General features: G+C 47.4%; 5 protein-coding genes across 8 annotated transcripts; 3 read left to right on the plus strand and 2 right to left on the minus strand.

The window, feature by feature from the left end:
* Window positions 1-201: 201 nt before the first annotated feature.
* PSMD2 (proteasome 26S subunit ubiquitin receptor, non-ATPase 2) lies at window positions 202-20,882 on the minus strand. Its single transcript, XM_081862289.1, has 21 exons — window positions 20,693-20,882; window positions 19,041-19,097; window positions 18,024-18,188; window positions 17,449-17,570; window positions 16,521-16,745; window positions 15,050-15,208; window positions 14,242-14,386; window positions 12,396-12,456; window positions 10,746-10,892; window positions 9,542-9,648; window positions 9,067-9,194; window positions 8,897-8,984; window positions 7,466-7,628; window positions 7,243-7,344; window positions 7,003-7,148; window positions 5,637-5,720; window positions 4,293-4,461; window positions 3,232-3,326; window positions 1,746-1,872; window positions 726-844; window positions 202-512 (listed from the first exon to the last, which is right to left on the minus strand). Exons 1-21 carry the CDS (start codon window positions 20,849-20,851, stop codon window positions 330-332), a joined length of 2,751 nt encoding a protein of 916 aa, XP_081718415.1. The 5' UTR covers window positions 20,852-20,882; the 3' UTR covers window positions 202-329.
* Window positions 20,883-21,847: 965 nt separating this feature from the next.
* On the minus strand, window positions 21,848-29,756 carry LOC309342344 (uncharacterized protein; the record flags this gene model as incomplete). 2 transcript variants are annotated; one of them, XM_081862890.1, is made up of 3 exons in its annotated part: window positions 21,848-22,632; window positions 23,836-23,893; window positions 29,433-29,756. In XM_081862890.1, the coding sequence occupies 3 exons, from the start codon at window positions 29,754-29,756 to the stop codon at window positions 22,601-22,603; spliced, it is 414 nt and encodes a 137-aa protein (XP_081719016.1). In that variant the 3' UTR covers window positions 21,848-22,600. The 2 variants fall into 2 exon arrangements, 1 of the variants encoding a protein (XP_081719016.1); XR_014156721.1 differs by lacking the exons at window positions 21,848-22,632; window positions 23,836-23,893 and adding an exon at window positions 26,136-28,473 and having other exon boundaries at window positions 29,433-29,539.
* Window positions 29,659-74,839, plus strand: ECE2 (endothelin converting enzyme 2). 3 transcript variants are annotated; one of them, XM_081862380.1, is made up of 20 exons: window positions 29,962-30,130; window positions 30,237-30,328; window positions 38,746-38,832; window positions 42,763-42,910; window positions 44,699-44,914; window positions 45,996-46,120; window positions 47,144-47,290; window positions 47,656-47,721; window positions 53,064-53,252; window positions 57,864-58,006; window positions 59,971-60,085; window positions 60,870-60,980; window positions 61,701-61,799; window positions 62,209-62,286; window positions 65,240-65,343; window positions 67,495-67,605; window positions 68,455-68,522; window positions 71,738-71,928; window positions 72,121-72,216; window positions 73,530-74,839. In XM_081862380.1, exons 3-20 carry the CDS (start codon window positions 38,746-38,748, stop codon window positions 73,704-73,706), a joined length of 2,271 nt encoding a protein of 756 aa, XP_081718506.1. In that variant the 5' UTR covers window positions 29,962-30,130; window positions 30,237-30,328; the 3' UTR covers window positions 73,707-74,839. The 3 variants fall into 3 exon arrangements, with proteins under 3 accessions (XP_081718504.1, XP_081718506.1, XP_081718505.1); XM_081862378.1 differs by lacking the exons at window positions 29,962-30,130; window positions 30,237-30,328 and adding an exon at window positions 29,659-29,935; XM_081862379.1 differs by lacking the exon at window positions 30,237-30,328 and having other exon boundaries at window positions 29,973-30,130.
* Window positions 74,840-78,348: 3,509 nt separating this feature from the next.
* Window positions 78,349-87,069, plus strand: LOC309342022 (mitochondrial ubiquitin ligase activator of nfkb 1-A-like). Its single transcript, XM_081862036.1, has 5 exons — window positions 78,349-78,473; window positions 80,335-80,470; window positions 83,058-83,145; window positions 83,666-83,786; window positions 84,977-87,069. Exons 2-5 carry the CDS (start codon window positions 80,354-80,356, stop codon window positions 85,701-85,703), a joined length of 1,053 nt encoding a protein of 350 aa, XP_081718162.1. The 5' UTR covers window positions 78,349-78,473; window positions 80,335-80,353; the 3' UTR covers window positions 85,704-87,069.
* A 50,487-nt stretch (window positions 87,070-137,556) lies between these two features.
* Window positions 137,557-140,556, plus strand: CAMK2N2 (calcium/calmodulin dependent protein kinase II inhibitor 2). The gene is made up of 2 exons (XM_081863933.1): window positions 137,557-137,967; window positions 138,808-140,556. Exons 1-2 carry the CDS (start codon window positions 137,805-137,807, stop codon window positions 138,876-138,878), a joined length of 234 nt encoding a protein of 77 aa, XP_081720059.1. The 5' UTR covers window positions 137,557-137,804; the 3' UTR covers window positions 138,879-140,556.
* The last annotated feature ends 902 nt before the right edge of the window (window positions 140,557-141,458 follow it).

The raw sequence follows: 141,458 nt of genomic DNA on the forward strand, positions 1-141,458 counted from the left end.
GTCATCAATAGATGTCAGCTACACAAACCTCTTAATAACAGTGTCCAGGTTGCAGCTGCTCCTGGGAGACTACAGGCAGCCTATGCACAGCCCAACAAGTTTACAACCTACCTTCCCTATTCCTAAGTAAAGGCCAAGGGATTTCTGATTATCTCCATTCTACAGATAGGAAGATCAGAACAGAACAAACGGGAAGCCAAATTAACTCCAGTCAATTTATTTTCCTAAGAAGAGCTCCTTCTGTAACAAAAAAGATGGAGGAGGCTAGTCCCTCCTCACAGTGCCGCATCCTACTCCCCACTCCCACCCACCCCAAAACCTCAGACAATTCAGACATCATAGTTGGGATTCTTGCGAAGAATAACAAAGCCCTCCAGAATGGGTGTCACTGGCAAGTGCTCCTCTGTGGCCAGCTCTGCCCGCTCACCATGGGCCAGCAGCACTGGTGTTGTGTGGGTCTGGAAGCCAGTGATAGTCTTCGGTTTGCCTGCCTGGCCTACCACATCCACCGCCTGAGAGGAAGGCCAGAGGTTAGTGCTAGTGAACAGGAAAGTTGTTCCCCAACCCTCTGGTCCTCAAGCCTTCAGGGAAGCCAGGAAACAAAAGAGCCCCAGATCCCCATTCTCCACTAAGGCTACCCATAGTAACCCATGAACAGCCAAAGCCCCCATGGGATCCCCAAGCAAAGCAGGGACCCTCCCAGCTACTATTCAGAGCCAACTTACCTGCCCCACTCTCACAGACACTGGCAGGGGGCGCAACTCCTCGTCAAAGGTCACAAGCATGCGTGGCTGCATGGCAGCCACAAGGCCATACAGTACATAGTGGGACTTCCCCAAAATTACTAGGAGAGAAAGGAAAACATAAGTCAAGGCCTGCAGAAACTGGTCCACTAAGGAAGTTTCCCTTATCCAATCCAAAGGTGCCCTCATACTTGATTAAATCTGTTCACCAGTAGAAGGCAGAGATAGAATTCAAGGGATCAATGAACCACATTAAAAAAATATATATATATTGTCTGTCTATTGATTCAGCCACCATTTTGATACACAGTAATATAGAACAGAAATATCATTATCTTCCTTTGATCATCAACAGCACTTTCTCACTTTTTATTTAACTAGAACACAAAAAGGACATGGTCCTCATCAGCCAAGCAAGCTCTTCTCAGCAAAAGACAAAGGAGAGCACTTACCATATTTCTCTGTCTTTTTCCAAGTGGCAATTTAAATGTGCATGTGCTATTCTCTACTGCCACTGGGTACATGAATTTTGCACTTTGTCATCTATACTCCAGTACAAAACCGAAGCAGGATTATGGCCCAGAAGCCTAGGCTCAGACACATATGAAGGAATCCTTTATGTATGTCAGAACAATGACCCACCGAACTGGATAACTGTCAAGCCTGACTTACGAAAGCTCTCCAAGATCTCAGGCTAAAGAGAAAGGAGAATTCTAGGAGCACTGAATTAAGGATCTTGTGTGCCAAAGCTTCTCCCTTGAAGCTATGTGGATCTCTAGAGGAAAGGAGTTCCTGAATTAGACACCTAGAACTCCTCCAGTTACTCTCAACTGTTCACATCTGAATGATGGCTGCAAACAGGGACCAAAAACATTTAATGATGGCACCTGCCTCCAGTAAAAATAAAATAGTCTCTTAACCCCTGAAAAGTAATTAATTCCAGAGTTCACCATTAGAGGGGCCAGCCAATTATACTCCCCAACTCCAGGGGCCAATACTTACTGTTACGGACATCAAGGAAGGACACCAGCACAGTCAACAAGCCTGCCACGGCCACCTGGCTCATGAGCTGCCGATCACTGTGGTAAGGACAGAGAGTGAGGGTCCCTTTCCCAAGGTGTGTCAGGCCCTGCATAGCAAGCAGAAAATATATTGTTGATGGGGAACTCCATGACTGAGACCAAAGGACCACTCACAAGCAGTCTTGAGGTTCATTCAACTGAAATGTGGTATACAAACCTAACATTTAATATACACCAAACATTTGGCTATTCGGGACTTGTTGTCACTATGTGAGGCGTGTAAGAAGTCAGCAGCGTGTATGCATTATCATTCCAAACTGCTACCATGGATCTGCTCTGAGTACCCGGTGGTGGTGCTTCATCAACCCTTGCAGACCTGCTCCCTTTCCCTCCACCCTCTCTTCTTGCTTTCCTTCCTTCTACAGGAAAACAACCCTCCTCACAATGACAGACATACAGGTCACAGCACGGACTGTTTGGAAATGCAAGTCCCAAGACTCCAAATAATTTTCACAGACTGAAAAGCTTCCATGCGGTACTATAGTGCATCATTATTATTATTTTTACAAAGCCCCAAATCCAATTTCTTTCTCAGAAAGATGATAAGCTGCTTGAGTTCTAATTGCTCTTTTCTATACATCCTCCTAAACTCCCATTCAGGGTTGCAAATGCATCATGATCCTGTAAGCGCTTGATGTATGGGCAATGCTTGTGGAAATCTTGAAAGACTGAAGGGTGCAGCTGAATATGGTTCCCAGGATTCAGAGCAGGGGCTTTGGTGCTCTGCATAGCCCCTTGCTGCACCCAATGACGAGCATAAGCAGATTACACAGTGCAAAAATACTGTAAATCTGCCCAATCTTTTACAAGTCACAGACTGCCTTGATGCATTATTATTATTTTACTGCCTTTTCTTTCAGATACTCTTTAAAATGCCATGGGCACTGACAGCATTGGAAAAATATTATTCGGAAAATAACAGGATGGAAGCAAAACTGAGATGGGGGGATTTTCAAATACATTTCTCTCCTCTGAGGAAAAAAATGCATCTGTCTTCTGGTAATATTTAGTGGGGATGGAAGCACACCAAGGGGGATGAACACCAGCACAGCAAAACACACAAGAATCCCATACAGACATCCCTGAACACACACCTCTGCAGCCCCCCTTCTGCCACTGCTGCAAAACCCTGCAGCCGTACTTCAAAGCAAGCCCATTAGCAACCCTAACATAGTCCTGCTGCTGTGAAATCTCTGCCTAGGAATAGTGGCACAGTACAAAAGCAGAACAAAAACCCACCTATGCTAAATTTCAGGTCTCATCAAAAGTCACTATTTCTTCTGAGAATGTTAATCACAGATACAGCCTAATAATAATATTTGGTATATTCATCTAGCTGTTTAACAACTCTAAAGTTAGCAATGCTACCCACTAGCTTGGGGCAGAGTTTAAGCTGAGCCACTTACCTGGGCCAACCGCACCATGAAGAGGTTATTGGGATCCTTGGCATGATATTGTGCCAACTGTCGAAGCATCGCAGCCAAGCGGGCATTATTGGTACCTGTGGGGTCCGGAAAGGAGGGATCAGGAAGCAACTAAAAAAGGCCAAGCTCCCACAATCACTTTCTGGATAGGACAGGGGGCTGCTGTTGCGAACAAGGGGGATTCCCCCTACCACTAGAGAAAATGAAAAGGTATGAACGGGGAGGTTCCATAGGAAGTGCAACTTAGGGCATGTAAAGGGGCCTGCAGGGTGGTACAGCCCTTAATCTCCCATTGCAGAAATATCCAAAAGATTTTAGCTTTGTTATTGCACATATTTTAACTCATGCTTAATGGGGGAGAAGAAAAACTGAAGTGAATGTATTGAGGGGCACTGCAGTCCACATATTTTCAGTTTTCATTTTAGTTTGTTTTCGCATGCAAGAGCCCAGCATCTGCAGGTATGGCCAGGAGAGACCCCCACCTGAAACCCTGCAGAGTCACTGCCAGTCAGAGCAGACAAGACCAAGCCAGGTAGGCCAATGGTCTGACCATGGGTACAGCAGCTTCCTATGATGCCGTGCCAAAATAAATTCTTAGGTTTTTAAAGTGCCACTAAATACTTTCTCTCGCTTTCTCCGAAATAGACTTAACACTGTGTCAGAAGCGAACCAACAGTAAATCACACCATTCGAAGTTGGAGTTAACTCTTTATCAGCAAGAACATGATCTGCACAGACTGGGTGGGTTGTCGTGCCTAATGAGCACAGTGGTTCCTCCCTGGTAGGTCTTGCCCCATGGATCAGTTGACAAGACTGAAAGTCCTCGCCTCCCTATAGCCACCTAAATTCCCTCCTCTTCAGGGCTTTCCCCCAAGCAATTGGAGATTGCGCCTGCATGAATCTAACCTCTCCTCTGCACTTGTCAATGCTGTATTCTAAACACCAGAGCATTATGGATCGTCAGAAGGCATTTCAGACCAACTGCAGGGATTCCTCATTGGCCCATGGCCTGCACAGTCACCCAAGATTCTGAACGTGCTTACCACTGCCTACCATGCCCATGGCAAAGATAGAGTTGTAGGACACTTCTGGGTCAGCATCGTGGGAAAACTTGCTGAGGGTGTCAAGTATGTTGAGGCGGGGGTTAGAGACAGAGATGAGGGCCAGGGCTAAGGGGACAGCTCGGCGAAGAGTGGGTTCCCCATACCGCAACTGTAGAAGGAAGAGAAGGTGAGGCCAGGATTGCAGAGCACTATGCACACTCTGACACACGCAACCAAAGACAAAAATGCAGCCTTTCTGAGGGTTGCAGCAGCAGTCCAAGAGGCATCAGAACATCCACCAGCTGCCAGAGTAACAAAAAGTAACTCCAATTTCTTAGCAGAAAGGCTTCACACAGACAATATGTAGCAACCATCCAGTTTATCCACAGAGAAAGCAAAGCTAAAGTCTCAACAAACCCTAAAACAACATGTGTTAGTGCAAAGCTTTGTAGTTTCAAACAAACTCCTGCCCCTCCTAAATTCTCAGGAATGCAATGTTCATTTAGGTTCACAGCTCACACCCTGCATACAGCTGGCAGACGAGGGGTGGGAGCAGTGCAGCTCACAGGGGCAGCAGCAGCATTTCCTTGGCTGAAGTCATCCTCTCTTTACAGTGGTGCACTAGAGTGCAGACCACCCAGCAAGCCTGTATAAATTGTGATGTGAACAAGGGCCAAGAAATGTTTTGGAATACATGGAATGTAGATCTTGGAACTTGCAGGCAATGAACGGGATAGAACAGACTTTCACTTTGTTCCCCAGTGTCAGTGCAGTCCCTTAGGGACACATTTCCAGTTCAGAATTCTTCTCTCAGGGTAGACTTAATATATCTAGCTGTATTACACACAAACACCAAAAAAAAAAGGCATGTTGAAGCAACACATTCCTAGGCAACTAGGGACATTCCAGAGACCTAGTCTGATCTGCATTATTCACACAAGACAGATTTATTTTTTTTAGTCAAAAGGCTCTCCTCTACCCCACCCTTCCAACAAACAGTATTTCCCTTGTCATGACTTAATGGTAGGTGCTGCTCAAATTTAAGAGCAGACCAATCCCTTATTTGTAGGGCTAAATGAAGAATATGGCTTGTAATCCTGGAAGGTCTTCTCTCTTTTCCATTAGTCCTGCAAAACTATTTTAAAATTGTGGCAAACTTGGCTTCACTGATAAAGGAATTCAGACAAGGGGTTGGAACAGCAGGCAAGTTTATTCTGTTTTTCAGTTCAGACTATGGCAGGGCTGGCCAATGACACAGAACGATCCCTGGCTGCACACTGGATCCCAAGTGGCAATCTTTGCCCCCAAATGGAGAGAACATTTCCCCCACACCATCCTACTCACCAAGTGACCGAAGGTGCGCAGAGCCATCTCGGCCCCAATCTCTTCCCCCATAGCGATGAGTGCAATCCCCAGTACAGCTACACCCTGCAGAGGGAAATACAAATTCTGAAACCACAGGATACCTTGTGACATGGATGAAACACATTTTCCCCAAAGCTAAATGTGGCATCCCAACTTCCTCAAGCAAGGCCACCCTAAGACTGCCTCAGAGCTTTTTACTGTGAGAGTAAGAAAGAAAAAAGGTTTCCCAGGCTAGTACTAACTTTACACTCAAATCTGTCAGTCCAATTCTGGCTGATTGCTGTCCATTGGTTTAGTTCAGGACTCTTTATTCCACAGTGCCCCATATGGCCCTCCCCATGACTAGCAGAATTAAATCACATTTCGCCAAACAGAAAGGCAACACCATCCAAGTGGGCAATAAAATATTAGCAGCTAGTATTTTGAAGAAAGGCTATGGCTCAGTGGTAAAGCACCTGTTTACATACAAGCTCAATCCATGGTATCTCCCAACTAGGGCTGGTAGTGTCCCCAGTTTCAAATCCTGGAGTCACTGCCAGTGTGTGTCAACACCCAGTATAATGCAGCTTCCTATATTCCTACAACCATGACCAAGTGCTTTCAAATATTCCATGAAGTAAAAGAGCACCCTTGTGCTGATTTCAAGATGAGGAAAGGACATAATTGAGGACATTGCAACCAGCTGATGCTGCAAATTATCAGCAATTTCTCCTCAGTTAGGAACAAGGGCCCACACTTCTGGGCTGGTACAACCAAAACTACACTTTAAGACCAGCTTTTGGTGTTGATTGTTACCATGCATATACAATTATACAACCCTACAAGCAAATAACCAATGACATTTGTTCAGGATTTATTTTTTCATCATTTCTCAACATATCACTAAGCTGGTGGTTTCATTTCAAGCACAAACCCAAGGCAACAATTTAAAATTGTTTAACCAGACTTTTTTTGTTGTCGTCTTGTTGCACAGTCAATCCCAATGCCTAGGAGCAGAATCACCTTTGTCTATGCAGCTTTCAGCCCATCTGTCTAGGTTGGGATCACAGGAATCAACCGTATACCAAGGCCAAAGTGTTTGAACAACCAAGTAGAATCAGTTCTGACAGACAGTGGCTTTCCAGGGTCTCAGGCAAAGGCTCTTTCCCATCATTGGCTATTTGATGTTTCGAGTAAAAATGCCAGGGATTGAGCCTGGGAACCTCTGCACACACAGCACATGCCACATGTTTGCCTTGCCCACAAGCTCCTGTTCTCCCATTCACAGCATCCAAGAGGGGGGGGGGAGAGAGAGAGAGAGAGAGAGACCTCTCACCTTTTCTTAGACCTGGAACCTTTACCCTACCTGATGGGCCCCCATGTCGGCAGAGTTCTCTTTTTTCTCCTTGTCCTTTTTCTCTTTCTTCTCTTTCTCTTCTTCCTTCTCTTTGGAGTCAAAATGTTCACTACAGATGTGGAGAAGCTGTTGCACCTTCAGCACATTGCCGGATCCTGGAGGAAAAACCCAAGACCACAAGTAAAATGGGACTGGGGCCTCCAACACCCAGTTCACAAGCAGCCAGAACAATGCTGAGCCCAGACTCACCTGCATAGGCACAGATGTCTACCAGCGTGTTGGCAAAGCTGCGGAAAGGCTCCGACACGACCTGCAGTGCTGCCAGGATTGCTTCAATGGCCTCACCCTTTCCTGTAGGAAACATCAGAACAGCAGCTCAAGAGAAGCCCAAAATACTGACCAGAGACCCTTCCTCCTCCTACACAAGTGTGTGCCTGACACCCACAGATCTGGCCATAGTGAATGTGCTTACCAAGGTGGTTCAAGCCTAGGCCAAGAGGTAGCCATCTGGCATAAGTGTCCTTCAGCTCCGTCTCAGATTTCTCCATGATGGTTTGGAGGATGGTGGAGGTAACATCTCCATTGCATGAGCCCACAGCAATCATTCCGCAAGCCAGGGCTGTCACACCGGCCACCTGGGGAGAAAAATAGTGTCACACCAAAATCCTTGCAGCTGGAAAACACAATAAGGGCCTGCTAGATCAGGCCACTGGCTCGGCTAGGCCTACAGCATCCTGTTTTCACAGTGGCCTGTGGGAAGCCCCAAAGCAGGACAGCCCTACCCCCACCTATGATTCTCAGTAACTGGAATTCAGATGTATAATGCTTCTGACAGAGGCATATTGTAAGCAACATCCTGAAGGAGACCTCAGAGTGAAAGTTATCCACCAGATTCCTGCAAAACGGTGCTACTTCCCAAGAGTCAAATCACTGAAACACCTGCTCATTGATATTTTCCTGCAGCACACAAAGGGAAGAATATGCATGGCAACTTTCCCCTTTTTCCAAGTGATAGCCACCAATCTATCAGGGTAAGGTCTGAAGCAGCCATTAAAACTAGTCACACTTTACTAGACTGAGCAGTTGAAACTAGGAAACACATCATTTCACGGGTTCAGCATTCCCTGGTTTCCTCAAGGTTTATATAGTTTTGCTGTGCCCCTGAACAAACCACTACAGATGGGATTTTCAGGTAGCCAAGAACTCTGACACATTCCACGTGAGAAGAAGAGTGTCAAGATCATCTTTCAAACCTAGTCTTGACATATATTGACATTCAGAACCTCAAGGTTACACAACTCCTCGGTTGGCCTTGAGCATTGTTTGCCCACTGCATACTGCATGGCAAACATGTTTAAGTGGCTTGCGATGACATTCACACTTCAGGGTCTGTGTTTCTGCAAACTTAAGAAATGGATAAACCTTTTCACTAATCCTCCCAAGCCAGGAGTCAAGCAGAAGACTCTCCACATGGATGCTTTTGGAGTCCTGTGCATCTTTAAAGTTGTACTAACTTCCTATCAAAATTTGATTTTGCTGAGCAACATGCTGAGGGCACTGAGATATGAACCTCCTCCTTCCCAAGGTCACTTGGAGAGGTCTTGGTCCACCTGCCTTCTCATTATCAATAGGATAGACCAACAGGCATTTACTAGGTTACTTACTTTTTAGATCCAACATTCTGTTTTGGACTCTGGGAAGAACACACCCCAATATTACAACATAAAAGTCTGAGTCAACTAAATGGCCCTCAGCCATTCACACAAAGACAAACTCCAAGCTAGAGCACAGAAACTCTGCTTCTAATTGCCATCTACACTCCATGAAAGACACAGCCCCACCCATCCACCTCTGGGTAAGCAGCTGACCCAAGCGCAAGATAGCTGTGGCACTGCTCCCTCACCTCCATGTTGGACTTGGAATCTCCCATTACAGGAAGCAGCAAGGTCAGGACATCTTCTCGATTGGAACCAGCGTACGCCAACCCCAGCCTGCAAGAGAATACCATGTCACTTAGAATGATATATGCGATGCTCTGCGGAGAAAGAAATGGAAGCCTAGGCAGGTCCTCACCCGAAGATGGCGCCGATCCTCATGGTGTTGCTATTGTGGAGGACATAGTCCGAGAGCAATGCAAGGGCAGGGTCACACTCGTTCCTCACGCCAGAGTTCACGATACCACAAGCCAGAAGAGCCCCCGACTATAGGACACAAAATAGGAAGTGGGGAGGCACTGTCAAGTACAACGAATGTCATGAAAAGCCTATACAGTATCTAGTAAGCTAAAAGGGCTAAACCAACTGGAGGGTGGCATTATGTTAAAGACTGAAGTTATATAATCCTTGCCCGGATGAATCAGGGCAGATGATCTGTCACTCGGATGCCTCACATGCCAACCTGATAATAAGAGTCAATGCAGAGATAGATGGACTAGTGGTCTCAGTGTAAAGAAACTTCCTATACTCTTAAAAAGAGTCTGTCTTGTTATTTTGATATGACTGGATTTCTGTGAGCAGTTAGCACTCAGGCTGAAAGGAAGGTCACCCACCTTGATGTAGTCTTCTGAGGAGTACAGGTACTTGTCAATCTGTGTAAGCCCCCCATCCACATCCCACAACAGGATCATCCCCAGCGAGGCTGCAGCACTCAGCATCCCTATAAAATAAATGTAAAAGCTTCTTAGGGTGAAGATGGACACTCTTATAAGAGAATGAGAGGATGCATGTCTCGTTGGGGCTATGGAAATTTACACTGGGGAGGAAGAAGAAAGGGGTTCAGGACAACTAGGAGGGGCAAGCAGCTATGGCAAAGGCTGCTTAACAGATGATAGCAGTTACCAAAAATATTCCAGGCTTTCAGACAACACTTTGTGTTAAAGTCAAAGAGCCTTAAAGGTCAAGAGACTAGCCCTTATTTCAAAGCTAGGTGTTTCACATCAAGACACTGCTTGGCACAGTAATGAGATGTCTTTCAGATGAGACATGATCTAACTCAAATACTCTCAGCTGTACAAAGCCAAACCAACCCCACATCAAATGGTGAGGGTTTCACACTCTGAAGAACTAACCCAGAGGAAAACATGGCTCACGCCTGGGTTGGAGTGAGCAATCTTGGCAAGGCAGCAGCAATCTCATTCGTTTATACCTTTCCTGTTCACATATAAAGTAGGGGGAGGGGTCTTAAGTCTTAAAATAAAAAGGTGTGAGGCACCATCATGTACCACGTTCAGAGATCCAGGCTGGGGAAGTAAAGTGCCTGATGTGACAGAGGATGGGGACACAAAGCAGGGGATGCTTCCACACCTATGCACACACTTCTTTGTAAAAAATTGCTTCCCACCCTCTGCTTTATGCCAGATCGTTTTATAATTAAAAGCAATTCCTGGGCCACCTATCATCCATGCAGATGCCACAAATGAAATATGAAAATAAACCCCTCACCCCTAGTTTGGCCTGAAGCAACCAATTTAACTGGGTGAATGTCACACATGCAGCAGTCCCAGTACCAATGAACGAAATGTCCCAAGCCCATAACAGCCAAAAGAATTCAAACCTCAGGAATGAAGTCCTTGGCCAAGAGCACCAAGTTAGAAAGTATAACATACAAAAGTATCACCAGGCCCTTGTCAAGAAGGTCATTCAGTCAAATTTTGCCACAGAAAAATAGTAGGGGAGAGCTCTCTGATCACCCCCCCCACCCCCACAATGTTCTCCCAAGCGGACCAGCTGCTGCCTGCTCCTCTTCTGACTCACCATGGTCCTTGTTCTTGTACAGCCACTTGTTGCCGTCGTCTGTCAGCAGCTTGTCCTGCCCAAAAGCAGCATTCACAAAACCATTAACGAAGGACGAGGCCAAGTTCATGCGAGCCGAATCCACTTGAGAGCCGCTGCCGCCAAACCCTGAAGGAGCAGAATGCACAAGAGGGAGCCAGTTGAGGATGACAGACTCCAGTGTCAGCCCAGAACTACTCAAACAGGTCCTCCTCTCAGCCAGCGCTCCATTCATACTTCTCCCATTCATCTCACGTGGCAGTCAAGGAAAGACAGCATTTTTGCAGGATGAGCAGTCACCAGCTATTAAAGACACCTACACTTTCTAGCTGAATGATTGCTTGATTAATATAGAAAACTGCATGCAACAATGAAGACAAGACACAGCATTTTGAAGTAAAGCACAAGTGATTTGGTGAGCCTAAGAGCTCGGCAGAACTACTTATTTAACAACTTGGACTATCATAATACCTTGCACGTGGACAACCCTTGAAAAGTTTGGAATACCCCAGCTCTTACATATAACACCAGTTCATCCCTATGAACTAAGCAGGCAAGACATTGCTCCAGGTGCCACCACTGCCTGCAATTAATTCTTAAGTTTTTTTATTCCAAACCCACAGTCGTCACAAAATAAATGTGCAAAAATTACAGCAAGCACCTGTTGGCAGCTTAATCATACTATTCCTGACAACCCCAAGATCACTGGATAAAGTTATGTTTTTAACTGAATCTGCTTTTAAATGCTTTAAACTGTTGTAGAGTAGACTGTTTTTCTTTTTAAATTGTGGGTGTGTTTGCCATCCTGGGCTCCTTTGGGAGGAAGGGCAGGATACAAACTCAATGAACAGTAGCAATAGCTAAACTCAACCAGACCATCTGCTTACAGTTAGCATCTACTTAAGAACAGAGCCATTTCAGCAGCGATATCTGTGTGGTGGAATTCCCTCCCAAGGGAAGTTTGCCAGGCCCACTCTACTAAGAGCTTCAGAAGTATGCCTATTTCATAAGGTCTCTTCTAGCTCTGATAAAAGCTCACTGATTTGATGCCGTGTAATAGGTGCTACATATTACAATGTGTGAATATTAGAAATTGCTATGATGATGAGATATCAGTCTCAATATGCTATAGATATTGGTATCTAAGCTGCTTTGAGTGCCTAAAGACAATAGCAGTAGACAAATGAAAATATACACATTAGCATGTACTTTATTCATATAAAGTACATGCTAATGTGTATATTTTCATTCAAAATCTAATACAGTGGTACCTCGGGTTAAGTACTTAATTCGTTCCGGAGGTCCGTTCTTAACCTGAAACTGTTCTTAACCTGAAGCACCACTTTAGCTAATGGGGCCTCCTGCCGCCATGCTGCTGGAGCATGATTTCTGTTCTCATCCTGAAGCAAAGTTCTAAACTCGAGGTACTATTTCTGGGTTAGCAGAGTCTGTAACCTGAAGCGTATGTAACCTGAGGTATCACTGTAGATATGTAACATAGCATGAAACCATTTTTATTTACTTTATAAGTGAAATTCCTTTACTGTAACTTGAATAAACTTTGGTTCTGCCATCAGGACCCTGATGAAGCTGCCTGGATGGCTACCCCACTGCTCTGAGTAGAACACTTACGGTTGTTTTCTAGATGGGTTTTGTAAATATCATCTGGCACTTTTGGCTCCATGATGTCCAGCTGGAAGGAAAAGAAGAGTTTATTCTTCTTAGTCATATGATGCTGCAGCATCATAACAAGGCTTTCCTAACTTTACAGGAAAGCATTACAGTGGTACCTTGGTACTCGAATGGCTTGGGCTCCCGAACAAATCAGCTCCTGAATGCCGCAAACCCAGAAGTGTTCTGGTTTGCAAATGTTTTTCGGAAGCTGAACACCCAACACGGCTTCTGATTGAGTGCAGGAAGCTCCTGCAGCCAATCAGAAGCTGTGCCTTGGTTTTCAAACTGTTTCGGGAGTTGAACAGACTCCTGGAACGGATTATGTTTGAGAACCAAGGTACCACTGTATAGCTCATCTCCACTGGGGACCAATCAGTTGCCATAATACACATTTTGCAAAAAAGGCTGTATGCCATTTTTCAGAAGCCATGCTCCAGGTCAGCCCACCCCACTCCACCCACCCACCCACCCCACTCCACCGAAGCAAACTTTCACTTGCTCTCCCGAGTTGTCAGTCCTTTAACCCCAGTCGCTCTGCAGTGCAAGCAACCTACTTGCAAGCCTTAGCCTTCTCTTCCTCCCCAAGACACCACAGCAAAACCTCCAGTCCAGAGACCAAGGTATGTAAAAAAGGATTGAGAAGAAAAATTTCTGCCTCTAATGAGCTTGGGTCCCTGAAGTTGACTTCTGCATCCCAGCCCAGCCCACACAACACTGCGGCCCATGCTGCATTATTATCATTACCATAATTATTATCCTCAATTTATTAACTGCCTTCTAAACAACCATCTCAAGGTGATGTACATTGAAAATAACTAAAAACATAAAACAAATAATGTTATTCCACAGAACAAAGAAAGCCATACTAAAAGCCCTGCTCTGAGTTACTGCAGAACAGGCTCCTGAGACCTTTGAAACTTGCAGGAGAAACTCTCCCACAGATCACAGCAATCTGTTTAAGGGATAAGGTAGTCTCTCAAGTAACACACCCTAGTCACAGGGGATAACTGAATAGCCTACGAGGCACTTGGCTCTTAATTAAGAGGCATTTCATCTCAAGAACAGACTGGGACTGGCCCCCGGGACCACACAACACCGGTCCTGAGAGATCTGCATTGGCTCCCAGTATGTTTCCGAGCACAATTCAAAGTGTTGGTGCTGACCTTTAAAGCCCTAAACGGCCTTGGTCCTGTATACCTGAAGGAGCATCTCCACCCCCATCATCCAGCCCGGACACTGAGATCCAGCGCCAAGGGTGTTCTGGCGGTTCCCTCATTGCGAGAAGTGAGGTTACAGGGAACCAGACAGAGGGCCTTCACAGTAGTGGCGCCCACCCTGTGGAACACCCTCCCTTCAGATGTGAAGGAAATAAGCAGCTATCCTATCTTTAAAAGACATCTGAAGGCAGCCCTGTTCAAGGAAGTTTTTAATATTTAATGCTGTACTGTTTTTAAAATTTGATTGGGAGCTGCCCAGAGTGGCTGGGGAAATTCAGCCAGATGGGCGGGGTATAAATAACAAATTATTATCATCAATTATTATTATTATTATGAGAACAATAAATTTCAGTTTTTGTTTGCAAAATACAAAGGAAACAAAGTTTCACATGGTTTTCTGTTGAATTAAACCTCACTGCCTCGGTAAGCATTCCCAGACATCTCTAATAAATTTGGTATTTCCAATCAATGTTCACCAATCCGCTCCATTCTAAATGTGTCTTCTGCAAATCACCAGAGACAACTGCTCCCCTCATGATCCAATCCATCCATGAGAGTGAGCTCATAGCAGTCTGCAGGGCACTCACCTCCCTGGCCAGGGCCAGAAAGTTGCTGTTGAGTTGGACGTTAGACATGATTTCTGTGAGATCCTCATACTCTTCTACATCCTCACTTAGCTCCAGAAAGACTCCATGACGACCCAGCATGAAGGCCATTTGCTTTTGAACAACCCTGCAGTAAAGTGCAGAAAATGCAAGCATATGAGCACAAGGAACCGTGCATGCAACATTCCATTCCTCACATAACAAGGCTTGTGGAAACCTCACTAGTATCTTCCTAGATTTCAGCCAACAAAAGAACTATAGATCAGGGGTAGAGCAAGCAATTTGTGTATTTAAGGCATCATGGAGATGCCAGGAATGGAACGAGTGAATTTCTGCATGCAAATCAGTTGCTCTACCATTAAACTAGGACCTTTCAGGTATGGCCAGTTTAAGTGGTCATGGCCAATTTTTAATTTTTTAAAAATCAAATTCTGGAAGAACTTTGAGGGGAAGGTTCACAAAAACCTTTTGGCATCACAAAATCACAGCAGGGGACCAATGTCAGCAGTCAGCAAAAAAATAAAGGTAATTTAAAAAACTAAATGAAAACTTTGGTAGGGTCATAGAAAACATTTTGGGAACCAAGATGTGGCCTGTGGGATGCAGTTCATCCACTCCTTGCTTATCAGTTCTAAGGCCATTCCCTGCCCTGACCTGTGATTTAAGTGAGAATAACCACACCAGCCTTGCTCACTGCATCTGGCCTTCTCACTACTTAGCTGCTCTCCTTTTCCTCCAACAACCTGGACCTCTGTGACAACACCCAGCCCTAGACAAGGTCCCCACATACACATCTTTGCAGGAGATGAAGATGTTCTCTGCCAGTTCCATGTCATTCAGCATAAGAGCCAGGCGCAGGGCTTCTGGGTAGCGATTGAATTTTCGGAAGATGCTGAGGGCACAGCGGAGGAGGGCAGAGTTTTCCGGCTCAGGGACATAGCTAACACAGCTGCAAGAGACAGGGAGGGAGATAATGAAGTTTGGGTGGTATCAATATGGTGGGCAAACCCTTTCCTCAGTAATGGATGAGAAGGCGAACACTACAACATTCGAGGGTACACCATACCTGTATTCACAGCTAAATATTTGCCATCACACACACCCATTGTTGAAGCAGCCAGAAATCTCAACAGCTACTATATAAGATCCACCTTTATGAGTGTTACCAGACTCAAGGGGCATCCCAGTTCAAATTGTGACAATAAAACACTTTAAAGATGGATTAGCTACACAACAATGAATATTCAACAAGAACTTCAGTTCTGTGAGCCAAGACAAGAGATCAATTCACTCTGCAGACACTCTTAGGCCAAAGCTACACATTATTTGCCAACTTACATTTCCTATTGTTTAACTGTAAATTTTCCACTGCAAGGTGGTGATGGCACAATTTACAAGAGGGTGAAGCAGTGAGTGGGAGAAATGTATTTAACCCTGCCTCCATCCATCACCTTTCCACAAGACCCCCATTGGGATTTTATCGCCAACAGAGACTTGGAAGCAAAACTGTAGAGAATAGAATGAACTGCACAGGAAAAGAGGTAAGCAAGGGTTAAACCCCCTCCTCCAATTGCCCTTTTAGTCCTGTAAATTGTCCCCTACCAAATGATACATTGCAAAGGTAGAGAGATGGGTGGGCATTTGGAAACACAAGTTAGCCCATGTGGTTCCAGCCTTCGTTTAAAGTGCACTGCAGTGCCAGAATCAAAACTGGAATGCAAAGATCAGCTGACTGTGAAGTGACAGAACAATACCTCCACTTTCAAAGCTCTCCATCTTGTACTCTCTTAAACCTTTGCACTTCCCACCCTGCACAAGCTCATCTCCTTTTAGCCCTCAGCTGCTGTTTTCCAGAATGCTCTTCTCTGGCCTCCTCTATACCTGCAAATATGCTATACCCGCCACTCTTCATCAGGCTACTCCCCTCCATTTTCCAAGTCCTACGGGGTCTTGGCTAATTATTTGTTGCCATACCAGGTGCCTCTCATGCAGTTACACCTCAAGATCGACAGGCTGGCTTTTAGTTCCACAGATCTTTTAAAAATACTAGGTATCCTCTACATTACCAAACCAAAGAACTAGATCTCACTATTGCAGTCCTCCACTTAATAGTTGAACCAGTCTGTGGAGACAAGAAGGTTCTGAATACACCAACTTCCTTAAGCCCAAGTCTCCATCCTAGCATCCTAGCCCCGGGGAGCAGCTCAGACTCAAACTCACAGACACACTGACCACAGAACCAAACAACACAGTTCCCTCACCTTGTCAGATAGAGGCAGACTTTGGCATAGGCGTTGTCATCAATATATTCCTCCAGCATGTCCATCTGCTCAATCTCCATAAGCAAGTCACAGGCCTCGTGCTCTGCATTGTGTGCCATGTTGTATGGCACAATCTCCTTCACTAGGGTCAGAAGAGTGTCCTTCTGGGTCTTGTCTGCCTCATCTATTTCTTGCCATTCCTTGGCCACCTCACCAGCCAAGTGTCTGTAGAGGAAAAAACAGCAGGAAGAGTCACAACAGAAGCAATATTTATTCATCTCTTTTCTGGCAGGATTTATAACCTACGTTTGACCAGCTGTTCTCAAAGCAGTTTGCAAATGAAGCAAAACTGCCAATAAAATTATAGCAACAGCAACAATAATAAAAGAATATTATTGTAAAAAAAATATTGTTTAGTGTGATGACACCTACTCTTTGGAACTCCCTGCCTATCGAGATCAAGGAGGTGCCTTCATTTTACACTTTCTGGCACCTGCTAAAAAGATTCCCAGATGCTTAGAAAGTTCAGGTAATTTTAATCTGCTTTAGCATTTTAGCTTTTGTACGTTTTAAAGAAGTGTAAATTTATCTTGATTTTATTGTCTTATCTTTTCATAGACTGCTTTTGGGTGTGCTTTACAATCAAGCAATGTATAAATTTTATAATTAAATAATTAACTCTTTGAGCTGATAAAAGCATATTAGCTTGGCAATGGAAAACAGCACTGAGCTGCTGTAAGAATTTGATGAAGCAATTCTGTGGAAGCTAAGCTGGTCCACCTAGTTCCTGGATGGGAGATCACCTGGGAACCCTATGCATGCATCCTGGGGTTACCCAGAAGGTGGTGTTTCAGTTAATAATAATTAAAATACAAAAAAATACACCCCAGAGTTTCAGTAAAGTCAAATATCTCAATTTCTTGCTTACCTGACATATTCATGCCCCCACGAGGCCAAGGGTTCCTGGGATCCTACCAGCCGGTACTTTAGACACTCTCGCTCTCCACTCATTGTCATGGCCAAAACTGATATTATGTCAGCGGCAAATCGCTGTGGGCAGAAAGCAAGTGTCAGAGATGCATCATATGGTCAACCATGAATATGGTTGGTATAAATTGAAGAACGGAAGAATTGAAAACAATATTATAATTTGCATCTTCCCCAGTTCAAAATATGTCTCCCTGAATCAGACCAAAGCTGCATCTAATCCACTACTCTGTTCCCATGGGGGCCAACCAAATACCTAAGGCACAATGCTTCAAGGTAAAGGTTGTTCACTTCTTTCCAAAGAACAAACAACAGCACGAACTCCACTAAATACTAGTCCTCCCACAGCAAAGATAGGAAGTGGGCTTGCAATCCATACCAGAAGGGCTTCCTTCTTTCTTTTCAAATAAATTTAATGCACTTGCAATCCACATTTGCTCGTGCAGCACTGGGAGAGATGAAAGCAAGACTTGAGATGACATCTAACACTTTCTCAGGCCAAACAATATTACATACCTTGTTCTCCCCAGCAGCCATAGCCTCATAGATCTCCTTCAGCTTGCCATAATGTGGCCGCAGAAACTTCAGGGGTTTGGGTACAGAAGTCATGGAGGTTGTGGAAGAGCGGATCTGCCTGCGTAGCTCTTCCAGTGCAGGTCGATAGAGAGCGGTGTCATGCTCCTACAATAAAATCAGTTGCTATCAGGAGTGGGAGGGGATCCAACAACACCACCCAAACACCACTTCCAAGACCGCCTCTTTATATGTAATAGTGTCAATGTGGGTCAACACACATCTTTGCCACCAGAAACCCACACAGTTACTGGAAACAGACACAGCTAACTTTTTGCAGCCAATAACCTTCTTAAGAACCTGCCCAAGCCCTGAGATCTTTATCAGACTCTCTCCTGGTGATCCAGGTGGCAACCAGGGAAAGGGTTTTTTTTTTTTGGTAACGATACCACACTTATGGACTACAAGGTGTCTTATCTGAAACTGTAGGTAACAGGTTGATTATACCTTTTAATTTGCTGCAGCTTTCAACATGCAGCAAAATCTAATTTTTTCTACTGACGACGTCTACATAGATTGTTCCTTACCTGAGCATTTATTCTGTGATGCTTCATTTTCAGTGCTACTACTTGATCTAATTTGTATATTTCTTTTTTATTATTATTAATTAAATTTCTATGCCACCCTTCATCTGAGGATCACAGGGTGGTTTACAAAACATAAAAATACAAAATATAGTAGCTAGGAAACAAACAAACCCCACACACAATTTCAAAGGCCATACATTGTTTAATTAGCCAAAGGCCTGGGAGAAGAGAAGAGTAGAGAAATTGTTTTGACTGGTGGAGGTAGAGTGGGGAGAATGAGGACTGTGACCAACACAGCCTGCAGACTCCACCATGCACTCTACCTTTCCAGAGTGTGACTGCACCACACAGTGATCTATACTACTGATGTAGAAAAGCATAATGCTTTACTATTTAACTTCCACATGCTCCCAGTCAAGAAGAGGGAACTTACCCCCAAGCGCTCCACAAGCATCTCCAACTCATCCTGTAACTGTTTGTCTTCTTCAGACTGTAAGGAATTAAGGAAAGATGTGAAACTTCAGGCCTCTTGGAAAACCTGTACTGTTGGGAGACCATTTTGCACATGTCCAATTGACGATGTGCGGATCCTTTTGGACCCAGAAGAGGGCAGAACAGGGGCGAGCTTCTGCATGCTCTACCAACACGTGCAGGGGCCAGGAACAACACCCCCATGCAAAATGTTCTCCTCCTGTACTAGAAAATCAACTAGACCTTTCAGTTGCTCTGAAGTGCAACTGATGTTTGCAGCAATATGCAGTGGGAGGGGGTGCTCGCTTTCTCCCAGCCCAAAAGATCCTCAGCTGCTGGGCAAAACTGCTGATGAACACTTTCAGAAAATGGGGGGAAGTGACAGGAAGCACTGAGACTGCCTAAAACACCTAGGAAGATAGTTAAACAGATTTGTCGCCAGCACTGGACTAGACTGACTACCAACTTGAGTAGGCTTTCATTTAAGTTAGATGAAGGACCAGTCTTAATTCTGTGCAATTCCCTTCCCTATTAAGGAATAATGCCATATCTTTTGCTCACCTAGGAAGAAACCATCAGATCCTAAACTCTTAACACACCCGCTCAGGTTCATATGCCCAGATACAGCCTTCCTGCCCCTAGGAATAGAAGTATGGCCTCCCAATCATAATATTCTCAGCAGAGGGAGGGCAAGCCCACTTCTTACCATGGCAGACATAACCCATCCCAAAGTATTGCCAAATATGTACCACTAATTATTGTCATTAGCATTTTTATTACCTCACCTACTAGCTCCACTGAGCAAGTGGTCTCATTAGGCATACCAGGAAAACCCAGGTTGTGAGTGCCCACAGAAACAACACTTCAGTGGTTAAGAACTTAGTTTGTTCCAGAGGTCCATTCTTAACCTGAAACTGTTCTTAACCTGAAGCACCACTTTAGCTAATGGGGCCTCCTGCTGCTGCCAGAGCACGATTTCTGTTCTCATCCTGAAGCAAAGTTCTTAACCCGAGGTACTATTTCTGGGTTAGCGGAGTCTGTAACCTGAAGCATCTGTAACCTGAAGCATCTGTAACCCGAGGTACCACTGTAATTATTTTTAGTTTGTTTGCCGCCCATCTGACTGGGTTGCCCCAGTCACTCTAGGCAGCTCAAAACAAACAAACAAAAAGCCGTAAAAGCACAATATAAACACCGCGCACTAAAAACTGGAGAGGGGAGGAAAGAAGGATGAAATCCACATCCCGCTAAGCCCAGCTGTGGCTGCCAGAGGCAACCCCCCCACACACAAAAAAGCATTCCGCACATGTTCAGAAGCACTCGGCTCTGTGCGGAACTCTGCACATGCTCAGAAGCAGTCGGCTTGCCAGAGTGCTCTCTCTGCACATGCTCCTTGGGCTCTTCCCACATTCCGGAGCTGACATTTCCCTGGCTATCAATCACTGCCCACAAGGGAATTAACTGCGCGGGGGAGGGGGGGTTATGTGGCCCACCCGCCCCCTCGCGAGATCGGGGCCCGACGTCACGCGCCGCCGAGGCGACGGCCGTCCCCGCTAACTCCCGGCTCGGGGCCTGGCGGTGACTCAGCTCGGCTCCCTCCGGCGCAGCGCTCACCAGCTCCTGCTCCTTGTCCGCCGCCGAGGCGTTGGGGTCCTTCTTGTCCTTGCTCCACAGCGCCGCCGGCTTGTCGTCCCCGCCGCCGGGGCCCGACCCTCCTCCCGACTGAGACCGCCTCTGGCAACTGCTGCTCCCTCCGCCGCCACCGTCCTCCATCGCCGAACGCTTCCTCTGAGGGGACGGGAGGGAAACTGCGCAGGCGCGGGGGAGGAGGGAGGGGCCTAGGCGGGCCAATCCGCGGCGCGGTGAGGTAAAAAAAATGAAAAAGAGCGGCGGGGCGCGCGCGCCGAGTGACGCGTTACGTTACGAGGCAGAAAAGCCGGGGGAAGTAAGGCGGGGAAGGGGAGGAGCCTGGCGAGCGGGGAGGAGGGGCGGGGCGACGGCGAAGACCACGTGGAGATCGTTCCGTACCTCCAGGGGGCTGCCCGCTTCCAATTGGCGGAAATTAGAGAACAGTATTTTTTTTTTTAAGCACGTGATGCGTTTTGTATAATCAGGGTTGCCATGTTTCAAAAATGAAGTTTTTGAGATAATTTTTAGGAAATTCGCCCAAAAAAGTGGGTTGCCATACGCCCGGGTTTTCAAGGACACTGTAAGCGACTTTCGGAAAATCCTCCCGGGCGCTGTTTTCGGCGGGCGAATCCCTTATGCGTCCGGGAAATTCTCGACGTACGGCAGCCTATTTGCGTACATATGCATATGTGCAAAGAAAAAATTCTTTCATTTAGAAGGTATAAAAGATGTATACTGTATATATTTGCCTACAAGAAGTTTGACATAAAAATACCCATTCATTACATTAATACGTCGCTCTTGAAATGAGGTTCATAGGGGAGTGTATAGTATAAAAACACATGTGTTTGTTTATTTAATAAAATTTATACACCATTTGTCAACAAAGAAATCTCTCAAAGTGGTTTACAAAAAGATACAAGAAAATCAAGAAAATATTCACAACCCTTTTTTAAAATGCACAAACGTTAAAATACTAAAACAGATTAAGATTGCCTCGACTTTCTAAGCGTCTGGACAGGCTTGTCTAAACAAGAATGTTTTTAACGGGCGCCAGAAAAAGTACAGTGAAGGGCAGCTGCTTGATCTCAATAGGCAGGGAGTTCCAAGGTGTTGGCACTGCCACACTAAGCAGCTGAGTTCTTACAAAAGCGGAATGGGTATTATGTGTCACCTATAGTAGTGCCAATTTCGCCAATCGAAGAAGTTGAGAGGGCACATGTGGGGTAAGGCAATCTCGCGGGGGACCTGGCCCCAAACTGTTAATGAATGAAACAGTAAATCACACACAGCTTTAAAGCCCATACTTTGTTTAATTGTAGCCAAAGGACTACAGTGATGATGTCAATCCCAGTATCCTGTTACCTCCAGAGGGCAGTCAGGTGCACCTGGAAAGCCCACAGGTGACTGGTATCCAGAGACCGATTCCTGGAGGTAGCATACAGCCAGGACTGGCCCGAGACATTTTGGCACCTGAGGCAGACCCCAAAATGGCATCCCCCTCCCCATCAGGGAAGAAGGGGTGAGAGAAGATTTACTTCAGGAATAAGGAGGGGGGGAAGAAAGATTGACAACAGGATTTGCTGCCCCTGTAGATCCTGCTGCTTGAGGCAGTTGCCTCACCTTGCCTCATGGGTGAGCCCACCCTGCATACAGCTATCACAAAGCCATGGATATGTTCCAAGCTGTATGTTATAGCTGTACAGGGCCAGCCCTACCGTTTGCCAGAAAGCAGCACCTGCCACAGGTGGCAGATGCTTTGGGGTCGGGGCAGCATCGACCCCCAGAGTGTTCCTCCTAAAACAGAGCTGTTATTGATATTTTAGTGTCTGGGAACCATTGTACATGAGAAGCTACTGGTGTGCGTTAACTTCCCACTTTGGACAGCCAAGTTTAATCTTCCCACAGAAACTTTTCAGGAAAATCTGGATGGTGCATGAAGACATGGTTGAAATATGCAAGAGGCATCAGAGTTCAATGACACATTTCAGGCAGGCAAAAGCAAAGCAGATTACTCAAGGCTACTCCCCAAGAATCCCAGGATTCACCTTCTATATATTCAAGTTCAAATCTCCCTGTCTGCTTTATAATCCCTCTGTGTCCACCATCCTATGACTCTTTGACCCCAAACTCCTGCTTTCTGGAGTTGGTTTCCCCAAGCTCTTCCCTTGCAAGCCCTTACTTTTGACTTGGCTTCCCAAGACACTGTTACATAGCACTGGCATTCTTTTTCTGCTGCTGGCTCGGCTGTTTGGCTCTGCTGCACTTATTAATTGGCTGTCACCCCAGCCTTGGCAGCTTGTATTGATGGACTCATGAAATAGATCTGGCAAACGCTTACTTTCCTGGCCTTGATCCGACAAAGGCCATTCACATCTTCTCCTTGACCGCTCCATTGTTAATCGTCCTGGTGCCCTTAAATGCTCCAAGGCAGGATCCTGTAGGCCAGGTCTGTTGGCCAGGCATTGTTGGAATACAACTCCCATCAGCCCTGAGTCCCATTGGCCAGGCCAGCTGAGGATGATGGAGCAACATCTGGAGGGCCAGAGGTTCCCTAGCCCTGGTCTATAATCAGCATCAGGAGTCAGAATGCTTTCTATGGCCTTGGTTGGGGTGGGGGAGGTAATATATTCCATACGGGCTCTGATAGCCAATTTTTATCAGGAAAGAGGCTTATTTATAAAGCCAGGCTGGTGCACCTATGGCCCTCCAGATTTGCTAGACTTCATCTCCCAGTTCCCCTAATTATTGACCATGCTGGCTGGCGATGGCAGCATCTGAAGCCCACTAACATCTGCAGTGGCATTTTGCATGCCAGAGCGGTACATACAAAAGTGATGATGTCAGTGAGAATGCTAGACTAGGACTTTTCTCTCTGACATGCTCCTTTGTATGTGCACAAGGTTTTATATACTGCAGAGCATTAAAATATGCAACTTCTCCCTCCCCCCCCCCAAATGGCGTAGCTCAGTAAAATCTGAATTATATGTGTATGATTTAATAAACATCCTACCTACTGGTTTGCAAAAAAAGAAAAGCATTTCTAAAGCCTAATGCCTGTACTTTTCCACATACACCTCGCCAGTCCCCTGCTTCTATAATTTCACTACCATTTTGCCTCAAAGTACCTTCCCCGGTCATGTTCTCCACCACTCGATCCTGGTTTGCTGATCCAACACACATTAACTGGAACATAATGAAAGTAGCATTAACATTTCAGACCCTATCAATGCTTGTTTGAAATTAGGACTCACTGTTTAAGACTGCAGCCTAAGAATGAAGAATTTAAGAAGGAGTGTCTTTTGACACTATTTCATGTTGAGGCGGTAAAATGCAGGCTTCCTCGGTTCAATAACTCTTCTGAGCATCCAAAGCTTCCTTGCTTCTGCTACAGCCCCAGGTACTGAACACTTCTAAAAATTAAAGGTTATAACAATAGCTGGATAAGGTTGTTCTGCTTAGTATTTGCCACTGTTGCTTCAAACCCTTCAAGTGTCCCTATTTTCCAGTGACGTCCCTGATTTAGAGAAGCAATCCCGGTTTCTGATTTGATCCCAGAATGTCTCGCTTTTCCTTAGGATGTCCCTATTTTCATTGGATAAATGTTGGAGGGTATGGAGTTATCCAACCCCCAAGCTGTCTGAAGGAAATCCTGTATAGGAAAGGTGTGTTTTTTAACGTTTCATGTTTTATTATGTTTTCCATATATGTTGGAAGCTGCTCAGAGTGGCTGGGGCAACCCAGTAAGATGTGTAGGGTATGGATACTGAAATTATCATTATGGAATGGGACGTCCCTGTCAGATAAATGTTGGAGGATAGGCTGCTTTACTCATCTCAAATAACATGAGTAGCTGAGTTGAGAGCAGTAAAGCAAAAACTGTAGTAAAATTTCAGACATGTCCTGTGGCTTTAAAATTAAAATTGTGACTTTAAAATTAAGGGTTGCATTATGCTTGCCTGATGGAACAATCTCCTATCTTCTTCCCCCTGCATGCTGTTCGGGGACTTATCTTGTCTCTCCAGAGCAGTTTTGGCAAGGGGGGAAGTCTTGTTTCACTAGCAGACATCATTCCACTGACTTCTGCTAGTGTGGTTATTTACTTTTGTCTAGTCCGCTTTGAATTATGGTGCTGGAGGAGACTCTTGAGAGTCCCATGGACTGCAAGAAGATCCAACCTCTCCATTCTGAAGGAAATCAGCCCTGAGTGCTCACTGGAAGGACAGATAGTGAAGCTGAGGCTACAAGACTTTGGCCACCTCATGAGAAGAGAAGACTCCCTGGAAAAGACCCTGATGTTGGGAAAGATGGAGGGCACAAGGAGAAGGGGACGACAGAGGACGAGATGGTTGGACAGTGTTCTCAAAGCTACAAACATGACTCTGATCAAGCTGCGGGAGGCAGTGGGAGACAGGAGTGCCTGGCGTGCTCTGGTCCACAGGGTCACGAAGAGTCGGACATGACTAAACAACAACAACAACAAAAGTCTGCAAGAGCCTTTTGCCTCAATAAATCTAGAGGGCTTTGAGGTGCCACGGGAGTTATTTGCCATGTATGGTTCCACTAGAAGCTTTCCTATGTTCTTGGCTCAGCTATTTTATGTGTCCTCAACGATGCTCTGCTCTACAACACAATCTGCTTCTGTTTACCCGCAGCTCCACCAGATGGCACTTATCAAGCTTCCCAGCTGATGACAGGCAAAAAATGCTGCAGCTCAAACCTCCCTCCCAGCTATTATTTACATCTGGGCTACCGCCTGAGTCACACAACCATTTTAAAGAGGGGGACAGTTGTCAGCTAGAATTATTGATGTTTTGTTGGTGCTTTTATGCATCTCGTTGATTTTATTACTCTTGTATGTTGGTACTCTGCCTTGCTATATATTTATGGAAGTGCAGATTATAAATTTGTAAATAAATGGTGCACTTAAATTTTTCCCTTCCTCCCCTCAGGGTGTGACAAGGCTGCCTGTAACTACTTAATCCTGTGCCCATTTTGATTTTTTTTTTAAAGTGCAGCCACATTCCATTGCAGCATTCATGCCCAGAAGTCATAACCTTGTGACTTCTCTGGTCATCATCAGTGTCGTGATCCTAAAGTCCAGCAGCGAACGGGACACTAAGCTGAGAATACAGTGTCATCAGCTAAGGAGTCAAACTATGTTCTTGCTTATCAGAGGACCACTGAACCCAAGGCTGGCCGGCAGAAACCTACTGAACCAGAGACCACAGCACCAGAGTCCATAAAACCAAACCAGGATAAACATGCGTGTCTTCCCTTGGAAATGCTTCCCAAAGTACCTTGCTAGCCCAACAGTGTAGGAAGCATCCAACTCAGCAGCCCATGGAGTGCAGGAGAGGTGGAATAGAAGCAGAGTGTCACAGACTGGTTGGGCGCAGAGGAAGGTTGGGAAGAACCGGCTGAGGAGTCTATGTCAGAGAGGAGTCCAGAATCAGAGGCATAAGCTGAAGCAGGGAGGCCAAAAGGCAAGAGGCAGAGAGGAATCCATATGGTGAAGGGGTGCAGGTGTCTCCCCCTCCTATGGTGACAAGCTCACCTCCCTGCTGGTCTCCCAGAAACGGAAGAGGTATGAAGAGGGTGGAGAAGTTGGCTTCACTCAGGCACAGTCTCAGATTGCTTGGGGGAAACCCTGAAGAGGCAGGGACTTAGGCAGCTGTGGGGAGGTGGGGACCTTTAGTCTTCACATGTGTTTCATGGGGGCAAGACCTGCCAGAGAAGAGTTGCTGCGCTCAGTAGGCCTGGCACTCCTGTGTAGATCCTATTTCTGCTAATAAAGAGTTGATGCCAACTTTCTCAGTGTGGTTTCCTGCTGGCTCCCTCCTGTCACAGAGGCTGCAGCTCAGTGGTACAGCCTATGCTTTGCATGCAGAAGGTCCCAGGTTCAACCTCCAGCATTGTCAGGTAGGATTGGGAGAAACTGCTGCCTGAAACTCTGGACAGCCTCTGCCAGTCATTGAAGGTAATCGTCTGATTTGCTCTAAGGCAGCTTCCTGTGTTCTTATGCAGAGGCTCAAAAGACTTCCGTTAATTTCCAAGCCTTGTCAAAAGCAAGTTGCTCACTAGGAACTCTCCTTGGTGCTGAGCAACAGGCTTGCCTTGTCCTGTGGGCACCGGAGCAGATTTTGGAAGCATTTCTTAAGTCTGCCCAACTTCTGAGGTTAGGTGGGAGGTGACGGGAGAAAGGGCTTTTTCACTTGTCCCACCCCACACATTTGGAATGCCCCTCCTAGAGAGACGTTCCTGGGGCTAAGTCAGTTGGCTGAACTTTTCATCATACATGGAGACTTTGTTCTTATTTGCCTAGGCCTTATTTGTTAAATTTATTGAACAGAGTAGCATTCAGCATTTTAGGAAAGTAGCTTCACAAAGCAGCTGTTATACAATCTGAACAACATCCAATAACCAAAATAAAAGTACACTGTTAAAGCTTACAGAAGCACCCCAATCCTTTAAAAAATAATGCCTTCTAGCTGAGCCTCTCAGAAGCTTGATGTCCCTGACCCAGGACTCCAGGCAAGCTGTTAATTTTGCAGGAGGAAAAGTGGGTACATGATACACAGACAGTGAACTACTAGGAATGAGATGATGGTGAAGAGATCATTGTGCACCTGACAGAGTGGTCCCTAGTCCACACTAGCTTCTGCCAAAACCAGCCAGGGCCTCTCCATATGGCATTTATATTGCGCATTCATGACTATTTGTGCACATGATGATATTGGGAAGGTTATACACAATCCCACTTTCAGTACTGATTGCAACATTTTGGGGTGGTCATTCTGCTTTGTTTGCAATCAGAACATCTCCCAAAGCTTCCTACTGAAGTCCTGGGAGAGGAAGTACCGGGACAGTTGTGTACCAGGTGCTCTGAGAGCTGTGTATGGAGTGTGCCAGAAGGGGTGTGGCAAGGCCGCACGCTGGAAGAAAGAGCAGCAGAGTAAACCGGCAGCTGTTAAGTGTGTCAGAGAGAGGTCTCAGGAAGGGGGAGGTTGGAGGGGAAGGAGTGGAGATCGGCAGAGTTGCTAGTGAAAGGCTCCCAGAAGTAGAGACATAAATACAGAGGAAAGCAGACAAGGAAAGAGAGAAAGGAGGAGGACAGAGCAGGAAGGCCAAGAGGAATTGGCAAGGGTTTCCCCAGAGGAGCCATAAAAGGCAAGGTAGATGAAAGGAAGAGGTATGAGAAACTTCCTTAGCAGGAGAGCTGGTGTTAGCAAGGACTCGGAACTTGTGTACAATAGTGTCTGCTGGAGACATTGTAAAATCTTGCTAAATATGAGAACTTGGGACTTTTTGCAAAGGATGTGATTTACCACCTAGCTGTGGCATCTCCCAAAGACCAGGTGTGCAGGCTGGAAGCAGCCTAAATCAGCAAGCCCCAAAGCCCTTGGCTTAGTCAAAACCTCAGAAGATAAGAGACATCCTGACAGTCTGCGGATCCTTGAGACCTGAGAAGAAAGGCTTAGAGAAGTTCACTTCCCGTAACTTTTTACCCCTCGAAGATTCCAGGTTCTGATTTGTTTGTTGCTGTTCCGCTTTTGTTGTACTGCAAGAGTGCCCCTCCATATAGCAATAATGCATTGGGGAAGCATCACAGAACAAGTACTAATGGTTAATGGTGTGTGGTCCAGTCCAGTATAAGCCAAGTACTAAGGCAAAACTGTTGCCATCCGTCTGCCTTGAGAGACAATGGAAGAGTGCACCATTGGGGGTGAAGTCAAGCTGTTGGAGAGTTACAGCATCTGCTGTGGCTGTAAAGACCAAAAAAATGCACAATTATATGTTGCAGAAAACACCCAGATGGGGGAGGGGAGAAACACCAGTCTAGATGGGCCTTTGGTCTCTAAGGCACCAAGAGTTTCAGTCTTGATTTTGCAGGTAAAGATCCCTACTGTTAAGAATCAGTCATGAACATCCTATGGCACACGCATTAAACACAAAGGACGATGCATAGCTGCCCTGCACAAAATCACCCCAGGGCTGCAGTAATAGAATTGTAGGGTTGGAAGGAATCTCAAGGGCCATCTAGTTCAACCCCCTGCAATGCAGGAATCACAGCTAAACAATCCAACAGAGAGCTCCTGTTTTTAATGTTTGAGTAGGAGCAGGAGCAGATTAGTGGGGTAGGAAAATAATGTCAATATATTTCACATCTGGCAACCAATGAGCCACTATAGAATCATAGAATCATAGAATCACAGAGTTGGAAGAGACCACAAGGGCCATCGAGTCCAACCCCCTGCCAAGCTAGAGGGCCATGAAAATTGTGTCTCGGACTTTTTAGACTCATCTACCCTTGTACTATCTGAAATCAAAGGGGCGCATAAGTTGCCAGGTGTGAAAAAAAAATTCCAGCTCTCCTACTCTACTAGACGAAGAGCAAGTGCAGAAAGTCTTCTCCCTGTTAAGAAGAAACTCTTCCTAGGCTCAGGCTGTACATGAGGTAAATTGCCATACCAGGCTGCCTGCAAGGGGTTGTTCCTTCTAGCTGGGCATCCCTAGAACCGGAGCTCACCATCCCACCCCCGAACTCTCCCAAGTGTTTTGTGCTGGTTGGCTATTTTGGCTTGTTGGTTTGGGGTTGTTGGGTTTGTTTGTTTTTTGCTTCCATGAAGACTAGCAACTTGGGGGAAGGGTTTGTTCCGAAAGCTCTGCGGTGGAGTCGGTCTCATTCCAAAAGAGAGCTCTGGAAGCCTGGCGGTCAACTCACCGCCTGGGTGTGCCCGTGCGTAAAGATGGAGAGATGAGGGAGCGCGCCGGAGCAACTCCGCTCGCCCACCCACTCGGTCCTCGCGGCAGAGCCCGCGCTCGCTGACCTTCTCTGCCGCCGGCGGCACTGCAAGACCCGGCGTCTGCCTTGCGCTGGGAGGAGCTGAGCGCGCCGCTTGCGCTGCTGGCCCGACGGCTGCTGCTGCTGCGATGGTCGGCTCGCCATAGCAACTCTCCGCGTGCGCTCACTGCGCGCCTCTTCTCCTCGTGGCGCGCTGGGCAGGAAGGGACTGAAGGGCCCGGCCCGCCCAACGGTGGCTCGCATCCCCCCTGGTGGAGCAGCTCGGCATGGCCCACGAGGCGGAGGACCCCGCCGTTCCTATTCCAGCTCCTGGCCGGCTCGCCCGTGGCTGGGTCCCGCGCTAGGAGGCGGCGGCGCCCGCCCGGTCCCTCCGCGTCTCCATGGCCAGCATGAACGTAGCGCTCCAGGATCTTGGCAGCAACGTAAGTAGAGGCGGCAGCTGCCGCCTTGTCTTTACTGCTTTCGGGGAAAGGAGAGCCGGGTCCTCGCCTGGCCGCTCCCGGGTGGGCGGGCTTGTTTTCCTGGAGGGCCGGGCGGGGCAAGCAGGAAGCCCCGCGACGCCGCCGGCCCGCGCGTAATCGCCCCTCGCCACCTGCGCTCCCCAGGCGAAGATGCAAGTAAGCCCCGCGGGAGGGCGGTGGTGATGGTGGGGGGGGGCGAGGAAGGGAGGGCGGAAGGGGTGAGAGATGGAGAAATGAACCACCCTCAACTTTTCCCCCTAAGCCCCGCACTCCGCCTCCACCTTTTTAGCAAGGGAAACCTCCATCACCATCTTCTGTAACGGCGCACACAGAGAAACACTTTTCATTCTGGAGGTGGGTGCCAGAGGTAGGCGCTGAGTGGTTGTTTCCCATGCCCCCACCCCGGTCCGATCCTGGCTCTGCCACTTAATATCTACCGATCCTGCCAGGTTTGGTCGAAAGAAAAACCCTACGAAGGGATAAGGCAGGGGGTCCGATTCGTTTTCTCATCTGAAGGCGAACCCGCCTCGTTTGCATATCGCCAGAATCGTGGCCGCCCTTGGAAATCCGCTCTTCTCCGAATTTTCCAATGCGGCCCTCCAGCCAAGTAGCGCGTGCAAGAATGCAAATATTGTTGAAGATAACGTGCGTTATAATTTTTTTTTGGGGGGGGGAATTGCTTTGTGCATGTTAGGAGAAATTGGAATTAAGATGCTGGTGGGTTTTCCAGAAGGCTGAAAAAATAACTATCACAGAGTGATGTGGGAATGTGGGGAACTGAACTTAAGAGTGGGAAAATGATAAAGGGGGAGAAACCTAAACTGACAAATTCACCCATGCCCTGCTCACAGGTAGAATGTGTGCAGAGGAATGGTGCCTGGAATGCTGTTTCTGTATGTAGCCTTGGATTCCCCCCCCCCCCCCGCAAGCTGGCAGCTCAGCATCACAGATTCTGCATCCAAGTAGCATCTTGATCTCTTCACCAACATTTCATGGCCCACATCTCAAACAGCATGCTCTCCCCCATGCACACCCCCTTGCCCACGCGCAAATGTTAATCGCAGGCATGTCCTCCTCCCAAGAACAAATTGCCCTGGTGTTTGTGGCCAGGAGCTTCACAAACAGTCTCCTTTGCTGTTGTGTGCTTTGCCAGGGATGTGTGGGAATGGGGAAGGTACAGTGGTAGAGAATTAGGTGCGAGGAGGGTAGGTGGTAGGGAACGAGCTTTGTGGCATCAGGAATGTAAAATGCAATGTGTGTTCGAGCTCACTTGGCACCTAATTAGAATAATAGAATTGCAGAGATGGAAGGGACCCCGTGGGTCATCTAGCCCAACCCCCTGCAATGCAGGAATCTCAACTGGATCATACATGACAGGTGGCCCCATCTGACCTCTGCTTAAAAGCCTCCAGGGAAGGAGAGTCCACCACCTCCCAAGGGAGTCTTTGACTACTCTTGTATATTGTAGGGAATCCTGAAGTATCCCATGTGTGTAAGAGAGAGAGAGAGATGGAGAGAGGATAATGAATGGGTGTGAGTGGGGATGGATGTGTGTGTGTGTGTGTTCTATGTGAGAATGAATGTGCCGTTGTTACGTGTGAGTGCGGGTGTTCATGTCTCCATTTATATGAATTGGTGGGTGTTCCTGTGTATGAATGGGGATGTGTGTAGAATCATAGAAATCATGGAAATTATCGAGTTGGAAGGGACCATGAAGGAAATCCAGTCCCACCTCCTGCAATGCAGGGGTCTTTTGCCCAATGTGGGGCTCGAACCCACAGCCCTGAGATTAAGAGTCTCACGTTTTACCAACTGAGCTATCCCTCTGTATGAGAGAGTGGATGGCCACACCCACTTTCCACTGGCCCCAACCACCACTGTCATGTGACTCCCAGAAGGCTAGCCACAAGGAAATGCCCCACCCCACCCCTGTCCTAGAGTGTACAGTTGGCTCATGCAGTGGCCTGGCCTGCCCCTATGAGTCTTGCACGACACCCTATGCCAAGCGCTGCCAGTGTTCTGGAGCCCTTTAGCACATGTGCAAAAAGGTGAGACTGTCATGGGCACACACACACCCTGCAACCAGCACACACCACACCCTTCTCTACTGCCACAACAAGATGTTTCCAAGCCCTGTTTCAGCTATGGGGAGGGGATCCCTGTGGGCATGGGCAAGCCCTGCCCTATGCTGTGTCTTGCAGCTCCTCGCAGCAAAGGAAGGATGGCAGCCGCAGGAGACCTGCCATGTTTCTAGAGAAGCTTGTCTGCCGTGATTCGCCTTTTTGTGGGTGAGCTTTGAAGGAAGCACAAGCTCCCCTTGAAAGAACCCAGTTTGCTGAGGGTGGGGACGATGACTGTGAGAAAACAACTGTTCTGTTGGGCAAACACAACGGGCAAAAAGGGAAGATTGAGATCAGGTGTGGGAATTTGGAAGGAAAGTGAGTAGCTTAATTTTCATTGGCCTTTTACTGGCAAGGGAAGGAAGGAGTCGAAGAAATACAAACCACAGGAGAAGGGGCAAGAGGGAGAGATGCAGCCTTGTCGAGTGAGGGGGAGAATGGATCCTTCATTTACCCGCCCCCAGGAGATGGGCATCCCTCAAGCTGGTAGAGTGGGTGGCAGGGTGGGGATGCCCATTTCCACTGGCAACATATTGGCAAGGCATATGCCGAGATGCCAACGGTTCGCTGGAACCTTCCTTCGCCGACTCTTGTTTTCCTTTGCCTGCCAACTGTTTGTTCATCAGAAAACTGAGCGTGGCTCCTGATTCAGCAAGGTGTTTGTATATTTGCAAAGCCTTGCACACGGTGCTACGTGAAGGTGACACTTCCTTGGGCCTTGGCTCCTTGCCATTTGGATGCCGAGGACGCAAGGGTTGAAAATGTAATCTCTCTTTTTTCAAAAAGAAAAACAAAAACAAAAACAACAGCACTGGAATGGAAAGGTCATGGCTGTATGGAGAAAAGCAAGTCATGTTTTCCATCTTCCGGCATCCCTGAGGCTGCAGCAGGCTTGGAAACCCAGAACTCTGCACATGGACGAGAGCTGTGTCCACATTTTGGTGCAGGGTTCCCCAAACTTGATGATTTTACTAAGCTGCCATCGACCCCAACCCAAATTCTTAGGGATGTGAATGAAATAAAGTGAAGAAATACCAAAATGCAATCGGCATTTATCACTCGTCACCATCGCTAGGATGTAAAAACATGTAAAAACAAGGAATACTATTGCCTTGTGGGATCATCTCATTAAGCACAGAGATTCTTCGTTGGCAAGGAAGGTGCATCAGTAGCTTCATTCCACTGATACTGATGGGCATCCAGTTCAATTTGTCTACACTGATTGGCAGCAGTTCTCCATAGTTTTAGGAAGAGTTCTCTCTCATCCCTTCTTGGAGATGCTGTAAGTTGAACTTGGGACCTTCTGCATGCAAAGCAGATGTCTGCCACTGAGCTGTGTCTCTCCCCCTTTATTTCAGAGGCTCATAGTTCCTCCTGCTGCTCTTTGTTCTTGCACTATTCCTCTCCAATGCCCTTTTTGAACCCCTGGGGCTTCATTTACCCTCTGCAAGGTCCCGTCAACCCCAGGGAAGAAATCCAACAAGGCCTACCTTTGTCCACACTGCTGGGACTGACAGGTGTTGTTTGAGTAGCGGCTGCCCTGCAAGCCTGACGTGGTATTTTGATACATGCCAGCGGCTCTTCCAGGGGCCAGGGCACGGAATTGCACACCACCAGCAGCTTGCATAAAGCAACGCCCAACTAGATTTGGGGACCAAACAGAATCAAGAAGAACTTGGTATTAAAAGAAACAGCAGATGGGCTCCTGACCTGAGCAGCTTGAACCACCTAGCTGTGTGTGTAGCAGAACTTTGGGTTAACTGTAAGAGGTTTCATGTAGAAGGTTGTCACCTCTGTGATGACCAGTCATGAACCACCTTAGCATTCATTGCTCCTTTTGATTCCACCCTGCTGCATGACTCAGGCATAGACAAACTCGGCCCTCCAGATGTTTTGGGACTACAATTCCCATCATCCCTGACCACTGGTCCTGTTAGCTAGGGATGATGGGAGTTGTAGTCCCAAAACATCTGGAGGGCTGACTTTGCCTGTGCCTGGCATGACTGCTCTCTATAGCTGGTGGTATGCCGCTGTTCAGTTTTTATCCAAATTTGACTTTTACAGTGCGGAAGAGTAAGAATCTCCTTCCCTCAAAGGAGCCTACCCCACCCAACTGTTGCGTTTTTCAACCCTAGTCACTGGTTCTGGGTACTGGGTATGTTTCTGGATTTGGAGAAAGGCCAGTCCAGAGCAATGACTCTGAGGGTCATCAGGTCCAACCCTCCTGGCTAGAATGCATGCAAGACAAGCACAGCGACCCTTTTACAACAGCAGCGGTAGGTGACAGAACCATCCCCTTGGCAGCAGTGCTGAGTTAATGAACATCTGTGCTGGGAAAGGAAACCGTTGTCTTGATTCAGACCCAAACGAATGGAGTTGAACATCTTGATGAATTGTAATTCAGCAGTTTCACACTGCAGCCTCCCTCTGAAATCCATTTGTTCATATTATGGCCATCTTAAGATCAGTCTCTGAATGCCCTGGTTAAAAAGAAATGTCCCCCTACTGGTTTATGAATATTGCTACTTCAGACATCAGGTTTGTGCCCATTGATTTAAGTAAACTTCTGTAGAGAAGCAGGAAACACAGCAACTTATGAATGCTTAAATTCGCTTGCGCCTGTTTTTTTTGGGTTTTTTGTTTTGTTTTGTTTTTTTTTGTTTTGTTTTGTTTTGTTTTTTTTGAGAATAACTGTGATACTGGATGAGCTACTATTTTGTCCTCAGTTATAGGCCTGTGCCTGATTTTCATGAAAACATGTCATTTGATACCTTGAGATCCACTTGTTGTTTTTCTTACTTTTGCCTGTCCTGTTTTCCTAGCCCTTATTATCTCTGGAGAGAGAACTGCAAATCCATGGGGCAGTGTCAGATGGCAGCTTGGGAACCCCCCCCCCCCAGCTCCTAAACCTCTCATTGCTAGTCAATTTCTCCTATCTGCAAGGTCTCAGATCTTGTCAGCTCACATTTCACATTCTGAAAGGCTGAGGACCCTATATAAAGCTTCCTCAGACCCTACAAGTATCCCTATTTTCCAGGGACATCACTGATTTAGGAGAAGCCATCCCGGTTTCTGATTTGATCCCAGAATGTCCCACTTTTCCTTAGGACGTCCCTATTTCCATCAGAGAAATACTGGAGGGTATGGAGTTATCTGACCCCTAAGCAAAGGAGATAAGTAACTATACAAGCTTTAGGAGACATCTGAAGGCAGCCCCGTATAGGGAAGTTTTTTAATGTGTTACTGTGTTTTCATGTATGTTGGAAGCTGCCCAGAGTGGCTGGGGCAACCCAGTCATAGGGGTGGGGTATAAATAATAAAATTATTCTTGTTATTATTATTATGGGATAGGACATCCCTAGTTTCATCAGAGAAATTTTGGAGGATGTGCTATTTTGATACCCTTTTGCATCAAGCATAGACAAAGGGTGTCAAGAGGAGAACTCCAAAGGGACTTGATGGCTTAGTTCCTCTAAAAGCAGGTTCCAGCAAGCTGCTTGTACCCCTTCCCTCCCGAGCTTTGCTTTTCAGAGAATAATAGGAACTTTAAAACCACCCAGGTCAGCCAGGTTAACAACTCAACCTTTCCTATGAGGCACAGGTGTCAGCTAAAAAGGTCATGTGGTTTGCAAGCAGAGTCTGGGTGAGAGGAACAATCCTGGCTACACTTATGCTGACCCCTTCAACTCTGCCTAATGTTAGGGCCGGCCCTGGCCCCGCTTTCCCCTAAATGTTATTGGGGGGGGGGCAGAGCCTGTGAGCACACTTACGTCTCATTCTTCCCTCCCTCATTTAGGTGGTTGGGAGGATAAAAAGGGCTTCTTCAGAAGAAGGATGAGATAAAAGTAGTTAATTAGAATGACAGCCATCCCTCCCTCCCAATATCAGTACAAATTAACACTAACATAAATTGTTAATCGTATTCATTAATATTAGGAAACCGGGGCGATTTTAAATCTCTCCTTCCCATGACTCATCACTGCTTGCATGTGGTTAACTGCTTGGGTGTGCATGGACTGGGTGATTTTTCTGCATATTCCTCCTGAGGGGGAAATTGGCTGAGACCCGTGGAAAGCTAGTGCCAAGGAGTGACCTAAAATGTCCTCAACACTGAGGGCAGATTTCCCGCGCTGCCCCTCAGCTATGCCCTCTGAGGTGCCTTTCCCTTTCAAGCCACCTTTGCCTGTCTCCATCTTGGCTGGTTCCTTAGTGTGGCACCTTTCTGCTTATATGGGAAGTTCCAGCATGGTGGGTTGAGGAGAGGTGCTGAGAGAGGAGGAGGAGGAGGAGGACCAGGCAGCCGCGATGGTGTTGCTAGGGGACAGAGCCTTGGGTTGCCAAGGAATGGAGGATAAGCCTCTCCCTCTCTCTCTCTCTCTCTCTCTCTCTGAAGCAAGTGTGACACTTGTCAGGGAGACAAAAGAGCCAGCAAGACAGTCATGACAACCTGAGGAAGATAAACGGGCTCTCAGCTCCTGGGGCCCTGCTGGGCTTGCCTCTTCACCAAACTGGCACCTAGGCTGGGGCTGAGCTGCGCATTTGGCAGTGACTGGGTGCAAACGACCCCTCTGGGCCAGCCACCATGCACAGCAGGGGGAAATGAAAACTCCCAGCACACCTGAGGCCTTTAATTTACTGGAAAGGACCATCACCTTCAGAGATGAGAAATTACGTGTCTGTTTCAGCTGGGGTGCAAGGAATTCTGCGAGCTTCTGCAAGCGATGGACACCATGGAAGTAAAGAGGGTTGCCAACTGACTTGGTGTGTGGGTGGGTGTGACGTTCTGCTCTTTTGAGAAGCAGCCCGAGATGCAGATACTAACGAAGGAAACTTTTAATGGCATAGAGATAGAAACAATAGAAGTTGGAAGGGACCTCAAAGGTCATCTGGTCCGACCAGAGCTTTTTTCAGTCTGAATTCACTGGAACTCAGTTCTGGCACACCTCTCAGGTGGGTGCCATTGCCATTATAAGAGAACAAGGGAGGCATTAATGGTGAATTATTCTGGCACCTCTTTTTCTAGAAAAATAGCCCTGGGTCTAACCCGCAATGCAGGAATCTCAACGAAAGCATCCATGACAGATATCTGGCCATCCAACCTCAGCTTAGAAACCTCTGACGTGATCACCTGCTAATTCCTGCAGTTATTAAATGCACAGTTTCAGGGGCAGATTCAAAAGTTGGCAATCATAGAAGTGGAAGAGCAGCTGTGGAACTGCCTGCACGCGCGACTTACTCAAACAGAAGGACCAAATTTAGCAACAGCAAATTCTGAGAATGCAGTGTGAGGAAGCATAGATTGATAAGTGTTGTTTTGGGTCATTTATTTTGGATATATAATTTGAATTTTCTTCCGACCTAATTTGAATAGTGACCCCCACCCCGAACAGCCCTGCTCTCTGCTACATGCCTGTCCTGAGCTGCCGTCAGTGGTTGGCAAAGATTAGATACCTTTAAAAGTGCATGTGTTTTGTGTAAAGAAAATAACTTTGTCTTTAACAGAGAGAGAAAATGAGTTGCCACTTTTAAAAAATAGAAGTTATATCCCTTTGACTGCTGCATGACAGGCAGAAATTCAGCCGCTGCCTCTTTCTCCATCACTGCATCTCCAAACCAGAAAACGCAGCATCTGTTGAATTTCTGCTTGTTACTTGAGAGTGTGAAACGTCTGTCAGGAGAAAATGTGGCAACCCTGCATTTCTGGAGTAGACAGACCTGTGCTGTTCTTACTGTTTTCCCACACATCTGCATTTTCAGTTTTGGATTGTTCCTTAAAATCATGGGATTCTAGACCAGGGGTAGGCAACCAAAGGCCTATGGGCCGGATGCGGCCTAATCACCTTCTCAATTCGGCCCATGGATGGTCCGGGAATCAGCATGTTTTTACATGAGTAGAATGTGTCCTTTTATTTCAAATGCATCTCTGGGTTATTTGTGGGGCCTGCCTGGTGTTTTTACATGAGTAGAATGTGTGCTCTTATTTAAAATGCATCTCTGGGTTATTTGTGGGGCATAGGAATTCATTCATTCTCTCCCCCCCCCCCCCAAATATAGTCCAGTCCATCACATGGTCTGAGGGATGGTGGATCGGGCCACGGCTGAAAAAGGTTGCTGACCCCTGTTCTAGACCCATTAAGATTTGCATTCCTTCAGCTGAACAAAGGGGTTTCAAAACAGAGTAGCTGAGTGCGAAAGGAGATATCCCGTGGACAAAGGCACTCAAGAGCTCAGCTGCGCTTCAAGATGTGCCATGCATTTCATCACAGGAAATTAAGTTGTAATCCTATATGCAAAAGCTTGTTTTAACGAACACCGGGGGGGGGGGGGGCAAAAATGAATCTCAAGCCCAGAATTTAATGCCAAGCAAGTGTCATAGAGGCTTGGTTGTGTGCACTTCAGAGTTCCCTTGACAGAGAACCCCCCTAATTAAACTACAACTCCCAGGGTTCCTTTGGTGAAGACTGGACTATGAATGGCATCGTGTTGGCAGTACCGACGGAACTTTAATGGAATTGGTGCTGCCTGCGAGCCTGAGAGTTGGGCCTGTTAATTTTTCCAGCAAATAGCGTTTCTCTCTCCTCTTCTCTCTCTCTCTCTCTCTCTCTCTCTCTCTCTCTCTCTCTCTCTCTCTCTCATGGTTTCCCTCTTCAGATGGCAGAGTATAAGCGAGCTATGTTTCAGGACGACGAAGCAGCAGACACGGCCGGAGATGGAAGCATCTCTCCTGACAGCGTGGAGGTAGGGTAGACCGGGCCCTTCCCAGGTGCTTGAGCAATCTGTGCAAGGCTCTTGGAGAGCATTCCTGCGTCGTCCCAGAGGACTTGCCCCTGCTGCCGCCTGGCAGCACAATTACAATATTAAATTAATAATAAAGGCATTGTCTCTGCTGCCTACGTAATTACCGTACCAAAGCCAGTTGCCGAGCCTGAACGGGGGGGGGGGGGAGGAGATAGATGAGCAAAAAGGCTATTTCTAAAGGGAAGGGAAGCTCTTTCAAAAGAGCTTGCATAAAGGACACAGGCAGCAGCTTTGCCAAAACCTTTCATTGCCCTCCAGAGTCATCGATATTACCAGTGATTTATGATTATGCCTTTAATCCTCAAGAGAAGCCAGGGAGATTTGTCTTATGGGGCAAATTTAATAGTCTCAGCTACAATGATCTTATTTTGGATGATATGGTTGCTTATGTATGAAATAATTAAAAACCAGATGGGCGCGATAAACTACATTTAAGGTACAGGTAACTTCAGAGCAGGCATGGGAGGGAGGGAGGAAGACAGATTTTTTTTTAAAAGACAACTGTAAAAACTACTGGGAGGAAATAGCGTGAACATTTTTAAATGCCATTCCTAAACACATTTGCTAGCTCTGTTGAAATCAGTGGGGCTTACTTCTGAGTAAACTTGCACAGGATTGTGTAGTAGATCTTTGTTGGCATCCAGAAAAGGTAGCACCATGCATACTGAAATTGCCTCATGGTGCCTAGAAAAGCTGTTCCCTTTGAAATATGGAAGAAATTGTGGTGGAAATATAATTTATCTTTAAGCTAATCATCATCATCATCATTATTATTATTATTTAAAAGATTATGTATGGAGGTAAAGTTTATGTGTTAAGGTTTTTATTAAAGCTTTTCATAATACGGTAAGGTATAGAAAACAAGAGACAAAGGAAAAAACAGGTACAAAAGGAAAAAAAGGAAAGGAAAAGAAGCAAGAAAAAGAAATGAAAGAGAGAAGAAAAGGAAAAGAAGGGAAAGGGAAAGGGAAAAGAAGCAATAAAGAAAGGTAAAAAGGACTGCTGTTTTTCCATCTGCCAGTTACATAAATAAAAGTTATTTAAGAGGTTTATGACAGGCTTTTGCCGTATTAAACTTCAGTGGTCAGGAGCTGTCTACCTCTGATTATGGGGTGCTGGGGGCAGTTCACAGAGGACTCTTGCCTCCTGCATGACCGGCCTGTGAAGTTCCCACAGTTCTGGCCCAACTTTCCACAACCTGGTGCTCTCTATAGGTTTTTGGACTCCATCTCCAATCAGCCTCAGGGAGAATGGCCAATGCTCAGGGTTGACCATCATCCAGCAACATCTGAAGGGCACCAAATTGGTGGCAGCTGCTCTGGTCACTATTAGAGCCAGACTAATCTTTTGGGATGTTCCAATAAAGGCAGTTCTTACATTCTTATTCCTCCCCTTTTTATTTACACGTTCCAGGACTAAATCCTGGAATTTGAAACAAGGACTGTGCCTGAGTCCTAAGGCAGCGGTTCCCAAACCATTTCCCCATGGATCACTTGAAAATCGCGGAATGTCTTGACAAACAACTTAACGGGTTTTTTTTGCTTGTTGTAGCAATTGCAGTGCACTATGCCTGATGTTGTTTGGTTTTCAGTTGTATGTTTATTGCTTCTTTATTTCTTATATGTTGTATTTTGTTGTATTGCAATTTGAATTCAAATGGTAGTCCCAAGACAATACAGCCCAGGCGCTAAAAGAAGCAGTACAAATGCAATTAAAAATCTATGTGATTATTTAATGTGACGGAAATGTGCCATTTCCTGGTTTCAGCAGCAAATTCACAGACGTGTTGCAGACCACTTGAAGGAACCTCATGGAGGATTGGTGGTCCACAGACCACAGCTTTTGAGAAGCCCTGCCTTAAGCCTTGTCTACAGGAGTTTTCTCTCTCTCTTTCAGAGGTTTTATGTGCTTTCATTTAATGCACCTGATACTCAAAAGGTACATTGCTTCTGTTCACACTGGCATCGTATGTGTGGGTTGCTCACAGAAGAAGGAGATGGTTGGTCTGGTTCAGACATCACCAGCATACCCCTCCAACGAAAGGGTATATGTGCAGTGCTTTGAACCCCAGCAATGCAGCAGTGGCCTTCTCGGTGGCTGCTCCCAGACTTTGGCACTCCCTCCCTGGAAATGACAGACAGGCTCCCTCCTTGTTGTCCTTTTGCCAGAAGGTGGAGAGTTCCTTGTTCCAACAGGCTGTTGGGAACTGACTCTTTTTATTGAAAGGGCTGGTGCTGCACTTTTTTTATTGGAATCATTTGTAAGTTTTAAATGGGTTGTGAGGTTTTTTTGGTATGCATATAGTTGTGATTCTATCCATGTTCCATTGTTTTTTAATGATTGTTTTTAATGGTTCTTGTTTTTATCTGTAAGCTGCCTTCAGTCCTATGAGGGGGAAAGGCTGGGTATGGAATGATGATGATAGGGCAGGGGGATCTATTATTCAGTAAATTTATTCAGACCTCTCTGCCAGTATTTCTTCTTCCTCTTCTTCTCTCCCTCTCTCCCCCTCTCTCATTTCAAAGGGCAGCGTTGATCCTGCAACCCACCGTAGGTTCACAACCCACCAAATGAAGATTAGCTCTTTAGCTGTGGATGCCAAGGACTAAACCTGGGAACTTTTAACATGCCTGCCCTGCCACTGAGCTATGTCCCCTCCAGAAAAAGGGATGGCAGACAACTTCCCTCCTTCCTGGAGAGGCCTTAGCCCATGGGTGCTCCATGTGAATGCCAGGGTGGTGCTGCTGGTGAGAAAGGCTGGTGTTGTCAGGTATGTCACTGCCCCCTGGCAGTGATGGGCCACCAACACGCAGGACCTGGGAAACTTCCTTATATTGAGTCAGACCATTGATCCATCTAGCTCAGCATTGTCTACACTGACTGGCAGTGGCTCTCCAGGGCTTTAGGCAGGAATCTTAGAATTGTAGAGTTGGAAGGGTCCTCCAGGGGCCATCTAGTCCAACCCCCTGCAATGCAGGAGTCAGCTAAAGCAGTCCTGACAGATGGCCATCCAATCTCTGCTTAAAAACCTTCAAGGAAGGAGAGTCCACCACATCCCAAGGGAGTCCATTTCACTGTTGAACAGCTCTTACAGTTCTTCCTGATGTTTAGTTAGAATCTCTTTTCTTGTTACTTTTGGTTCGAGTCCTGCCCTCCAGAGCAGAAGAAAGCAAGCTTGTTCCCTCTTCCATTTGACAGCCCTTGAGATATTTGAAGATGGCTATCATACCTCCTCTTTTCCAGGCTCTACATACCAGCTCCTTCAACTGCTCCTCATAAGGCTCATAAACCTCATAAGTTTTCCAGACTCTTGATTATATTGGTTGCCCTCCTCTGCACACCTTCCAGCTTGCCAATATTCTTCTTAAATTGTGGTGCCCAGAACTGAAGACAGTATTCCAGGTGTGGTCTGACCAAAGTAGAATAGAGTGGGACTATAACTTCCCTTGATCTGGACACCATACTTCTGTCGATGCAGCCCAGAAGACCATTAGCATCACATCGTTGAGTCTCCCAGTCCTCGCTGGAGACACCAGGGATTGAACCAGAGACCTTCTGCTTGCAAAACAGAGGCTCTACCACTGAGCTGTGGCCCTTTCCCCTAGGAGAGGAGTCCAGGGACACATGTCAGCAGTTCCAGCCCTTGAGATCAGAGGTCTTCAAGCAGAGGCAGGGCAGAGGGATGTTTTCCTGCGCCGAGCAGAGAGTTGGGCTTCCAAGGCCCCTTCCAACCGTGATGCAATGCTCTGTCTGAGGCTTTGCTGTCCGTGGAGACAGTTCACTTCTCCAGCTGATTTTAATAACCCATCCCACCTCTCCTTGCCCTTTTCTTCTTTTCATTTCCTGGTTCCATTTTTGCTTCCTTTCCAGGTGGGCTTCAGGAAAAGCGATGGCCCCCTGCTGAGTCGCCTGGGATCCCGAACCCAACTCAAGCTGGTGCTCTGTGCCGTCTCTCTCTTCGTGGTGCTGCTGCTGCTGCTGAGTTCGGTCATTGCCATGGGCATCCAGTACAGTAAAGGTAAGTGAGGTGGTCTCAGGAACTGGGCAGAGGATGAAGGGTGGAGACCGTCTCCCCAGCCTGACTCTTCCAGAGAAGAAGAAGACAGTTCAAATTACAACAGAGGGTTGAGGGAGATCACAGCTCAGAGGAAGACGAGGTGGAAAGTTGGGAGATAATGGGAGTGGAGGAAGAGGCAGAGCCGGAACAGCTGGCTGACAGAACCCAGCAGGCCTTAAAAGTAGGAGAGCAAAGGGCCCTCAGCACCACCTGTAAAGAGATGATGAATGAGGAAGTGGGAGAGGAGGGGATGGGATATTTACTCAAGACAAGAGGCTACATTCCAAAGCCTCTCTCTGTAAATACACTCATACCTTGGGTTTCAGATGCTTTGGGTTGCACGATTTTGGGTTGTGTACCATGCCAAACCCAGAAGGACCAGAATGGTTACTTCCAGGTTTCGGGGCTTGCGCAAAGCGCGATTTAGTGCTTCTGCGCATGCGCAGAAGTGCCGAATCATGACCCGCGCATGCTCAGACGTGCGGGTCGCGGGTTGCAAACATGCCTCCCACACAGATCACGTTCGCAACCTGAGCATCCACTGTATTGAATAAAAGCAGACGGTGAGGACTTTCCCTTGTCTTATCCTGCCGTGGGGGTTGGTTCCTCTGCCGCCTGACAGTCGGTGTGGCCACAGTGAACTTGAGCATCCTCCACGAGCCACATATCGCCCTCCACCCCATTTGGACCTGCAACAATTAAACATCCTGGGTCTGCTGGGAAGCAAAATGGCAAGGGGCAGATACAGAAACTGAGTGCATGGGAGGGAGAGCTGCAAGCTTATTCCTTTAAGCCAGGGGATTTTGATCCACCTACGTTCAGGGATTCTTTTGGACATTAATCTTTCCTCTGAGGAATCCGCGCAGCTGCTTCCTGCTGCAGAAAAAACACCGTCCGCTTTGTTCAGGGTCACGGGTCAGACCTGTCTGTACTATTAATATTTATTTATTTGCAGGTCTTTAAGCCTCTTGGAAACTAAGAGTTACTGGCTCTGTGCATAATAACAAAAATAAGATAGGAAAGATCACAACTCAGTAAACTAAAGGCAATAAAAGCATTTCTACTATTGAAAGGGTCTTTAGTTGCCATCTACACGCTTGTCTCATTTCAGTTGGTAACTGATTCCAGAGGGCTTGGAGCTGCAACGCTAAAAAGCCAATTTCTAGCACATAATAGTTATTGATACAGCATGATTAGCGTGCACGGCACTTCCAAGAGGACGGATTCCTGCCCTGAGGAGCTTACAATCTAAAATTCAGCACAGGGAAACAACAGCAAACGGGGAGGGAATGGAGTCAGGAGCAATTTATGACTGCTTCATTTGTTCATGCTTAGACTGAGTTGCTGTTGCCTGAGCTAACCAAGTGACCACCGTGAAGTGGCTGTAAATTGTAGGGGGAAATTGGCAAAGGCGGTCTTTGGAGCAGGGCTGGCTATAACCTTTTCACCACTGGGCCACACCTTTTGGTACCTGTGGCATCATTTGTGGTGGCACGTTTTTGCCTGGGCCAAAATAGAGCTGAGCCACCCGTGGTAAATTATCGCTGCCCCCTTGCCGTTGTGCCCTGGGAATCCTCACAATGCAATGCACGGCCGTGCCAGGACTTCCTCCCCCCCCCCCCCCATGGCACAGAGTGGGGTGGATGACACATGGCGAGCACTCTTCCAAGTTATGGCAAGGGCTGAAGAAAGAGGTCTTCTTTCTCGGTGAGGCATGCTGCCCGACACGTGTTTGTGTGCTCCTTCCAGATCCCTCGCACACCACTTGCCTGACTGAAGCTTGCATCATTGTGGCCGGCAAAATCTTGGAGGCCCTGGACCGAGAGATCAACCCCTGCGATGATTTCTACCAGTATGCATGTGGGGGCTGGATCAAGCGGAATCCACTGCCCGACGGGCGTTCCAAATGGAGCACCTTCAACAGTATCTGGGACCAAAACCAGGCCATCATGAAACACCTGCTAGGTGAGGTGCTCTTTACACACACACACACACACACACACACAGTCTCTCTTCTCTGAGCCACCTTTTAATTTCAGCATTGGAGAAGGAAGTTTCCCTTTCAGGCAGCTGGTTTACCGAGCATGTGTCCTGACTTGTTTTCGCAAAGAATGCAGGGTTCTGCCTTATTTACTGAGCACTAACTTTGATCTGTTTGGGAGGTTAGCTGATATTGGGCCAAGCAAATGTTATCCCATACTTTGCAGTGCATTTCCCCAGAGTCTGATGCGGGGTGGGGGGTGGGGTGGTTGGAGTGGGGGGGGGGGAGTGAGTTTGTTGCACAAGAGAGTCAAACCTTTAATTCAGCAACCTGAATTGCACACACCGATCATTTTAGGCACATTCCAATTGATGCACCATCAAGTGGGTCCTTTTGGACCTGGAAAAGGACAGAATCGGGTTGGGGGCACTTAAGCACGTTCCGCTGATGTGCACGGGGGCCAGAAACTCAACCTCCACACTAGATGGTTGTCACATGTATTATATTTGTATCCCAGCCTTTTCCCCCAGGAGCTCAAGGTGTGATAAGCAATTCTCCTCGTCTGCATTTTAGCTTCACAACAACCCTGTGAGGTAGGCTTGGCTGAGAAACAGTGACTGGCCCAAGGTCACTCAGTGGGCATCATGGCTGAGTGAGGGATTAAACCCTTCTTTCCCAGGTCCTAGTCCAGCCCTTCAACCATTACACCACACTGGTTTCTGGTAGGATAGACCATGTTGCACCAAGCGGTTATTCTTCTGCGCCTTCTAGTGCATTTTCCTGCCACTTCCCTTCTTGCAAAAAAATTTTGATTTTTGTGGAGAAGGAACTGGTTTGTTGTGCAAGTGCTCCAAATCAGCTTTAATTGCAGGATCTGGATTTGCTGGTATGTGCCTGAATCCTGCCCCAAAATAGTGGCAACTTGGAAGCACCAGTCCCCCACCCCAAGCATTGGAATATCTTGAGATGCTGGGAACCAGGAAACTGCAAGAACCAGGAAACTTGGGGCCTTCAGGTTGACCAGCGCTTGGCACTTTCTCATCAACCGTGTGCTTTCCTTGGCAGAGAATGCAACTTTCAACTCCAGCAGCGAGGCAGAGAGGAAGACCCAGCGCTATTACTTGTCTTGCCTTAAAGAGCAGAAGATTGAGGAACTGGGCTCCCAGCCATTGATGGAGCTCATTGAGAAGGTGAGCCTGGCAGGGAAATGGGTGCAAGCAGAATGTACAGAAGAGGAGGGAAGGTCTCATTCCAGCATGTGAGAACTTGCCCTCTTTTTACTCCTGCCACTGGGCTGGGCTGGGTATGAAGTCAATGAATGGGAGTTGCCATGTTAGCACCAAAAGAAGGATAGAAGAAATGGGAACTCTCCCTGCGTTGGTTGCTTTTGCAGCAAAAACTACAAAGTTTAATCATTATGGCATAAGCTTTATAGACTAGACTGAAGTGTACTCTTGAGTTGCAGTTGTGTGCGTGTGTGTGTGAGCACACACACAAACACAGTGGGATGAAAGTGAGGAAATGAAATGTGAAAAGTGTAGACAGTGACAATTCAGTTAGAGCTCAAATGGATCCAGACAGCAGCAGATGCAAAATTCACCCTCCTGGGAATCGCTGCTTTCATTTCTAGTTGTCAGAGGTCCAGGAGAAAAACATTGGGAAGGAGAGGCAGAATTTGGTGAAATCACAGAAGCCAGAAAAAGGAGGCAGGGGAGGATTTGCAGGAGCTTGGGTTGTTAGCAACTTGCGTAGCTCTTTCCTTCTTGTTACTTGAGATTATGAAATGACTATTTAAGAAATTTGTATACCATCATTTGTCCTACAAAGTCCAGGGTGGTGAACAAGAAGTGTAAACAACTAATAACACAACACTAAAATATCTATAATAAAATCCATAATATTAACACTAAAATCAGGCAGCAAGCAAGAACATGCAGCAAGTTAAGGAAAGGCACTCTTTAAAATGCCAGGGGATATTATTATTTTTAATCTTAGCATGGGGCAGAAAAAATGGAAATCCCGGTGTCATTTGGGTTGGGCATTCCGTATGCAGGATGCCATTGCCTTGCATTGCACACTTCTGAAGAAGGAGGCACTTATAAAAGAACTTCAGCAGGTGATCTCAAAATGCAGGCAAGATGCTGGTGGCAATTTCTCTCTTGTTCACCTTACTCTCTGCATCCTCCTTCTCTTCCTCCACCCCCAAACTCCAGATTGGAGGCTGGAACATCACCGGCCCATGGAATCAGAGCAACTTCATGGAAGTTCTGAAACTGGTATCGGGAACGTACCGGGCTTCTCCATTCTTCACCGTTTTTGTGGGTGCTGATTCCAAGAGCTCCAACAGCAACATCATCCAGGTGAGCCCCGCTACCTGAGAGAGCATTTCTGTGCAAAAGGAGCTTGGAGGAAGGAAATCTCTATCGGCATCCTGATCTCATCAGGAAGCACCATAACTCCATAGCAGAGCCTCTGCTTTGCATGCAGAAGGTCCCAGGTTCAGCCCCCCCCCCAGGTAAGGCTGAGAATGTACCTGAAACCTGGGAGAGCTGCTGCCAGTCTGTGTAGACAGCACTAAGCTGGATGGGCCTATGGTCTTACCTGCGCAAGGCACCTTCCTTATCTCCCTCTCCTGTCTTATAAGGAGCTAGAAGGAGCTGTGGGGGAAGCTAAGGGCTGGGTGTTCTGCCGCATAGACTCACTGGTTCCCTTTTGTACACGGCAGCTGGACCAGTCAGGACTTTTCTTACCATCGCGGGATTACTACCTGAACAAGACAGCCAACGAAAAGGTAAGGTGGTCGCAGTCCACACCAGGTACCAACCCCTGCCTCTCACTTTGGGTCATGCACACTTCCACTTGTTTTGCTGCTTTCCCCTGGAGAAACCTTCTCTTTACTGGTTAGTTTTTCTGTGGTTCAACACCCGTTCCAATTCAATGGTAAACAGTGAGTTTCCCCGGGGAAAGTGGTGGGGAGCACGAAAAACCGCTCAGGCCCTTGCCTAGGAAGCATGTGACAAGTGCAAAACCTCTTGGATCCCTGCTTTCTAGGCAGGGGGCAAGCTGAAGGGTGGATGAGCCCTCGCTCTCTTGAAAGCTGAGTTCCAGCAACATCTGGAGGGCAGCCAGTTCTCTGCCAATGCTTTAGTAACTAAATACCCTGCTCCCACCGACTCTGAAATGGTCTGCTTTTCGTCATTGCTAGTCACATTTACCAATAAATCCTTGTTCTCCAGCCCAGTGAGCTGCTTGCGCAATAGGTCTCTGCTGGTTCTGTTCAGACCTTGAAAATTAATTTATTTTTTTGGGGTGGTGCCTCCTTCTTCTACGGCAAGTGTCAAAATGCTTTCTGAAGTGAGGATGGGCGGAACAGACCCCTTTGGTTGACATTCTCAATAGCTGCTCATTGGTAAATCGAGTTGGCAAATAAAGCACAGATACTTGAGGATAAGCAGAGGTGCCTATTCCTTTCTGTATACCAGGGCTTCTGTGCATGAATATTAGTTTTATTAATATTGATTAGGGCGGAATTTGGTGACGCACCATGACGAACGTTTCGTCTGAGCAAGGATTGCAGCTTGCTAGACAGAGCGACCTCTTCTTTCCTCCCGCAAGCTGTTCTCCCAACTACCCCCCAGCCAATTTGGGGGGGGGGAGAGGAAAAGCCCCATTGTGCAAGTGGAAGTCCTTACGACGGGTGCTAACTGACGGGGTTGGTTCAGTGAATGCTCCCCTTTAAATATTTATATAGCACCACATGTAAGTACACTGCGCATTTATTATTATATCTCTCCTTTCCTCCAAGGAAGCTTAAGGGAGCACATGGTGTTCTCCCCCCCTTTCACCCTCACAACAGCCCTGTGAGGTAGGTTAGGCTGAGAGACATTGACCTTCCTCAAGTCTCCCAGTGAGCTTCATGGCTGAGTGGGGATTCGACCCCCCAGGACACCACCTGACGCTCTTAAGCACTAAGCCACATTGGCTCTGCAAAGGTCAATGCTTTACAAAGAACAGGTGTGTGACAAGTCCCTGCCCCAGGCAGATTACTATCCAAAAATAGACACAAGAAGCCAGCAGAAGGAGGAAAGAGAAACGGAAGCAGCAGCAAATAGGGAAAGAAAAATGGGATCATAAACAGAATCATAAAATCATAAACAGAGTACAATTGCAGAGTTTGAAGAGTCATCTATCCCATCCCCTGTCTCAGCTAAAGCATCCATGACAGATGTGTGGGACTCATCTGACCATTGGCCACATGGCTGATGGGAGTTGGGGCCCAACAAAAGCTAGAGGGCTGCGGCTTCCCCCTCCTATCTTTCACAATTTGACAGGTGAGATATTGTCAGTGGCCTGCCTTGTTGAACATCAAGCAAAGCCGTAAGTGTTGCAAACTTCAGCTGGTACAGCTAGATGATTAGCTGGGACTGTGTTCATGGTATCCCTTTAGAGCATATTCAAAGAACATTTCTTTCCCCTCCACCTCTCAAAGAATTCTGGGCCCTGTTGTTCTCTAAGGGCTTCTGGGAACTATAGCTCCCTGAGGGGTAAATTACAGTGCCTAGAATTATTTAGCGCTTTGAATGTGCTTTAAAAGTACAGTGTGTGCACAGATCTCTACGCATGGAACATAGTTAAAACTACGTTGGCGGTGTTAAAACAGCCCTGCTGGCTTCCAGTATGTTTTCACACACAATTTCAGAAATGCTGGTTTTAACCTTTATAGCCATTTCAAGCTTAGCAACTAGGAATCTGAAGGAAGCCCACAATCCTACCCGGGTGCTGGGGGTTGGGAGACTGCTATTAATGATTATTTTATTATTGCGCTGTCTGTTCTTATGCTTGTTCTTATGTTTGTATTATTGATGCTCCGTAAAATGTGTCCTTAATGTTGCACGCTGCTCTGGAATCTTTCAATAAAGGGTGGTATATAAATTGAATAAATCATCATCATCATCTGTGGAAGCTATTCTATCAGTGCCCTTAATATCAAGGCAGAGGTGGGTGCCAGCAGCAGAGTGGTGGGACTTTTCAGTTTATGAAACACCCTCCCTGGAGAAATTTGCCTGCTGTCAGTTCCATCCCATTCTAGGCACCAGGTGAAAATAAGTATTTTTACCCGGGATTTTAATTGAGCACTGATGGCGATGGTTATGCTGCTGGTGAGCTCATTTCCTGCAGCGTTTTATGGGCATTTCACCTGGTTTTATGCTGCCTTGTGCTGATTTTTAAAAAAATCATTATGCCTGACAAGTCTGCAAGGACCTCTGGAAGGGGTTGGACAATAAAGTGTTTTGCAAACACTGACAGTCTGGAGGCCCACCCCCAGATGTTTTCACAGCAGAGAGAAGATGCTTCGAGAAGCAGCTCTGATTGCTCACCACTGGAGGCAGCCACGTGCAGAAATGAAAATAATTTTATAGTATTATTATTATTATTGTTATTATTTTATTAACGTTTCACATGTGTTTAAAGTGCTTGACTTGTGTTATTCAGAAGTAATCTTTACAACAGCCCTGCAAGACAAGACAGTGTTGGTGGAGGTGGAGGCTGCTGATTCAGAGCAGTTTGCCTGAGCTCACCTAGCAAGCACATGGCAGGGGCAAGATTCAAACTGGTGACTTCCTCATTCATAGCTCCATCTCTTAATTTATTTATTTTTAAAAAATAATATTTATTAAGGTTTTGAAGGTTACAAATAAAACAGAAAAACATCAAATTAAACAAAAAACAAAACAATGTATCACATTTAAAAAAAGAAAAAAGAATACCATACAAATAAGAAAAAAAGAGAAACAAAAAAAGGTCAAAGAAAAAAGAAAAACAAAAGCAAAAAACACATCAAACCTTCACATAGTATATCTTTCATTTGCTTGTTTCCTTGACCTCCTCCCACCTCCCCTTTTTGTATTCTAATTCAATTAAATATTTCAGCAAATCCTTTCCCTCTTTTTCTCCTTAAAATTAATATATCTATTTGAACTTAAACTCTTAAAACATTTCCACTAGGGTCATAAAAATTTCATTCCACGATTTTTCTCTCCCCCATTAAATTTTACAAAATTTCCAAATATAAACTTTAAATTCCCAATCTTCTCCCACCGTCTCCTCTCCCTGGTCTCGGCCTCTGCCGTCCCTTCTGTCAACTCCAAAACGTCAATCAACCTGGAGATCTTATATCCAAGGCTCTTAACTCTCCTTCACGTCCCTTCTGCCGGTCTTCTTCATAATCTTTAGTGCTAAAAAGCAGATCTCGGGGGAGCTCCATCCCAACAATGCCTTTATTCCTTCTTAACAGGGCAGCCAGATTTCCATAGTTAAAGCTAGGATCCATAAAGCGTTCCAAATCTTGTTTCAAAAATCCTCCAAATCCAAATGTCCCAAAGGCTCCAATCTCCTCCTGACCCAGCTCTATATCCCAGAAGTCAATTGATCCCTGCATTAGGGAATCTCTCCAACTTTCCTTTTCTAGATCAGGCCAGGCTCCAATCTTCAAAATCTGGCTTTTTCTAGTTTCAGTCATAAAGGGCCTCAATTTGTAATCCTCAATTTGCATCTGCAAGGTCAAGGCTCCCCCCTGTATTACTCTAGGCTCGACCACAACAACTTTCTCCTTCTCCTTCTCAACGATTTGTTCAGTCATGATAAATTCCTGTGCTGGATCCTTGACAACTTCTGTGTTGATACCCACTTTTGATGGCAATGGCGGAGCTCCTCCGATCGGGAGGAACTTGCTCCGTGGAAAGCAGGGTCTGAACCGCCATGGCGAAGGCGGAGACCCTTGGAAACCACAGGCGGAAGAGCCTGTGAACTTGGGATTCGGCTGGCACCTTTTGCGCCCCCCCTACTCGCGGGGAGACCCGGTATCGGGAATCTGGAGCGACGTGGGGTGAGCGGCGCGGTGCTTTGAATCGACCGTTTCTTTCACGGAGTGAAGCCTCATTGCTGCTGCCGGAGAGCGCTGACTTTTTCCTGTGGACAATTGGACTTTAAACAACAACCCGTGAGTAGAACGGAAAATTGGATTTCTAAATACTTTAATTTGGCATCGAACGGGGAAGGCTCCAAATAGGAAGTCCGCCTCCCCTTTTTGTAAATAGACTGAAGCAAAGTATTCGTAAGCTAAGGTTTTGGAAAGCTTCATGTAAGGGATCAAACTTCCATTGATTGAAACTATAAAACCCCCCTTGGAAGCAGGGGAAGAGGGGGAAAATTTTGACCAAGCGTGCCTGCAGGAGAGAGTGGAAAATTAAACTACCACGTCTCTGAACCTGGGAACGGGCTGCAAAAAGAAAAAAAAAGGAAAAAGTCCATTGACAGTGAACAGTACATATTTGACAGCTAGCTACAAGAGAAAGATACTGTTTCCATTGTCCACTTCTGCATTTTAAAATAAGAAAAAGTAACTGAAAATTGATACTATTTTTCACCTTTGGAATTGTGTTGGAAAGGACTGAGTTTTTGAAACTGTTACAAGAGTGGAGTGGAGTCATCCAGCTGTAAGATAAGGACTGTGAGAAACCAGAATTTGACCTTGAACATCCCAAGAATGTCGGTTAGGGAAGATTTAGTGTCTGCACTTTATAAGACAAATTATTTGCTGGAAAAGCTTCATAAACAGATAGATGCTATGGCCACCATAGCTCCATCTCTTTAGCCACCTGCACTGCATCAGCATAGATCCTCATTCCACCCCCCACAGCTCCTGACACTTCAGTCCCAAACAACAAAAGATTTAAGTTTTAAAAGATTTCAGTTTTGGAGGTGTGCCATCATTCCTCATCCTGGTGAAAGGAGGAGAACAAGTTTTTGAAGTGGAGATTTTTATCCCAGACATTAAACCGATTGCATTGGGGATGTGTGTGTGTTTTTAATATGTGCAGCTGTTTTCATTGCTTTGTGGGATTGCTTAGGTATGCTTCATGTGAAGAGATTCATAAATAATAGCAATAAGGTTGGGGGAGACAGTGGCAGCCTAGCCTAAAGCTCCGTAACTCCCATAGTTTGAAAAAGGTGCTGGATAAGATAAGAGCTGAGCGGGGAGGAAAGGTGGCCTGTTGCTGCAATCGCCTTTTGTTCTCCTTGGCTGGTGAAATTTCCTGGAATCACCCAGGTGCTTTGCACCCTCTCTGGCAGGTGCTGGCTGCTTACCTGGACTACATGGTGGAGCTGGGGATGCTGCTGGGGGGGGCCAGAGCTTCGACGGAAGAGCAGATGCAGCAGGTGCTGGACCTGGAGACCGAGCTGGCCAACCTTACCGTCCCCCAAGACGAGCGGCGGGATGACGAGAAAATTTACCACAAGCTGAACATCGCCGGGCTGCAGGTGGGACCTGCCTGGATAAGGCCCTGGGGAGGAGTGGAGCTGGCGGGGAGGGGTCTTGTTCGGTCTCTTGGTTTGGTCCTGGCTCTAAATGGGGTTCTTTGGCAACCAGGGACATCTTGCGTAATTTGAGCAGAGAGAGGTGGGGTCTTTCCTTGGGCCAGTGATGGCTAGCCTGTGGCCTTCCAGGCACTGTTGCTGGAGGTGTGGCCAGCAACCAGGGCTGCTGGGAGTTGTAGTTCAACAGTCCCCTGCCCTGCCAGTCCTAAAGGGCTGTTGGAAAAATGCCCTGGGAAAGCTGTCAACTTCCCAAGTCTTTGGAGCATCTCTCCAGTGGTCCTCTCTGGTTGTAAATCTCCCTCAGTCCAGAGAGACCGGTAATAAGCGACCCTTCTCTCCTGAAAAGAGCACGCCAGTCTTCTGGTATATCATAGCAGAAGAAAGACTCAATCATAGTTCTAAACTACTTTATTTACAGTCTTATATACATCAGACTCCATCAGTACATCTGTGCTCTCTGAGCTCGAGTACAGAATTGCGACACATACAGAAGTAAAACCAACTTCCAACAGTACTCAGAAGGAAGAGATAAGACAGACTTCCTTTCTCACGCTCTCTCAGACACTCACATGATATACACAAAACATAGTACCCTCCACTGGAGCAGCTCAGATAGATAAAAATCCTAACAAGGGCATCATCCATCCTGTTAGTAAGCATTCCGACAGCTGAGGCTTGTGGGCCGAGGCTGGATGGCCGCCTCTCAGGGCTGCTGCAGCAGTGGGTCTCCTGCCTCAGCAAGGAGGGTTGGATTTGAGAGCCTCTAAGGTCCCTTCTCTGTGATATTTGGAGGCTGCAGTTGTGTCGTGCAGGTGCTTTGGGAGGTTCCCCAGACATACAGGGGCATACAGCAGTGCCTTCAAAGGTCCCCAGCCAACCAACTTTTCCTCTCTCCTTCCCTTGCAGTAGCACCCTCTGCTCCCACCTTCCTCCTTCTCCCTCATCCTGGTTTCCTGCATCCTCCTTAACAGAGAACCAGCTTTTGTTGCATAAGCAAAGACCTCACTGCACAGGCGGCAGCCAACACCGTCATCAGACCCTTCATTAGGATTCCATCTCCGTGCCGCTATTCAGCTGCTGTGAAGCTGTGAACGTCACGCCCAGGAGCCTGGCTAGCTGATCGGCATCCCAATGAGCCCAGAGTTGCAGCTGTGATGCTGAGGCTGGCCTCCAGGCCCTCCTCAGATGCAGTTCTGCTCCTGGAGGCAAGAGGGTTGTGTTCGACGTAAGCGCACCAGCGCACAGTGTTTCTCCTTGCGGCCATGGGACAATCTCCCCCTTTCCTCCCCTCGTACGCCCTCTGATTCTGTCCCGGAGGCTCCCTCAGTCCTCCGGGGCGAATTTGGGGATGATGCATCATCGTCGTTTCATTTGCACGCCGTCTTTTCATGGTTAAAAGCAGGCTCAAGGCGGCTTTCAACAAACATGAAACAATTTACATAATTGCAAAAGCAGTTGTCAGCAGTAAATGGAACATATCGTCAAGCAAGTGCGTGCGCACACACACACACACAAAATCAAACAATTTCCACATACGGTAATAAGCTCTTAAAAGAAAGATGCAAACATTTAATATCAATAACAGCAACAACGAAAACCCTAAATACTCCAGCCCAAGAGTCTTTTCAGCATGCTCAGCTTTTGTAGTTGGAGTCAGTCCGGGCACACACAGGGAGGAGCAGGGAGCAAAGTCCCATTGCACCTGTGCTGATCCTTGCACTAGTGCAAATATTTCACTGAGTACTGTACACAGTTCATTCTCCCCACCCACCCCCTTGGGGATCACTGCTTCCCAAAAGGGCCACTGCAGCAAAAATGCAACCGAAATGTTGCATTTATTTATCTGTTTATATCCCACCTTTTTGCCCAAGGAGCTCCACCTGGCGTACATGGTTCTCCCCATCCTCATTTAATCTCCCCGACAACCCTGTGAGATAGGTTAAGCTGAGGAGGAGTGACTGGCTCAAGATCACCCAGTGAGCTTCATGGTTGAATGAGGATTTGAGTCCTGGTCTCTCCCAGGTCCACAACAACATTCATATCTCATCTTTCCTCCAAGGAGCTCAAGCAGTCCTCCCCATTTCCAGTTCATCCTCGCAACAACTCTGTGAGGCAGGTTAGAGTGAGAGGCAGCAACTGGCTCTCACTTCCTGCTTGTGGGGTTTTCAGAGGCACCTAAAATAATAGAAAGATCTGCTAGGTCTGACCTGATCCAGCATCCAGGATCTTCTTAGATTTTTATGTACTAGCTAGGGAACTGAAGCATGAATCAGGAAGATCCCAGCTTGAATTTTGTCTCTGCCACTAGTTCACTAAGGCAAGGTCCTCTCAACCAAACAGTGGCGTTGTGGTTAGAGTGTTGGACTAGGATTTGGGTGACCAGGGTCCAGTGGCGTAGCGTGGGGGGTGCAGGGGGGGCCGGCCGCACCGGGCGCAACATCTGGGGGTTAGGGGGCGCAAATCCACGGGTTAGGGGGCGCAAATTACTTGCCTTGCCCCGGGTGCTGACAACCCACGCTACGCCACTGCCAGGGTCTGAACGCCTACATGAAGCTCCCTGGGTGCTGCTGGGCCAGTTGCTGCCTCTCCACCTAATCTACCTCACAGGGTTGTTGCGGGGATTCAACGAGGAGTGGAGAGGACTTAGTAAGCCACCTTGAGCTCCGTGGAGGAATATATGTGCGATAAAGAAATAATGAATAAACAAATAATAGTGACTCGCCTCGGAAGGTTGCTGTAAGCATTGCAAGCTCTTTTAAGACAAGGGTTGGGCCATTCACAAGGCTGGATTAGCTTGTAAAACTCCAAATCCCCCCCCCCAAAAAACCCCTTGTTTTTGTACCTCTGTCCACTGGCTTCTGGCATTCCCACCCCATTGGGCACAACTGTATTCCTGAAGTTTAACTCCCCTACCCTGGCCTCTCTCTCTCTCCCCTCAGCTCTGTATTCTGTTCCTCTGCTCCTCTTTGTTCTTCTTGTCCCCCTCCCATCCCTTGGACCTCCCAGTGAAACGGGGAAGCCAACCTTCTTCATCACTCATTGGTTGCCAAGCAACTATTTGCCATGGCAACATGGAGAGAGAGAGACAAATAAAATCTGATTGTAGAAGTGTCACTTCTGGGAAGTCCAGGCTTTGGCCTGTAGTGACTAGAGCTGGATTTGGTCCCTGGGGGAAAGGAACCAGGAGCCAACAAACTGGTCCCTTGCTATGGGGGGCGGGGGGCGGGTCTGCATCAGGGCAGGGCTGTAAACTGAGGCACGGAAGAGAAATCACTTACTGCTCCCTCACGTGCCAGCATCTCGCTCAGGACTTGGCCCCAGAACTTGTCTTTGGTGCTGGAGCCGATTGCCAGGACTAATGTGAAGGAAATCAGGCATGTGCAGAGTTCATTTCTGCCACCACCCAAATAATCATGTTTGCAATCGGGCATATGGCAGCAAACCAAAGTGTCACAGGAAGGGAGCAAGCTTTTGAGTCCTGCAGAACATTAGCCTGGGTTTTGGGCAAAACTGGAAGGGGATGTGTGCCAAGGAGGTGGCTCGGTGAAGTTGCAAAGTTTGTTGCATCCGCACTGTGCATTTAAAGCACGTTTGTACCACTTTTAACATTCAAGGCCTTCCCCTAAAGAATCCTGGGAACTATAGCTTACGCCCTCACAGGGCTACAGTTTCCAGCGCCCATAGCAAACTACAGTTCCCAGGATTCTTTAGGGAGAGCGATGTGTTTTGAATGTATGCTGCAGATGCATAGGTACCGAGATCCCAAAGGACCAGAAAAAACTGTTCATGTACGCGACAACAGCTGCATGAACGTTACTAGCCCAGAGATGGAAAGAAGGGACAACCCTGACCAGAGACGAATGGCAAACCAAGTTGATAGACAACTTTGCAAAATTAACTGGGAATCAAGAAGACGAGATCGTTAAAAAAGAATGGGGAAAGTTTATAATGTATATACAAGATTATTGTAAGCAGGTTAAAACACTGGCAGGATTTTAAATACGCTTGTAATGTAACAGTATGTATGAATAACTTAGGAAGATAAAAAACAGGAGAAGTAGTGATATGCAGTTAAAAATAGGATTAATAGCGCCCATGGAAGTGATGGGGGAAAGTCAGGAGATTCAGAGTAATCTCGACATTTGGATTCAGAATTGGTTTTGTTGTATGTTCATATTTTTGAAAATCAAATAAAAATTTATTTCATAAAAAAAAGAAGAATGTATGCTGCAGATGTGACGTAACTTAAGACGGACAGGTCACGTTGCAGACATCATTGGATTAGGCTCTGCTATGCACTAAGGTCAGCTGGGTTACAGATGACTGAGCCCCCGCCAGATGTTTTTAAAATACAAAATTCAGCAGTTACACAGATGCATCTCCAGCCTCCTCTGCTTTTTGGAATATAACTCACAAGGCATGAGTTTCTAGCATCTGCAGAATGGGAGTGAAAAACTGGTCAGAGGGTGTGGCCAACCAGGCAGCCTCACCAGTTCCTTTTCGCTTAAAGCTAAATTTATTTCTAAGTTTTAGGTTTCTTCTTGTTTTCTGCAGGTTCTTGCCCCTGCCATTGACTGGCTAGACTTCATCTCCTACTTCCTCTCACCACTAGAGCTAACTGAGGCTGAGCCTGTGGTGGTTTATGGCAGGGAATATTTGCAGCAGGTGTCCCAGCTTATCAATAACACCGACAAAAGGTACCAGGAGGTGGGGATGCAGCAGGAACTGTGCTGTGTGTGTGTGTGTGTTCGTTTATTCGTTTGTGTGTTTCTTCATGCCCAGAAGGCCTGGATGCAATCTGCTCCTGTACCTTGGCTCAGTGGCCTTCTTCTCAGATATATTCTCTGCCTGTAATGCTGGGTGCAGAATATTGTGCTGCTGTGAGATTGATTTAGAATATGTTTGAGCAGCCCCGTGTCATAGGTTCCCAGGGCAGGTGTACAATTTAAAAGAATAAAACACCACAATGGAATTCTATCAGAAAATCCGAAAACAGCAACCTCCATTTGACAAGTCAAGTTGAACCATAGAACAGCAATTAAGGGCTCGCCTGCACTTTTACTTTGACCCTTATTTTGATCTGATTGTATACCACAGAATGGCCAGTGGTCATAGATGATGGGAGTTGTAGTCTGACAACAAGTGGAGGCCACAGATTTCAGCATCCTTGGTATGCTTTGGTTTTGGCTGAATCAACCTCTGGCGCCTCTGGCACAGCAGCCTCTTTTAGAATGTGGCAAAGCTCACAGCTCTGTGAGTGTTTACTAGCGAAGGCTCAGGAACCAGATTAGATTGTAGGCAAGGTTTGCAGCTAATGGGGCATTCGTCATGGCTGTTTACAATGCCTGCCCACATATGCACGATGCAAGTGTGTTTTGGTGCTCTACACAGTGGTGTGCCCTTATCCCACGGCAACCCAGCTTTTACTAAACATCAACATATGCTCTGTTTCATTCTACCCAGAGTACTATTATGTGTCACCTCTTTGTGAAGGAAAAAGCAGCTCAAAAAGGAATTTTCAATGAGTGTGGAGGGGAGCCATGCAAGTAGATTTAGCTCCTTGTACTTAACCATCTCCCCTACACAGGTCCCTTCTCAAACTTTATGCTATTTGCAAACAACAACAATCCTAGAAAGCATAATTATTACCTCAACGACCACTTCTCCCCATATCAACCAACCTGGACCCTGTGACCATCACCTGAGGCCCTTCTGTGTGTGCCTCCTCACAAAGAAGTATAGAGGGTAACAACATGAGAACAGGGCTTTTCTTCAGTGGTTCCCCACTTGTGGAATTCTTTCCCCAGGGAGCCTTTAGGCACCAGGCAATATCATTCCTCTTCTCCCAGTCCTTTGGCTAATTAAACAACCTATGGCTTTCTAAACTTGGGGTGGGGGTGGATATTGTTTTTGTTTGTTACTAAGTTTTGCATTTTTCCGTTTTTATATTGTAAACTGCCCTGTGATCTTTGGATGGAGGGCAGTATAAAAAATATTGTTTTGCATTCCTGTCCTATTCCTCCCCTTCCCCTTCAGTACCCCTCATGCATGCAGGCAATGTGAGAAAGCATAATAAATGCTCCCAGATGACGTCTTTACTGAGCACTCCTCCTGATTTGTTTGCAGGGAGATTAGGCAATCCTGGCTATTTAATGAGCATTCGTTTTTTGATCATTTGCTTGAATGAAGGTTACATGATGATGCATCAAAGCAAGTGTTACCCCATATTTCCCAGTGCATTCTCCCAGTGCTTAAAAAGTCCGATCTTTTGCGGAAGCAGGTTTTTTGCTGAAGTCTTTCCGATCATCACTCTCTGTCAGCCCAGTGTAGCCTCTCAGATTATATACAAATCTGGAGCATTTGAACCATAGGATTATAGAGCTGGAAGGGACCGCGAGGGTCATCCAAGTACAACCCCTCTTCTATGCAGGTATCTTTCTATGCAGGTAACTTTCCTCAGCATGGTGCAGGTGGCACTTGGGTTTGAGGCATGCAGGTGCCCAGCCAAAGTAGGATCTAAGCCTACAGCTGCACCTTCCCATAAATAAGCAGCTGGGAGGAGAGTGTCTGAGCTTTGCAGAGGGTAGGGAGCACTCCAGCCCATTGGCCACCAATCCTGCATCTCAACTGGGTCCTCTTCTCTTTCTTTTCCGTCTTTGAGCGTCCTGAACAATTACATGATCTGGAACCTGGTTCAGAAGACAGCTTCCAGCCTGGATCAGCGGTTTGAGGCAGCCCAGGAGAAGCTTTTGGAGACCCTGTATGGTACCAAGAAGGTAAGCAAATCTTCCTTTGGGGCTGCATCCAAGGAATGATTTGATTTGTAGGCCTCTGGAGCTGTCGGCACCCCAGGCCTTCTGGTTAGGTAGTCTGAGAACCAGCTGCAGCCCACCTGACCAGCTGTTTGTTTTGGGAAAGGCCTGTTGTTTGTTGGGGCAGGATCCTCAGCCAACCAGTGTTTTACAGAGCAACACACACACCCAGCTCTGCTCCCCCTTACTTACTTATTTATTATTATTGCATTAATATCCTGCCTCTAAGGATATTTTAGAGTATTAGGTAGATTAGGTGAAGAAGTAAAGGTTAAGATAAAGGTAAAAGGACCCCTGACCATTAGGTCCAGTCATGACCAACTCTGGGGTTGCGGCACTCATCTCGCTTTATTGGCCGAGGGAGCCAGCGTACAGCTTCCAGGTCATGTGGCCAGCATGACTAAGCTGCTTCTGGAGAACCAGAGCAGCGCACGGAAATGCCGTTTACCTTCCCACCAGAGCGGTACCTATTTATCTACTTGTACTTTGCCGCCAGAGTGGTACCAATTTATCTACTTGCACTTTGATGTGCTTTCAAACTGCTAGGTTGGCAGGAGCAGGGACTGAGCAACAGGAGCTCACCCCGTCTGACCTTCTGAACCGCTGACCTTCTGATCGGCAAGTCCTAGACTCTGTGGTTTAACCACAGCGCCACCCGCACCCGTTAGGTGAAGAGGTACAAGACTCTTAACCACAGCACCACATGGGCTGTCCTACTTATGTCTCATTCTCTCTTGTTTCTCTGGAGTCCTGCACCCCCCGCTGGCAAACTTGCATCTCCAACACTGATGACACTTTGGGCTTTGCCCTGGGGGCTCTGTTCGTAAAAGCCACCTTCGACCGGCACAGCAAGGAGATTGTGAGTATCCCCAGGCATGACGACAAAGCTGCCCTCTGTATGTCCCTGCCTTTAACAATACCCCGTGATGACAAGTTCTCCTGTCCGTGCGCTGTATGTGCCCCCTACATATTTTTCTTCCCTGGGAGAAAAGCAGCTGGGGACAGGATGCAGTAGCCACAGCCGGGAAGGGCAGGGTTAAGCAGCTCCTTCCCTCCCCACAACCTGCCAGCCTGTCACTCAACCTGAAACCATCTATAGCTGCTCTGCTCATCCTTCTCAGGAAGGATGGAACTTACATGCAGAAACAATCGCGGAACAACATTTAACCTGCAAGGAATCAGTCATTTATAGAATCAATAGAATTGTAGAGTTGGAAGGGACCTCGAGGGTCATCTACCCAACATGAGGCTTGAACCCACAACCTTGAGATTAAGAGTCTCGTGCTCCACCCAGCACCAACTCTCTGGAACTCCCTGCCTATTGATATTTTGCAGACACCTTCATTGCATTGTTTTCAGCAGCTGCTAACCACTTTCATGTTCAGGCAAGGCTACCCATGGTGCAGAACAACTTCCCAATAGGCTGGTATTTGCAGGATGTCCTCACCTGAAGAGCACAGTGATTAACTGGGCGTATAGTGAATGAGACGGTATTCTGGTGATGACAAGCTGGAGATGAGATGAGTGAAGGGGAACACACTGATGCCCTTCCATAGACTTCTTATGTCTTTTCCTTCAGGCAGAGGACATGATTGCTGAGATACGCACTGCTTTCGAGGAATCGCTGGACCATCTGGACTGGATGGATGAGAAGACAAAACAAGCCGCTAAAGAGAAGGTGCCCCAGATATTTATTTGCTGCTGACTTCAGATTCCTGACAATCATGGCTTTAATTTTTAAAGGAAGTTTCTAGTCCTTATGACTGTGTATTTTACATTATGAGAACTTAGATATGGGAAGGTCCGTGTGGGAGAATGCAGTCCTTCTGATAGGTTGAGCCTAAGCCTCAAGTAGAGCATGAAAGCAATGGCTATCCCTGGTTGTATCTCCTCTTGCTGTTTGGAGACAGACTACCTCTGAGCATGGAGGTTCCATGTTTGCCAGCCATTGGGAGGTGGCAACTGCAGATTTTACCAGCTGCATGTGGCGCCACCTGCACAGCCTGTTCCCCCCTCCTCACCCCAACCCTTTATTGCAGTTGTGCAGCCTGCAAGCCTCGGCTGCCCTTGATTTCCTTTCTCTGCAGGCTGACTCCATTTACGACATGATCGGCTTCCCAGAGTTCATCCTTGATGACAAGGAGCTGGACGATGTCTATGATGGGGTAAGAGTAATATTCTACAGGCTTTAAGATGTGTTTGTGAGAAGTGGGGGTATTGCTTTGTTTTAACTAGTTGCTTGTGTTTTTGCCTTGTACTGTATTTTATTCTGCAAACTTCCCTGAGATGATGATGATGATGATGATGATTTGTTCAATTTGTATACCACCCTATACTGCAGGCCTCGTGAAGGTTCACCACCTGTGAAGAAGGGTGGTATAGTAATTAATTACCTGCATCCAAGTTAGTGGCCATCCTGTGGCAGTGAGTTCCATAGTTTAACTATGCGCTGCATGAAGAAGTCCTTCCTTTTTTCTGTCCTGAATCTTCCAACATTCATTGGATGTCACCAAGTTCTAATGTTAGGAGATCACACACACACACACACACACACACACACACACACACAGGCGACCTAGAATTCTAAAGAGGACTATTCCAAGGTTTCCATTATTTATCATCTGTTTTTTGAAACAGAAATAATCTCCCCTACAGGAGAGATGCAGCAGCCCTGAAGATACTGCCATACATGGTCAATGCATGAAGTCCCAGTTCCATCTCCCATTTCCAAAAACCCATTCAATGTGTAATCCTCAAATAGAGGACTTATCAGATATCAAACATTACACTTGATCTTAGCCAATAGGCTGAGAGGCAATACTGGATTGTCCACAGAGTACCCAGGACTCCTTTTTTTAGTGGATTTTGAACTGTTTAAGAGCAAAAGGTTGCTGCAGGTTGCTCACTGACACATCAGACTAATGACCATTTCCAATTCCAAAAAATATATGGTGACAACAACAACAACAACAACAACAACAATAATAATAATAATAATAATTTATTTATACCCCGCCCATCTGGCTGGGTTTCCCCAGACACTCTGGGTGGCTTCCAACAAAATATTAAAATTCAGTGGTCTGTTAAACACTAAAAGCTTCTCTAAACAGGGCTGCCTTCAGAAGTCTTCTAAAAGTCTGGTAGTTGTTCTCTTTGACATCTGGTGGGAGGGCGTTCCACAGGGCGGGTGCCACTAGCAAGAAGGCCCTCTGCAGCTAAGTAGTCTCCTGGTGGGCAGTTTAATCTCAAAAGAAGTGTGGGTTTTCTCAGCCTTGTCTATTTCTTGAACACCTGCCTGGCTGCTCTGATAGCCATTGGCCAGATGTCTGCATTATCCCACCCACTTAATGCATCATGCTCTGGGTAGCTGTTAACTTGCTGCATGCCAGCAGAGGTCCCCAAAGTTTCATTTCAACGGCCTTCTGTTCTTTGGAAAGAATAATGGGAAAATACAGTGTGGAAATGCTGAGGGTGGCAGGAGAGGATATATTGTTTATTAATATCCTTCCTAACTTGTGCTAGCAAGTTTCTTCACTTAGCAGAGTGCATTCCCCTTCTTACGCAGCAGAAAGCTGGTTGCAAACTCATGTGAGTTTCTTAGGACAACAAACAGCTCAGTCTGGCTTGCCCAGATTGAGATATGTTCCAATATTCCTGATAAGACCCCTTTGAACCCCTCCTAAAGGAATAAAGACACCACAGTCTTATTCATAAGTAACAAAAAGTAGTTTTACTCACAATCAGGCAGAGCATAGTATGATCCCTGAAGGCAGGCTTTAGGCTTAAAGTTACAAATGTGTACAAACAGGTTTACCCCATATGGGACATAACCTGGGGGACTGCTGGTTGGTAGCCAGCAGTACAGTCCACGTGATGCAGAAAGCAGGCAGGACAAATACGAAGGTCGAAAAGAGAGAAGGTATCAGTGTGACATGGCCTTTTACCAGGTCTGGAAAGGTCATGCCCATCTACTAGTCACATGCAAGGACGGATTCTCCAGGCCAGGAGGAACAGGAAGTTTCGACTGGCTGGACCAAACATTCCCTTGCATGTCCACTCTAGCAAAACATGGAATGTTGTACTTGACTGCTCCCAGTAGATTACATTCTACATACAGTTGTGGAGTGGAGCCACGCAAGCAGATTTAGATTCTTGTGCTCAACCATCTCCCCTACACAAGTCTCTTCTCAAACCTTACTCCAGTTGCAAAAAAATAAATAAATAAAAAATCCTAGGAAACATAATTATTACCTCAAGGACTGATTCTCTCCATATGAACCTAGCTGGGTGCAAGCATAACCTTATCATTCATGATTATTAGGAGGTAGGTATTTATGAGCATTCCACTGCCTGCAACTCATCGAGTGCAGCTGGCATTTGGCATCTGTACCCCTTGCATTCTCCATTGTTTTTCATCTGTCCCCAGCCATTGGGTTTTTGGGTTCTAGTAATAAAAATTAAGTTGACCGTGTTATCCCAGGGGTGGGGAACCTTGGGCCTGGGGGCCAAATGTGCTCCTCCAGGCCTGTGTATCCAGCCCTTAGGACTCCCTCTTACCCAGATGACACTACATGCTGATCCCACTCTGCACCCTTCTCAAAGGCCCAGGGAGCAAAGCAACTCTTCTCGGTAGGTCTTGCCCCTATGGGGCAGTTGTGGAGGCTGAAGATCCTCACCTTCTCATGGCTGCCTCAATCTCCTCCTCTCCCAGGTCTTTCCCAAGCAATCTGAGACTATGCCAATGTGCCTGTCTCAGCTCCACCCTCTTCATGCCTCTCCTGGTTCTGGGAGACCAGGGGCACGGGAGCTTGTCGCAGCAGGAAGGGGAGACACCCTGGCTTCTTCACCAGTCAGACTCATCTCTGCCTCTTGGCCTTCCTCCTCTCCTGCTTCTGCTTCTATCTGGCACAAACTCACCCTGCTCACTAAGCCCTGTTACCTCTTCAGCTTCTGACACATCCTCTTCCCAGTGTGCTCCCTGTGACCACTCATCATCGACCCACCACCACTCCCTGGGCTCTGAGCCTTTTTCCCTTGGGGGGTTTGCCAGCTGGTGCCTCCCACCATTCCTCTTTGTCCAGCAAGTCCATGACATCTCCTTTCTGCTCTTCTCTCTAGTACGAAGTCTCAGAAGACTCCTTCTTTCAGAACATGTTGAACTTCTACAACTTCTCGGCCAGGTTCATGGCAGACCAGCTGAGGAAGCCCCCCAACCGGGACCAGTAAGGTTTTTCTCCATACATTTCTTGCCCTTATCATTCACTGAGAGATGGCAGAAGGAGGGCGGGGGGGGGGTCAGAGCTCAGTGGAGCATAGGGAAGATTTGAGGAGGCCCCTGGCAAAGTGTGCGTCATTGGTCAGCCCCCTGGCAGCAGGCTTACCTGGCAGTGGCACCAGGCACCCACTTGCTGCCATTTTAATTTTCTCCAGCTCTCCCAAGATGGCGTCACTGGTGTCAAGCCTGACAAAGAGTGTCACAGAGAGGGGAAGGTCCACACTCACATCACCTTGGGGCTGATCCTGTTCCAGAATGATTGCTTCTGAAAATATCTTAGAACACATTAGACTTACATAACTAGGAGAGTTGGTGGAAGAAGTTTGGAAGAAATTCAAAGTTTATCTACAGAAACATTGCAAAATTAAGGAATGTTAGAAGGATGTTGGAATGAAGTAATGTGGTTTTAGCAGAAATGATATAAAGGATTAGGTAAAAATGGATTTGTTAATTGGTGAAAGACGAGAATGTAAAATTACAGTATATTAAGATAAATTATTAGGATAAAAACAAAGCTGGAAAGGATTTGCTGAAATATCTAATTGAACTAGAATACAAAAAAAGGAAGGTGTGAGGAGGTCAAGGAAATAAGCAAAGGAAAAAAAGTTATGTAAAGGTTTTATCTGTGTTTTTTTTAATTGTTTGTATTTTTTCTGTTTTTCTTTTTTTTCTTTTTTCTCTTTGTAATCTTTAAAATTTGAATAAATATTATTTTTTAAAAAATAGACTTACATAACTAGGGTGGTAACCCTAATCCCATTTACCTGGGAGTAAGTCTCAATAAATTCAATGAGGCTTACTTCTGAGTAGGCATAGTCAGGATTTCAGCCTAGGAACTGGACCTCAATGCAGGCAAACAGGGTAGGGGGTGGAGAGGGGAATAACCTGGTTTTACATTGATTGAGTTTAGGGTCATGTTTTAATTCGAACAGGAGAACGGCGTGGAGGGGTCGGTCAGCATGAAGCCGAAACTTCCAGAAAATTCAAATCCACAGACAATCAAATAACCGTTTTTTATTGCATCACATCCAACTGAAGGTGGCTGATTTCACGAAGAATGCTTTCCCACATGAAAGCAAGCAAACTCACCCACGCTGCATGTGGAAAGCGAGCATCTCAGGGAGAAGCTAGGCTAAACATCATCTTATCATGCTAGCTTTTCATATCAAGGGAGTTTTTCCCTCTCCACAGGACAGGGCATTCAAGCAAGGAGTTTTAAGCAGCATAGGCCAGAAAGAGCTCTGCTGTCGTGTCATTTCTGCAATTTCTTAGGCTCCATATGAACTATAACGCTGTATCATACCACGTTCAACAGGCCTGGGTCCCCCCTGAAGAATGCCGGGAAGTGTAGTGTGTTATGGGTGTGGAGAGTCACAGAGCTACAGTTTCTGGAGTGGTGAAACTGTCAAAACCTCTTCCCAGATTCCCAGACTTTGCAAGGGGGAACACTGGTCTCCTAACAGCTCTCAATTCCTGGGAACTACAGTTCCCAGGACTCCTGGAGGAGGGGGAACCATAACCATTGGAAGTGGCATCATAGTGCTTTAAACACATGGTGCAGTTGAGGCCTAAATCTCATTCTTTGGGGCAACATGGCCATGCTGGTTGTGGCTGGTGGGAACTGTAGTGTAAAACTGTGGGACAAGGACAACTGTGACTTTAAGGAAGAATAGGAGCTTTTCACAAATTATTTAAAAAGGCAACAAAATGAACTGGACTCCTTGGCAGGTTTTGAAGAAATGTACACAAATTTATTGGTTGATAACATGATAGATAGATAAGGTAAGGATATGTACAATTTTATAACATGCAGGGAATAATATGTGCAGAGAAATCAGAGAGAGGAGCTGAGGGAAGTCCTAGAGGGGAGGGGGGAAACTATGTTTGTGATTATACGGTTTGACAATTTGTTATGTTGAAATTGTTTAATAAAAACATTTTTTTAAAAAAATGGAACTGTAGTGTAAAACAAGTGGAGGGCACCAAGTCGGGAAACACTTCTCTAGGGTCTTCCAGCCTCCGAGCCTTATTTGCTAGCCGTGGTCCTGAACAAACAAGGCCTCCTCCAAACCAGTTTTTGTTGTTGTTCCTTCTCCAGGTGGAGCATGACCCCTCAGACAGTCAATGCTTACTACCTGCCCACCAAGAATGGCATCGTCTTTCCTGCAGGAATTCTGCAGGCTCCTTTCTACGCTCACAACCACCCCAAGTATGTCTGGGTCTTTTGATTGTTTGGTAGGAAAAGAAAGCTTGCGGGGGGGGGGGCTGGGGAGGATGTGGTGATGTGCTGGGCATGCTCAGACTTGACCTCTCTGCTCTGCAACTGCCTAGCTTGTAGGGAGGGGAATCAGATCCGAACCAAGAAGGGCACGCGATGGTGGCCTTCCTGTGTGTGGCTATTTCTGGCACACACACACACCTAGACTTGCAGCGGAGTTGCAGTGCCGGTCCATCTGATGCCTTCCACTAGAAATCTCTTGCTTGTGGTTCCTGCCCCAGTAATTGCTTCCTGATCAGAGGGGACCCAGCATTACTTAATTGCACCATAATTGGCCTATAGTTAGCCAGTGCTCATTCCCGGAAGGGGAAAGGAAGGGCTTTAATTTCAGGCTTCCTTCCACTATTTTGCATCTATTTATAGTGTGAAATAACGCCGTTGCGCAATTTGAAAACCGAGGAGAGGCTCTATATTTGGTGATCCATATTTAATAAAAGGGGGGGGGGGAGCCGAAGAAATGTTTGTTACATAAAGGATGGGGAAGCTGTGGCACTCCAGATATTATATTTAGTCACCAGCACCCATCAGGTCCACCCAGAACAGCCAGTTGCCCATTTTTGATGGGAATTGGCAGTCCCAGCAGCATCCTTCAAGTCCTATGTTCCCCATTCCTGTGCTACACAATGTGTGATGCAAGACGCCTAACCCCTTTGATGCTGTGTCCAAAGGTGCCTTAATGTTATTTCAGACATGAGCTCACATTACCTCTCATCAACTGTGTACCAAAGGTGGCCTGCTAGGCTCATAACCTCTTGATTTCTCTTTGTTTCTTCCCTCGAGGGCCCTTAACTTTGGAGGCATTGGCGTTGTGATGGGGCACGAGCTCACCCACGCTTTCGACGACCAAGGTAGGAGCAAGGCACTTGGATCGATGAACCAGTGCTCATGGCTTCTTGTGTCGTGCATGTATGCGCTGTCTGTCCTCCTACAAGGGAGGCCTTTGGTTGGTGTTGCCTTGCGTGGGCCTTTAGATCTGTAACACATTGTGAGGAAGCTGGTGGAATGAACCTCTAGGTTCCTTGGGCATCTCTTCCCCAGTTATTCTGGCTCCATCCCATTAGACTTCCTAGTATCTCGTGCCTTAGCTAGGTTTTCCAACAGCAAGGGCCGTTGAGGGCTTTTGCCACCCTAGGCAGACCAGGTCACCTTGATGTCGCAGAGGATTCTGGGAGGTGGTTGGGAAATCAGCCATGACCAGAGCAGAGCAAAGCTTGAACTGTCTCCGCTGTGAGCCTCCCTAGACATCTTCCAAGATTGCATTAGGGAACCTGCAGATCTGCGGATCTTGTTGGATGCCCAAATCTCATCATCCCCAACCACTGGCCATGCCTGGGATGTGAATAGATGCTACGAGGGGATTTATTTGTTAGATATAATTCTTCCTTCTTCATGTTTGTGAGTTCAGTAGAGCACATCCTTTGGCAGATTAAAAGGGAAGCTTAGATAGGCTAGTTTTAGCCTTGTAAGTAATCCAGGATGCTTTAAGGTAGGCTGAATTCTCTTTTCTCCCTCTTAAAACAACAATCACTCAGTTTTGTCAAAGGTAAAAATAGCATTTACTCATTCTGGATACCTGTTGAAGAGCAACAAATATGGCAGCTTTGTTCAGGCAGGCTTAAAATGGTAATTCAATTACAAATACATACTTAGGTCTAGCTTAAGATGTAGAGGCTCTCACATTGCTGGCAGAGTGGAAAGAGACAGAGGAAGAGGGTGTTCCCGGGCAAGTAGGAGAATATATATAGGTATGCTCTCCCTCTGTCAGGGCACAGTGGAAGCATCTCTCACAGGCCTCGGTCCAGTATACCTGAGGGAGCGTCTCCACCCCATCGTACTGCCTGGACACTGAGGTCCAGCGCCAAGGGTCTTCTGGCAGTTCCCTCGCTGCGAGAAGCCAAGTTACAGGGAACCAGGCAGAGGGCCTTCTCGGTAGTGGCACCCACACTGTGGAATGCCCTCCCACCAGATGTCAAAGAGAAAAACAACTACCAGACTTTTAGAAGACACCTGAAGGCAGCCCTGTTTAGGGAAACTTTTAATGTTTAAAAGATTATTGTATTTTAATATTTTGTTGGAAGCCACCCAGAGTGGCTGGGGAAACCCAGCCAGATGGACGGGGTAATAATAATAATAATAATAATAATAATAATAATAATAATAATAATACTCTTGCAAGTTCACAATAAAACTCAGCTCCTATCATATGCCTATCTAGCAAAACATGAATTGGTGGTTTGGCTTCACTTTAAACATCCCACACAGCTGGCCAGGGCTGATGGGAGTGGGAGTCCGACAACATCTGGAAGGCCACAGGTTCCCACTTCCTGGTTTATAGGGTTGAGCCTGACCGTCTGAAAGACTCCCGTTGGTGGCCTTTCCATTCATTTCCCCTGCTCCCCACTTGCACCTATCTCCATGGTAGCTTCCATTCCGCCATTGCCATCAAGCCGCTCCTTTCCTTTCTGCGGTCCACTTGCTTCCCTACCTGTTTGCAATCCTTTCTCCCCAGGTGACACCTCCAGTCATCTTCCCCGGCTTCTTTGTGCTGCTTTTGCTCCTGCTCCATCCGCTTGGTGAGCATTCATTATCTCTGCACGAGTGGGCCACAGCTGGCAGCTTAGGGAGTTCACTGCCACCACAACCCCACCGATCCATTCCTCTCCTTTTAACTCACAGCTGCTTAAGGCTACTTCAGGAGCAACCCCCAGGTCCTGGGGAATCCTTTGCCTGGGGCAACACAACTCTTCCAGCATTGCAGTGCTCAACAGCTGTAGATGGTGCAGGACCCAAAGGGCAAATGTGCCGTGCTGGGAGGGAAGGAGGGTGTGAATCACAGGGAACCTCGGAATATAGGAAGCTGCCTTATACCGAGCTGAGCCACTGTGTTCCTTCTAGCTCAGTATTGTATACAGTGACTGGCTCTCCAAAGTTTCAGACAGGGTTCGCTCCTAGCCCTACCTGGAGATCCCAGGGATTGAACCTGAGACCTTCTGCATGCAAAGGAGATGCTCTGCCATTGAGCCACAACCCTTCCTGGATCCAAGATAATCCCTCCTGTATGCTGGAATGGAATTGAGGATCTCTAATGCCCCCTAAGAAGCAGTTGCTCAGAGGTCTAGCGGAGGCCAGCTGCCAAGGAGCCATAGAGCAAGACTGTGTGCGTTCCACATCGATGTTTCAGCACAGATAAAGCATGGAGTGCAGCATTGGGCACAGAATTCTGCTCCTGGTCTTCTGAGCTTTTGTTTTTGAATCACAGCAAGTTTCTACCTCTTACGCCTGAAAGAGTGTGGGCAACTCCTGGCAGAAAACTCAGAAAGCAGGTAGCGACTGAGTTGGATTTGCATTAGTGAGAAGGGCAGGATTTGGTTCCTCTGCACTCTCCGTGCCTTGTAGGAGCTGAACAAACTGTGCAAAAAGAAAATGCGTACAGATTGGTTGCGTGTGGATTGTGTGCAAAGTGTGGGTTTCCTCAATTCAGCAGGAATTCTGATTTTTTTTAAAATGCAAAGTATGCACAGCATTAACTGAACCGAAAAACCCAAACAGCAGCTTGCTGGCCGTAACTTTGTTGTAGCTGAACCAAAGCCAGTAGCCGAGGTTTAAACCCTAGCATTGCCAATTAAAGAACCTCCAGCACCTGATCTGCACAATGAAGCTGCTGCTGTGGGAGCTCAGGCGTTGTGCCAGACGAACCCTTGTACTGCAATAATAATAATAATAATAATAATAATAATAATAATAATAATAATAATAATAATTTTATAATTTGTACCCCGCCCATCTGACTGGGTTGCCGCAGGCACTTTGGCAGTAAGAATCCACGTTATTGCAAGAGGTGGACCCAGAATAAGGCAGCTTCCTAGAGTTCCTTCCTTGCTCTTTTGTAAGTCCATCCCTGGAGCCAGTAAACACCTGATTAGGAACAAAGGAAAGGGGACTTCTTTTCTCCATCATGCCCCTCTTGTGAGCTTCTTTGGGGGCACCTGCTGGCTGCTGTGGGAGCTCAGGCGTTGTGCCAGACGAACCTTCAGCCCAGTCCAGCAAGGCGATTTTATTCCAGGCCGCGAGTACGACAAAGAAGGGAACCTGCGTCCCTGGTGGCAGAACTCATCTCTGGAGGCTTTCAAGAACCGGACGGCATGCATGACGGAGCAGTACAACAAATACCTTGTCAATGGGGAGCATGTCAATGGCAAGCAGACCTTGGGCGAGAACATCGCTGACAACGGGGGGCTCAAGGCAGCCTACAACGTAAGTAGCCTGTCCAGGGGAAGATTGTACGCCCCCCACCGAAAAGGCAGGCCTGGGGGGTGGGGAGGCCTGGCAGGTCTCAAGCTGGTTGTGTCTGCAAGGTGTCCTTTCTCTCAGCGGCCGTGAGGTGAGGGAGGCGCTTGGGCCCCCCTAAGCTTGGAAGCACAGGCTCTGCTCTCGCTTTCCTTGCAGGCTTACAAAGTCTGGCTGAAAAAGAACGGGGAGGAGAAGCGCCTGCCGTCCGTGGACCTCACTAGCCACCAGCTCTTCTTCTTAGGGTTTGCACAGGTAACTCATGGCTTGGAGGTGGGAGAATGAGAAACAGAAACTTCCCGTTCCCAATATCCCCCTCCCCACATCCATGCGCATTCTGTCTGCCGCTGCCAGTACCCCTGTGTTAACAGTCCTCCTGGCAGGTCTGAAGATAATGGGCATAAAAGCCATCTCAGGAGTACAGGAGGGCCCCCCACCCCAATAGTTCAGTGCTGAAAAGCTAAGGTTCAATCCCTGGCATCTCCAGGTAAAGAAAGCCAGTGTGGTGCGGTGGTTAGAGTGTCAAACTGAGGCCTGGGAGATCAGGTCCGAAATCACCACTCAGCCATGAAACTCAGTGGTTGACCTTCGGCCAGTCATGATCAGCTTGGATGGCTCAGTTGGTTAGAGCATGGTGCTGATAACGCCAAGGTTGCAGGTTTGATCCCTGTCTGGGACAGCTGCATAATCCCGCCTTGCAGGGGGTTGGGCTGCAAGGGTCCCTTGCAACTCTGCAGTTCTGTGAGTCTTCTTATCCTTTGGCCCTAACCTACCTCACAGGGTTGTTGTGAGGACAAAATGTGGGGGGTGGGGGGTGGAGAACAATGCGCACCACCCTGAGTTCCTTGGAGGAAAGGTGGACTTTAAATGTAATAAAATAATAATAATAATGATGATGATGATGATGATGATGATGATGATGATGATGATGGTTTTCAAGCAGCAAGGCAAGAAAGAGCCTGGAGAAACCTCCAGAGAGCTGGAGGGACTGTTGCCATGCAGTGCCCCTTCATTGTACCGTGGTGCTCACAGGGCGATGTTAGAGGGCGGTCCTTAGAGCGATGTTCTGCTCCAGTTCCATCTCTTGGGTGGGAACTGCTGGAGCCCAGCTCAGCACCAGCCGTGGATTCAACAGAATGATCAGCTGTTGGCCTGTACAGGGCAACATGAAGATGCTGCTTGAAACTCATAGAATTGTGGAGTTGGAAGGGACCCCGAGGGTCATCTAGTCCAACCCGCTGCAATGCAGGAATCTCAGCTGAAGCGTCCATGACAGATGATCATCCAACCTCTTCTAAAAGACCTCCAAGGAAGGAGAGTCCACTACCTCCCAAGGGAGACCATTCCGCTCCCGAACAGCTCCTCCACTTGGCCATGAAGCTCCCAGGGTGAGCATGAGCCAGTCACTTCCCCTCAGCCTGACCTACCTCACAGGGTTGTTGTGGGAATTAAATAAGGAGGAAGAGAACCACGCATGCCAGGTGGAGCTCCCTGGGGTGGGGGAGAGTTGGGATATAAATCTAAGAAACTAATTAATAAAATAAACAAGCATCTCCTTCCTGGCGCAGGTCTGGTGTTCGGTGCGCACCCCGGAGAGCTCGCACGAGGGCCTGGTGACCGATCCGCACAGCCCGGACAAGTTCCGCGTCATCGGCACCCTCAGCAACTCGCGGGACTTTGTAGAGCACTTTAAATGCCCCGTCGGCTCCCTCATGAACCCTGGGAAGCACTGCGAAGTGTGGTAGAGAGAGAGAGAGAGAGAGGCTGCCCTTGGCAGGAGTCTGTACATACACACAACTTGCCTGTGCTCAAAACCCAGCCCATGGGGGAGGGGGGGCCGGCAGTCACATTTTTGGGGTGCTACTGGCGGTTTTGCCTCATCAGCTTTGGTCCCCTTTACGGCCCTAGGAGAGAGGTGAGCTTAATGTGAACTCCCCCCCCCTCGCCCAAAGCTCGCTTCATGGGGTGGTGTGCAAAAGCACAGCTTCACTTCTCTTAGCTCGCCCCACCACCTGCTCCAACTTCCGCGGATTCTGCGAAGGATCTCCAGCTCTCCTCCTTCAGCTCTAGCTCTCCAGGAAACGTCTCCCCGATCCTCCTCCACACCCCACCAGGCTGGCCCCAATGCCTTTGGCTTCTCGCTCTCTTTTGTTTTGCTCAACTGCTTGCAGCAGCTGCAGAGAGGATGGACCCCCTGGTCTTTGTAAACTGCTACTTTTAAGGGTGGGGGGGTCTTGGGGTGGCCAGGCAAAGGAGGGTACCACCGTCTACTAATGCGCTTCGACTAGCAGTGGGGAAGTTATGGGCCTCTTTGTGCTGCTGGGCTCTGACCCCCATCTCCCCAAGCCTGCATGGGCCAAACAGTCTTGGGTGATGGAGGGTGTTGTCGTTCAGCAACATCTGGATGGCTGCAGGTTCGATACTGCAGGGTTTTCTTTGGAGGCCGGCAATGCTGATTCAGTCGAGGAATTCCCAACCATATAGCAGGACTAGTTATGAAAGCTTCAGGTATAGCAAAAGAGCCTTTAAAGCTTGAGCAGGGAGTGGTGCATCGGAAGATTTTGGCTGCGTCAGAGCATAGAATCAGAGAATTGTAGAGTGGGAAGGGTCCCCCAGTGGTCATCTAGTCCAACCCCCTGCAATGCATGAATCTCAGCTAACGCATCCATGATTGATGGCCATCCAACCTCTGCAGGATTCATCCAGGATAGCATTCTGTTTCTAGCAGGCTAAGGAGCTTACAGGCAGATCATGAAGGCAGCAACCCATTCCTGGCACTGAGGTATACTGGCTCAACATGGAAATTATTATATCTGTATATTGCCCTTCAGCCAAAGGTCCCAGGGTGGCTCACAACAAAAAAATACAAAATGAGAACACAAAACAAAAAGAAACCCAGTAGCCCAATACATTTAAAAGGCTGAAGATCATTTAATCAGCTACAAACCGGCGCCTAAAGATATACAGTGGTACCTCAGTTCTCAAACAATCCGTTCGGAAGACCATTCGGCTTCTGAAACATTCGAAAACCGAGTCACGGCTTCCCATTGGTTACAAGAGCTTCTTGCACTCAGTGGAAGCTGCATCACATGTTTGAGTTCTGAGAAATGTTCGAAAACAGAAGCATTTACTTCCGGGTTTTTGGCGTTCAATAACTGAAACATTCGACAATGGAGGCATTTGTGAACCGAGGTACCACTGTATAATGAAGATGCTAGGCGAGCCTCCCTGGGAAGAGCATTTCACAAATGGGGAGCCACCACAGAAAAGGCCCGTTCTCATGTTGCCGCTCTCCAGAACCTTTTGCAGAGGAGGCATACGAAGAAGGGCCTCAGATGATGATCAGAGGGTCTGGGTCAGTTCATGTGGGGAGAGGTCCCACTTAACTAAAAGCAGATCTATCCTTCATTGTCGTTATCTCTCTCTTTTTAAACACACAAATAAATAGCCATTTCAGCCAGTGGCTTTCCCATGCAGCGCAAGGGTGTGCAATGTAGCTAGGATTTGTATGCCTATACCGTAGTATGGGGGACGCGGGTGGCGCTGTGGTGTAAACCACAGAGCCTAGGGCTTGCCGATCTGAAGGTTGGCAGTTTGAATCCCCGTGACGGGGTGAGTTCCCGTTGTTCGGTCCCAGCTCCTACCCACCTAGCAGTTCGAAAGCACGTCAAAGTGCAAGTAGATAAATAGGTACCGCTCCAGCGGGAAGGTAAACGGCGTTTCCATGTGCTGCTCTGGTTCACCAGAAGCGGCTTAGTCATGCTGGCCACATGACCTGGAAGCTGTCTGCGGACAAACGCCGGTTCCCTCGGCCACAACTGGACCTAATGGTCAGGGGTACCTTTACCTTTACCATAGTATGGGCGCCTGGCCGCAACAGTGAGTTCAGGGACGTGGCTCTCCCATTTTCCTACAAAGTCAAATATCCAAAGCAGCAGCAGGCCTTTGGCCACAGGACACCTTCCTCTCTTGCTAGCCTGGGCTATGGTGCCATCTCGCCGGTATTGTGCAGCAAAGGGAGGTGCCGCACCACCCATACTTGCGCACAATCCCACCCAAATCACTGTGGAATGATGAGCCTCTTTCTGGCTAGTGTTGCACCTACCAAGCACCCCACTCCTTCGCAAAGAGAAATCCCCACCTCTTGCCGCCAGATCCCTTGGGCAGATCCAGACCACCTTGTTGAAAGCACACGAATCCACGCATCAGCTGGGCGTTAAGGAGACTGATCCCAGGAGAGATGGGAGAGGGAGGGACCCACCAGATCACTTCGGAGATGTTTCCTTTCACCCCTTTTCCAGGATCATTACTGATCCGAAACTAGCTTGGCTTAGAGGTTTTCCAAACTTTTGCTTCCCATCTATCGAGCTTGGTGGGGAATAGTGCCTTGGATTAGAATGTGTGTGTGTGTATGTGTGTGTGTGTGTTGGGGAGGGGGGGATTCTGTTGGTGTATTTAATTATTAAAAGCACTTTCCGCTTGGTTATTTCAAAGTGGTCCTGGATAATGTCTGGTGAAAAATGAAATCTGGAGAGAGGAGGTTCATGAAACGGCAAGCACAGCCTCCTGTTTTTAGGCTAGAAATCAGGATTAGGAGCATACCCCTAGACAATCGGCCTCAATATTGCCCACACTGATTGGCAGTGACTCTCCAAAGTCATGCTCAATAGGCATTGCTCTACAGTAGGTAGAGCCTTAGGTCATTGCCAGCCTGTCCTTGTTTGTGAGTCAATCATATACTGGCAAATTTAAGTTGCACCGTTTAAGTGATACACTTGAATAACAAGCATGCTCCCCTCGAAAAAGTGAGGAGGAAGGAATTTTTGTGGTAAGAAAAAATGGCAGCAAAGGGTGGGATAATGGTGATAGTCAACAACATCATATACCCGATGAAAAATTTGGTCAGAAAATGCCCACTCTCTTCAATGGTATTTTTGCACTGGTGAGTGTGTCGGGGGGGGGGGGTTGCAGCATCCCACGGTTATCTATCTGGATCCTTCCTCACTCCTCACATAACAAGTTTTGTGTGGGGGGTTTAATGGCACCAGTAGCCTGCATGCAGCATCAGACCCAGATTGTGTTATTTTACTTATTGTCAGTAATAGGTATGTTTCTTTTCCAGAGTACATAGAATCATAGAATTGGAGAGTTGTGAGGGGTCCTGCAAGGCAGGAATCACAACTAAAGAATCTCTGACAGATGGCCATCTAACCTCTGTTTAAAAGCCTCCAATGAAGGACAGTCCACCACAGCTCTTACAGTCATTAAGTTATTTCTACTGTTTAGTCAGAATTTCCTTTCTTGTAATTCAAATCCAATGGTTTGGGTCCTACCCTTTGGAGCAGCATTAAGCAAGCTTGCTGCATCTTCCATATGGCAGCCCTATAGATAGTTGAAGAAGGCTATCATGTCGCCTCTCAGTCTCCTCTTTTCCGGGCTAAACATACCCAGCTCCTTCAACCGTACCTCATCGGGCTTGGTTTCCAGACCCTTGATCATCTTGGTTATCCTCCTCTGCACACCTTCCAGCTTGTCAACATCCTTCTTGAACTGGGGTGCCCCGAAAAGTCCAGGCTGGGTGTGGCCAAGGCAGAACAGAGGAACACTAGAATCACAGAATTGTGGAGTTGGAAGTGACTGCAAGGGTCATTTAGTCCAACCACCTGCAAAGCATTAATTTCAACTAGATAGAATCATAGTTGGAAGGGACCCCTTAATCTGGACACAACACTTCTGCTGATGCAGCCAGGAATGAGAGAGGGAATGACATTAAACCGGCATATGAATGGCTTTAACAATAATTGATTTATTATTTGTTTTTATTTATTTCATAAAATTTATATACTGCTTGACAGTACATTTTTTAAAAAGCACCCCAGAGTGGCTTCCAAAAAAAAAAAAAGGACAAGAAAATAAAGAGTACTTTAAAAACATACAAAAAACTGAAATGCTAAAGCAGATCAAAACCACCTCAATTTTCTAAGCAAGAATGTTTCTAGCAGGTGCGGAAAGGGGCTCAGTGAAGGTTAATTAAATGCAACAAACTCCTCTGCCAGACCACGGTGCAAGTTCGGATAAACGGGATAAACTTCGGGCAAGGTGAAAAATAACCTTCCCGTCGCCCTCGTCCATTTCCACGCCTCCAAATCGCTGTCAAAGCCATTTAAATGCTTGCTGGACAGACCAGCTGAGCTCGCCGCTACGCCTGATGGGATTTGTAGTCCTAGGTAACTTCGGAGCGAAGCAGAACGTACTCAGCCTATGCCGATGCCTTCCATTGGGCGATGCAGAGCATGCCGGGAGTCGTAGTCTCCGTCGCGGGAGGCCGTCGCCGCGTCGCCACCAGGGCGCGAGGGCCGCTGGACTTCGCTTCCCGTGTGCCATCGCGGCGAGGGGCGGAGCAGCATGGGTGTAACGCACTGGGCAGCTCGGCCGGGGATCTGATGCGCGTTGCTTGGTTCCGCCGGGAAAGAGGTCCGCGGAGATGGAGGTGACCGCTCTCGCGCCAGGAGGTAGGTGGGCCCGAGACCCGCCGGGTACCTGCACCTGCAGGTCGACGTCGCCTTTGTGCCCCACCTGTCTCGTTTCCCTTTCACCCCCCACCTCAACCCTGCGGGGTGGGTTAGTTAGGCGGACAGGCTGTCAGGTCGCCCGGCGAGCTTCGTGGCTTGAGTTGGGGCGGGATTTGAACCCAGATCCTGGACGCGGAGTTGGGTGGAGGGGGCGGGCGTGGGTGCCTCGGAGCACGTGTTTTACGGGTGGGGGGCAGGGCTGGGCATGGAGGGACTTCCCTTTCCCTGGGTGGGCAAGCATTGTGGCGCCCTCCTCTGCTGCCTGGGCCTACCAGCCCCTCTGCTCCCTCCTCTGGAGCAAGTAGTTTCCTGTTGGAGCGGTTAGATTTCTCTATTCCACACGTCAAGGCCAGCCCTGCTGGGTAGACCCTTTGAAGTCAGCAGCCAGCTTATTTATTTTACAATTATATCCCACCTCCCCCCCCCCCAGTGGGGTCAAGGTGGCGTACTTGGTACCTTCTGTCAAAACAAAATAAAAAAATTCCTTCCAGTAGCACCTTAAAGACCAACTAAGTTAGTTCTAGGTATGAGCTTTCGTGTACACACTGTGTATCTGAAGAAGTGTGCATGCACACGAAAGCTCATACCTAGAACTAACTTAGTTGGTCTTTAAGGTGCTACTGGAAGGAATTTTTTTATTTTGTTTTGACTATGGCAGACCAACACGGCTACCTATCTGTAATTGGTACCTTCTGGTTCGTCCTCACAACAGCCCTGTGAGGTAGGCTAGGTTGAGAGACAATGACTAGCCCAGGGAACTTGGTGGCTGAGTGGGGAATTTGAACTCCGGGCTCTCCCAGGATAACTCCACATTCTAACCATTGTGTAGGTTCGTTCATTTCTGCTCCAAGTTGAACTTTGTAGAATGCAATCCAAGGTGTCTTATGTGGCTCATTAATTAAATGCAGGTCACTGGTCTAAGGTGGTTTTGCGGAGTAAAGGTGGAGGTGTTGAACCAGTAGTGCTGAACTTCTCATTCCTGTCCACCTCCCAGAAATCCTGCTTTCATCCTGGAGAGGCTGCTCTTTGGGTGTCCTTGATATCAGCAGGACAACTGAAGGGAACTCTGAACGGAGCATAGGACACCAAGCAAAGCTCTGCAGAAAAATCAATCTGGCACTGCCTTCTTCCTTGTTCAGACTTGATAAAGCATATCTCGGCCTGGGTGATCCTCCCTTGTCATGTGACCAGCTTTCTGCATAAAGCGGAGGGCAGCATGTCAGCAAGAGTTTTGCAGTGCATTTATTTATTTATTTGTACTTGTAAACTGCTTAAAAAATCTCCAAGCAGTGTGTACAACATAAAAGTGATAGGCAATATCATGAGAACAAAAAAAACACAAAAAAAATTTAAAAAATTGAAACCACTAAAAACAGCCGCAGTAAAGGAACCATCTAAAAACGAAAGTGGATGTTCAAGAGAATAAAAACAGCACCTGACCTTGTGGGTCCGATCTTCATGTATTACAGAGGGAAGGGCATTTCATAGTATAGTGATGCCGTGAGTGGAATTTCCTCAGATAATCTAAGTGATTTTACAGATCTATAAAGGGCCAAGCAGACTTAGCATGGGGGGGGGGGGAATTCCCATGTTTGATCTTGGGTCTCTCCAAGTCAGTATAGACAGCACTGAGCTACATGGGCCAGTGGTCTGACTGTAGAAGGCAGCTTCCTCTGGTGTTATTCAGACAGTGCTTGTTCTCCATGTTTCTGGACACTTCCACGTCCAAGAATCACTCTAGGTGGGAGAGGCGTTTCCTTGTTCCTGTGTAACTTGGTATCTGATTTTGTTTCTCTTCCAGCTGTCAGGAAGAAGCTCTGATGGATACTTTGCCTTTGACACCAGGAGAGCTGGTGTGTTTAGGATCCAGCCTGGCCTTCTCTGGTCTCTTTTATTACCTACACAGGAAGAAGGCCAAGGTGGTGACCAAGATCCAGGTATGCTGTGCACATCTTGCTTCTCCCTTGCTCTTGAGAGAACAGATCAGAGTGATATTTAGCGTCTATACAGCGTGTCTCAAGTATTCAAAGCATTTCCTATGTTGCTTCAATCATCTTTACGATAGTACTATATGATAGTCTGGTATTTATCCACATATTGTAGCTGGAGCTCGAGGGAGTGTAGTGCTAGAACCCAGAGTGGTTAGAAGAGTTACCCAATGGTTGTCACTTCAGGGCAGACACAAGATAGCATTCCTTGGCACAGCATAGAAGTGTAGAGTTGGAAGGGACCATGAGGACCACCTGGTCTTCATATATAGGAATATTTTGCCTAACATGGGGCTCAAACCGACAACTATGAGGTTAAGAGTCTTATTCTCCACCAACTCAGCGAAATTCACTACCCTGAGATTTTGGGATGGGTATGAGCTTTGATGGCTTTGGAAAGGGTTTGGTCAAATTCACAGGGGGGTAGAATTCTGCCAAGCAACTTGCAGGGTGTGGCTGGAAACTGAATGCTCAGCTAGATGGGATTTTGGCCTAAATCAGCAGAGAAGTTTTGAAGTGTGAATTGGGCAGTTTTTAAGATGGCACTCGCAGAAAAAATTGCATAGATCAGGGTTGGGGAGCCTGTGACACTCCAGATCTTGTTAGACTCCAGCTCCCATAACTTCCAGCCCACATGACCAGTTGTCAGGAACGATGGGAGTTGTAGTCCAGCAACTTCCTCCCCATCCCTGCCGTTGATGACCTTGGGGCATGGGGAGGAATGTACAGGGAGAGGTTGTCCATTAGTTTCCAAGCCACACAGCACCAAATCAATGTGCTGCTTTTAACCATTAAAGCCCTACATGCCTTGGGACCCCTGTCCCTAATGGGGCATCTGTTTGCTTATGTAGCTACCTCTGCTCTGAGACCATCTGTGGAAACCCTCTTCTGATTGCCACCTAATTCTGAAGCACACAGGGTGGCAATGAGAGAGATGGCCTTGTTGGTGCTGCCCCCCCCCCCCCCCCGTTTATGGAACCCCTTGATGGAGTAATAATAATAATAATAATAATGATAATAAATTTTTATTTGTACCTCACCCTCCTCTGCCGGAGCCAGGCTCAGAGCAGCTAACATCATATAAATAATACAATATGCATAAAAACAAGCAATCAATTGATTAATATGCATCCCAAAATTAATTCAAATAAATTAAAATTAAAATAGCACAGCCAGCACCACACCTGCAGTCCAGTGGCTCACCCTGGCCAGAGCAGAAGGGGGGGGGTGGATAAATGCCCCTTTTTATATCATCATCATCATCATTTTATTATTCATATGCCAGCCATCTGACTGAGTTGCCCCAGCCACTCTGGGCGGCTTCCAGCAAAATATAGACGTGTAATAAAACACCAAACATTAAAAACTTCCCTATACAGGGCTACCTTGAGATGTTTTCTAAAAGTCAGATACAGTGGTACCTCGGGTACATACGCTTCAGGTTACATACGCTTCAGGTTACAGACTCCGCTAACCCAGAAATATTACCTCAGGTTAGGAACTTTGCTTCAGGATGAGAACAGAAATCGTTCTCCGGCGGCGCGGCGGTAACAGGAGGTCCCATTAGTTAAAGTGGTGCTTCAGGTTAAGAACAATTTCAGGTTAAGAACGGACCTCCGGAACAAATTAAGTACTTAACCTGAGGTACCACTGTAGTTATTTATTTCCTTGACATCTGGTGGGAGGGCGTTCCACAGGATGGGCACCACTGCCGAGAAGGCCCTCTGCCTGGTTCCCTGTAACTTGGCTTCTCGCGGTGAGGGAACTGCCAGAAGGCCCTCAGAGCTGGACCTCAGTGTCCAGGCTGAATGATGGAGGTGTGGTGCCAACTCTCAGGCTGGTGTAGCAAAGAGGACTGGTGCAGGCACATTGCCACTAGGTGATAGCATCTGAGTTCACACAGGACACTAGGGACCCTGTACTGGCGTCATCACATCCTATTCCAGGGGTTTCTACTGCTTACAGACAGCTTTCTGCACTTTCTGCTTGTCTGCCATTTAGGCGGGTGCACTGGGGCGGCAGGGCCCTTGGTGACAAGGCTTCCTGCCATGGCAGGTGGGTGGAGGGGCACCCCCATGTCAATCCATCTCACTCTAACATGGAGGGTGGTGGGGGCTTGGATTCTTTCTGGGCCTTTTAACATTTATAACCTTGCCGGTTTCAGCCTCCGTATAATTTGATGGTGTTTAGCTTTAGCTTGCATTTGGGTTTTTAGCTTTGATATTATTGCACTGATGCAGGTACTTTTTCCTCCCTTGCCGATTAGCTGTGTTATTTTGAAATGTTTGCAATCCGCTGCTGTCTTGCTATATTTTAACGTTTGTTCTATATTGGATCGTCTCTCACCTAGAGGCTCGTTGCACAAGAAAACTGATGAACATAAGAAATACAGTTCTTATGACATAGAGAATTGACTAGAACGGTTGACTCGGAAGCTCAGGAAAGAACTTAGATTTGAACTCAGGACTTACGTAACGTTTTTTCTTATACTGCCTCTTCCATTTAAACCCTTACTTGTTTTTCTTCTTCCATGCAGGAAGCGCCAAAGCTTCAAGTCAACGACAGTCTTCCCAGCATCCTCTCTGCCACAGGAAGCAGCTGCCTAGGCTATGTTGCCATTGAAGGTAAGGGGCCCCTGAGGTTATTTTGCCTGGCTTTGGAAGCCATCAGGGCCACATCAGAGCACCTCAGCCCTTTTCTATTGCATTTAGAGTTCTTTGCACAAATTCTGCCAGGAGAAACAGCAAATCTCTGCTGTTGGGAGAGAATGGGGTGGTTCTTAAACACCTGTAAATCACATGGAGAATTAAGCTGTACTTTAACAATAGAGAGATGCAATCTCCTTCTCTTGGGGTTAGTGAGCTGGATTACACATTCTCCCCTGCCCAATATGTTGTTGCTATGCGTCACATCCAAAAACGATGTTGCAATAAAAGTAGAGCACCTGCTTTTCATGCAGAAGGTCTCTAGTTCAACCCCAGGCATCTCCAGTTTGAAATGGGAATTGTCTCCTCTCCGAAACCCTGGAGAGGCGCTGCTGGGCAGTGCTGGTGATACCAAACTGATAGCCAGACTCAGACTCTGCAATGAACACCCTCCCCTTCCTTTCCCGAACCCCTGTCTCCTTCTCTCTTCCTTCTTTAGGAGTAGTCCAGCCTGTTGAGGCGGCTCTGACCAGCCCATACCATGAAGAACTGCAGGGGGTGATCGAGAGGCTGGTGCTAAAGGAGCACCGACTGATCTGGAATAGCTTGGCCCGCAGCTGGTAAGCAAGAGAGGAGCCTTCGGAGCAGCTGTTTTGAGGCAGCCCCATTGGCTGGCATGTGCTGTAGATCAGGCTGCCCAAGGAGAGCACTGGGGGTACATAGGAAGCTGCCTTACCCCGAGTCAGACCATTGATTCATCGGCTGCCTGCTCTAGCTGGCAGAGGCTCTCAGGGGTTTCAGGCAGAGAGGGCTTTTCCCAGCCCTGCCTAGATATGCTGCGCGTTGAACCCTTTGACCTGATGCTTTGCTGCAGAGCTGTGGCCCTTCCTCAGGTGGGAGGTGCGCTGGCCTATCAAGGCAGGAGTAGATTCCTCAGTGCTTGGGAATGCCGCACAAGGGATGTTGGCAGGAGGACGGGACAACCAACCCGTCAGTCATGTGACATCATGATGATATGTGATTGACAGATGGGATGATCCACCCACCTGCCAAAGTTGGCCTTTAAAGCCTGAAAAGATTACCAAGCCCTCCTTCTGAGCATTTTCTAAAAACTCTGCAAGACCCTATTTGGCTTTTGGCAGGGCTAGAGGTATATCTTTATCAGTGGAGGGGAGCAGAAAACCCTGCCAAGTCGGATGCCAGGTACCACAGCTCAGCGTCCTAAGAATCTCTGCTTTTAAAAAGAAAAGGGAAACCAAGCATATAGCCCTTTTGGCTGTATAAATGTCCTCACAGTCAGTTGAGCATCATTTGGCAGCCATATTTCTAGTGAGCAAGGCTTTATTTAGTGTCCTGAATTAAAGTGTCCTTTATTTAGTGTCCTGCTGCTTCCCCATAACTTGCAAATAAAAAATGACTAAGTACGCAGATGCAAACATGCTTTGTTTACACCACCAAGGCACCTTACAGATTTAAACTTTTCTCGATGCGGAATTCATTCCCTTTTGGCAATGCAGAAATAACACAGGCCAAGGGTTTGGTGGCTGCAGCTCATTGGGAGTCTGGTTTTCATACAGATGCCCATTGCCTGTAGGTTGCAACCCTGCCTAATCCTCGGGGTGGAGCAGACTAGAATGTGCCAGATGAGAAACGGTTAGATCAGTGCAGCCTTGCATCCCGGCAGAAGTGTTGCAGCATGAATGCCCCTGGTGGTCAGTTCTGTTTGGGGGAGATTTCAGACCGCTCCAAAGGCTGCTTCCTCGGCTGCCTTGTCCAGCCCCTCTCCTCAGAGCTCTCTACCTCGTTGCAGGACGGACAGTGAGCGGGTGGTACTGGAGCAAGTCCACACGGTGCCGTTCGTCCTGGCGTCCCCCAGCGGCAAGGCCTCGGGGCAGGTGTGTGTGGAGTCGCCCCTCCACGCCGTCGAGCTGCCCGTGGAGACGGTGTATGAGCGCTTCCAGCAGACCTCGCACGGCTTCAAGGACTTGCTCAGCCACTACCTGAGCGGGGAGAAGCCCAAGGGCTTCCTGGAGACAGAAGAGATGCTCCTGGTGGGGAGCAGCCTCACGGGCATTGGTGAGCTCACCCTGCACCGGGACGGCTCCCTCCACCTCCAGCCCCCAGCAGATGGCACCGGCTACTTCCTGCGCCTGGGGGACTGGGAAACCATCCTGGCTGACCTGCGCTCAGTCAGCAGCTTCTGGAAGTGGGCTTCGCTGCTGTGCGGCTTGGCGGCTGTGGCTGTCATCCTCCGTGCCCTTTGCCGAGCTTACCACCGTCACAAGGTGCACCAGGAGCAGGAGGCACAGCGGCAGGAGTTTGAGAACCTCCGGCGCCACCAGAGTGCCGGCCTGGATCTGTCGGAAGAGCCGCCCGAGAACGCCTGCGTCATCTGCCTCACCAGCCTCCGCGAGTGCGTCCTGCTCCCTTGTGGGCATGTCTGCTGCTGCTTCCGCTGTTTCCAGGCCTTCCCCAACCGCACCTGCCCCATCTGCAGGAGCCCCATAGACCGGGTGGTCCCCCTCTATCAAGCCTGAGGGCACAGCTCTGGGTGATGTTGAAAGCATCCCACTAGGTGCCCCCAGGAGAGCCTGCGAAGGTTAAGAGAACAGGCGTGCGATTGCATGGAAAGCAAGGGTGTCCTTTAGCCATGGAGGGGTGCAATCTCCACCTCTTGAGCTGGATGCACATTCACCTCCACCACCCAAAAATTATTGTTCCTAAAAGGTGTATCCAAAGATGATATTGCAATAGTTAGGTCATCATCTCAGCACGACTAGGCTGGGAAGGAGCTGCGTTGATCTGTGTTGATCCATTGCACTTTCTGCCCAGAGGCATGGAAGGAGCCCCTGAGCTACTTGGACCTCTCCTGCCCATGTGCCAAGTTGCCGCAAGAGACAGGAGCAGGACCTTGCAGATTCGGCAGCGGGTGAGAATCTTCACCCCCAACTTCAACTTCTTGGAATCTGGGCCACGTTCCACTCTGAGGCTACCTCTGTGAGCCCAGCTGACCACCATCTCTCCCTGCTTTGACCTCCCCGGCCCCCAAGGAAAAAGGGTCACAGTGAGTTTAAGGCAACACATTTTAAAAAAAACTTGCTGGAAGAGCCACTTGTTCTCGTGCTGTACTGTAAGCCGGATTTAGATTTCGTAGTAGAGTTTTGTTTTTATGGAGCACCTCCCTCTGTTAGCAAGCAGGACACAGGAGCATTTACCTGCTTGGTGTAATGCAACGGGACTACTGTTGCAGCTGCAGGACCTGTGGGAATGACTGACCTGGCCTCACATTCGGGCAGGAAGGTTTTCAGCATTGCACCAGCCTCATTTTAGCTGCCTTAACCTAGACAGTCATCCCACAGGTAGCCAAGGTGGGAACCGGGCAAGCAGGGGTCTGCTAAAAGCAGGCCAGCAGCTGTAGGTGAAATGTGCCAACTGTACTCTAGCTCTAATCCCTTACGGTTGCAGTCCTGCACCTGGGAGCTCAGGGCAATTCTTTTCCCCGTTGAGTTGACCCAATCCCTGAGCAGCAGGCTGTTGCTCAGTCACGATCCGCCAGTGGTCCCCTTGCTCATCCTGGAATGACTTGGATCGCTTTCCCATTTCATGCAGAAGCACTCGAGGCAGAGAGTCAGGCAAGTTCTGGGTGAGCATCCCAATGTGTTGTTCAACTGGCTGATGTCTTGCTGGTGGGGACTTGCCTTCCTGGGCTGGCGTCCCCCACCCCCCGAATTATTGGCATCAAGCTCCTGGTGGATTAGCAACAGTCCTTCACCTTGTCTTAGTCTTTCTTTACTGGCTGTTTGGACTGATGTGTTTGCTCTCCTCTGGGCATGAGCCGAGCGCTGGCAGAGCTTCGCTGAGCAAATGTGGAATCAAGGCTTATTGATAAATTGATGAATCTTTCAGAGCCTGCCTTGTCTCTTTAATCTAAACACCGCTGGAATCGAAGCAAAGGGGGGAGGAAGGGCGGACAGGAGTATCTGAAGGGAGGGTCCTCATCTTTGGAAAGCAAGAACGAAACAGCAGAACTTTGGGAGGCGGAGGGGCGTAGAGGAGGAAACAAGCTTGCTCCATCTTCCTTGAGATATTTGAACATGGCTATCAGATCTTCTGTCAGTCTCCTCTTTCCCAGGCTAAACATACGCAGCTCCCTCAACCGTTTCTCATAAGGCTTAGTTTGGGGATGCCAATTCAGCACTTTCTCGGATTCGCTCGGGCCTCATTTAATCCTCACAACAACCCTGTGAGGTAGGCTAGGCAGAGAAGCAGTGACTGGCACCCAAGGCTGCCCAGTGAGTTTCAAGGTTGAGTGGAGATTTGAACCCTGGTCTCCCAGTCTGGCAAACTAATCACTCTGGCTCTCCTTGGTAGTCCAGCAATTGCTGGAATGACCAAAATTCAGACACTCCTGGGCAGCTGCTGGCTGGTGGGTGGCTCCTTGTCTCCAAGCTTCTTAAGGAGCAAAGGGCCTGGCCGTTCTCCTTAGTTTTTGTGGGCCAAAGCACCTGGGGTCCCAGAGGACAGGTGGCGAGGCTGACTAGGGCAGGAGCCTCAGCAATGTATAGGCAACACAATGACCATGTACATACGCAATAAACAATTTTTATAGAATAACATCAAACCATAACAAGCCCCAAATGAAGTCTTTAGTCTCAAAGTCTCTGAAAATCTTTAAATGAAGCGAGGTATCAGACTTTGTACGATGAAAGACAAGCTGTGAAGCTTTGTGTATTCTTCAAATATGATGTCCAACACTGAAACAGTGATTCTGGATATATACTGTTTTGTAGAATTCTTCGTCAGCGTGGTGGGAGGATATAGAATGAATTATGAAAATAGCAAATGCTGTGGAACAGTGCTCATGTAATAATGTAGTCACTGCACTGTTCCACAGCATTTGATATTTTCATTTACATACATTCATTCAAAATAAGATGGGTTTATGAAGCAATTCTATATCCTCCCACCACGCTGATGAAGAATTCTACGACTTTGAGACTAAAGACTAAATATTTCATTTTGGACTTGTTATGTTTTGAAGTTATTCTATAAAAGATTTTTTATTGCATATGTACATGGTCATTGTGTTGCCTATACATTGCTGATGTTCTCTTTGCGACATAGGGCAGGAGCTTGGCAGGCTTCTGTATGAACTTTCCTTGTGCAATTGCTGAATCCAGGACTTCGTTCTAGTTGATTTGTAGCTCACTTGTGGCAAGGGAGGGGGCCAAGAAAAGAGAGAGGGATTTGAGGGTGAACTGAGGGGAAGCAAAGATCCATTTCAAGCAATCGTATGATTCAGCTTTTCTGTGGGTGTGAGCTCACTATGCCCCCAGCTGGCTTCGGGGGGGGGGGATCCATCCAGCGCAGAGTTGACTCAGCGTCCCTGAGCTGCACCTCCACCCCGCGATTGCAAAGCAAACAAACACCCTTGAAGAACAATTGGAGAAGAAGCAGTGGTGCAAGTTCAGGAAGGCGTCAATTTGCCTAATTATTCCCTTGTAGGAGCTGGGGGTTTTGTTTCTTAAAACACCAATTTCCAAGCCACATGATCAAATTGGTCTGTAGAGCAAAGCCAGCAGCCTCTTAAGTGGAAAGACGGTGGAGAAATTTGAGTGCGAAGAAAAGAGAACACACAAACACAACCGCGTAAACACAGGCTTAATGCGATGTCTAGGGATGGAGTTGGCAAAGAAGGCTCATGAGCTGCAGAGGTGGCTTGAGCTTTGCACTTTGAGTCCAAGGCATCCCAAACCAGCCTCTTATTCTCCTGCTGCAAGCAGGGGGAGTCTGTTGCTCTTGTTTATAGATGTAGGTCCAGGCAGAGTCCAGTGGTAGAAGCTGTACTGGCACCAATCCACCTATAAATTGATGGAGGCTCAGCCTCCCTGTGGATGTTCAGGGTTTAGTACTAAAGCACCAGGACCCATCTTTTGGGACAAGGATGTGGAGCCTGTTAAGACTACAACTCCTATCATCCTCGACCATTTGCTCCGCTGGCTGGGACTGATGGGAGCTAAAACATAACATGGTTAGGACGACCAAAAGTTCCCTGTCCCTGCCTTAGGGGTCCTTGGCTTGCCGTTGTTTTAAAACAGAAATATTTGCATTGTAGAAAATGCAGGCAAAAATGGACCACAAGAGCCTGCTGGATGAGGCCAATGGACCATCTAGTCCAGCATCCTGTTCTCACAGTGGCCAACCAGATGCCTGTGGGAAACCAGCAAGCAGGATTCGAGCGCAAGAGCAATTCTCTCCCCTCCTGTGAACTTGCTTCAGCCATGTAGTTTACAGGGTGACCTTAGGCCAGCCTACCTCACAGGGCCGTTGTGGGGATTAAATGAGGAGGGGGAGAGAACCATGCAGACCACCTTGAGCTCCTTGGTGAAATAGGTGGGATAGAAATAAATGATTTAAAATAATAATATTAGCTTGAAGGGTACCTAGTGCAGAAATTAACACCAGCGAGTTCCAGGGCAGAGTTCTTGGGACAGCGTGTTTGCGACATTCCAGGGGATGATAGGATGCTTGAGGCAGGTGGAGCCTTCGTTTCCCCTCCCCCTTAGCCTCGTCCTTGTAGGGTTGAATGCCCCCACCCCCAGCATAGGAACCCTAGTTGATCCCATTGGCCTTGTGGGTGCAACACACTCCCCATTTCAGCTAGGGAGCTGAGAGTGAACTGTTGCTTTCTGATGGTGATTTTCCAGTGCATGGTTTAAATATGTGGGGTATATTTTGCTAGTCCTTTTTTAATGTCAGTCCTAGAATCAGAGAATTGTAAAGGGACTCCAAAGGTCATCTGGTTCAACCCACAAGCCTCGGTAGGCTGGAAGCACACAACTTTGTGCAAGAGTCTCTGCATCCTCACCTCTGGAATAGATGGTTTGGGGCGGGGATTGGGGGAGCCGGTCAGTATGAGCTCAAAGGGGGAGCTTGAACCCCCAAAGTCTGAGAACACCAGCTTAAGCAAGAACTGAGCAAGAGATGGTGGGCTTATTATTTCAGCTATGATTGGAAAACAGGCATCTGTTTTATACAGGTGACTGTCTGCAGTCTTTGGGAAACCCCAAAAGTAACCCACTCCCCACTCCAGAATAAAAGCACAGGCAAAATCAGACCAGTAAGGGTTGCACATAATTAGTGGTCCCACAACAGTGAATGGCTGGCTTGGGGGGGGTGCAGTGGGGAGAGGAATGGAGAATGGTTGTGGGTCCCATTTGTATAAATTGACTTCCAGAAAGGTAGTCATGTGTTTATGGGTGGCAGCAAGAAGAAAAACAACACTAAACCCTCCTTAAAGGCGAACAGATTTATTGTGTTAAAAATAACTTTCAGGCTTGCTTTTAATGATTGGTTGAAAGGAAGACCCCCCTTTTTTTTGCCTCATGCAGAAGCTTCCCACATTAGCAAACCTGGAGGGCCAGGTGGAACGGGGCTGGTTAAATATTTGTGTGGCGTTCTTGGAAGAAGCTGGTCCCGTAAGTTGGCTTGTGAAGCAATACTGTCTGCTTCCAGCAGGGGGAGGAAGACAGCCTTTGTATTATAAATGGGTGGCTGTTGTTAACAGATCTGGATTTCTACAGACTCATCTTCATCAATAATTGGTAAAAGGAGGGACTCAGATGTGTAGCCCAAATGGTTAAGGTACTTCCAGACAATTCACAAAGCTGACATTTGGTAAATATTTAGACAAATCTGAAAGGCAAAGCTCTGCCGAATCTCTCCTCAGAAACAAAGGGCAAGCAGTGTATCCCGAGATGTTTGAGGTAATTCTAGGCCACCTAGAAAACTGATTTCTGGTACTTTACAGATCTCCAGGAAACTTTAAACATTGGATTTTTTTTATATATCTCATCATGAAACAAGAGCATGAATTATATCTCATAGGACAGCCCAGCATTCCATCACAGAACAAACCAGGCCACACGTGGGCTGGAAGGTTAGGCTAGTTTTTGTTATTAAAAGGCTCCTGCCAGAGCATTTATTTGTTTATTTATCTGGGTGATTTATAAATATACCTTTGTACTTCATAGAAGTCTCTTAAGTGGATTGCATCGTTTTTAAAATGTCACAAATACACAATTAAACCACAATTAAAACCCCACATTTTGAAGTAACATTGAACAATTAGTAAAGATCGTCTTAGTCATCAATATAAACTAAGACAGCTAACATTTGGGGATCATAATAACTACTTTTGGGGAGGGTTGTCAGTGGCAGCGAGGGACGTTTGAAGAAGGCAAATCTCCCCGAGTAATATAAGAATACTGGCAACTGACTGATGGAGGATATTATATACTGTAGTTGTTAAGGTATTTTCATGTGACCTAGAAAGCTGAGATTCAGCACACATGTAGTCAAAGGCAGCCTGATAACTGGGACAATCTGCCAGAGCGACGTTTTGTACCTCTTTTCCTCAAAAATGGGGAACATGATGAATGTTTTCCCACGTTACTAAAAATCTATAATCTGGTACACAGCCCCAAACACACTCATTAGATGAGCAGCTGGGTATTGAGAGGTTTTCTCACCCAGTACAGAGGTACCTTGGGTTACAGGCGCTTCGGGTTACAGGCTCTGCTAACCCAGAAAGAATACCTCGGGTTAAGAACTTTGCTTCAGGATGAGAACAGAAATTGTGCTCCGCCGGCGCAGCAGCAGCGGGAGGCCCCATTAGCTAAAGTGGTACCTCAGGTTAAGAACAGTTTCAGGTTAAGAATGGCCCTGCAGAATGAATTAAGTTCTTAACCCGAGGTACCACTGTACTAAGAATCTGAGTCACAAAGTCATCCAAAACTGAAAACGGCTGTACAAAAGGCAAAGTCACGCCTGGGGTGCTGTGACAGACAGGTTTCTGAAGTTCTGGGGCAACTTTGCATTCTTGAATCAGGCATGGGTTCGAGGTGAGGATGGAGAGGAAAGGAGTTTTAGGAGCAGCCGTGAATGCATTCCTAGTTCTGCAGAATCCAAGCTTCGTAGGCAGGCAGGCAGGCAGATTGACCTGTGTCTAGGCGCATTATCCTGTTCCAAATCTAAACCCCACATCTGACAGCAGCAGTCCGTAGAAGTTCGTGCTGTACTTGGTACCGGCCTGATTTTGCAAGCAACTCGAGCCCTACAGATGCACACACTACTTTTGTGTACAGACTGGAGTGGGGGCACCAGGTTGGCAGTGGTGGGACAGAGGGCAGGGACTCCAACAGTAGGTGGAGCTGGCACCAATAACAGGAAGAACCCACTAGCTATATTTTTGTCCCCATCTTCCTCCTCTCTGTTGGGTGTCATGGACTGGTTGGACGCAGAGGAATGGTGTGAGGAACCAGCTAGGGAACTTCCAAGGGAAGAAGGCTCAGATGAGGGCCCTCCAGATGTTGCTGGACTACAGCTCCCATCACCCCAGGCCATTGGCTATGCTGGCTGAGGCTGATGGGAGTTGGAGTCCATCAGCACCTGGAGGTCCACAGGTTCCCCATTCCTTTGCTTGAGGGCTCTAATATGAGGTGGTGGTGCCAATGAAGAAACAGGCTGCACACAAGGCAGGGTTTTCACTTTGGCATCCTCTGCAACATTGCAATGGGTCTTGAGGTGAACCTCTTGGGTTCTTCAGAAATTTGGTTCGGGAACTGTTTTGACCAGGGATAGGGGACATGTTGTTGTTGGACTACAAAGCCCATCATGGCCGATGGTCAAGAATAATGGGACACGGAGTCCAAGGACATCTTGGGAGCCACAGGTTCACAACCCCTGCTTCGCACAGTCGCTGATTCCAGTGTCAGGCACTGTATTTGTACACAGCTGGTGGGAAGACCCCAAAACTCCTTATTCGCACATCGGGGAAGGAGGTTAGCATCTCTTGATGCTCCCATGGCTCCTCTTCTGCTTCCTTACCCAAGAAACCAGAGAGGTTAGTTTGCAGAGACAAAGCAAAACCTCTTGCCTTAAACAGCACTGCTGCTACTTCTCTTTCTTTCTCTCGTCCCTCCTGCGGGAGTCCATGTGCTTCCCCTCTCCCCTCCCAGCTGCCAAAGAGTTAAAAGGATCTGCCTCTGGAGCAACAATGTGGGCAAGCGCCATGCTCCTTCTCCCGGTTTCCAAGGCAACGCCACACTCCTCATCATCTCCAGCGCTCTGCCCGCTTGATCGAAGCGCTTTGGCGCCTCCGTTGCCCAGGCAACCCATCCCTGGGTGTTTTGTGTTTCCAAAGCCCTCGTACCTTGTTTTGTTTTGGTTTCTGCGGTGGGGATGCTCGTGGGAAGACCTGGAGAGGGAGGAGGATGGTGGATGGGTTGGGGAGCTGGGAGGGGACACAAAAGCATCAGGGTGACCCAACATGCCTTCTCAGAGACCCGCCTTAACCTCCTCAGAGAGAGGAGTCTCTGAGATGCTCCTGTCATGCAGCTGATACAGAGAGGGGACAAGCGAGAACAGAGGTAGGTGGACCATTGGTCTGAATCAAAGAGCCATAGAATCTTAGAGCTGTAAGGGGTCCTGAGGATCATCTAGTCCAACCCCCTGCAATGCAGGAATCTCAGCTAAAGCATCCATGACAGATGGCACCCCACTTGGCACTTGTTCCCAGGATGACGAGGAACCATTAATGAGCACTCTTTGGGTTTGGTCAGTCAACCAGCTACGAATCCACCTTACAGTAAGCCCTTTCAACTCACTCTTTACCAGATTCTCTTCAAAAATATCATGGGGGACTTTGTCAAAAGCTTTACTGAAGTCAAGATACAGTAAGTCCACGGCATTCCTCTGACCCACCAAGTGTGTAACTCAGATTCCTAACCTGCGGCCCTACATCTTTTTGGACTTCTAACTCCCATCAGCCCCTGGTAGCATGGCCAGTGGTCAGGAATGATGAGTGCTGTAATCCTGAAACATTTGGGCTGTCACAGGGTCCCCGTCTTGGTTTGGAGACTCAAAACGACCTTGGGCTAGTCACATTTTCTCACCCTAGCTTTCCTTACAGGTTTGGGGTGGGGGGTGGAGTCATGTATGCCAGTCTTGGGAGGAAGAGTTGTATAACAGTGAAATAATCTACACCTGAGAATAAACACCATGTAGAGGATTTGCTAAACAAACAAATTGAATTGGAATATAAGAAAGGGAGGTATGAGGAGGTCTGGAAAATAAGTTAAATGAAAATAAGTAAATGGAAACTTTATGTGTTTTTAAATTGTTTTTAATTTTCGTATTTTTGTACTTTTGTGTTTTTGTTTTTCTTTTCTTTTTGTTTTACAATGTTACAATTATCTTTGAAAACCTTAATAAATATCTTATAAAAAAAAGAGAATAAAACCATGTAATATACCGTGGTCTTACTCCTGAGTAAACATACAAAGGATTGGGCTGTCACGTGCATTAAGTCTGTCTGGCCACAATGTACAAATCCCTTTACTCTCCTTTTAAAAGAGAGAGAGAGAGTATATAATCGCTGTTATGTATTCAGTGGTCTGTGTTTGCCTGAGTTTGAGTCAGGACTAAGGATACCTAAAAGATGCTACTTGCCTGCCATTTAATTTTGGGGTTTGCTTCCATCCATTGTTAAAAGTACCCATTAGGGAAAAAGTGCCAATCAAGTCATCAGCTGTAAGAAAAGAAAGTGTTCTTAAGGTGTCAAAAAAGAAGTGTTGTTTTCAAATCAGCTGGAGTCCTATTTGTCATGCAACCAAATCCCCAGCCCTTTCTGAATTGTTCTGCCCTTCTGATATCCCTTTAGCCCTCTGCCAGACCTGAAACGGAGCCCCTGAAGTCCAGCCAGGATAGAGGGTTGTTCAGCAGGACTTCTGGGGGAGAGGGTGGTGTGCAGAGGAAGGAGACACATCCCCTCCCTCCCTCCCTCCCTCTTCCCTTAGCACTTAAGACTTTTTAACATTCCAGCGCGAGATATTTCAGGAATGAAACAAACACCAGATGCGGGAGGCAGCGCTTGATTGTCAGGAACAGGCAGAGAATGTCTGATGTGTGAAAAAGTGAGTCGGCTCCGAGAGTGCATACGTGAGAGAGGGGCGGGCAGCGATCGCCTCTGGTGATCACTCTTGTGCATTCCAGCCAGGCCAATACTTTCAAAGAGTGACATGCATGGATAGTGAGGGGTGTGGCTGGAGAAGAGGGTGTGGTCTGGGGAGAGTCCTGCAAGCTAGATACAGAGGCCTTAGCGGCTGTATCTACGGTACTCCTGGTCCTGAAGTTCTCCATCCCTGATTTAATAACAGACGAGATAGGCAGCCAGTGGTCAGTGATACTGTCCACCTCCATGCTGTGAAGAACTTCATCTGCACATCAAGCTGCTGTTAAAAGGCAAACGAACAGGTGGTGGTTGTTTTTGTTACACCTGTTTCCCACCATCCCTCCAAGGAGCTCAAAGCAGTGTACAGGTGTGAACCACTTCACCCATTTTATCCTCCCAACAACCCTGGAAGGTAGGCTAGGCTAGGCTGGGACCAAGGTCACCCAGTGAACTTTGTGGCCAAGTAGAGATTTGACCCCTGGTCTCCCATGCACTAGTCCAACACTAACCATTACGCCACACTGGTTCCCTCCCCTGTCATAATCTCCCAGGCCCCACCCCTCATTCCCCAGGGGGAGGCAGAAATGGCAGAACCCATTCTTGCATGCAGAAGGTCTTGGGTTCAGCCTCTGGCATCTCCACCCATCAGAACATCAGGTAGTTGGCATGAGAATGTCCTTGAATGTGTCCATGTTAGGCAAACCCATGTCCCTTTTGCCATTGTGTTTAGGAATGCATAATGGACCACCCTGAGGGCCCAGCCATACCTGGCTTCATGTGGATTGTGAACCCCTTGCGCCTCCTTTCATTGCCCCTCACCCATGTGAGGTTCTCCTCCCAACTAATGCTGCCTCACACTTTCTCCTCCCTAAATCTGGAGGTTCCCTGTGCAAGTGACGTAGCCAGGGCTTTTTTTCAGCTGGAATTCACTGGAACTCAGTTCTGGCACCTCTCATGTGGGTGACATTGCCATTCTAAGAGAACAGGGGAGGCGTTCAGGTTGAGTTCTGGGCACCTCTTTTTCTAGAAAAAGAGCACTGGATGTAGCTCTCCTCTTTGGATTCTCAGGGCATAGGGGATCTCTGGATTTAGGGATAACAAAATGTGGGGCAGCATTAGTAGGAAAATGAACATCACATAGGCAAGGGAAATTAAAGGGGTTCCCAATTATATGCTGTGCATGGAAATGGACCGGCGCAGAATGCATGTGTGAATTGGCCGCACCTCAGGGTTTGTTTGGCCCAGCCTACAAGCAGAGAGACTGCCCCATCTTTGAGCAGGCAAAACCTTTTGGGATTTGCAGAACATGTGCTAAAGCATCAGGTTGTGTTTGTAAACAAGGAATGGGTTGTCCCTACCCCACCCCCACCTTGTCCTCCCCACGTTTATGTGCCAGCCTGCGCCCTCTCTCCTCCCAGCCTCCAGCAACCCACCCCTTGTTGCGTCTGGCTGCTCCATCCCCTCGCTAACCCTCATGCCGTCTGTTGCTACGGCAACGATAGTTATGGCGACAGACAGGGTGAGATCGCAGCTGATGAATATGAAGCAGCAGCAGGTGAAAGATTGCTGAGCTGAAGCATCTCTTGCTCCATGTGATAGTCCAGGAGGAGGAGGCCGGGTTGAGACTTCAAAGATGAAGAGGCAGCTTTACAAGCTCTGGCCCCCGACTTGCAGGTGTCGGGTGAATTGCGGGTCACTTCTGACATGCCTGATGGACCCCCGCGCTGGATTACTCATCAGTTAAGGACTCAAACTTGGTGACTCACCACCAAATGTGCTGCTTCACACCATCCTAACCTCCAAGATTTCAGGGTTCCGTTTCCTCCGAATGAGGGAGAGAGGCAACTGTGGTATTTTTATAGGGCTTTTTTTCCAGCTGGAACTCGCTGGAACTCAGTTCCAGAACCTCTCAGGTGGGCATCACCTATTTTTCGCTTTCTAGAAAAATAACACAGGGTATATTTATACATTTCTACAACCTGGGCCTATGATGGAGGGCTTCACAGCATTAAAACCCCAAGAGGGTCTTGCTTCTGCCTTAGCCACAGCCTTGGAGTCCAGTAGAAATCAAGCATGTCTCTTCCTCATGGGCTTCATCCTTCATCCTGCTTCTAGCTCACACACACATCTCAACACTGGCCCTTGTCTTTTTAACTACCAGCCAGGTAAGGAAGGGCCCCCACCCATTTGCTTTCTGGCACAGAGCCACTTCCTTTGTTATCTTAAGTGCCCATACTTAAAGGAACGCGGGTGACACTGTGGTCTAAACCACAGAGCCTAGGGCTTGCCGATTGGAAGGTCAGCAGTTCGAATCCTCGCAATGGGGTGAGCTCCCGTTGTTCCGTCTCAGCTCCTGCCCACCTAGCAGTTCAAAAGCACATCAAGTGCAAGTAGATAAATAGGTACCGCTCTGGCGGGAAGGTAAACGGAGTTTCCGTGTTCTGCCCCGGTTTGCCAGAAGTGGCTTAGTCATGCTGGCCACATGACCTGGAAGCTGTCTGCGGACAAACGCCAGCTCCCTCGGCCTATAGAGCGAGATGAGCGTGCAACCCTAGAGTCATCTGTGACTGGACCTAACGGTTAGGGGTACCTTTACCTTTTTTACCCATACTTAGGGGGCCATTAGCCCTTGCCTGGCTAATTCAACAATTGAATCTTTGCTAGATTCAGGAATTAGAAGGGACTCAGGGACACTGCCTAAACACCACCACCACCCTTACAAACTCGCAACAGTACAAACTGGCCCTTCTGGAATCCTTGTGTTTAAAACAACCTACACCAGCCCCACGCCATTCAGATGTTTTGGACAACAATGCCCACCAGCCCCAACCAGTAGAGAGATGGTGGCACTCATGGTCTAAAACATCTGTGGAGCAACAGGTTGGGGAAGGCTGGTTTAAAATTACAAAAATAAAAATAAGAATCCCCTTTCAATGTCTAATCTGGCTGATGACATGGAATCATAGAACTGGAGGGCACCCCAAAGGCCATCGAGTCCAACCCCATGCAATGCAGGAATCACAGCTAAATAATCACTGGCAGATAACCAGCCAAACTGTTTGCAAAGCTCCAATGAAGGAGAGTCCACCACCTCCTGAGGGAGTCTGCTCCACTGTCAAACAATGCCTAATGTCAGGTGGTTCTTCCTAATGTTTAGTCAGAATCTCCTTTCTTGTAATTAGTAGTAAGAGATGGTGGGGACTCTCTCAACTGGAGACCCTGGAGATTGCCAGTCTGATCAAACCACACTGTGAAGGAGAAATAGTCTGACCAATAGTAGAGGGCAGCTTTCTTTGTCCTATGCAGGGCAAGATGGTACATCCATGCCCTATTTCAGAATATTCATTTCCCACAGAAGCAAAATGCCAAACTCCTGAAACAGGCACTCCAAAACCTATGTACAGTTGATTCCAAAGATTATTTGTGCTTTGTAGTTCCATCCAGAGCTCTTTCAGCAGCATCAGATGATTCCTAAAAACAAGGGGGGGGGGGACCAAATGATTTTTGTCCTTAATTGCCTCCTACTCAGCTACATTTTTTGAAAAACACACACACATCCAGTGGATGAGAAGTTTGTGTTGCTGGCTGGCAAAAGCAGACTTGGAATCTTGCTAGGGCAGGAGCTGCAGTCGGGTGCTGAAAAGCCTTTCTAGAGCCAAGAGCAGTTTTAGCAACACTCTGCTAGCGTGATGGGGGGGTGAGTGGGTCTGAGCTGTGTGGGATGTGTTGATTCTGCCTTATGGAGAAAACGGCTGTGTTGATTGCTGCTTCCCATCCAGCCCTCCTCAGCCAGCAGATCAAAAAGCAGGATGGCTGCAAGAATCCCACCATCATGGAATGTGGCTCAAAATGGAAGTCCCATTGCAGAGTTGGAGGGGCCTCCAGGGGTCATCTGCTAGGTGGGAATCTCGACTCAAGCATCCAGGACAGATGGCCACCCAACCTCTGCTAATAAACCTCCAAGAAAGGAGAGACCACCACCTCCTGAGTCTGTTCCACTGTTGAACATATCTGTCAGGTTTAGCAGCCATTGATTGCCTTACTCTTTCGTGACTTTGTCTAGCCCTCTCTTAAAGCTACCCAAGTTGGCGGCAGCCACTGGCTCTTGTGGGGGTGAATGCCACAGTTTAACCATGTGCTGTGTGAAGCACTTTTGGCTGCCCTGAATCTTCCAGTGTTCAGCATCAATGTTGGAGGATAGAGGGGATTGCATGCACGTTGAAACTAGCGCACTGTGTAGGGCTACCCATATGTCCGGGTTTTTCCAGACACATCCAGGAATCGGGCTGCCAAAATGGTTCAGATTTTTGCTGAATTGACAAAATGTCCTGGAAAACTCGGATGTATGGCAAGTAGGTTGATTTTTTAAAAAATGCTTTCTAAAAGCCCCCCAAAAGCCCCATAATTTTTTTTGGGGGGGGGAGTGTTTGCAAAACAACTTCACAACAACAACAACAACAACAACAACAACAACAACAACAACAACAACAACAACTGAATTTTCACTTTGGGGAATATGAGAATCCTACCACTGTGCAAATGTAAAAAGCTGCAGCTGTCACTTCACCCAATTTTGCTGCAATTCCCCTTCCACTGCAGCCAGCAGAGGCTGATGGGAGTTGTAGTCCAAAACACCTGGAGACTACCAAGATGCACATCTGCAGCCTTTCTGTTTGTGCCTGTGTCAGATGGTCATCAGTCAACCACTGTCTTGAGCAGAATAAAATGCCCTCTGCCACTCACTCCAGAATCTACTCTCTTCCTTGCCCTGGTTTCCAGTTGGTGAGGCTGAAGTGCCTCTGCTCACAAGTGATGGCCAGCTGTCTAGAGCGCAGTTTCCACCCACTGAGAAATCGCACTCAAGGGGACTCCAGATGGACAGCTCTGAGTCTGTCTGTCACCTAGAGAACAAGAGGCAGCCTAAGGTGCAGGAAACACATCTCAGTGACTGTGGATAATCACCTTGCTTGTTCTTCATGTCCAATGTACCATATAAGATTCCACATTTTGGGGAGGGTGAGGGAAGGAGGAGAGAGGCAGGTAACATGCCTGATCATGGGGGGCAGGGGGCAGACACCAGGAGTGGAATCAATAATATTTACCAGAGTCAAAACAAAACAAATTCCTTCCAGTAGCACCTTAAAGACCAACTAAGTCAGTTCTTGGTATGAGCTTTCGTGTGCATGCACACTTCTTCAGATACACGCACACGAAAGCTCATACCAAGAACTGACTTAGTTGGTCTTTAAGGTGCTACTGGAAGGAATTTGTTTTGTTTTGACTATGGCAGACCAACACGGCTACCTATCTGTAACATTTACCAGAGTGCCACCAAATTAGAGTTGGATAATGGCAAGCAATGGGTTATTTGAAGTTAGAACCTGCCACTTTAAATGGGTAACCTATGCCTGTCACATATTTGCCTAATTATCTGATGAATGCTCTATTGTCCTCTCTAGGTGGCCCCCACAGGCCAGGCAGGTACACCAGCTCACACTGAGAGAGAGAGAGAGAGCACTCACACAAGAAGGAAGTGCAGGGGATCATTTCCTTTGTTAGAAATTCCCACCTGTTATGAGAAAACACTGCTCCTTTTCCCCTATGGGGTACCCAAGAGCCCATATAAAGTCCTTTTGTAGGTTCTCTATCAGTAGGAAAAAAATAACAGAGACCAACCAGAGAATATTGAGAAGCAAAGCAGCCAGTAAGCCTGATCTTTATTAAAGCTGTTGCAACAGGGTGCTCCCCACCCCACAGGAGCGGGGAGGGACCCAGAACAAAGGTGTGCCTGCCCTTATGTAGACTTTTTAAATTGCCCACTCTCAAACTCCAGACCACCCCCAGAAACATCATACATACATCACAGGAGGGGCTGACTACAACAGAAATATGAGTGCGTTGTTTTTTCTTTTTTTACAGGTAGGTAGCCATGTTGGTCTGCCATAGTCGTGTGCATGCACACGAAAACCCATACCAATAACAAACTTAGTTGGTCTCTAAGGTGCTACTGGAAGGAATTTTTAAATTTTGTTTTTTTCTCTTGTCTGCTAGGTTGCTTGATTGGATTACCTGGGCATCCTGGCCACTCTTTTGTTACTCAGTTCCTGAATCCAGGCCACAGGTCACAGGCTCACACCCTATTCATATCTTAAATGTGCCCTTAAGGCAGGATTTGTGAAAGAGACAACGGGGAGATTTCCCATTTCCTTTGACCTTGCAGAGAAATATTTGAGGTCATTTTGGGAGAGAGAAAATGGTTTCAGGACTTTTCTGTGGGTTTCAGACATGTGGTTTACATATTTGTATGTGTTTGCTTGGTACATTTATGAACATCTATTTTATATATATAAGACCTTAAATTTTTTATAACACCACCAAAGCATTAAAGTCCTTTCCATATTGATTCAGGAACTCTTAGTAGTGCCAGCCCCTTAGGTGCCTGTCTTGCAACCATGCCTTTGTGATTTTACTAGGAAATCCCACCATATGACCCCCAGTTTGCTTAGGAGACCAGCTTTGCTGCAAGCAGCACAAGAGCCCAGACATGCTTACCTCAAATCGCACCTCCCTAGCCTCCCTCAGTTTATTTATTACATTTCTGACCTATTCATCCCTGAAAGGAGATCAAGGAGCAGATGTGTACATACCCTCTTGTATCCTCCATGAAAACAAACAAACAAACAAACAAATGCTGGAGCAAACATACAAAGCACATCTATGCATACATCTAGAACAAAAAGTGTGATAAAGATAGAATATGTAAATTTTAAAAAATGAGATACATAAAATGCAATGTATGTTACAGTTTTCTCCCTAGCAGTTCTTTCTACAGCAGAATGATTAGGACTACAGCTCCCATAATTCATAGCCATTGGCCATGCCGACTAGGGCAGATGGGAGTAGTAGTTCAGAACATCTACACAAGAACATCAGGAGAGCCTGGCTGTGTGGGATGTAATCCACTGAGAGCAGTCAAATATAACTGTCAGAGCTGCCCCAAGGTCCCAGCTCACAGAGGACCAACGCCAGGTCGTCGTTATATACAGAAGTCTTTATTGAAGTTCAGTTTCCATTTCAAAGCCGTAGCGCGCAGCTCTACGTCTTAAACCCTAGACCGCCGAAGTTCCGTCTGAATCTCCTCCCCCCTGACACCAGTTTAAGATTCTAGCCCTGCTCCACCTCTTCCTCTGCTCTCTCCTCCTCTGGGTCCTCCTGTCCGCTGAGGCATTCCCCTTTCTGGACTCTTCTGACGCTGAGTCGCCTGACTCCTCCCCCTGCCTCCGGCGGGCTTTAGGACCTGGTTCCCAATCCTCGTTCTCTGCTGTCCTGCGCGCCTGCACATTTGAACTTGGCTCTCGCGCCAACCCAGTGACCTTCCTCCTGACCGTTACACTGCTTCTATCACTGCTTCCCTCTTCCGGGATGCTGGCTGGACCTGACCTCCCCTCCGTTGCCTGACTCTCCGATGGAGGCGTGGTCAGCCCTGACCCATCTTCTCTCCCTGCTGGGGGATACGCTGGCCCCAATACCTGGGACTTCCCCCCCCCCACTATGCTCTGGTGGGGAAGCTGGCCCTGATCTCCAACTACTGCTCTGGGAGTCCCCGCTGGCCCCTTGCTTCTGGAGTGTCCCCCTTGGGACCCCCCTTGCCTTGGCCACCGGCGCCCCCTTCTGTGAATCTTCCGATTCGCTGGAGAGGCTCATGGAATCTCTCGGGCCACTGTCATCTTCTCCTACGCTGCCCTCAGATTCTTCCCCTTCGCTCTCCCTTCCCTCCCTTCCCTGCGCTTCTGCTCCTGAGCCCCTGACAATAACATTCCTTGTTTTGCTAGAGTGGACATGCAAGGGAATGTTTGTTCCAGCCAGTCGAAACTTCCTGTTCCTCCTGGTCTGGAAAATCCTTCCTTGCATGTGACTAGTAGGTGGGTGTGACCTTTCCAGACCAGGTAAAAGGCCAAGTCACACAGCTACTCCCTCTCTTTGGTCTTCTTTTTCATCATGCAAACATCCTGTTTCACCTGGACTATACTGCTGGCTTCCAACCAGCAGTCCCCCAGGTTATCTCCCATATGGGGTAAACCTGTTTGTACATGTTTTTAACTTTATGCCCAAAGCCTGCCTTCAGGGATCATGCTGTGCTCTGATTGTGAGCAAAACAACTTTTTGTTACTTATGAATAAGACTGTGGTGTCTTTATTCCTTTAGGAGGGATTCAAAGGGGTCTTACCAGGAATATTAGAATTTATCTCAATCTGGGCAAGCCAGACTGAACTGTTTGTTGTCTTAAGAAACTCACATGAGTTTGCAACCAGCTTTCTGCTGCGTTAGAAGGGGAATGCACTCTGCTAAGTGAAGAAACTTGCTAGCACAAGTTAGGAAGGGTATTAATAATCAATATATCCTCCTGTCACCCTCAACATTCCCATAGGCTGCTGGATCAGACCAGTGGCCCTTTTAGTCCAGCATGCTGTTCTCAATGTCTTCAACCAGATGTCTATGGGTAGCCTGCAAGCAGGAACTGAGAGCAACAAAGCACGTCCTTCCCCCTCTGATTGGTTATCCCTCTTCTACAGGACCTATCTGCCATAGATCACTGAACCAGGGGCATTGCTTTTAATTGCATTGGGAGGTAAGCATCCAAATTGAGTATCAATATCAGCGTAATAGGCCAGGAGTAGATTGCCTCCCTTCCCTTGCATCCTCTCTTTCAGGGAGATTTTAGGCTAAGAGACTGACAGGTTTAAGGCTATCCAGGGATGGTCTAGGGATGTATGTAGATGTTAGGAGAGGATATATTTATTAGATATTATCCTTTCTTCCTCACATTTGTGAGTTCAGCAGAGTGCATCCCTTGGTAGGTTAAAAGGGAAGTTTAGATAGGCTAGTTTTAGCTTTTTGGTTTAAGCAATCCAGGATGCTTTAAGAGTATTTCCTCCCTTTCTCCCCCTTAAAACAACAATCACACAAACAGTCTTGTAAAAGCTAAATGTTATGTACCAAGCTTGGATCCTAGAACAACAGGCAGGTAGGATCCTGGAAGGCAACAACTGATTGGCCTGCAGGAGCAGCCCAATCAGGCTCCAGGAGGGAAGCAGAATCAGCCAATCAGATGGGACCCATTGTGTAAATAATGTATATAAAGCCAGAGGTTTGGGGAAAATTCATTCACTGTTTTTATGAGCTGCAATAAAGAACATGAAATCACTATACAACTCTGAGTATATTTCACTAAAAATAACATTTACTCAGCCAGAGTACTTGCTGAAGAGTAGCAGATAAAGCAGCTTTGTTCAGGCAGGATTAAAATGGCAGTTCAGTTACAAAGACATACTTTAGTCTAGCTTAAAATGGTGTCTGAGCATTGGAACTCAGATGTTTTCTCACATTGCTGGAATGAAGTGAAAAAGCAAAGAGCGAAGAGGAAGATTACGTGTGGCTACATCCTCTCCCTGCCAGGGCACACTGAGTGTGGCACTCAGAGCTCTCTCTAGAAAACCTACAGGAAAACTCTTCCCACCATGTGCCATTGTTGGTTTGACTGCATTGTGAATATCCCACACATTGCTGAGCAGGGATTTGAACCAGGTTGAAGTCTGGCACACACACACCCCACCCACTACACCACACTGCCTCTGTTACTGTATGGCACAGCTGGGAAAGCTCAGCACACTGGGCAAGGAGGCGTAGCAGCGCCACCTGCACTCAAACCGGGACACTGCACATCACACCATACTAGTTCTCATGGAGGGCAGGCCATAGAATTCGGCTCTATAGTCTGTGCGATAGTGCTTCCTGGACCGCATCCATGCTATTCTGGGGGGGGTGGGACCAAAACGCTTCCCGGCTCTTTACATTTCCATGCCTCCCTTCCTCCCTACAGCTGCAGTGGTGTCAGCGTCAGGCCTCCCTCCAGAATGCCAAGTGGAGGAGGAGGAGGAGGAGGCGGGGCTCCGAGTCGCAGTCTCATTCAAGAGATTTTATGAATAAAAATGGGCTACGTGCCTGGCTACCTCTTCAATGGATACACTCAGGGTTTTCGTGAAAGGCGCTTGCAGGCATTCCAGTGCCAGTTGCCGCAGATGCAGCCCTTGGCATGGACACATGAAAAAGGCACCCGCACAAAGGATCACAAAACAAAGGGACACACTGCTGCGCACAGTTGCAAAATCTCCTCCCCCACATTTATTTGTTTTTTTGCTTGTTCAGGCCCCTTGCCCACCCCCCACCCCCACCTGGCCCCATAAACTCCCAGCAAGTGCTTCTCTCCTCAACCAGCTGCTAGGCACCAGGGAGGCCTTTATTCTACTAGCTAAATCGAACCTCTCTGTTCAGAGGCAGTGTACCATGCAATATCAGGTGCTGGGTGGTTGTCACCTTCGCTCTCTGCTTGAGAACTTCCTGGATGCACCTGGGTAGAAAGAGAACGCTGAGTCCTTTGGACTTTGGACACGATCCTGCAGGGCTCTTCTTGTGTTGCTCTGATCTTTATAAAGCAATTCAGGCATGCAAAAAGTCACAAGCTCTTGCACACGAGGCCGCAACATCTTGGTCCCAGACAGAATCTCTTTCTTCCCCATATGATTTGCCTTCCCCAACCTTCAGGGCCGCCCAAGACATTTTGGCGCCTGAGGCGAACGACAAAATGGTGCCTCCCCTCCCTGAACAGGGAAGAAGCGGGGAGTGAAGATTGACATCAGGAACAAAGGGGGAACAAATATCTGTATCAGGATCTGCTGCCCTTGTAGATCTTGCTGCCTGGGGTGGTCTCCTCACCTAGCCTTATGGGTGGGCCGGCCCTGCCAGCCTTGCCCCAGAGGTTCCTAAGGCACCTTGAAAGACTATCAGATTTTATTGCGGTGTAATTTTTGATCCAATAAATTTAGCAAAGTAACACAGCTACTGCTCCAGAATTTGCCTATTCTCTCCTCCTGTGGACTCCAGCAGCAGGTGCACTGCTTTCCTTCCATTGCACATCTACTCTTCATAAGATCTTACACACACCTGTGTTATCCTAGGAAGCTGCATTGGTCCATCTGCCTCAGTATTGCCTGCAGTGGCTGGCAGCAGCTCTCCAGGCTTTCAGACTGGGTTGTCCCCCAGCCCTGCCTGGGACTGCCGTGGCTTGGTCCTGAGACCCCCTACATGTACAACAGATGCGCTACCCCTTTGCCATGTCAGACACATCCCATGTTGCTGCTGCACATATCCCTCACATGGCTACTGTACTGGAGTTTTGTCTTCTCTGCACCCCAGAAATTCGCAGTTTGCTTCTCCACTGGACCAAGCAAGCGGGAGGGTTCCTAGCCCCACAGCCCTGCAGCTGAGCCTTGTCTTTGCTCCCCTTTGACCAGCTGGAGGAGGAGAAGTGGTCTTGCCGGCGGCGTTTCTGCTCTTGCTCTGTCCCTCTGTGACAGAGATCATAGGGAGATAACGAGCTCCTTGCTGCAGTCCTGCCAGAGCCTTAGTGGAATTTCTCAATGCAGCCTGGCAGACGGGGCGGCGGGGCGTTAAGGAGCTGGCTGTGGTGCTGAATATTAATACAGCCCGTTTGCGCCAAAGGTAGCATCCTCGGCAAAAGAAAATCTGGAGCTTCTCCGTCCTGGTTAGGAGATAGGCTGGAAGTGGGCAGGGGTGGGGGAGAGGGGAGAGGAGCAGCCTCCTCCTCCGTGGCTCTCATTGATAAAATGCTCTAGTACCATCCCTGCCTGCCGCCTCTGCGACATCAACATCCCTTTGCAGGGAAAGGAGTCACAGAACGGAGAAAAAGACCTAAGCAGGTTGTGCAATCCAACCCAGAGCCCTTGTCCTAGAGAGCTCCACATCATCTGCCTAAAGCTGCCCTTTTCTACGAAAGCTTTGAAAGGAATGGGTTTCCCACTACCACAACTTCTTGAGAAGGGGCAGACCTTTTTCTTTAGCTCTTAGCTTTATGTAATTCAATGTGCCTTTGTTCTTTGTTTGCCTGTCTATGTTGCTGCACCATCAATGTCCGTGGTGTTTTAGGGTGCAAAAGGAAAGGTCCCTGCCCCCAAGGAGCTTGCTATGTGAACTTCAACACCACCAAGGATAACCAAGGAGGGGAAGCAGGAGGAGACTGGGAAGTCTATGGGATTGCTTCAGTTGCACCTACTTGGAGTTGGTTCCAGTAGAGCATATGATGCAAGGGGTCATACCAAAGGTTTCAAGGACAAGGTGGGATTGGAGGAGGAATCCGAAACAAGAGATGGATGACATCAGACAGGTGATCTGGGTGGCAGTTTGAGGCGTGCCTGGCAAAGTATTTATGTAAGACTATACCATTATGTAAGTGTTTATGTAACACTTTCTCATTATTTCTCCGCTCACATTTGGGGGAAAGGGTTCTTAGAATTTGGGATTTGGTTTTCAGATCTATTGGACAGCCATGTGGGCACTGCTTTACTTATTATTTGCTGTGATTTAGAGAATCTCTGTCTCTATCTATCTATCTATCTATCTATCTATCTATCTATCTATCTATCTATCTATATCTGGCTATAACAAAATAAAAAAAATTCCTTCCAGTAGCACCTTAAAGACCAACTGAGTTAGTTCTAGGTATGAGCTTTCGTGTGCATGCACACTTCTTCAGATACACATGAAGTGTGCATGCACACGAAAGCTCATACCTAGAACTAACTCAGTTGGTCTTTAAGGTGCTACTGGAAGGAATTTTTTTTATTTTGTTTTGACCATGGCAGACCAACACGGCTACCTATCTGTAACTATATCTGGCTATATCAGTGTGTTGACACTGCCCTGTCCTTATTGTACTAAAGTCTTCAGCCTTACCCAACCTGGTGTGGGCTTAAGGGAATTGAAGTTAAAACGTCTGGGTGGGCACCAGGTTGGGGAAGGTTAGCCTGTCTGACCATCTAGGATATCCATTGCTATTCCCATTTTACAGAAAGAAAACATGAAGCTGAGGATGACTCACCCAAGGCCAGCAAATAAATTGATGGCCAAGCAGTGGTTGAACCTCAAATCGACATTCTACAACCCGTAATGATGGCTGCACAATATATTTGGTGTCAATGGGTCCTGTAAGAAACAATGACATGACAGGGGCCCTGATTACAGGGCTTAACAGCCTGCTTTGGATGGGCATATCTGACGTGGAGGAGGAAGTTGGTGTTTGATTAATGGACCAAAGGTGAGCCTGGTAAGGGCAAGGTGGAGGTATGTTGGTCTAGCAAAGTCTTTGGTGAAGGTCTTAAGAAGAACCACAATAAATGTGGCTTGGAGAACTAATGGGGACAGGCTGCTCCATTTGTACAGTGAGTGCCTTGGTAGAAGTCAAAGAGGCAGAAGTGGGAGATTAGGCAGGACAAGAGGCACTAATAGCAGAAAAGCCTAGGAGAAGCAGAGTGGTCAAGGGCAAAAAAAGCAAGGATGAGGCATCAGGACCATCCCCAGGTGCACTGGGTGTAAATAAGCCGCCACAAACCACACTTTCCTTCAGACAACAGATTTCACTGGATAAACAGGGAAGAGTCACTGTTCTGCACAGTCAGACGCTTGGCTCACCGGGTGTTGAGCAATCAAATGAAGACAAAGCAAATGATGTGGGCAGTGGGGGGTGGAGGAGGAGGAATTGCACGTGCTCACCTTGCTGCCCCTTTTTCCTGTTGCGCTCTCCCACTGCTTCCCTTTCTCTGTTTCTTTGCTATCCCCACCTATTCCTTGTGTTGTCCCTGCTACTGGCAGAATCTAGACTGGAAGCTTCTTGGGAAGGGGGAGGCATCCTTGTTAGTTGCTGCATGTTGCTGTGCAAATGAATGAACCAGCCAGCAGTTAGAGCAGAGCATGAAACAACCTAAAAATGAGGAGCAGAGGTTTGTTGTGGATGCTGAGAGCATGAATATGCTGGACCCCACTCACGCTGACTTCTGTTGTATTTTGTTAGAGGGGTAGCTTGCAGAGCCCCAAAGTGGCATGTTAAATCCACAGATGTGGCAGAAGAACCATGCTGAGGATCAGAGGCATTGCTGGTTGACATTTCTTTCTGTTTGTGTGGTTATAATGGGCTCAACATTTTGATCACTGTCAGCAGTGCGGGAAAGGGATCCACTATCAGCACCATTACACACAGCTCACTCTGCGTCAAGGTGATGCAGATGTTAATTACTTTTTCCTTAAAAATCCGGCAGAGGCAGTGGTGGCAATGCAGGAAAAGATGAATGAGGCTCCCCCCCCAAAAAAGGGGCCCATTCAAAAAACAAAACAAAACCCTGGGTGGGAAGGGGAGGATGTGTTATGGTTTACTCCCCATTTAATAAAAATGACCCAAAGTTTTGCAGAATTAGGATACCACCCCCTATTAACTGGAGGATGGACATGCAAACAGCATGTCCCTGCACACATATTGGGAAGCTGGTGGCTCTTCCAAACTTTCATGCATGCTCATCTGGAAATATTACATAAATAAAGAATGAAGGTTCACAGACAGCTGCCAATCACAGTGCGATAGAGGGAAGGAACGAAGAAAAAGAAAATTTGCAGATTAGTGGGGAGGGAAGGATTTTAGAAGTGATTGCTGCTACTTCTCTGTCTGCACTCCTCCTGCAGTGGGTGTTAACAGTGAGCCTTCAGTGTGACCTTCACTAGGACTAAGCGAGGGCAGTCCTGCCTTCTTGCCTCTTCTCGATGATTCTGCAGTCTGAACCGGAAGAAGGGAATGAATGGCATGCAGCTGTTTATTCAGTCTCTGCCAATGTAGCGCTTTGAGACTTAAGGTATTAATGGGATGTTCATCGTCACAGCAGCTCTGCCAGCTAAGGGGAGAGCTGCACCCCCTCTTCTCATCACCGCTACCTCATTTAGCAGCCGGGAAAGCAATGCAGCAGTCAAAGCACTGTCCAGGGAATCTGAGCCAGAACCAAGCGTTCCCAAATCAGTACCTTAAGCCACAAGGCTGTTCCAAGCGTGGAAAGTGACTCCAGAGAGACTTGCGAGGGAAGGAGGTCTGCACAGCTGTCACTGCACTGCAAGTCACTGGATCTGTCTTCCAACGTGGATTATGTAGCATCGTGGCCATTTCAGTGTGTGCATTGATAAACTCCCTTGTATCCAGAAGGCATTCCCCTCCTCTCCAGGTGTGCAGAAGGGGAATGGAATCTGTGCAGCCCAACAGAGTGAATTTGCTTCCTCTGTCCTGGACTGCTTCACTCTTTTACAGGGTGCCTTGCATCTTGATTGTTGGCTGCACAAAGATCACTTTTCAGGCTTCCATTCACAACCTGAGCCTCTTCAACTGCATATGTGCTGCAGTTCAGGTTTCTAAATTTTGTGGAAATGACTACTAGCCATCATTGCTGTATTACCTCTGAATACCAGTTGCTGGGAGTGCTATTGTGCTTATGACCTCCTTGTGGGCATCCCAGAGGCCAGGGGTGATTGGCCTGTAGCCCTCCAAAGGTTGTTGGAATACAGCTCCCATGATCCCTTGGCCATGCTAGCTGGATCTGGTGGGAGTTGGTGGGCTACAGGTTAGCCACCCCTGCCATGAGCATCTGGTTGGCCATAGCAGAAGCAGGACGCTGAACTAGGTAGGTGTTTGGTCTGATCTGGCACGGCTTTTCTTATGTTCTGATGCCCTAAGGACACTGGCCCCTGACTGACACCTCAAGTTAGTGATGGAGGTCAACCAAACATATTTATATTGCTCATGAATGTGTTTTGGGGAGGAGAAGGACCAAAGTGGTCCAGGAAGTCACGCAGATGCAGAATCTGAATTAAGTAAAAGTGAAATTATTGGTGGTGTATTTTCATACCCAGTGGGCTGCAAGAGTAGTTTGACAGGAAACCTGCAAGGCCCAAACTGTCACAGGGTGGGGGGGGGGGAGGAAGGCAAAAATTTCAGGCCCCCTCCCTCAGCCCACACACTGCCTCCCCAAAGCTGGCTGAGCAAGGAGCTGGGCTTTGGGAAGGAGGCATGAGATTCTGGCAGGGTCCTAGAGCCCTCCTTTCTCCTTCCCAAAGTCTATTCATCACTTTTCCAGCTTTGGGAAGGAGGTGGAAGGACTCTAGGACCCTGTCAGAGCCTCACGCCTTCTTCTCAAAGCCCAGTGCTTTGCTTACCTGGCTTTGAGAAGACAGTGTCAGGGCTGGGGGGGGCATCAAATGTTGCTGAGGGCCAATGAAAAAGGCATTGAGGGCTGCATGTGGCCCTTGAGCTGTGCATTGTACCACTGTTACCGGAAAAATCCGAGGGCTCCCTTGGACAAAAAAGTAAAGACACCAACCAGAGTAAATTGGAGCAAATCAGCAGCCTGTAGGCTTGGCCTTTATTGAACTGTTGCAACAGGGTGCTCCCCTCACTTGCAGGAGAGAGGAAAAGACACAGAAAAATGGTGTGCAAGACCTTATAAAAACTTTTGAAATTCCCATCCTGTAGGTCAAGCCCACCCCCAGAAACATCATGCATACATTACAGAAAGGAGGGGTTGAGGGAGGAGTTGTGGTGGTAACCTGAGTGTCCTGTCACCTGGCTGGTTCCCTTCTCCCTCTCCCCATGAGTCATTTTCTGAAGACAAAAGGTAGTCGCAGTTTCCTGCCCCCTGAGGGAAGATCTGATCATTGTCCTTTGTTCCAGTCCATGCTGAATCCACTCCCTTATGGAAGTTGTTTGTGATCTTGATTGTCTTCTGTCTAGGACCATCAGGGTTGGCATAGCAACTGGGCAGGGCTCCTGTGGATGTGCTGGGATGGTCAAGGGATTATGGTACTGTCAGAGCCGCCCTTAGGTCCCAGCTCACAGAGGACCAACGCCCGGCTGTGGTTATGTACAAAAGTCTTTATTGAAGTTCAGTTTCCATTTCAAAGCCGTAGCGCGCAGCCCTACGTCTTACACCCTAGACCGGCGAAGCTCTGTCTGAGTCTCCTCCCCTTCCACACCAGTTTAAGACTCTAGCCTTGCTCCACCTCTTCCTTAGCTCCTTCCTCCTCTGGGCCCTCCTGCCCACTGGGGTTTCACCTTTTCTGGACTCTTCTGACGCTGACCCCCCTGATTCTTGCCCCTCCTTCCGGCGGGCTTTAGGACCTGGTTCCCTATCCGGGCTACCTGCTGTGCCGCTCGCCTGTACATTTGAACTTGGTGTGCGCGCCCAGCTGGCAACCTTCCTCTTGACCGTTCCCTTGCTCTCTGATGGAGGCGTGGTCAATCCTGACTCATCTTCTCCCGCTGGTGGTGAATACGCTGGCCCCAATACCTGGGACTCCTCCCCCCCACTACGCTCTGGTGGGGAAGCTGGTCCTGATTTCCAACTGCTGCTCTGGGAGTCCCCGCTGGCCCCTTGCTTCTGGGGTGTCCCCCTTGGGGCCCCCCTTGCCCTGGCCACCGGCGCCCCCTTCTGTGAATCTTCCGATTCGCTGGAGAGGCTCATGGAATCTCTCGGGCTACTGTCATCTTCTCCTACACTGCCCTCGGATTACTCCCCCTCGCTCTCCATCTCCTCCCCTCCCTGCACTCCCGCTGCATCCCTGACAGGTGCCCTGTATCAAACCTTCCCCATTTTGTAGCCCTTCCTTCATGGAGTAAAATAAAAGTAGAACAGTGCAAATCCGATGCATGGTTGATTTTCTATGAATTTATAACAGAAGCGTAGCATATGTAGTGTGTGAGTGTGAGTGTGTGTGAAGTTTGTACAAACTGAATGATGGGGGGGGGGTCCTGCTACACCACCTTGTCTTGCTGCACATTGGTCTCTCTTAAAGGTAAAGGGACCTGCCTCATCTTGCTTTATTGGCTGAGGGACCCGGCGTACAGCTTCCACGTCATGTGACCAGCATGACTAAGCCGCTTCTGGTGAACCAGAGCAGCGCACAGAAACGCTGTTTACCTCCCCCCCGGAGTGGTACCTATTTATCTACTTGCACTTCATGCTTTCAAACTGCTAGGTTGGCAGGAGCAGGGACTGAACAACAGGAGCTCACCCCGTCACGGAGATTCGAACCGCTGACCTTCTGATCGCCAAGCCCAAGGCTCTGTGGTTTAACCCACAGCGCCACCCGCGTCCCATCTGTCTCTCTTAAAGGGCTTCAAATATCTCAACTTACCAATTGCTCAACGTTAGACATTCATCGCCAACCGTTTAGTACTTAGTAAAGAAAAGAAAGGGAAGTATTTGTCACCACAGCACAGTACATTTTTCTCTCTAATGTTAGAAAACATTAAAACATACCTGAAGCAACACATCCTTCCTATCAAAGCTGATGTCACTTAGAGGATGTGCTGTATTAAAAGTTCATTGTGTTTTGTTGTTCATTTGTCATTTTTCTGAGCAAATGCAAAGTGGAAGGGAAGGTTGCTATTTACCAAGCCCCCACTTCAAAGAGAGACATGGATTCTGAAGAATGAGGCAATTATGTCTCATCCAGGTAATTAATACCATGGTTCCGTTTGCTCCTGACCAAAAATGGTATTTCCCCCTTTCTGTATTTCTCATAAGATGATCAGCTCTGGTCATATGATTCTGCTGAGAGTTCAGCCTAGAAACCAATCTTCCGGTAAGGACAGTCAAAATGCTGAACCCTAGTTAACCCTTCATCTGTGCAACAACATTGGGACCTTGGCATGACGTGTGGATGGTAAAATAAAATAAGAATTGTGATGGTAGGGATGTAAGTTGGATTTGCCACTTTCACAAGAGTCAAGCCTGTCAGAAGCTAAGAGAGCAATTGTGTGTGATAGATAGATAGATAGATAGATAGATAGATAGATAGATAGATAGATGATAGATAGATGATAGATGATAGATGATAGATGATAGATGATAGATGATAGATGATAGATGATAGATAGATAGATAGATAGATAGATAGATAGATAGATAGATGATAGATAGATGATAGATATAGATATAGATGGATGATATAGATAACCCAAAATGGCTTCTAAGTGATTTACAGCCATAACGTCAGTTATGAAAACCCATTTATATTTAACACACATATGAAAAGAGTTCCATTAAAGATATTTTGACTGGAGTATGCAATGCAAAAGTTGACTGGACGACTATAAAGTCCCTTAAAAATGTTGGGACCTTAGGCTGAAGGACGGGTGATAACATACAAAAAGAATTATGGTGGTAGTCTTGCAAGTTGAATCTGCCTGTTTGACAAGAGTCAAATCTGTCTGTAGGCACAAAGGCAGGTGAGCCTGGAGGAACCAAGGCTGAGGTGGTCGGGGCAGTGCCCCATTTGCCCCAGTGGATTCACTGCCAGTGGTTCTAAATGGGACTGAGTGATAAATGCTGGGTTGTAGGTGGTTCTACTGTAGACTTGTCTCCAGGAATGCAAGAGCAAAAGGAAGGCAGGTGCTACTTTACTTGCCCAGGGATGCTTTGCTGTCAATGTGTTTTTAATGGAGCATAGATTGTGCATGCTGTCCACTCACCCGTCCCCCTATAATTGTCTTGGGGTAATGGGCTATAACAAGCCTTCCATTTTCCATTTTTAATATTTTATTAAGGATTTTCTTGTTTTACAGAAGTAAGTGTAATGCCTCGTATTTTTTTTCACCATGTAACATTTTTACAAATCTGTTTCATTTGTTGAGGCATTAGGGGGAGAAGAAAAAAGAAAGAAAGAAAGAAAAAAGAAAAGGGGGGTGGAGAGAGGGAAGGTGGATGGGGGTGGGGTCGGGTGGCGATGTTTCTATTATGCTTAATGCATGTAGGGTTTGGTGTCAGCGTTGCTTGTGTTCCTTTGGTAGTGAGAGAGGTTGGGGTTGGCCTAGGGTGTGATTGTTTGTTTGTGATTGGCTGTGGTGATCTTTGTTTTCGTGTGTGAGTGAGGTGGGTGGGTGTTTTGGATCAGGTATAACAAGCCTTCCAAAGCCCTTTCCCCACCGGTGCTGACTCTTCCTAGCTCGACAAATGAAGATCCTTGCAATGAGCTGTGATGACATTTCCTGCCCTGAACGTTCGGTATCTGTGAGTTCCCCCTGTGGCTTGAATGCTGCAGACGGTCTGTGCGGCTTCCGTAAATGTGGGCTGTGCCTTCTGTACATCTCCTCCTGGACTTTTTGATTTGCCTCGTGAGAATGGAACCGGGGGGCGGGGTGGAATAGGCTCATTGTGGGGCTCAATATTTGATATTGTTGCTGACGAGCTGGAAAAGATTCAGTTCTGAATATTTTATTAACTGCCAGCAGATTATATTTTTTAAAAAAGAGAAAACCTGGCAGTGCCCATTGCTGTGACCTTTCTGCCTACCTACACAGCCAGTTTGTGCTTATATTACCAGGGAGTGGGGCATCCCCAACAGAACTGCGGGACCAGTCTCAGTTTCCACACCCAACCTTTCCATGTTGAGGGGGGAACTGAGTTGCCTTTCCTAAGGATACCCCAAATCTTGGAGCTAGTGTCTCTTCTTGACTCTGAGCCATGGGGGAAGAGCCATAACACAGTAGGACATCTGCTTTGCATGCAGAAGGTCCCAAGTTCAATCCTTGGCATATCCAGGTAGGCTTGGAATGTCTCCCATCTGAAATGTGGGAGACCCACCGCCAAGGAGTGTAGACAACACTGAACTCAGTGGTCTGATTCAGTATAAGCCAACATTCTAGGTTCTGCTGCTGTTGGTACATGTTTCCCCTCTTCCAGCATTGGAAGGTCCCAAGGTATGGCTTTCAAAAGTTTGACTTCCTTTGGAAGGAGACTCAGAGTGTAATTGCAATATTTTGTTCTATATGCATCACTTTTCAGGGATTCTTTGGTTGGTTACAGTGTGGTGCTGATAATGACAAGGTTGCAGGTTCAATACCCATATGAGACAGCTGCATATTTCTGCATTGCAGGGGGTTGGACTGGATGATCTTCAGGATCCCTTCCAACTTTACAATTTGTTGATTCTACAATTCATATAGAGCAAGCAGCATATATCTCAAGTACTGTAAGTGGAAGATCCTCTCCCCCAGATCAGATCCCCAGAAGGAATTGCCTACATCGTCAAATGTCTTCTAGCCTACAACTCATAATTGATCTCTCTCCCTCCCTCCCCACCCAAGCTGGAAATTCCACAGAGCAGCCTTAGATCTGCCCTTCCTCTTTGGCTGAGATGTGGTGGAAGGTACAATAGCTTCCTGTACCCTTCCCCAGTAAGAAGCCATCAACCATCCATCCTGAGCAATTGATTGATGGATTGAGTTACCGCCTTCCACACAAGATTTAAGATGATTTACAGACATAGCAGAAAAACAACCAAAATAGTTTTAAGAGCAGTGCAAAGCAATGACTTAGGATAGGTTTGAAAACAATACAGAATAACTCCTAAGGCAGAAGGATCTTTTCACCCAGCTTGTCAAAACAAGAATGTCTTCAATTGTTTCCAGAAAGCACAGATAATGGGTGCCTGTTGTAGCTCAGTAGTGATGATGTTCTACACAACAGGGGAGGCCACAATGAATTGCTCTGCTCTGAATTAGTGGCCTCCTGATATTTTAGGGACTTCAAGGAGATACTGTCCTGCAGAATGCAGAGACCAACAGGACATAAAAGGGATAAGGTGGTCTCTCAAGTATCGTGATCCTGAGCTGTAGAGGGCCTTATAGTCCTGAACTTGGCCTAGGAGCAGATGATCAGCCAGTGCAGATCCCACAGACAAGGTATTACATGCTGGCAGCAGCTTCCTCTTACAAGCAGCCTAGATAGTGGCCGTGCAGTAGCTGCAGCCTGTGGACCAACCTCAAGGGCAGCCCCACATGAAGCACACTGCAGTAATCCAAACTTGTGGTTACCAATGCATTGACAACTGGTAGTCAAGCTATCCGGATCCAGAACAGCCGGATCCTTAATAGCCAAACTGGAAAATGGCACTTGTACCCACCAAGGTCCATTGTGCCTCCAGTGACAGCAGCCGCACACCAGGAATGGCTTCGACTGCCTGGCTAAACCAGGTGAGGGTAGCTGACGGGACTCAAACCCTTGGTGAGTTAGGGACTTCCCCTGCATGAGAAAACAGGCTCTGGCGGATTGAGTGGACAAAACCAATAACAGGTCCAATGGTCAAGAAGGTGGTTTCTGCACATGCTGTAGTGTAGAGGGAAGTGAGGGGCAGATGGGGCACATCAACCTGGGACAGGAGCCCATGTAGGAAAATCTGGTCATAAACCTCTGCTGCTTTGCAGGACATCTTCTGCATATAAAAGGCTAAGGGGTACGGCAGCCAGAATATTACTGGCACAGAAATGGAAACAAGAAGAATTACCAGCAAAAGAAGAGTGGCAAATGAAATTAATGGACTATGCAGAATTAGACAAATTAACAGGAAGGATTTGAAAGCTGCAGGACCAGAGATTCTTAGAAGACTGGAGTAAATATTTGAACTACCTAAAAAGCAATTGTAATAAACAGATTACGCTAGTAGGACTGCAAGAAGTTCTGTAAGGAGGATTATGTGAAATATTGTAAGGAAGACTATGAAGAGAACTATTAGTTAATGATAATTAAAAGTAAAAGAGAAATTAAGAAATGCAGGACAAGTGATAAAGAATGAAAAATCTTCAGAGGTAGTTGATGGAAGTCTAAAATATTGTATAAGATAGAATTTATGTTAAATGCTTGTTGGAAATGATATGTTAAAAATCAATAAAAATGTGTGTGTGTGTGTGTGTGTGTGTGTGTGTAGATAGATAGAGATGATAGAGATAGAGATTAGAGATAGAGATAGATAGAAAAGGCTAAGGGGTAAACTCTACACAAATCCAGAGAGATGTCCCTAATGCAGTTGGATGACTCCTTGTGTGCTTCCTTCCAGCAACTCCTCTAGGCAAGCTGGTGCCAAACGTATTGCTCTGGTTTCCATTGGACCACATCAGTGAGGCTGAGAGGAGGGTCTTGTTGTCAGGGCAGCCCAGGACCTCCATACCCACTGCCCAGTCTTGCACCCCAGGGAGGTCATTTTGGTGCTGCTACCACAGTACTTCAACTTCACCCCTAGAGGCACACCCCATTGCCTCTTGAGACAGACAGATGCTGACAGCAACAACAATAGCTTGGCTTTCCCCAACCTGGTGCCGTCCACATGCTTTGGACTACAATTCTGTAGTCCAAAACACCCAGAACACATGGATGGAGAAGCTTGAACTAGATGCTAGATGCTAACTATGGATGGCAGAGAGGAGAAGGAGATGGAATGAATGGGTGATGCTCCAGGACAGGGGTGAATATGGGTAAAAGCAACTACATGCCTAGTCCTCACTGGATCTCAAGTGATTTTTCTCTCTCCTCTTAGAATCATAGAATCATAGAGTTGGAAGAGACCACAAGAGCCATCGAGTCCAACCCCCTGCCAAGCAGGAAACACCATCAGAGCACTCCTGACATATGGTTGTCAAGCCTCTGCTTAAAGACCTCCAAAGAAGGAGACTCCACCACACTCCTTGGCAGCAAATTCCACTGTCGAACAGCTCTTACTGTCACGAAGTTCTTCCTAATGTTTAGGTGGAATCTTCTTTCTTAGAAGGGCATCCTGATCAAATTTGCAGATGACACCAAACTGGGAGGGGTGGCTAACACCCCAGAGGACAGGATCACACTTCAAAACGACCTTGACAGATTAGAGAACTGGGGCAAAACAAACAAGATGAATTTTAACAGGGAGAAATGTAAAGTATTGCACTTGGGCAAAAAAAATGAGAGGCACAAATACAAGATGGGTGACACCTGGCTTGAGAGCAGTACATGTGAAAAGGATCTAGGAGTCTTGGTTGACCACAAACTTGACATGAGCCAACAGTGTGACGCGGCAGCTAAAAAAGCCACCTAAACATTAGGAAGAACCTCCTGACAGTAATAGCTGTTCGACAGTGGAATTTGCTGCCAAGGAGTGTGGTGGGGTCTACTTCTTTGGAGGTCTTTAAGCAGAGGCTTGACAACCATATGTCAGGAGTGCTCTGATGGTGTTTCCTGCTTGGCAGGGGGTTGGACTCGATGGCCCTTGTGGTCTCTTCCAACTCTATGATTCTATGATTCTATTCTATGATTCTATGACCTCAAATATTTCTCAGCAAGGTCAAAGTGGGAAATCTTGGCTTTTTCAGCTGCTGCGTCACACTGTTGGCTCATGTCAAGTTTGTGGTCAACCAAGACTCCTAGATCCTTTTCACATGTACTGCTCTCAAGCCAGGTGTCACCCATCTTGTATTTGTGCCTCTCATTTTTTTTGCCCAAGTGCAATACTTTACATTTCTCCCTGTTAAAATTCATCTTGTTTGTTTTGGCCCAGTTCTCTAATCTGTCAAGGTCGTTTTGAAGTGTGATCCTGTCCTCTGGGGTGTTAACCACCCCTCCCAGTTTGGTGTCATCTGCAAATTTGATCAGGATGCCCTTGAGTCCATCATCCAAGTCGTTGATAAAGATGTTGAATAATACCGGGCCCAAGACAGAACCCTGTGGCACCCTACTAGTCACTCTTGGTATCGTCTTTCTCTATTTTCACAACAGTATTTCTACGACACCCTAGCAGTGAAGGTCTCTGGGCAACTTACATCAAAATCATTAAATGGTCACTAATAAATAGTTAAAATACAATATGAACAAAAAGCAGACAGGCCATCTCCACAGTATAATACACACTGCAGCAGAAGGTAAACGATACCATTCAATAAAAACCATACAACTATTTATAACTATACAATTCAATACAAACTAAAAAAAAACTTTTAAAATCCCCCAAACAGCCATTCTGTAGTTAAAGATAGTCAATGTGCCTCTCAATAGATAGATAGACAGGCTTGATGCAAACCCTGATTTCCTCTGATTCCTTGTGGCATTCATCCACCACTTTTGCATGTTGTCAGCCCCCTCTCAGAAATTCTGCGCTGGGCAAACAGGGTCTGAGTGCCAAAAGGATGCCTTTCCAGCGCTCCTGTGTAGGCAGGTACTATGATGCCTTGAATCTTGGATGTGGCGTTTCTGTTAAAAGAAGCCAAAATGGCAACTGACCTTTTGGGTCCCAACATCACATCCCTTGAGTCATGTTTAGAGCACGGTTGGACTGGCAGTGCTGGAATTTTCCCATTCCAATTAACCACTCCAAATGCCACTTCCACAGCCTATCAGAGCCACAGCAGGGAAGAAATCTCACACCTGTGTCTGTTTTCTTATGCAAAGGGATGCAGTGAATCAACAGACCTTTTCCCAGTTGTTGTTGTTGCTTTTCATTGCAGTGGGTGGGTGTCATAATCAAATAACAATACATTCTGGAAGCTGAAAGGTGTTTGAGGTTAGAAGCAAAATCTGTTTGATCATTAAGAACTCCAGGAGAGTTTGGCTGCTAGATCAGGCAAAAGGCCCAATGTGCCCATATTCTTTTCTCAGGGTGACCAACCTGATGCTCATGGGAAGCCTACAAGCACAACCTGAGCACAACAGCCTTCCCCATCCTGCCTCCAGCAGTGGATGGTAGAACATGGCCAGCAGCCATTGGTAGTCTTATATTCCATTAATTTGCCAGCAGATGCCTTGGAGGTTGATAAGAGACAAGAAAAGGAGTGTCCGTCATGGAGGCTGGTGCTCATTTGGGCTGGTAGGGCAGAAGGCAGAGAGGCCAAGAGTAGGTGGATAAGTGGAGGCAGAAGCAATGATAGTCAGAGCCAACTGATTCTAGCTTCGTCCCTTCCTCTGCTGAGTGCTACAAAGGCAACAGTGAGGCTAAGGAGGAGCAAACTTGATAAGGACAGCTGCAGTAATCTAACCTAGAGGTTACCAGAGCAAAGAGGATAGAAGTTAGACTATCCCTGTCCAGATATGGGCCACCAGCCAAAGCTGATGGAAGGCACTCCATGCCACCGAGATCACCTGAGCCTCAAGCAACAGCAGTGGATCTAGAAGTATCCAAGCCGTGTACCCGCCCCTTCATAGGGAATATAACCCCATCAAAAGCAGGCAACCTCCCATCCATCTGGTCTAGGAAACTGCCCACTAACAGCGCCTCAGTCATATCTGGATGGAGCTTTCAGTTTGTTGGCTCTCATCCAGTCCATTACCAAGCCAAGACAACGGTCTAACACATCCACTGCCTCACCTGCAGATATAAAGGAAAAGCAGAGTTGTATGACATCAGCATATTGCTGACAACGTACTCCAGAACTCTGGATGACCCCACTCAGCAGTTTCATGCAGATGTTAAACAGCATGGGAAATAAAATTGAACCACGAGGAGCCCCCAACTGAAGGCTCCATGGATCCCTCCCCAAGCAACACTCTCTGGAAACAACCATCCAAGTAGGACTTGAACCACCACAAAGCAGTACTACCCACGCCTAACCTGGACAGTCACTCAAGAAGGATACCATGGTTGATGGTATCAAAAGCCACTGCAAGGTTGAGAAGAATGAACAAGGAAACATTTCCCCTGTCTATCTCCCAGCAGAGGTCATCAGACAGGGTGACCAAAGCAGTCGGTTTATGTGCCGAAACATGGCCTGAGCCTCAGCCCAAATGGATCTAGATGTTAAATAGCATTGGGGACAAAGTGGTGCCTTGCAGCACCTTACAACTAAACTGTGAAGATGTACTTCAGTTCTCCAATGCTGTTCTCTGTTACCGGCCATGCAAGTAGGAGCAGAACCGCTGTAAAACAGTTCCTGCATATCCCAACCCATGGAGTTGGCCCAGGAGATTACTATGGTCAATGGTGTCAAAAGCTATTGTGAGAACCCACAGCAGTAGCAGAAGTGCATGCCCCCTGTCTCTCGCTCAAAGGAAGTCATCTGTTAGGGCAATCAGAGCTGAGTGTGTGCCAAATCCAGCCTGGAATGGGTCCAGATAATCTGCTTCCTCCTAACAGTTGCGACAGTGGCATGCTTTCACTCTTAGGCAAAGTCTAAGAGGGAAAAGGGCTATTTCTGGCAGCAACTCAGCCAAAGGCACAGTGCTTGAGAAGGAAACGAAGGGTCTGACACTTCTTTTGTTTTAGGAAATGCAATTACCTCGTCGATTTTATAATGCTAAATTAAGTTACGTATCATGGGACTCGTCTCAATGTCTGAGCGGAAGCCAAGCAACCTGATGCTGTCTCACAGGCTTCATAACATATGCCTTTTAGCTCGGGGGGGGGGGGGAGTATCCATATAATTTTCACCATTTGCCTTTCGTCCTCTGGGGAGGGGGGCGTTTGGCTTGTGGGCAACCTACCCTGTGGGGAAAGGGCAGGATATAAATGTAATAGGTCTCAAGTACAAAACACTCTTCACTCACTTATCAGAACCTCATCAGACATTGCCTGCTTGCATTGAGAGTGTACATAGAAATATCTAAGACCAGCATCTGATAGGTGCTCCGGAGAAGAAGAGGGCAGGTTGCAAATATATATGTTTTGAATTTATATGGTTGCCGATCAGAAGGTCGGTGGTTTGAATCCCCGTACGGGGTGAGCTCCCTTTGTTCGGTCCCTGCTCCTGCCAACCTAGCAGTTCGAAAGCATGTCAAAGTGCAAGTAGATAAATAGGTACCACTCCGACGGGAAGGTAAATGGTGTTTCCGTGTGCTGCTCTAGCTTCGCCAGAAGCGGCTTAGTCATGCTGGCCACATGACCCGGAAGCTATCTGCAGAGAAACGCTGGCTCACTCGGCCAATAAAGCGAGATGAATGCAGAACCACAGAGTCATCCGTGACTGGACCTAACAGTCAGGGGTACCTTTACCTTTAAGAGCATTGCATCAAATGTAAAACACATGGCAGATATGTAAAACCTGTTAGCAAAACAAAAATTATCAGCCTAAAAAACACAGCAGCAGCCAATTAAAAGGGCATTCCTAACCATGTCCATTCAGAAGTAAGTTCTATTGAATTTAGTGGTAAGTGAGGTTAGGATTGCAGTCTAAGGCAGACAGTTCAAGAGAATAGTGGAAGGGGATTTCACACCCTACAAATCCCAGAGATTAAGAGATTAGTTTGACTAGGAAGAAAAGGCTAAGGAATAGACCCTCCACAAATCTGCAGTAGCGTCCCTAAGTGCGGGTGGCCCCTTGCACACCCAGTGGCGTAGCTGAGTTCTAAACATGACTCAAGGGATGTGATTTCAGGGCCCAAAAGGTCAGTGGGCCATTGCAGCAGCCCTGCAGGGGCCACCCCCCATGACTAATTGTCCCACAGTGCTATTGCGAAGTGTGAAGGGAGGAAAGACAGAGAGCAGGTCTGCATAGCAAAAACCAGCAAAGTTTGAAGGGAAGAAAGACAGAGAGCAGGTGAGAGTTGCAGGGGGTGGAAAAAGGAAGAGAGGAAGGAGGCAGAAGGGAAAGCAGGGAGCAGAGGGATGGAGGAAGGCAGGAAGGCAGGCAGACCAACCACAGAGAAGGAGGAGGGGAGGTGGGGCAGAGCCAAGCCAACCCCAGTGACTGTGGAGGAAGTCACTGGCAGAGTGCAAAAGGCAGCGAAAAGCCAACTTTTTGAGTTTCTGGTCCTTGGTCTCTTCTGGATTTGGAGACACTCCTTGCCATGGGCACAGGGGAGCCTAGGTATGCCTCAACTTTCCTGCACCCCCAACCCTTACCTGCAATCCCCAGCAGCTGGTACTGAGAGACATGCTGTCTCCAGCGGATGTAGAGCTTAAGCCCAAATTTGTCCTAATCTCAGCTCAGTTCAGTTCAAGATGGTGGCCATCACTACTCTTTGTGGGAATGAGTTCCATAGTTTAACTATGGGCTGCATGAAAAAGTTGCTCTTTTTATCCACCCTGGTCACTCAGCTTCTTCAGATTCCCCTGAGTTCTGGTATATGGGAGAGGGATAAAATACTTTCTCCACCTGCTTTCTCCCCACCAGGCACAATCTGATGCAGAACCTCATAGTGCACCTTTGTGCACTAGGGTACATTCCAGCCACTGCAAAGCCAGAGTTTTCTGCACAAAAACAAACACTCCTCTCTCCATTGTCTGTCTAAGTGAGCAAGAGTCATTCCTGGTTCAAGGACACATTCAAGACCGGTAAAAACACTCAAGGATGGCATGGAGCAAGTCTTGTGGAGTGAGTGTTGCCTGGGAATGGTTTTGAGGGTCAAACGGAGGTTCTCCCACTCTTTCTGCAGTACTTTTCTGCCCCCACCTTCAGCTGCTTTCTCGGTCTTCTGAAGTGTCCTTTTTTATCTATGATCAATGTTGTAAAGAAAGAAAAGCATCTGACTTCCAGACCTCCATCCAGTTCTCTGTCTATTTGTGCTGTGCATTTAACAACCCGGCTAGCAAAGGTAATATAGGGGAGAGCTGCAATCAAAGGACTCCTAGATTCTCAGGAACCTGCAACAGACTTGTCATTCTTTTGATAGCTTTGTTTGCCGGATTGAATAAGAAATGAAATTTAAAAAACTTCTTCTCAATGGCTGTGTTGGAGGAGATGCCACATGACAGAAGAAGGTGGGAAGGTTAAGAGACAAAACTCAACAGGGTGCTTAGTTTGCAGTTACGTAATTTCTTTTTTTAAAGTAGTGTGTGTTTTAAAGTATTAATAGAGCTTTGCAATGAATGGACAGAATCTCAAGCACCTGTACTGAGACAGAATGCCTTTGTTTATTAATGATGATGGTGTTAATTATTTGTTTCATTTATTAACTGCTTCCTATGAGTCATCCCAAAAAAATAAAAAATAAAAACAATATGAAAAACCCAAGCACGAGAACACACACACACACACAGATACAGTGCTTTTTTTTAGAAAAATAGGTGCCGGTACTCACCATGAAGTTGTTACAGTAAGTGCCACACTTTTTAATAATGAGAGAGAGAGAGAGAGAGAGAGAGAGAGAGAGGTACCAGTACTGCTTACCCTTGAGTACTCCCTGAAAAAAAGCACTGCTAAAATATATGATGATATAAGAAAAAAACTGCTCCTTTTCCCTTATGGGGTTCCCTTATGAGCCCATATAGAGTTCTTTTGTAGGTTCTCTATCAGTAGGAGAAAATAACAGAGACCAACCAGAGAATATTGAGAAGCAAAGCAGCTAGTAAGCCTGATCTTTATTAACTGTTGCAACAGGGTGCTCCCCGACACGCAGGAGAGAGGAGTAGGACCCAGAGCCATGCCTGCAAGCCCTTATATAAGAGGTAAAGGTACTCCTGGCCATTAGATCCAGTCGTGGACGACTCTGGGGTGGCTACACTCATCTTGCTCTTTAGGCCAAGGGAGCTGGTGTTTGTCCACAGGCAAGTGGCGAACCAGAGCAGTGCACAGAAACGCTGTTTACCTTCCCGCCAGAGCGGTACCTATTTATCTACTTGCACTTTGATGTGCTTTTGAACTCCTAGGTTGGCAGGAGCTGGGACCGAGCAATGGGAGATCATCCCGTAGCGGGGATTCGAACCGCCAACCTTCTGATCGGCAAGCCCTAGGCTCTGTGGTTTAGACCAGAGTGCCACACGCATCCCACAAGCCCTTATATAGACATTTTAAACTGCCCGCCCTGTAGTCCAAGACCACCCCCCAGATACATCATATTTACATCACAGAAAAGGCGGTCTACAACAGAAATCTGAGTGTGTTGTTTCCCTGACTGCATTATCTGGGTTTTGGCCACTCTTTTGTAATTATAACTACTTAATTCCTGAATCTAGGTCACAGGTCACAGGCTCACACCCTGTTCATATCTTGAATGTTCCCTTAAGACAGGATTTGTGAGGACAGGATTTGTGAGGAAAGAGACAATGGAGAGATTTCCCACTTTGACCTTGCTGAGAAATATTTGAGGTCATAGAATCATAGAATAGAATCATAGAATCATAGAGTTGGAAGAGACTGTTACCATAAAGAAGCAATGCAGAAGCAAGAAGAAGCAGCTAAGCCAGCTGCTGCTGGCTGGAAAGCCAGACAGGATGTTTGTGACTGTTGCCATGGCAAGAAAGGGGCAGTCCATTCTCAGTATTGAGCACCGGATGTGAGCTCAGTGTGTGACATATGATCTGTACAGGATGTACATGGGTGGAGTCAGTTTAAGTTTCTCTCTGTTGTTCAAAGAGTGCAGACATCTTTAACTGTATGGCTGCTAAAGACAGAAATAAAAGCATGTAGATACATTTCTGTCTGAGTCTGATTCCCCTCCCTGGGGATATGCAGGGAGGAGGAGAAGCAGTGGTGTGTTTTTCTCACAGTCTGGGAAAAATCGCCGATACGGACCTCAACTGTTTTTCCTGCTGGGAGTCGTGGGAGGGAGGTCAAAAGGAATTCAGCTGGTGCCTGGACAGATAGGCACATACCTCTGACCGAGGCAGAATTCCAATAACATTGGTAGCAGAGGATGGTTTCTTCGATCCATGGAAGTCTGCAAAGATAGTAGCAGAGCTGCTGTTTTCATCGCTCCATGGAAGCCTGAAGTGAGGGGCTGTTTTCTCTGCAGCCAGAAGCTGACCAGAAGAAGCTGACAGCCAAGCCACGGAGCCCAAGGTATGAGATTTTCGGGCTTAAAAGTGTGAATGCAGAGTGATTCATTCTCTGCTTCAAAGGAGCAGCGTTTGGGAAAAACAGCTCTGAGTGAAAGAGGCCTGCATTTCAGAGATTCTTGTGGTTTCCTGTCCAAGGAAAGGAATGCACTGTTGCTAAGCAACGCCGGCCAGTCAAGTAGGAAGTTACTCAAGAGGGCTGGACAGTCAGGCTGTGCCTCAGAGAGGCAAAAACAATTGTGTTTTGACTAAGCTCTCACGAACTGTTGGAAGAGACATTCCAATGCAGCCAGTGTCAGAGCTGCCAGGTGCCAAGAGTGTAAACAAACCAGCTTTTGGATTTTAGAGGCTTGTGTTTGAGAGTTAAAGGCAAAGGACTTAAAATGGATGCCAAGAAGGGGGAAGGTCTGCCTTCTCCACCCCTCCTGACCAATGACAATTATGCATCTTGGTCTATTAAGATGAAGGCCTTGCTGCAGAATCAGAGACTGGGGTGATTGAGAACCCCATCCCTGCAGCACCAGTGCGTGCTTGGGAGTCACAGGATGTGAAGGCCAGAACGGCTATAATTCTGTGTGTGTCAGACTCTCAGCTTATCCATATACAAGATTTACAGCATGCGAAAGATGTTTGGGACACGCTGAGAAGGACACATCAGAGAGATGCAAGTTCTTCAGCGTTGCTGTATTTTGAAAGGCTGACCAACCTGAGGCTTGCGCCTGATGGAGATGTTCAAGCGCACCTGACGGAAATGAAATTTCTGCGCCAACAGATGGTGGAACGCAATTTCCATCTGCAGGAGGAAGTGTTTTGCTTCATGGTGATAAACAGCCTTAATCGGACTTACAAAACCGTTGCCAGTCAGCTGGGGTCCCTCCCAGCGAATGAATTGACTTCGGAGAGGGTCTATGCCGTCGTTCTGAATGAACAGGACAGACTTGCTGCCCTGGAGGTCAAGGACAGGGGGAGACAAAAACGGAATTCTGACACCCCCACTGCTACTGCTACTGGAGAAAATGCTGTAGCTTTGAACGTTGTCCGATGTTACAATTGTGGACAGACTGGGCATCTTCAGCGGAACTGTAAGAAGCCACGTCAGAACAAAGGTGCCAAGGGAAGCTCCACGAAGTCTGAGGCGTCAGGCAAAAGTTATACCAAGTCACAGGCGAAGCCTGCAAAGGCTTTGATGTCGAAAGGAACCAAGCCAGAAGTGGAGAACGCTTTTGTCATTGACACGGGCGCCACGGTTCACATGACCCATCACAGAGAGCTATTTTCGTTGTTTAAGAAGCAAAGCTTCGTTGTACAACAAGCCAACGGTCAAGAGCTGAAAGCGACCGGAATTGGGACTGTGTATCTTGAAAGTCTGAACTTGACTATAAACAATGTTTATTTGGTTCCAGAGTTGAAGTACAATCTGCTCAGCATTTCGCAGATTGCCAAGAAGGGACTAAAACTGTCCTATGATGATGAGAACTGTGAGATCTACAAAGATGGAGAGTTGTATCTTTCTGCCAAAGAGAAAGATGGACTGTATTTGTTGACTTTTGATCAAAGTGATTACATGAAATGTAATTCTAACATGATCTCTTTTGCAGGTGTAGCCAAGAAGAACGCCAAGCAGGTGACCTCGAGGGTCAACAGGGCATTTCAGCGGGTGTATGCTGATGTGATTGGTCCTCTAGCACCATCTAGAGGCAATGCAAAGTATTACCTAATATGTGTTGATTCTTTCACAGGTTTTGTCTGGATTTATCTTTTGGAGAGACCAAAAGATGCCTTAGAAAGGTTTAAAGAGTTTTGTGACAAGGTTAAAAATATGCATGATGCTGACATAGATTGTCTTTGCACAGATGAGAAGCCAATTTTTCTCTTACAGGATTTCCAGAGGTTCCTGAAGAAGAAAGGGATAAGACACAAAATTGCAGCTTCCGAAGAAGCTTGGAAGAGATGTGTCTGTGTTAGGGTGAACAAAGAATTGCAAAAGGGAATGGAGGCGCAATTGCTTAGTTCACGTCTGCCACATGAGTACTGGGCTGAGTCGCTAATGTCATTTTGTTATACGTGGTTGAGAAAGTTTTCAAAAGAGTTGGGAAGTTCTCCTTTTGAGAAACTGTTCCATAGAAAACCTTCTGTTGCCCATTTCAAGGTTTTTGGGTCTCATGTGAGGAGAGAAGCTCCGGGTGGAGTAAAGAATGCCAGAGGCATTTTTGTGGGTTATGAAAAGGGTCTCTACAGAGTAATTTTGTCTGAATCTGGTCAGGTGATTCTCACAAAATTTCTAGAGAGTGCTCCTGAACAGGAGAGAGTGATTGCTCACACATTTCCCACAGGAGATGATGATTCTAATGATGATGATGATGATGATGATTTTATTGAATTCAGTAGTACTGATGATGACAGCGATAGCTCAGACAGCTCGGTTGTCACAGTCATTGAGAGGAAATCTCACATAATGACTAGACCCTCAGAGGAGGAGGACGAACCACTGATTACGCTTAGTACTGGTTCTCCAGAGAGTTCAAAGGCTGAACCAGAAAGCAGAGAAGAGCAGCACCTCTTACGTAGGTCTGAGAGAGCAACGAAGGGTGTACCACCCAAGAGGTATTCAAAAGAGTTTGCCAACCTAGCTATTGCATGTGTTGCTGTTGTAAACGACCAAGGTCAAATTGAAGCTGTGTCTGAGTCAGAGACAAAGGCACAACAGAGAGTTGCTAACCAAGGTAAAGAAGATGCACTCATTCCTTGGAAGTCACACAACCAGAGAGGTACATTGGTAAAACCAGTGGCGGGTAGTTCCAAGGGTGGAACTGAAACAACAGGGGAATGTTATACATATAACAACTGTTTGTTTTCTTCTCTGGATCAAGCATTGCTCGCTGCACGCATTGATTCTTTAGGGGGAGTATGTTACCATAAAGAAGCAATGCAGAAGCAAGAAGAAGCAGCTAAGCCAGCTGCTGCTGGCTGGAAAGCCAGACAGGATATTTGTGACTGTTGCCATGGCAAGAAAGGGGCAGTCCATTCTCAGTATTGAGCACCGGATGTGAGCTCAGTGTGTGACATATGATCTGTACAGGATGGAGTCAGTTTAAGTTTCTCTCTGTTGTTCAAAGAGTGCAGACATCTTTAACTGTATGGCTGCTAAAGACAGAAATAAAAGCATGTAGATACATTTCTTTCTGAGTCTGATTCCCCTCCCTGGGGATATGCAGGGAGGAGGAGAAGCAGTGGTGTGTTTTTCTCACAGTCTGGGAAAAATCGCCGATACGGACCTCAACTGTTTTTCCTGCTGGGAGTCGCGGGAGGGAGGTCAAAAGGAATTCAGCCGGTGCCTGGACAGATAGGCACATACCTCTGACCGAGGCAGAATTATAACAGAGACCACAAGGGCCATCGAGTCCAACCCCCTGCCAAGCAGGAAACACCATCAGAGCACTTCTGACATATGGTTGTCAGGCCTCTGCTTAAAGAAGGAGACTCCACCACACTCCTTGGCAGCAAATTCCACTGTCGAACAGCTCTTACTGTCAGGAAGTTCTTCCTAATGTTTAGGTGGAATCTTCTTTCTTGTAGTTTGGAACCATTGCTCCGTGTCCACTTCTCTGGAGCAGCAGAAAACAACCTTTCTCCCTCCTCTATGTGACATCCTTTTATATATTTGAACATGGCTATCATATCACCCCTTAACCTCCTCTTCTCCAGGCTAAACATGCCCAGCTCCCTTAGCCGTTCCTCATAAGGCATTGTTTCCAGGCCTTTGACCATTTTGGTTGCCCTCCTCTGGACATGTTCCAGTTTGTCAGTGTCCTTCTTGAACTGTGGTGCCCAGAACTGGACACAGTACTCCAGGTGAGGTCTGACCAGAGCAGAATACAGTGGCACTATTACTTCCCTTGATCTAGATGCTATACTCCTATTGATGCAGCCCAGAATTGCATTAGCTGTCGCGTCACACTGTTGGCTCATGTCAAGTTTGTGGTCAACCAAGACTCCTAGATCCTTTTCACATGTACTGCTCTCAAGCCAGGTGTCACCCATCTTGTATTTGTGCCTCTCATTTTTTTTGCCCAAGTGCAATACTTTACATTTCTCCCTGTTAAAATTCATCTTGTTTGTTTGTCAATTTGTTCAGGACCTAATCTGTGGGGTTTCAGACATGTGGTTTATATATACAGTTATGAACATTTAATTTTTTTATATATGACCTTAAAATTCTTATAAAAATGATAAATAAGTAAAATCAATTCAAATTCAAGACAGATACCAACTGGGATAAATATCTCCACTTAGAAGGCTTGTTGAAAGAGGAATGCCTTTGACAGTGCTGAAAAGACAAAGGGAAGGTGCCTATCTGATATATACCGTATTTTCGCCCTATAGGACGCACTTTTTCCCCTCCAAAAATGAAGGGGAAATCTGGGTGCGTCCTATGGGGTGAATGCAGGCTTTCGCTGAAGCTTGGAGAGCGAGAGGGGTTGGTGCGCACCGACCCCTCTCGCTCTCCAGGCTTCAGGAAGACATCCGCAGCCTAGGCAGCCCTGCGGGAGTTCCCACAAGGCTGTCTAGGCTGCGGCTAGTAGCCTGCTTCCCGGAACGCTGGGCGCGCTGAAAGCAGAGCGCCCGGCACTTCGGGAACACATCCGCAGCCTAGGCAGCCCTGCAGGAGTTCCCCGCAGGGCTCCCCACGCTGCGGATAGCAGCCTGCCGCCCGGCGCGCAGGGCGCCCTGAAGCAGAGTGCCCCGCGCGCCGGACAGACATCCGCAGTGTGGGGAGCCCTGCAGGAGTTCCCCGCAGGGCTCCCCACGCTGCGGATAGCAGCCTGCCACCTGAGGCAGACATCGGCCAGCCCCACAAGCTCGGGGGACAGCAGGGAAGCGCAGCGCCGTTCCTCGACCTGGTTCGGTTTCCCCAACCTGCTTTTGGGGGGAAATAAAGGAAACAATTTTTTCCTTTATTTCCCCCCCCCCAAAAAAAAACTAGGTGCGTCCTATGGGACGGAGCGTCCTATGGGACGAAAAATACGGTAATGGTGTGATGTTATAATTATAGATTATGGTTATAAAGTTGCATATTTACCTAGCTGCATATTACATAATGGCATCCCTAAACGTGACAATTCATAGCAAGGATAGACAATGTGGTGTCCTTGTTGGACTACAATGCCCAACGGTTTCCAGATCAAGGGAAGTGATAGTCCCACTCCATTCTGCCTTGGCCACACCCAGCCTGGAGTTCTGTGGCCAGTTTGGGGCACCCCAGCTCAAGACGGATGTTGACAAGCTGGAAGGTGTGCAGAGGAGGATGACCCAGATGATCAAGGGTCTGGAAACCAAGCCTGATGAGGAACGGTTGAAGGAGCTGGGTATGTTTAGCCCGGAAAAGAGGAGACTGAGAGGTGACATGATAGCCTTCTTCAAATATCTCAAGGGTTGTCACATGGAAGATGGAGCAAGCTTGTTTTCTCTTGCTCTGGAGGGTAGGGTTCAAATGGCTTCAAGCTACAAGAAAGGAGATTCCATCTAAGCACTGGAAAGAACTTTCTGACAGTAAGAGCTGTTTGACATTGGAACAGACTCCCACAAGAGGTTGTGGACTCTCCTTGGATGGCCATGTTTCATGTATGATTCCTGCATTGCAGGAGTTTGAACTAGATGACACTCAGTGTTGGGGTCCCATCCAACTCTACAAGTCTATGATTCTGGTTCAATGAATCAGTAAATGATATGAGTCAGATGTCTAGTCTTTGCCTGAGCTGTCATAATTAAATTGGATCACTGCTGTAAATGGAGCAGCTGCAATAGAGCCTATTGTCTTTCCTCTGCCAGTGGTGGCTTGTGCCCATAGGGAGCGGGAGGGAGGCAGGGAAGCCAACAGTGGCAGAGCTAGATGCCCAGATCATGTGAACACAGGCCAATGTGTATCTGCAACTTCTGCACATGTAGACTGCTGCACCTATCATTTCAAAGATTGGAACAGCTTGGAAAAGGGTGAAAAGGATTGCACATGTGTGCATCAGTTCCTTCCACTGAAATAAATTGGACAGCTTTGGTTCTGCTGAGCTCAAACCACATCGCAGGATAGTGGTGTCTCCGGAGAACAAAGCACAGAGTGGTGGTTAGAGATGAGTGTTCTCAACAGAGTTCTCCATTTAGGTATGAAAGCACATTATAAATACATCGAGATTATTTTTGCACTGGATCAGCATGAATTCTTCTGGAAGCCCAGCATTTGTCTGCCTCCCCCCTCCATCCCTGTTAACAAATATGTGCAGGGAGAGATTCATTTGCGGCTGCAAGCAGCACAAAGAGCTCCCCACCTGACAGCGGTCCGAGGACATTATGATAACAGTAGGAGCTTAAGTTCAAGAGTTTTCCTGACATCACCAAGTCCTTCCCCTCCCAACCCCCCTGCTGTGCAAAGCCTGATTCATCGCTCTCGCCTTTGTGTTTCAAGTTGGTGCTTCACAAAAAGATTTCACAAAGAGCAGCTGGCTTCTCCATCTCTGACATAAAAGTGGTCTTGAGTTCCAGAATCTCAGGGCTGTTGAATTTCATTCTTGGACATGTGTCTCTGTCAAAAATAATAATGATACAAAAAAAAAAAAAAAAGGTGCTAAGGGCACATCACAGACAATGACAGGGAAATGCTTTTAAGACCCCTCTTTTCTCCTCTACCCTTTCGTTCTTATGTATAATAATAATACAGAGGGAAATTGGTCATTTGTAGAGATGCTTCTTTCAATTGCAGCGGAAAAGCTGGGGGAATGGGAAGCCACAAAAGGGGCATCAGAACTTTAATATAAAAGGTTGATGCCCCCAAAGCATTTCAAGCTGTCATGGGTCTATTTTTGGAGGATAAGTTTTAAAATACAGCTAACAGTAAGAGTGTTATATGCACATGCAGGCAGACACCTGAGCTGAACCTCTGTCAAGCAAGCTTTTGTTTCCCAGATTGTCTTGCTACTTATGCCCAGTGCTTAAAAAAAAACCACACAAAAAAGGTTCCAGTACTCACCATGAAGTTGTTACAGTAAGTGTCACAGTTTTAACATTTGCGTACCCCCAGAAAGGGACACAGGTCGTGCTGTGGTTTAAACCACTGTGCTGCTTGGACTTGCCAATTGGAAGGTCAATGGTTTGAGGCCCCATGACGGTGTGAGCTCCTGTTGTTCGGTCCCAGCTCCTGCCAACCTAGCAGTTTGAAAGCACACCAGTGCAAGTAGATAAATAGGTACTGCTCCAGCAGGAAGGTAAATAGCATTTCCATGCAGTGCTCTGGCTTTGCCAGAAGTGGCTTAGTCATGCTGGCCATATGACCGAGAAAAACTGTCTCCGGAAGCGAACAAACTCTGACTCCCTTGGCCTGTAAAGCGAGATGAGTGCCACAACCCCAGAGTCATTCGCTTCTGGACTTAACTGTCAGGGGTCCCTTTATCTTTACCCCCAGAAAATGTGGGATGTATTACTACTAGAGCTGTCAAGTACAACATCTTCCTGTTGCCTAGAATGGACACACAGGGGAATGTGGCTCCAGACAGGGAGGACTTCCTGTCATACCTGCTCTGGAGCTTCCTCACCCTGTGTGTGACCAGGTAAAAAGGTAAAATGTAAAGGACCCCTCGACAGTTAAGTCTAGTCAAAGGCGACTATGGGGTTGCAGTGCTCATCTCACTTTTTAGGCTGAGGGAGCCAACATTTGTCCACAGACAGCTTTTTCCAGGTTATGTGGCTAGCATGACTAAACTGCTTCTGGCGCAACGGGACACCGTGATGAGTGTCAGAGCGTGCGGAAATGCCGTTCACCTTTCCATCGCAATGGTACCTATTTATCTACTTGCACTGGTATGCTTTTAAACTTCTAGGTTGGCAAAAGCTGGGACAGAGCAACGGGAGCTCACCCCGTTGTACAGATTCAAACCAAAAGGGCTTGTCACGCAACCACCTCTCTCTTGGAGTCTTACTCTCTTACTCTTAGACTCTCACTCTCCTGGCTCTTAGCCAGAGCATGGCTCAGCCTTCAAATAGGATGGAGCCCACAAGCAGAAAGTCTGAGATGTAGCTCAGGCTTCTTTTCACTGTAACCACAAGATCAAGCCTGCCTTCAGATCACTGCTGTGAACTGAATATGAGTAAAACTTTATTCTTACTTTTAAAGAAGATTGTGTTGTGTTATTATTATTTTAAGAGGGAAATAAAGGGGAAACATGCCTGGGACTGGATTGCTTAATCAAAGGATTCTAACGAATCATCACCTTGCTTCCAATAAGTTGTAAAGGGAATGTGCTCTGCTGTTTACTCACTAGCGTGAGTGAGGACAGATAATATGAAAACAATATATCCTCTCCTACCTTCCTTAACATTCCCACAGAAAAAAGCACTACTCACGCTCCTTATTTTTGTTGCTTGATGTGTTGACCCAGCTAAAGAGATCTGTGCATATGAACAGGCTTCTTTGTAGGTATGAATTGGGGTACAGGCATGAATTGGCACATGCTGTCACATGCACTTGCCAAGCCCAAGTGTCTTATGCATATTTTACTGCACCTGAGTAAGACTGCAAAACTGTCTCCAGTGCACTGCATTCAAGTGTGCATCTCCTGGCACATTTCCATCCAACAGTTGTTGCTGGCATCTGTCTGTCTCAAAAGAGGCAATGGAGTGCACCTCTGGAGTGAAGTCAAACCTCTGTGTGAGCAGCACAGGTGACCTCCCCAAGGCACAAACTTGGTCAGTGTGTCTGGCTGCCCAGACAACAAGACTCCCCTCTCAGTCACACTGACGTGGTCCAAAGGAAAGCAAAGCAAGACATTTGGCGCTAGCTTGGCTGCAGGAGCTGCCACAAGAAGGCATACAAGGCACCATCCAACTGTCTTAGGGACTCCTCTCTGGATTTGTGTAGGGGTTACCCCTTAGCCTTTTCTTCTCCCAAAAATGTCCATCTTCCCCAGGTGGATGAGCCCCATCTGTCCCTCATTTCCCTCTACAGCATATTGACAGCTTGTTTTGCATGCCACTAGAGCTGAACTGGTGGCAAAACGTCTACAACCCCATCCCAAAGATTTGGGATGGATCCCATTGGGGTATCCAGGAATTACCATACTGCTTTGCATACAGAAGGTTGAATCCCTTACATTTCCAGGTAGTTTTTGGAAAGCTTCCCTGTCCGAAACCCTGCAGAGATGCTGCCAGACACTTTATAGGCATTTTATTCCATACCTTTCCATTCTACCCTTCTTTAAGATCAACACCAAGTTTGGCTAGTGGTATTAAAAATCACCACAATAAATCAAATGAAAAGTACAGGTAATACCAGAAGTGGATAGCAAACTAAGAATTGTGACCTAGGAGAGGCCAAGCATATCGGCATGTATTTTAGAATTTGTTTCTGTAAATGGCTGATTTTATATTCTCTGTTTTCTGAATAAATCAGTCAGGTTACCTGAAAGACTGCCTTGCTCCTTACAGACCTGTGCAGTCACTACATTCATTTGATGAGGCCCTACTGATGGCGCCACATTCTCCTGAAATCCATTTTTCAATGCTTGGAGCGGGGCCTTTAGTGTGAAGGCATCGGCCATGTGGAACAGGTTCCCTTTTGAAATAAGGAATGCGCTGACCACTGTGTGCTGAACACCTTTCTGTTCATCCAAGCCTTCATTTGCTGCTGATACTAATGGGTTTGTATCACTGGATGCTGTGGGAATTGCATCTTACTGTATTGTTTTGTGTTCTTCACTTATGGGTGCGAGCCCTCCAATTGGAGAACAGCTTTTACCAAAGGTGCCATGGACTTTGAAGAAGTATGAACTCAGGACGAAAGGGAGAAATGTGCTAAGAGGAAGGCACGCTTGGCAAACCCTCACCCTGATCAACTCCCACCCAGAAACCTATGTTCCCACTGTGGAAGGACGTGTGGATCCAGAATTGGGCTCCACAGTCACTTACTGACTCACTCATTGTTAAGACCGTGTTCATGCAAGACAATCTTACTTGGCTACAAGTGATCGCCAGAGAGATGATGACGACGACGAATTATCTGGCTATTGTTCTGCAGGTAGCAGCTAGGATGGAGTGGAGAGTCCCACCTATTTGTTCTGTGGCATAGAGCAACGTCTTTGGTTATGATGCATCATGGTAGTTCACAAGCCATACAAAGATGTTACCTTAATAAGGGAGCTGGATGGACTGGTTTCCTCCAATGGATTCTACCCCCCCCCCCCACAGGACCACAGGTTAGGAAGGGGCGCAGGGTATCATCTAGACTGACCCCCCCTCCCCGAACTCATAACACTATATTAAATGCTGGGTTGAGATCTGCTTGGGCTCCCTTCCCCCACCTCCACCCCAGACCACCTGACTCTGGACATTCATCCCTCACTCCTGGACGACTTTCCAGACTGTGCCTGAGTGGGAAACCCGTAGCAATTCATCGGTGAGAGGAAAGCCCTCTGCCCATGCTCAGAAGCAGCGGATGACTGCAACCGTTGCAGGCTGAGACCGCGCCGTCCCCGCGCCTACGGCTCCAAGGAATCTGCTTTGCTGCTGACAAGCGAGTCCCAAGCGGAAGAGAAAGCGAAGCTCCCTATTGCCTGTTGTTGCATAAAGTGGGAAACACACAGTGACGCCTGGAACCAAGGGTGGGGGGGGGGTGAGGGAGGAGGAGGAAGAGGAGGAGGGGGGCAGGGGCTCAGCGGCTCCCAGCAGGGCTTTCCCCAGGGGATCTGCGGAGGGCGGACAGAGGGCGCGCTCCGCAGGGGGTCTGGGCTCCCAGGGCGCTGGAAAGGGGCGGGCTCCCCCTCTCTGACCCTTATTCGCCCCCTCCTCTTTCCCCTCCCCCGCTGGGGGGGGGCTCGTTTGCTGCATCCTCATTGTCATTCCTTCCTCGCCTCCTGATGTCACCGCCTCCCTTCCCTGCCACGCACGGCGGGGAGGGGAGAAAGGGGGGGGGGAGGGAGGACCGAGCCGCCGCCGAGCCGCGCGCTCAGCCCCGGATGCATGACTTCATCCTTCCGCCTGGGTTTCCTTTATGGTGTAGGGTTGTCCCAAGCGCTCTGCTCAGACGCTCGTCGAGGCTGCTGGACGCCGCACGCGCTCGCTCGCTGGCTCCTTTGCTCGCCTGCCCCAGTTGCTCAGCGCCTCTTGATCCTCTCGGAGCCTCGCCCCCGCCTCTGTCTCGCTCTCTCTGCGTGGAGCAGAAAGTGACCCAGGTGCCGCCGCCGCCGCCGCCAGCACCATGTCTGAGATCCTGCCCTACAACGACGACAAAGTGGCCCGCTATGGCACCGACTCGGAAGTCGGAGACATCTCCTTCAGCTGCCGCCTGCAGGACACCAACTCCTGGGGCAACCAGTCCAAGCGGCCCCCCAAGCTGGGCCAGATTGGCAGAGCCAAGCGAGGTAAGGAGCATCGTCCGCGCGCGGCTGCTTGCTTGCTTGCTTGGGTACTCACCTCGGGGCACCGTCCCCGTGCGCCCCAACAACACCACCCCTCCCTCCCCAGTCCCACCTCTTGCCCATCTGCTGCCAGCGCAGGAGAAGGAAAAGGGAAGTGTTTCACCCCCCACCCCTGAGAGCCGGACTTCAGTCAACCTCGACAAGGCTGACCACCCCCTATCCCGCGCGCCCCGCTTTTTCCTGTCGCTGTGGTTACATATCCTAGCTGGGGTGCCGCAGGCGGAATCTGCTGGAAAGGGAGAAAGAAGGGTGGTTTTTTTGGTGGGGAGTCTTTCCCCTCGTTCAGCGCCCCTCCACCGCACTCTTTAAGCTGAGCTCCGATCTGAGCCATTTGCCACAAGAATTCCAGTCATCACTACTCCTCTCCTCTCCTCACCCAGCCCAGACCCCCCCCCCCACATTCCCCCAGGGCTAAGCACCCATAGAGCTGCCCCGGAGCCGGCGCGCCTCGTTCCCCATCTCCTCCCGCACGTTCCGCTGGCTGCGCTCCCTCTCTAATCACCTCCGCTGGCTCTGCGCTCCGCAGCCAGCCACCATCTGGGAAGCATGGGGAGCCATCTTCCTGGAGCGGGTTTCATTACCAGATGTCGAAGGAGGGAGGGCGGGAGATCCAGCCCCATGGCTGCCCCAAAGGAGCGGCGAGGCTGGGGAGGGAGGGGGTGCTTTAAGTGTGGCCAACGCCAGGTCTTAAGTACGCAGGATGAGGCCCCCACCCCGCGTGTCTGTTCCCCCTTTCCATTCTGACGGCGTGTTTTTTCTGCGTTTGCTCTCCTGTCCCTGCAGTGGTGATCGAAGACGATAGAATAGACGAGGTCTTGAAGGGGATGACAGACAAGTCGCCTTCTGGGGTATAAATCAGCACGGAAGGCGCCTGCACCCAGCTGCAGACTGATCCCTGAATTTTTAAAGCACTTTTGGCTGCGCATGTTTGTTGGGATTGTGGACAACAAGGAAAGCAAAAGGAAGGAGATGAGGCTGCTGGCAACACCCTCCACCCCCAACGCAGACCCCGAGCCCGAAGAGGTCACTTGACGGGGGCCACCATCTCACCCTCCTCCGCATCCAACGGAGAGCATAAGGGACAAAGAGACCTTGCCACCCAACTCTGTCCTAGTTACCAATGCACGATGCCCATCCCCGGAGTTGCATCTTCAACAACAGCCCTTCTAGAAGGGGCTTCCTCTCTCTCTCCCCCCCACCTGCCCCTTCCTTCCTCCGTTGCGGAATGGAGCTCTTGCGCCTTGGGGAGCTGTCCATTTCAGCACCATCGCTTGACGCGCGGAGCCGTCCGCTCCAGCACCATCTTTCCGACGCGCCTGCAGCTCGGGGAGCTGTCCATTGCAGCACCATGCTCTTGGAGGCTCTTGCTGTGGAGCCGTCCATTGCAGCAGCGCCTTTCCCTGCGCCCGTGCTAGGGTGCTGCCTGTTTTCCCATGTGCCCGAACCTTCCATCATCCCGCCCTCCCCCTCCCAATTCCTTGTGTCCAGCCCTCAGCAGCAGCAGTGTAGAGTCCCCTCTTTGGCTTGGGCGACCCCCTCCATGCCACGATTTGAAGGTGCTGTTCCTATGAGAGCTCTGAGCCACTGGATTGCCCAGCTCTCTCCATTTTTAAGGGTGGGGGGGAGGTCTCCTGTAGCGATGCACTTTACGCCTTTCACATTTTCGGGGTGGCTGTGTAGCTGACATCTGCATAGACGTAGAAATGAATATACATGCACACACTTATACAGACACACTTGCGCGCACACTTCTCTAAATATAACAGGTTCATCGTGTTTGCAGTCATGGCGTCTATATTCCAAACCGGCAACCATCCCGTAATACACAGTAGCTCCCCCCTGAAATATAACACCAACCTGTAAAACCCCAGCCCGTTTGCAAAATACCAGCAAACCCAAAGCCCAAAGCCAGCAGTGCTGAGTGGAAGACAGAGGTTCTGACATGGATGGACTATAACATAAAAGACAGTGATTGTTTTGCTGTCGAGAGACATTTTTGCTCCATCTTTTTTGCATGAGCTTCCTGGTCTTGGTGCCACGTCTTGGTGCCACTAGTCATCCCACTATGGCACGCTTCTTTTTAACAGAAACTCCTCATATTTGTATTTTTATATCTGAATATTTGTTAACAACAATCTGCTAATGTCTAATGTCAAAAACGTTGCATCAAAAGATTGTTTGTATTTTTTTCTTCCCCATAAAGGCAAGACAGAAAAGGTTTTATAAGATGGATTTCCCCCTTGGAAGGCAGATATAGTGAAATAGTTGGCGCTCTTAATTATATATCAGTATTGGACAGGACTTCTTGAATGTGTTTGAGGTTTTGCACACATCATCGTTAACAAGAAATGTATTTAAAGAGTCTTATACTGTGATCAATGGTTTTGTTGATGGACTTTGTAGGAACATGAAGAATTTAGAAAAAAAACAACTATTGCACTGTTTATGAATGTGTTCAGATAACTTGCTGGTTATTTGATGCCTCTTTATTAGAAGGGGATGTTCAGAGTTGTTTTTAATTTTGTACTTTAATTTATTTATTTTTTAAAATAAGCTTATTCTTGTCCGTTGTGCATGAGAAACCTTCATCTTTTCAATAATATATGACATTTTATGAAGACAAGCAAAAAAAAAAAAAAATTATTGTCATGACATTCTAAGAATGACCCATTGTAAATTTTAATGCCATTTTTCACTGTACTGGTGAACAAAACTTAATGAATAAATACATACATGTACTGAAATGGAAGCAGCCAGTTCTGGGTATCTTCCTTGGCAAAGATTGTGCATGATCTATAAGCCAGCTTATATCAGACCAAAACCTGCCACTGCAACTTCACCATTGGCCAAGGGCTCAGATCCCTGTTAGAGAGGTTATTTAAAAAGCAATTACTGTGCTCTCTTGAGGAATCCTATAGAAACCCTGCTGAGAACTTTGCTGGGCTGCAGACCTTGGAAAAAGGTACCACCTCTCTGTTTTTCTCTTGAGCAAGAGGCTTAGTGTGTATGAACTGTGTGGATAGACCCAGGCATTCAACTGTGCAGATATTTCAGCTATTGAAGCCTAAATCTCTGCAGTTGCCTGATTGGGATGTCGAGAACTAAATGACCTAGTTTTGCTTGATAGACAGAAATAGAAATTCAAGCAGCTGAGCAGCTTGTGGATGTTAAATATTTCAGCAGAGCCTCTCAAAGGAGCTGCCCTTTTTGCCTTTGGGAGAGGAAAAGGACTCTGTGGAGACAGAAGGTGGTGCAGAACTCTGCTAGGAGGCCAGTCCCAGAGGCATCTGCATTGTGCAGGGAGTCGATGCCCAACAAGACAATACTGCTGCATTTTTGTCTGTAGTCTCTATCAGGAAGGTGAGCTGACAGCAGCATAACAGAACCTGGTGGCCCAGGGAGCAGGGAGAAATTATCATGATGGTTAGCAGGTC

The sequence above is a fragment of the Podarcis erhardii genome (genome assembly GCF_964252035.2).
Source record: "Podarcis erhardii genome assembly, chromosome: 5".
NCBI classification, from domain to species: domain Eukaryota; kingdom Metazoa; phylum Chordata; class Lepidosauria; order Squamata; family Lacertidae; genus Podarcis; species Podarcis erhardii.

Bases quoted from the DNA above. Each gene is read 5' to 3' on its own strand.
- CAMK2N2 (XM_081863933.1), top strand. From the start codon at position 137,805: ATGTCTGAGATCCTGCCCTACAACGACGACAAAGTGGCCCGCTATGGC. The intron at 137,968-138,807 runs GTAAGGAGCATC...CTGTCCCTGCAG, and splicing joins GATTGGCAGAGCCAAGCGAG to TGGTGATCGAAGACGATAGA.
- LOC309342022 (XM_081862036.1), top strand. From the start codon at position 80,354: ATGGATACTTTGCCTTTGACACCAGGAGAGCTGGTGTGTTTAGGATCC. The intron at 80,471-83,057 runs GTATGCTGTGCA...TCTTCCATGCAG, and splicing joins AGGTGGTGACCAAGATCCAG to GAAGCGCCAAAGCTTCAAGT. The intron at 83,146-83,665 runs GTAAGGGGCCCC...TTCCTTCTTTAG, and splicing joins AGGCTATGTTGCCATTGAAG to GAGTAGTCCAGCCTGTTGAG.
- PSMD2 (XM_081862289.1), bottom strand. From the start codon at position 20,851: ATGGAGGACGGTGGCGGCGGAGGGAGCAGCAGTTGCCAGAGGCGGTCT. The intron at 19,098-20,692 runs GTGAGCGCTGCG...AATTCCTTACAG, and splicing joins CGGACAAGGAGCAGGAGCTG to TCTGAAGAAGACAAACAGTT. The intron at 15,209-16,520 runs GTGAGGGAACTG...TGTCTCTTGCAG, and splicing joins GTCTGCCTCTATCTGACAAG to CTGTGTTAGCTATGTCCCTG.
- ECE2 (XM_081862378.1), top strand. From the start codon at position 29,894: ATGGCCAGCATGAACGTAGCGCTCCAGGATCTTGGCAGCAAC. The intron at 38,833-42,762 runs GTAGGGTAGACC...CTTCCTTTCCAG, and splicing joins TCTCTCCTGACAGCGTGGAG to GTGGGCTTCAGGAAAAGCGA. The intron at 60,086-60,869 runs GTAAGCAAATCT...GTTTCTCTGGAG, and splicing joins CCCTGTATGGTACCAAGAAG to TCCTGCACCCCCCGCTGGCA.